The sequence below is a fragment of the Argiope bruennichi genome, chromosome 1 (assembly GCF_947563725.1).
Source record: "Argiope bruennichi chromosome 1, qqArgBrue1.1, whole genome shotgun sequence".
NCBI lineage: Eukaryota > Metazoa > Arthropoda > Arachnida > Araneae > Araneidae > Argiope > Argiope bruennichi.
Genome location: NC_079151.1, coordinates 93634736 through 93735831, shown reverse-complemented (window position 1 = coordinate 93735831; position 101096 = coordinate 93634736). Strand labels below are relative to the sequence as shown.

Here is a 101096-nt window from a genome sequence, read left to right as displayed (position 1 = left end):
AGGCTTATGAACACTATAAAACAAACTCTCGTAAAGTCAATAAATAACTCTTTTTAATTTTAATGTCCTTCACAATTTAATACTTAAAAATATTTTATGAAGGAATCTTAAAGATCAATTATACGCAAAAAGTTCAACATTTATAAATACAATCAATATTCCCACCAAACTGACTGGTCGACAAAAGTGACCAGTTATGCAAAATATATATATTTAAAAATGAAAAATGTAGGAAAGACTTCTAAACTTATATTATCAAAAAGATTTTTTTTTATTTTAAAATGGTTTAAAAATCATTTTATTCAACAGTATGGGGGAAACGCTAAAATCTCAATTTTAAATAAATTAAAATTGCAAAAAAATCATTTCCTTCATGAAGACATCCCCTCCTTTCCAAAATGTATAGATTATAAATAACACATTCAGTAGTTTTAAGCCAAACGGCTTGGTCTGAAAGATTCAACATATATATACATAAACAAATTCTCCTTTATTATTGGTTAAAATTTTAAAAAAGATTTTTAAAGACTCAAATACCATCTAATCAAATAATGCTACATTACATAAATTAAAAGTATTAAGAATAATATTATTGAGAAATAAAGATTGCCATTAGGAATAAAAAGAAAGATAAAATGACTAACACTTAAACACATTAAAAAATCTTAACAAAAATATTACGATCTCTAGAACATTTTTTTCCAAAATATTAAATATTAAAATATGGTAACGCATCAACTTAAAAATAATGAACAAATAATTAAATAATAAAATAATGAACAAATAAGTTTACCTATCAGGGAGAAAGAATTAAGTCTCAAATAGACTTAATTCTTTCTCCCTGATAGGTAAAAAATATCAGCAAATATGTCAGCATAATCAATGATATGACTCATACTTACAAAAATAGCATATAGAGATGACATTTACAGAATTTTAAATTAAGAAATATAATAATTTGAAATATGAAATATATTGACTCATGATATGACATGAAATATATTTTCATATCATACCATGAACCTAATGAATTAAGAATAATATATTTTGAATTAAAATGATATCGATTTTCTTTTATTTCATAGTATATAAATATTTTTTAAACTATTTTCTTAAACTATATATAATTATATTTGATCACAAGTTGCATTAGTTCTTTACTATCTTGTATGCAAAACATACAAAAAAAATATTGTAATAGTAGAAAATTCAAATTTATTATTTTTAATAATCTCCAGAGTTTAGACCTCCTTTGAGTTCGAAAAATGTATTTTTGGCATTATGCCTGTATCTCTGTAAACACGCAAAATATCTTTCAGCTAAGCGGTGAAAATTTGGTATATAGACTTACCACCAAATTTATAAATTTCTACCAAATTTTGAAAGAAATCAATTTAAGGAATTATGTCTGCCTAGCTGTTAGAATACAAAAAATATCGAAAGATGCAAAATACAAATATCTAGAAGGAGAAAATTAACACAGGTTTAGCTTTAAAAATGTACATTCTTACCAAATTTTGTACCAAATCTATCGTATGATTTCCCCTATCGGTCTGTACTTCCGCACTCATATAAACATAATAACTCAAGTATGCAGTGACTTCAATCAATGAAATTTGAAATTGCGTCGTTTGAAACTGTGAATGAGCTATAAACACATATCAAATCTTGGTTTCAATCGGTTAGCAGAAAGATTTCAAAATACGTAATCAAGCAATAGAAATGGGGAATATTTGACCGTATAGCCCGGTGATGTTCTCAGATTATAGCGCAACAAAAGCAGAAGATCTTATATAATCAATGAACATCCACAATGAAATGAAGATAAGTGTCTGAATGCAATATTGTCCGATATATCTGTCTTATGCTTATATTGCATTAGCCCGCAGTTCCAAATCACTAGAAACTCAGCGATATACCTTTCAATATGTCTACTAGTACTGCTATAATAATGTAACAATTTAGAAGAAAAAAATGCCTTGCCTTTTACAATCATAAAGAAATAATATATGAAGGATACTTAACCGGACAAGTAACAGATTTTAATCTGCTGAAATCAAAAAATATGCATCTAGTGTCGTTCTTTTCTTTCCGAAATGAATCGAAGCAATTTACAGACTTATAGAAGGCGTAAAAGGTTTTATTTTAAGAAAGATTATTAGAATTCGCCTTAAAGTGCTTTTTATTTCTTAGGTGTCAGTGAATCGGCTGGATTTACTGAAAAGTGGTTTAGTGACTATAAAGTGACTCGTAGAATGTTTCACTGGTATAAGATGGAGAGAAAATTAGTTGTATTGGGAAATAATTCAGAAAGAATACAAGATATAATTATCTAAAATTGCTGTTTATTAGCTGAGGAAGAATTGAAGTTTTACCATTCACCTCAAGGGAATTTAACGTATTTATAATAATGACGTAACAATATTATATATTTAACAAGCAACTCTAATATTTCTAAAGCAGCTACTGCAAAATTTGAGCATGGACGCGATATTCCTGTTTCCTGATTCTTGTTATTTTTCTAGATTTGTGACTTCGGACTTATGAAGATAATCCAGGAAAATAACGGTAATAAACCAAGACTCAACGTCAAGTCTAGTACCGTTAGTTCGAATGATTAAAAATTTGAAATATAAAAAATGAAATTCGAGTCCAGTATACATATACCTAAATTTGCATAAGAAATTGAAAAATTTGAATAAGCTTGATAGCTATCAATCAAAGATTTAAGTTTAGATCTGCTTTCGGAAACAACTAGATTGTTTAATCCACTACTCTCATCGATAATAGATGTATCGAAAGATTTTTTTAATTGTATAACAACATAGTTTTACATTTTTTTAGCTTTATGAACATTTCATAGTGTTACGACCTAAGGTGCAACATAATTGGGAACAATATTTCGAACCTGTATGTCTATAACTTCTTTTTAAAAAGTGTGTAAACATTAGCTGAAACAGTATAGACAACTCTCAAACTTTGCTTATAGCACTTTTAATGGGTATTCCTAACCAGCGTAGTACTGTCTCTTTTATCACTGATTTCACAAACAATTTTTGCTACTTCTGTCAAATTATATTACAAATAAACAGGATATGTTGCAGGTAACTCTGCAAGAGAATCTTTTGAAGTATATCGCCATGAATACAACCATTATTCATTTCTTTCATGTACTGAACATTCTGAAATTTGGTATTTTATCCCGAATTGCAAATCTTATAATTGATATATTTCAAGCAATTTTCAAAACCAATAAATACAATTCACAAATCCCATCCAATTGTCTGATTTTGCCAAATTTTTGTTTCATAGAAAATTAAAAACCTCTAGATATATCATCAGTGATCACTTACCTCTCTTTCGTATTACCATCCTCCAATTTTGATAAGAAAATTTCAAAATTCAATTTCACTATATATGCACTGAGCGACGGAAAATATTAAAATAACCCCCAATCCCAACCACTATACCAATTTCGCAATCTTTATTTGATATGAAAGCTCACGGCTACTGTTTACATACCGCCCCACCCCATACCTTTTCATAAAAGACCGCGAAATAAAACGTCCACAGAGCCACCAAATACAACAACTGGATCGGAAAAACAATTGGAACTGCAACAAATTATTATTGGAATTCGCCAATTTGTTTTGATGCTTTGCATGCATAGCTTAGCAGTCAGAATATTCTAGATTTGCTGCGTTTATGCTATTTAAAACAATTCTTTTTTGTGATAAATTAATAACTTCATCAAAGATAGACGACATGATTTTATTAATATTATGAATATAATCGACGAACAATTGACCATCTAAACCGGCTAACATAGTGCTTTAAATTTCGCTTTTTCTGAATCTGTATATCATTTTATTATTTTAATTTGAAAGTATGGAATATTGGAAGAATTAACCTAATACAGGTTATTTACATAAGCCTAAACATCATAATACAAAATAGATGAAACATGATGAAATTTAGTGTTTCCGAAGAGATTCCTTTTATTATAGGTAAGAATTCTAGTTGTAAAACCACATGCAAGAATGAACATAATTTAGGTTGTATGTAAGCACAAACATCATAATACATAACAGATAAAACATGATGAAATTTAGTGTTTCCGAAGCCATTCCTTTTATTACAAGTAATTCTAGTTATAAAACCACATGTAAGAATGAAATATATGCAAGAACAAAAATGATTCAAGATTAAACATACCTGCTATTTAATAAGCATACGATCTTCACAGTATTACTACTCAAGTACATTATATTTTTAAAATATGCCAGTTCTACGTTAACAAATCATTTCACAAAAACCTCAGTGAAGCAGCAAAGATTCCTCTTCTGTGACCACAATTACAGAACGAGTTAAATTAAAATGGAGGAATAGTAAGTTGTTTCAAACCGGAAATGGAAAATATTGAATGTAGGCCGGCTAGTTAGCATAGTTGCTAGTGAAAAACAACTCACCAAAACAGTTGCATCACTTATATCTACTTTCTTTTAGTCGTTCGAAAACATTAATTAATTATAAAAAAATTAAAATGGCAATTTAATTAATTTTTTTTCTAGTTTATTAAATGCTTTTAATGCATTCCCTTTTTTATATATCTAATTGGTTTCGGGCTGTTTTTCCTGGTTTTATTTTAATACGTGAATAAAAGGAAGATCTGGCAATTAATTTTAAATACTTAGGTAAAATTTAAAAAAGAATTATGATTAAAGAATTTTTTTTTAAATATTATATCGCTTTGATAATGTCATTTTTACATAAATGTAAGATGTCCTCATTTGGAAAAAACTGTTTGAGTAGCTAAAACATTTTATTTTTTCAGAAAACTTTTTGTCATAAATATAGTATGTAGAATCTTTTAATTACAATAATCTTTACTTTCAGTCACAAAAATACTTAATTAAAACGTCGTGATTTTTTATCAAATCATTAATATAATGTTTTTTGCTTTTTGATAATTAATTGGTTTCGGAATTAAAAAAGTTGTCATTTCAGTTTCAAACAGACCTTATTAAAAAAAAAACCCTGGACGTATTAGATTTCGTTCAAAACAGTTTTTAAAATTCTATAAACAGTTTTTCTTTCGGTCTATTTTAATACTGAAAATAACTTAAATATAAGGATCATCATCTTTGTTATTTAATAACCAATCACTGCGCAATTTTCTGAACACAAGGTTCTTATAAATTCGCTATTAGATTAAAAAAAAACTTAACTCATAACTGTTTTTAATCCCATAAGAGTTTAAATATTGGAAGTACAAGAGATAAATTTTCAATAACTTTTATGATTTTAATCGGATTTGTTTTAGGATACTTAGAGAATAATGTAATAATAATATCTTTTAAAATTATTTTTATTAACCTGAATTTTCTATTTAAGGATATTTTAAATATATTCATTTATGAGATTCTTTAACGTGTAAATTTTTTTTCGGTCAGAAAATATTTAACATTTTTGTCATAATCAAGATGACATCAAATAAAATCCGGGTTCGAAGAGTTATTATGGGTTTATGAGCTTAAACTTTTGAAACAAAGTTAATTTAACTCTATTATATTAAATTTTATGAAGAAAATTAAAATTATTTTCGATGGTTATCAAAAACTCTTGCTCAACAATAATTTTTAAGATGAATTTATTCGTTATTTGTGTTAGTGGTTATTTAAACTAATTAAAGTTATTTCAGGCCCACAGCTTGTAGGTATTTCCCACGTTACCTATTTTTACTTTCACATAAATAATGAGAAAATATTGTAATAGTCAAAAAATCGAACTTGAGATTTTGACGAATCTAAGTTTGAAATTCCCTTGAGTTTAAAAATCGCAGTTTTGAAATTATGTCGTTCCATCTGTCTGTATGTGAAAACGATAAATCAAATATGCTTAAAGCTATTTGGTACATAGATTTTATATTAGATTTGTAATTTCTATCAAATTTTGAGCGGAATTCCTTCAGAAGTAATCTATCTATCCGGCTCTCGGTACAAAATAATACTATAACATCTAAAAATTAAATAAATAAAAAATTTAATAGATAAATAAATAAAATTTAGTGCATATGCAGTTTAGTTTATAGAATGTAAATGGATATTTAATTTGAAACCAAATTTGTCAAAATGTTTGCTTTCGCATGTATGTAAACACATATAACTGAAATTTGTCAAGTTATATTGTAATGGGCATTCTATATCAAATTTTTTTTTCAATCAATAGAGAAGAAAAATTCGAAATGCATATTTGAATTTTCTGTTACCTACACTAGCCCTGCCAATTATAACATGCAGTCATATATATATTTAGTAATCAAAAGTAATAATTCAATCAGGCTTATTGAGCTCAAATTAGAAAATTTTAATGCCCTTAAAAAATAACAAAAAATGTTAGCTCTAAGAGAGGAAAATATAAAGGTTTTGCAAAATATTATTTAAAGGCCAAATTGAGTAAGCTTCGTATTTTATCTTTCCAGAATTGCTCAAAAAAATTCTCTACAAACATAATGGGGAAACCAGACATACAAAAAAACAATCATTTCCTAATGGATCATGGGGTCAGAAACGGGAAAGGGAAAGCTCTTTGCCATTAAATTATATAAAGAACAGTGGAAGGGATTTCCTTTAAAATATCTCGTATATTTTAAAATAAATATTTTATCCTCCTCCCGCCAGCATAAAATTGTAGACCTTGAATAAGGCCGCGAATACCCTGTATGGCACTGATGATAGTTACGAAATAAAGATCTTTGGTGTAAATCTAGCATTTCTACAAAATCTGTCATGAGAATATGCATTTTGAACACCTTTTTGTCAACTAATTCACACCAAAATTCGACGCTGAGCTACAGCAATAGTCACAATATGTGACATCGAATTTCATTGATTAACATTCAATGATTTAACATTTCGTCAAATTCTTTTCAAACAATGCCGAAATCTTCACGTTTGTGCAAATTTTAAAAAGATAACCTTAACAAACACCTTAATTAAAATTAGTCTCGTATTTTGTAAAGTAATCTTAAAAGTAGAATTACGGCTGTAACAATAAATCACATTTCATCGACATTTTCAGGATCAGAGCGCATTAGTTTTTTTTTTTTTTTTTTTTTTTTTTTTACAATCTGAAGAATGCTTTTATTGAAGATACACATTAATTTCAAAACAAAGAAATGAAATTGATAATTTAAAAAAAGAAACATGATGACAGCTAGAAATTATTCAAAAGGAATCCCCAATTAATTTATTAAAATCACTTCGCGTTATGAATAATAAAACAAATAATATTCAGACTTTTAATCATAATCAAAAGATAATTCATTTTAAAGATATTTTGAATTTTTAACAACGGCGCAAAAAATATTCCTAACGCAATAAGAAAAAAAAATCATTTCAAAAATATGCATGAAAAATTGCTTCAAAAGAAATAATCATTGCACTTCCAATGCCATCCATAATAAGCAGCTAACTTCCTGCCTTCTTTGAACTGGCATAAGAATCCTGGAGCAGACAACAATTCTACTGAATTCTACTGGGAAAAAAAGTCTTTCGATTACACGGAGTGGAAATTATTAGGCAGGTGATAATTTTCCCAACACATGCACCGGATGTTCTCGCAGTGCAAATTGAATCTATGTACTGGAAAAAAAACAAAGTTACTCTTACATTGTTAATAGAGTTTACGCTAGAACATTGAAGAACTTTCGCAGCAATGCATTTCGAATGTCAGAAAGAAAATCCAGATTCGTATTTTGCAGGAATATGTTTTAGATAATAGAGACATAAGATCTAAATGTTAAAATTTTCAAATTAAATAAGAGTGGAAAACGATAATATCTTTAAGGTTTAAGTTTTTAATATCTTTAAAATAATAAATATGTGAAGATCTAATTAATTTTCGGTTCTTCAAAATTTTATACAAAAATATTTTCTTGAATTATGGTATTCGCATTCGCGTGAAAGAATAGACACGTGAATAGACAGGTAATCTTCTTTTTTACAAAAATGTTTTTGAAATATGGTATTTGAATTTCCGTGAAAGAATAGACAGGCAATCTTTTTGTTCACGAATTTTATTCAAAATTTGTTATAAATAATAGAAGGAATCAGATCAGAAGCTAAGAGTACTGAGATTATTTCTTAACACAATTAAAATACAGCTTTAAAGGAATATATCTGCCGCTAAATAATATCAAGCTTCTAATTATTATCTGAACTGAAGTTCTGAAAATTATCAACATGTTCTTTTCTAATGTATTATTTCTATTAAACCAGCAAGTGATGTCTCCCTAAAACTTTCTCGCATACCCTCCAATAAACTTGTCCTACCAGAAAACGCCTTGTAAGGCATTGATTTACAACAGTTACGAAATATTAATAATTGGCTTGAAGTTAGCATTTTTACTGAGTCTATCGTGTCATCCTTGGCGAGTTCTTTGGCTATCGATCCTTGGCATGCGTTAATAGTATTCGAATATCGAATTTGTATTTTAAACACGTTTTTCTCAACCGATTAAAACAAAGATTTGATACAAGACTGTACTTCTAGTCACAAAATACTATGCCAAATTAAATATATTTAAGTCATTACGTTTTGAAATATCGCATTTACATTTTTCTGGAAGTACAGATAGACAGACAATCAACTCGTAGTTTTATTTGGCACTAAATTTGGCAGGTATCTACACTATAGATGTTAAATCTGTGTACCGAATTTTATCCATCAAGCTCTCTTCGTTTTGTAATTATTGTGTTATATTAGAATATCCGGACTGACAGACTTCCTCTGAGCGGATTTTGCTGAAAATTTGATAAAAATCTACAAATTTAATGTAAAGGCCGTATACTAAATTTCAACCTCCAACTCTAAGCAATTTTGAACAAACAGACAGACATTTTCTAAAAATGCCTGTCTTTTCCAATTTAATCCGTCTGTCCTCAGCCCCAATTTAGACCTCCCTTTTTGAACTCAGTGAGGTCTAAAACATGGAGATTTATTAAAATCTCGAGTTTGAATTTTTGGACGATTACTATACTTTCTCTATACTATGTATACTTAAAAGTGAAAATATCTGTACATTAAAAAATCATAATCTGTCGAGATTCAGTCAGAGCAAAACCAATACGAAATTATAGAACTAGATAAAGCATACAGAAACATATTAAGAGAACAAAAGCGAAAAAACGAACTTCTCATTGCTGGCCATGAAACTACCAGAGTTGCCATACTCAATGGAAGGAAACTTCTGTTTCCCTCTTCTACAATTGCGCAATAATCGAATTTGATGCTTTCTAAGATTGCTTAAAGAGCAGTCTCAATCTGTGTACATCTTGATTATTAATTTCTTTTCAGACTTCTTTCTTCGATTTTTTTTAAAGTTGTTTTATCTTATTTTTGTTATTCATGGAACTCTCAATTAATAAAAATAGTCAAACGTAATTAAGAAGTAGAGGTAGAAGTAGAAGTATAGTTTTTTTTTAAATTATTCCTAGAGAGTTTTCAGCTCCCACTTTTAAGAAAATGTGTCGCCACTTGTTGGAAGTCTACAATTTTACTATTAAAACCGCATATCATAATATATCTTCCCAGTTTATTAAATTTTTGGGATTTACAAACAAACAAGCATGTTTTCGAAAATGCGTTTTCAGTGCTCAAAAAAGCCTAAAAAGTGGAGAATAATTGGTATCTAAAAAAATGTTATTACAATGCTTTCTAATTTATTTTTCATGTGGTAGAAAGTAAAAAACTGCTTGTCTTCAAGTCTCATATATTTTTGAAAGCTCAAAGCATCATGTTTCCAGATTGAAAATTGCCATTTTTTATTTGAATCAATCACCAACTTTGGTCAAGGAAGCAGTGGACATTATAGGCCATGGTTTTCTGTCTTCCTTTTTTTATCCAACATTACTGTAAATTCTGATAATTTTCACAAGCACTTAAAATGAATTTATTATATGAGAGCATTAAATGTAATTTCTAAATTAGATTTGATCTATATTTCACATAAGAATGGTATTCAAATTTTTCCTTGCTATTTTCTGGTATCTGAAATATACTAAAAAAACAGTTATCATCAAAATTTTCAATGGTAATATTTATTTTGAATTTTCATGTTTTAGATTTTTTTACGTTAATAAAAATCACCTTTTTCGAATTTTCGGTCGGAAAACTGAAGCCTTACTCATTTGGCGGTGAGGAAAATGGAAGATTTTTTTGGCGGGAAAGTTAGATTTTAATTAATAATTAAAATTTCAAAAAAAGGGACCCCAGGTGCACATTCCCGACCTCTAAAGTATACATGTACCAAATTTGATAGCTGTATGTCAAATGACTTGGCCTGTAGAGCGCCAGCACACACACACACACATTGAGCTTTATTATAAATATATAGATTAAGAATTTTTAGAAAAATTAAGTTTCATAAATTTCTTAAAATAAACTTAATATGATACAAATTTTGAAATGATTTTTAACACTTATTTTATGTAAATTATATTTGCTTGAAAGATAATATTTACGAAATTAGGTATGAGCGGATAAGCTGAGATTTGTATCGTTACAATTAAGCACATTCTGTAATGTTATTATTTATGTATGGTGTAATTACATAGTATTTAATGCATAAATTTAGCATATTGATTAATTTTAAGAAAAATTAATCATTATAATTATCCCAATAAATCATGAAATTATTCATATTATACTAAAGTTATTTGTATCAAAATTTCATAATTGAATGCTGTATGATTTAAATTTTAATAGCTAAAAGTTTTAATTAATTTTTAAGAAAAATTAATCATTATAATTCTATTAATAAATCAGGAAATGACTCATATTATACAAAAAATTAAAGTTATTTATCTGAAAATTCCATAATTGAATGCTGATGTTTTAAAATTCTTGTTAATAAAAGCCAATATGATTTAAATTTTAGTCGCTAAAAGTTTTTTTTTTTTCGCATAAATCTAATATTTTAAAGAAATCTTCAATGTAAATTATATTTTTGAAAATGAAGGTGATAAAAAACTAACGCACATTTTTTACATCTAAAAGTATTTATTCATAAGATAAAAAAATTAAGATTTTAACTTCACGAAATCATAAAAAAAATTTTTTTTTAATATATTATACCACAAACTAATACTAAACTTATAATAAATACTAACTTATACTAAAAGTTTTGTTAAAATAAAATTAGTCATAAGTTCATCTAGCCTTATAAAATTATCAGTAAAACATCACGCTAATATTATATGCTAACTCTTTCCTGCGACTCTCCGGAAAATCCCAAGTCGATAGTTCTTCGCGCATGCGCATAGCTGGAGTCGGCCATGACAGCTCCACAATGATTTCCTGCGTATTCGAATGGGTCCGTGTTGTTTCCGGAACTTGATTTATTTATTCCCCTTAGTACGGGGCACGGATTTTCTCGTGCCCCGCACATAACATGATGTCCGGTCTGATCATAGTGTGTTTGTTGATGGTCACTGTGGTGACTTCAGCCGAAGTCGTTTTCAGACCAGGTGAGTGGCATTCTTCAAAGTACTTGTTTATCCGAAAGACGCCGAGTGTGTCTTTCGGGATCAATCGGCTGAGTCGGAATTGTCATTGATCTACTATGTTAATGTTCGGAAGCTTGTTGCATATTTCTAAATTTAGTTTAGGTTAGTAAATAAACAAATCTTAAAATACATTAAATGTCCAAAGAAATAGCAAAACAAAACTTTTGTTGCAGTTAGTTTGCTTGGTGTGTAGTTTATAATAATAATGCAAATAAATTTTTAATCATGCAGTACTCTGAAAATTTATACAAGAGCTCTTACTCAAATTATTGATTATTGAAAAATATTCTCTTTTATTATTTATTAATTGCAGTATCAGTATTGGGAACAAAACAATATGAAATATATTTGTCTGTTCATTACAATTTCCAAGGGATCTTATTAAGGGTTCTTATTCAATTATCAAGGGTTAATATTTAAAATTATTAGGCAAAATGTAAAGAAATATACTCGCTGTCTTATTTTTTTTGTTGCAAATTTGCTGAATTCCTTTCATATATGAATTTAAACATATTCAAATACTTCGATAAAAAAAACTATGTTATAAATTGTATTGAATAATATTATCCAGGTAATTGAATTGAATATTTATTGAATAATATTATATAGGCTATTGAATTGAATATTGCATTGAATAATATTATCCAAGCAATTGAATTGAATATTGTATTGAATAATATTATCCAGGCTACTGAATTGAATATTGTATTGAATAATATTATCCAGACAATTGAATTGAATATTTTATGGAAGCAATTACCTAGGCAATTGAAACTTATTGACTATTTTGATAATTATCTCTTTTACAATTATATCGTTATAGAAGTGAATATATTTAAAATAACATTCATTCATGGCATCCACACAATTAGCATTAATTAGTGCAATCACCATAAATGTATGGATGATTAATTTCAAAAAATGGCATGAAATATATAAAATGCCTTGCATTTATTTGAAACTCAGTGTTATCTATAACTTGATGAATATATTAATTTTAGTAAATAAACTTCTGTGTTCTACTAAATCGGAGTATTATTTTTTGTTGTGTATACAACGTCCACTTTTTTAATGTAATGTTTGTTTTCAGTATCAATGAATTTAACAAAACATTAATCAATAAAATATCTTATTATAATGCACTCCCACAAAAACATTCATAATATCCAGTTTAATGTCTAAATTAATAAAATTTTTATTTATATTTAGTTTTTGTTATTTTAACATCAATATCTTTTCAACCATATGTTTAGAGCAACATATACATACCATTAAATCAATACAAAATCACTTGTTTTTTTTTTGTTGTTGTTTGTTTGAAAATAACATTTGTAAAGCATTTTACAGATCAATTTTAAATTTTAACCAAAGTCATAAGTTGCCAGAGCCCAGCCATAGTTTTTCTCATTGTTGATTATAAATTATTTAATGCCTATAGTTATTTTTACTGTTGTCTAAATCGTCTTTTATAATAATAGAAACTCTTCATAAAACTAATAACATATTGTGTGTCAGAAGAAACAGATTTGCGCAATTACACTGAAAAACTAGATTAATTACACATAATTATTTACCATATTATTTTATTTCATAAGAATTTTAAATAAATAGCCTTTCGTATTTCGAAAACACTTCAGAAATTACTGGTTAAAAAAAATTATTACCACTCGTCACTGAATATGTAATATAAGCGATAAAAGGAGGTATTGCTAGCACACAAAAAATTAATATTAAACATTAAATTATGAATAATTAATCATCGTTATAGACTAACTGGCTTGCCAATAATATTGATTGTGTTTGATTTCATATGTAATTCAATGCAAGTGATTCTCAGCATTTTGTTTGTGTTATTATCATGATTCAAATCCAAATAAAATAATTTATGACAGACATTAAAGCTCTGTTATTTTAATATCCTTATACCTGTTCCATTTATTGTGGAAATAAACTTTTCTAATGAACAGCCATTAAGAATGTTAATGTCCATGTCCTTCTAAATACACATTGTCTTCCAAAATATTGTGACTTTACTTTCTTATTCTTCATGTACATTGCACAAATAGTAAATATCTGTGCTCTTTTCAACTACCGGAGTAAAATCACGTGATTAAATATTTGAGGAATCAATGAAAACAATTAACATCTGTCTTATTTTAATAGCATCTGCTCTATTTATTTTGTCCTTGAACCATCCTGATGGAATTGTGTCCCATGATATCACAGTGCCTTAAAAACATAAGTACAGAGGCAATATATTTAAAAATGCGCGTTGTCTTTTACAGTAACGTAATCTTTCTACCAGATTCTTTATTTAAACTACGCAGATAATAAGAAGAATCTCCCTTCCTCACTTTAAAACAACGAAAGAAAACCATGTGATTATATATTTGATGGACAACAAAAAGACTTTTGAATTTCAATCAGAAATGAAGTATATTGTTGTAAATTAATCAAAAGAATAATGTTTAAACTGCCTAATTCAGGAAAAAAATGACATGATATTGACATGAGAATCTAAAAAGTAAATTTTTGAATATTAAGATGTGTAAAAAAAAATCAATATTTTCGAAATTTATCTCAACTGTTTAGAATGTCTTAGTGTCGTTTCATTTTCAGTTAACTGAAATTTTAATTAAAACTTCAAAAACAGCTCCCATTTCCATACTTCAAACTATATTTAAGCCAAATTTGATACCTCTACAGGCCAGATCAAATGGTCTGACCTGTAGAACTCACACATCTCAAAACATAGAACATATTCACAATAATTATTATGAGAGATATATCTGCGTTAGCTCTCATGTATTGAAAGCAATAATATTTTACATAAGTCGTACACCTCTTCAATTAAAGGACATTTGAATCTTTTGGTTGTTAGACATCAATCAAAAGGCAAATTTAAATATAATTCTTATAATGAATTTTGAAATCAAACAATATTTTATAAATTACTTACTCCTTTTAAATGTTTTGGAAAATTTCCACTTGTTTTTTATTTTTCTTGTATTGCCGTATTCTATTTTAAATGAATGATTTGAAGTCTGAATCATCAAAAGTATGAGTATCAAAATCAAAAAGGCAAAGAAAGACAAAAGAAAAGTAACTAATTTTTCCTGAAAATCTTAGATGAAGATAGTGTGTCCCAGATGCTGGTCAGTCTTCTACTTAAATGTTCTCTGAAACACTGACCTACAAATGATTCCACAAATCCTTTTTAAAATGAGTACTTGAATGATTATAGCTACATATCCTAGACTAAGAGATTTAATACAGATACTATCATACATAAAATAGTTGTAATAATATTGAAATTTACCAAGTTACAGTGAAGATAAAGATGCAAAAATAACGGTAAAGATTCCTTCAAGTTAATGCTTTCGTATTCCTGTGTTCCGGAAATCCAATTCTTCATAATTCTTTTAATATATGCTATATTTTGCATTTAAAAGATGTGTATAAAAATGCAACTATACGAAACATTTTTTTCGTATATTTTTACCTTTTATTTATGTAATGTAAATGATAAGCAATTTCATGTTGCTAATAATATAAAACTTTTTATAAGAAAGACATTTTAAGAAAGTTAATCTTTTTTAAATTAAGAAAAATCAAATTTTCTTTTTTCTCTAAGTTAAGGATTTATGGATATTTATATTTTTATGCAATAGAAATTTTATATAATGTGATTTTCCTTATAAAGTAATTTTTAATAAAGATTTTTAAAAACTCTTCCAGTTTCCAGAAAATGCTAAATTTAACAGAACTATTGACTTTTACAAGTATTGCTCAGAATTTCAAATTTTAAGCCAATGTAAAGATGAGATGCAAATGATAAATTTAAAGACAGTGCAGTTTCTGTATCACTCAACATTTTCATATCAATTATTTTAAATTCTAAATTCGGAGTTTTTCTTTTGTAAATGCACCACCAATTTAATTGTTAATTTTCTGAATAAAAATTTTCATTATTATTCTTAAACTAAATTCAGCAATACAGGTATCAAAAAATTTGAGCTCCCAGATATAAATCGCTAATTGTATAATTCTTCTCTTCAACTTCATTTAAACTTCAACATATTCTTCAACTGCACGAAATTAAAATTTATGAACTTTTGATAGTCTCACATTCAAAAAATAACTATTTCCAAGTTGCCTCAATTAAAATTCAATTGTAAGTTGCATAATTTTAATTACTTCATATTTTTATTTAAGATTGATGACAAAATATCCACAGTTAAAGAAAATGAATCTAATTTACTGTCAGATTATTTTTCGTTATTTTCTAGAAAAAATGTGCGTTCTAATCAGTGAAAATTACGATTAATTCAAGAAATAAATAATCTTAATTAGAATTAAATAATCTTATTCGAAACAATGACAGAAAGAAATTGCTTCTAATTATTTCGTAACCGTCTCTTCGTTTTATTTTTTTCTTTAAAATCTTGTTACTCCAAATCGAAGAGAAAGATGAACAAATAATTCGTAAATTTCCAAACAATGAAACTGTGTTGGGTATTTATTTTTAGTTTATGTAAGTAAGTTATTAAGTAACATTTCCACCATTTTTCTTGATTGCTGTAATTAGTAATTTGAATCAATTTGTCAAAAAAAAAATCTATAAAATCTCTGAAATAAGGTTGCCTTGAGACAATAAAATGTATAAATATTTGGTTTCTCTTTTCTCTGAATTAAAATCCCTCATTAAATCTTTAAAATTAATTCCAAACTAATGTAAATGTTTGGTAATTTGTAGATTTTTTAAATGAGAAAAATGCGCTTGAATAACTTTGTAATTGAGCGAAAGTTTAAATTAGTTGTGCAGTTCCTTGCAGAATATTTTTCACTTGTTTATGATTATTTTGAAATTAAATGGTAAATCAAAATGTCATTAATTATAACTCAAGAGTTATAAAATTTAATAAATCGCAAATTTTTATTTATGGTAATAGCATCCTTGAAAATTAAGAGCCCTCTTCTATTCACCAAAAATTATCAGATAGATCTCTTAAGATAAAAACAGTTCTTTTCAAACAATTTTTGTCAAACACAAAACATTCGGAATTAGTATCGTCTTTCGAATAATAGACGGACGCTGTAGTACAACAAATATGATGTCTCAGGTTTATGAGCAAGCATTGACTTATTATGAGGTATTGTGGCTCGAGTCATTCTGAAAATCAATACACTTCACTTTCTAAGATGAAAATAGCTTATTATTGTGGAAATATCTTTTAAGATGCAAATTTTTTTTTATTTCTTTATTATATTTATATCATTAAAAAGATTGTTTTTTCCTTTTCTTTGAAATCATTGTAGAATGTAAAGTATGTAGGTACAAGAAAGATAAGGGAAAAACGACACAAATTCAGAATTCTGAATATATACTTTTGTTTGCGTTTAATCTATAATAAGTGAAGATTTTCAAAGACTTTAGCTGTGAGAATTTCTCTTTCATCAATGATATTAATAGTTGAAAACATATTAAAGAATATAAAATAAAATGAGGAAATATAAATACAATAAATAATAAATAATTGCAAGATGTAATGAAAATTATAAGTAATTAACCTTTCTGCTAGTTTTTGCCTTTATTTTTATACACCCCCCCCCTATAAAAGTTAAACTTGTTTCAAATAAAATGAATCAAAACAGAGAAAGTCTTCCTATATAAATGAAGATTTCACTTATCACTTGTACTTTAATTTCTATGTAATAATTACTTATAATTCTTTAAAACTAAAATATATTCTGATGGGAAAAAAATCGAATGAATGAAGGATTAGATTATGTTACCTTCCCTTCCTTTACATAAAATTAACCTTTATAATTTAAAACACAATATGTGGTCATAGTGATCGTTTATATTTTTGTCGGGTCTGAAGTTATGAATAGATAGCCTATCTAATCAGAAAAGGTAAAATAACTTACCAAGTACATTTAAAAAATTCTAAATTTTGAGTCCTCACGAACATAGAAAAGATTAATCATTTTTACAACTTAATTCAAAATTAAATATTTGTTTCTATTTTAAACGTCTTATGCACCCATTATACATTCTAGAGTTATAAATAGCTTACCTATCTAACTAGAAAAGGTAAATCAGGTATATTTAAAAATTTCTAAATTTTAAGTCCTCACGAACATGGAAAAAATTAATCAGATTTACGTCTTAAACAGGGATTCAAAATTAAATATTGATTTATATATTAAATGTATTGAATATCCTATACATTCTGAAGTTATTAATGGATATCCTATCTAACTTACCAGGTACATTAAAAAAATTAATTTTGAGTCCTGGTGAACACAGAAGAGCCTAATCAGATTTACAATCTTAAAATGGGATTCAAAATTAAATATTTGTTTCTATATTAGGCCATTTTATACATGAATTAATCAAAATTTACTTCCTTAAAAATATAGTAAATAATGAATAAAGCAAATAATTGAACTTCTATTAAGGAAAATTTTTAATAAATAGAGTAATTGAATGTTACTGACTTAACAATATTATCACAGAGAAAATTAAACTAAATTTAATTTAGTTTCCATTTACATATTTTTCTTATTAAAAGCTCTTGCCCTCAATAATTACTATGCAATTTTTGTGCCACACTTTTAATTAAATACGCTGCATTCCTTTACAGAACAACACCCTCTCATGAACAGAATTTTCTCATTCCATCACACAAACAAACCCAAATTAAATATTTCAACCGTTAATCAACGAAAATAGGATGAAAACGCAATTTTACTTCACCACTTTTAAATTAAATAAACTCTCTCTTTTGTATGCATAATACATCCACTGATATCAGAGCAGAACTAACCAGGCTCTCGCCTAGAAATTAATATTCCTTGGCTTGCTTTGAAAACTACAACCTTTTGAAGTTTCATTCCCTTATCATTCTGTTACCGCTTTTCCCGAAAATTAATTAATACTGAAATCCGGAGATCCTTTTCCCAGTTTCGGGAAAACAGAACTTTTCGAATTCTGTTTTCTTGCATCTCGTAAACTTCAATTCACCATTCAGGAAAGTTGTACCTCGTTGCCAGCGCTAAAGTGAAAATTCTCTAACATGTCAATGACTAACCGAAGACTTAAAAGGAAGTATCTCATTCGGATCACAGGAATGAATGGTTGATTAAGTCAATTAAAAACCAGGTTGTGTTAGAGGGAAAAGGTCAGTCCTTTCTCATTTCTAAAAGCGATTAATATGTATCCGTTTCGTTTTCAAAATAAAAGACTCCGTTATCGGAAGCATTGGCTGAAGTTCTCAATAGTTAATGAATCGAAACTTAGACGTTGTGTTCTAGAATTTCCTGCAGATTCGTACCTATCGCTGAATATCTGAATCGAAGCAAACAATTTCGTTGTCTGGTTTAAGAAGATAGTAAAATTGCCAACCATTTCTTTAAGTTAATTAAGAATTGTTAACCATTTAAGAATTGTTAAGAATTGTATCACAATTATTGTAATACAGGGTGTTCATTCATTATTATCTGGGTTTCCGTGCCTCATAACTTTCGAATACGAATATTACGCAAAAACCGATTACGTATTCGTAAATTACAAGTCAAAGAATTTTATTAATGATATTAAAGTGTAAAGCTTGCACAATTTGCACTTTATAGGCATTCACTTGAAGGCGATTATGTATTCGCAAATTACAACTCAAAGAATTTTATTAATGATATTAAAAATATTAATGAATTTGCACATGGCTGCCCTTCGTGGCTCGTAACACATCGAGACGAAATTCGATTTCCCTCCAAGTGTCCGAATTATCCGAAGGAGGATCTTTCTTGTACGTGGTCCTGAAGCGACGTTGAGTAGTTATGACTGATTTAGTTTCGAAAAATCACAATACACACATTGCTTTTTCTTGCACGGTCACCATTTTTATTTATGACGTCATAAATACCCAGACTGCAAATGCGCTAAGATTGCATTGTTGCCACGTAAAATTCTTTAAGTTGTAATTTACGAATACATAATTGCCTTCAGCTGAATGCCTACAAAGTGCAAATTGTGCAAGCTTTACACTTTAATATCATTAATAAAATTCTTTGAGTTGTAATTTACGAATACGTAATCGATTTTTGCGTAATATTTTTTATTCGAAAGTTATGAGGTACGGAAACCCCGACAATAATTAATGAACACCCTGTAGTAATTAAAAAAAACTTTTTAAATAATATAGATTTTAAACCGTATTTATTTCACTTTTATATCTACCAAACGTTATAATTTACTATTCAGGAAAGTTGTAACTCGTTGCCAACGCTAAAGTGAAAATTCTCCACCATGTCAATGACTTAACAAAGATTTAAAAGGAAGTATCTCATTTGAATCACAAAAATGAATGATTGATTAAGTTTATAAATTTTGGCATACGTTTGCATGGAAAACTCATTCATCAGTTGTATAATGGGGGTAATTTTTATATGCTTCATTAAAAATTATTAAAACTAATAATCCAATTTTCTCTCTTTGTAGAATCTAGACAAAATATTTTGTAACTTATAATGATTTCCCAGTGAACAATTACAAAATCTTGTAAGACTGATAATTCAAAATCTATCTAAACGAAACCTCTATGACATTATTACATTTCCTTCTCTAGCAGTTGACATATTATATTGTACAATATTGTTGTATGATGTTAAGCAGCAGTTACAATATTTTAGAATATTGAATAATATATTACCGTACAATATTTTGCAACATGCTGTGCTACCTGGGTTACAAAGCTTCTTATAGATAATAAACTTCAACTCTTCAGCTATTTGAAAAAAGTTTACTGGATTAAACTTTTGATCTCATTAAATATGGTTCGATATACACCAGAAAATAACCAACAAACAAAAATAAGAAGGGAAAAAACTTCTTCTGTCTTACAAAAGAAAATAAATAAAATTAAGAGGTAGAAACACTTCCCATAAATCAAAATAACTTCCCTAAAAGGTCAAACATGTTAATTGAAGTTCTTGTCATTTTGAGTCCTTTGGAAACTTTCTTCTAGATGAATTTTTCTCTGGCCTTAAAAGTTCCCCAAGAGACATTTTAAGTACCGGATCGATGTTCACTTAACTAGTTAAAATGCGGTATTACTCACTGCCGGAAAACTTCTTTCGTAAAGGTCAATACAAAGTTCAAACATTGTTGAAGTTTACGGCAGTAGCTCACAATTAGCTAAAAGTTCAGCGTTTGATCGTGATTGATCTTTGGCAAAGCTTTGCCATTAACGAATTGGGAGCTTTCGTCCAACTTTAAGCTATAAAAGGAGCTTTCTAAATCCATTTAGCAATTAATAAGCAATTTTTTAAAAAGCTCTTAAATGAATCAATCAAGGTTTCTTTATTTTCGATGTTCAGTGAAAAGGTTTTGTTAAAAGGAAGAAACATCTTTTTCTTTTTTACATATTGGAAAGAAATAATTTTTTCGGTAAAATTAATTTTCTCTTAAAGTATCAAATTAAGAAGGGGCTGTTTTTTCTTTCTCGTACACGTACTGTAGAAAAAATATGGTAATTGTAAAAAAATTCGAACTTGAGATTTTGACGAATCTCCACATTTTAGACCATCCTGAATTCGAAAAATACATTTTTAGAAAATGTCCATCTGTCTTCTCTGACATAGATAACTCGAAAACGCTTTCAGCTAGACGGTTGAAATTTGGTATACTGTCCTTACATCAAATTTGCAGATTTCTGTCAAACTTGGAGTAAAATCTGTTCAGAGGAAATCCGTCCATCCGGCTACTTGATTAAAAGATAAAGCGATAATTAACGAAGATGATGAAAGCGATATATAAAACGAAGAGAGCTTGATAGATATAATTCTGTACACATATTTAACATCCATAGTGTAGACATTTGTCAAATTTTAAGTGACTACAGGAGTAGCTTTGTGTCAAATATTGATTTCAATCGGTGGAATAAAATATGTCTAAAACACAAATTCAATTTTTGGACACAACTAACGTGTGCCAGGGATAATAACTCGCCAAAAAACTCTCCAAAATGACACGATAGATTCAATAAAAATGGCATATCCGCTACAAAAGTTGATATTTCGTAACTATTATACACCATTGACAAAGGTATGACAACTTTAGCACAGGGTATACGAGAAAGTTTTTGAAAAACCACTACCCCTCGTTTCAGTTGTTTGATATCAAAATAACACTATTTTTGGGTGACCATTCAATTAAATGTTTTCTTTATATATTAAATAAAATTTCTAATTTTGATAAAAAGAGTGAAGCAACATTTTTTTTCACAGAATTTTGAATCGTTGTATGAATTAATCATAATATTTTCATTTACATTTATTACTTAATCTTATTTTTAGATAAATAGAAAATTTTAATTTTCTTTTAATTCATTATGCGATTGTTTTCGTAAAAAGTTTAATATCATAACTTTTTTAAATTGGCATTTAATCTGTAAATAGCTTAGGAATCGAAACTGTAAAGAGTTGCTGTTATAAGACAGACAAACAAACAGATGAGCGGATAGATAAGTGGTCAGAAAAGCAGGCAACTATAACCATTACATTTATTAAGATACAGACTTAGGCCCAACTTAGGTATAAAGAGATAGATAAAATTTTTGTGAGTAGTGTGATATAAAAATAGTCATGCATGGAATGCAGCGGCTGATCAAGTTAAATGAAGTGGTAACAAGTGAATCAAGCTTGAAGTGCTATCATGTAATGACATTTCAGATTAAGAGTAGGTATTTTTTTTCCTTTGATGAAGCTGTCATAAAAGTTTTCGTTGAACATCTATACATTATTTTAAAAATTAATTAAATTATTTAAAATACAGTTATATATCATGTAAGATTTTTTGTTCTTTAAAAATTCATTAGATCATTAATTAAATCGTTATTACTTGGAACATACATTATAATTAAGAAGCAATTAAATAAGACCATCATGTAAGATTTTATTGTATTAATTAGTTAAAACATCAGAGTTCGGTTGCTGCAATTAAACAAAAATCGAAAAAAAAGAATAAGAAAGCTCTGAATAAAAACGAAAATACTGATGTAAAAAATGCTTATAGAATAGAAATTTTAATGGTAGAAAAAAAGATTGTTTTTGTGGAAAAGGAGAATTTAATATTCTCGTTTTTTGCCTTTTTTGCTAATTAAAATGAATAACTCTTCAAATAAAGACGCTGAGAGCAGACAGTTCTCTGCTCTCTTTTTTATGTCGGTTAACAATCAGCCGAACTACATTTATTTTATTTATAGCTAGTTTCCGAATACTTCTATTCCTAAAAATAATGGGTGAATAATTGTTATTATTCTTTTTACTAAGCTTCAACGAAATAGTTTTCATTCTACATTTAAATTAGTTTCTCTTTTTCATTGCAAGCGTTTTCAAGAGTTTGTTTGCCCATTAATTAGAGACCGGCTCACTCTAAAATTAATTAGTTTTTATCTGCAAAATAAACTTGGCAAGTAATTGATTGATCTGTTCTATATGAATATGTCCAATATTATTAAAAGAAAAACCTATTTCAAAATTAACTCATCAAATAAATATCTAATTTTCGTTCGTTATCTGCTGTTGTTTCTTATGGCACTTGCCATGGACAATCCCGCCGTTACGAAGACAGCGATTTAAGCCGGTGTGGCAGCATCTCTTGTTTTTTTATAGTAGCGCCATCTAGGGACAAGAGAACGACTTAGCTACATACACTTCACAGCCCGATTTACAGGGCGGACTTCATTCACGCATTTCATTCACCGTTCGTAATTTAGACCTGAATCAGAGAACGACCACCCCTGATCCAGTACCCCCCAGTGGTATTACTCTCGACTTGGAGGACTTTGTGACCACGACAGATTTATACGCGCGGCAGCCACCAAGCACGCGGAGAATCTTCGGCCGGCGGGGGTCGAACTCGCAACCTAAGGGACGCGAATCCAACGCTCTACCAATCAGGCTATCCCGGCCTTATTCTGATTTGAATCTAATTTCTATGAAAGACTTTTGCCCTTTTTTGTATTCCTTGAGGTCAAAAAACGAAATGTTGTGAATGTTTGGAGGATATCGACAGATATCATCCGCTTCTCATAACGGCTTCTCATTTGATAAAAAGTTTTAAAACATAGATATTTCCAAAGAACAGCCATCGTGTTGTTGAGAAACAAAATATTGTTATAGAAAAACGATTCATCTGCTGGGTGTGCGGTGACAATGTCCAACAGGATCAATGAAAATTAATGATGTTTCATTCGACTTGGAAACATGAATACACAGCAGAAAACACAGCCGAAAATGTACACAAGAACAGCATTTGCAATAAGCAGATGAATACACTGAATTGCTATTAAATAACTGCAATAATATAAAATGCTCAGAGATAATTATGAACCTTTAAGTTATAGGCCTCTAAATTTTCAGAATACACTTTTCTTAAACGATTTTCACAATTTTGCTCACTATCGTATAAGTGTAGCTCCCGTTGATAGAGTTTACAGCATAGTTTTCAATGAAAAGTTGAATTATAACAACAGTCTTTTTGTAGTATTTTATGCACTTTTGACCATTTGTTTTTCACACATTATTATTATTGGGCTTTTCTTTAACTCCCTGGGCTTCTGCATTAAACTATATGGCGAATATAGTATTTATAAAAGTTATAGTCTCTGTGAACTATAATTAAATTTATTCTTCAATAAATCTATATCTAAGGCTTTCCTTTGATTTTCAAAATATGCATATAATGGTAAAAAGAATTAAGAAGCATAAAGAAAATAAATGTAAATAATAGGAAAGCACTTTCACTTAATTGAGCTTGATTTGCATGTTTGCATGGGATTCTTTTGGCTACTTTTTAAATATTGAATTTTACCTGCAAGTCTATTCCTATATCTTCATCCAACTATAAATTATAACAAATAATGAGGTTGCCAGTTATATTCTTTTTTTTAAAGCAGTTTTACTTTTGGGGTAAAAAAAAGCAGTTTTTTTTTTATATCCGCTGTGTTTAATTATAGTTCTGTAGTTTGAAGATTTTCTTTCATGAGAAGAAACTATAAGATAAATTTCTTCATCCGTTTTTTAACCCAAAAATGCATAACTTATTACTTTTTTACAAAAAGTATTTATGTGTTTTGAATAGTTGTTTAAAATTTAAGAAAATTATTTTTAAAAAATTTTAATTTTTTGTGAATTTAAAAAACATTAAACTGTGTCAAATGGCGACATTATGAATTACACAACATCTCAATGATACAAATCGCAGTATAACAATTCTGAAATAAAAATAAAAGTCTCTTTTTGCCAATATATTTTTAAAACTTCAAAAAAATTACATTTTTAATGGTCGAACTATTCATACAACAGCTATCTTGGTATTTTTTTTTTTTTCATTTTTCCAGTTTAAATCTAATTCTAGTCTAGTTTGGCCATATATCGGTCTTTTCTACAAATGTTTATCAAAAGACATTTCCGAATACTCATTGTTGCCTTTTGGAACAATCTTGAGAAGCATATAAATGGAAATAAATACATGTATCCAAATGGCTACACTGTAGGGTTAAGTTATCAAATTACCTTTCATAGCTGTTTAGTAATATTAACGTCCCGTTTTAAAACAACAGTTGGGCTATTTTGGGACGGACTTCGTAGTTTTTAACCGCGGTCAGATGACGAGGATGACACCTGATCGCCTTCCAAAAGCAAATTATTATGCATTGATAAATATTTCCAATATTCTTGTATATTTTTATATCATCCATTTTTCCAGATGAGGATGAACACTGCAACCGTACCGTTGACATATACCAGGCAGTCTCCAGTCCTCCCGTAACCGATGAAAATCGAAACCGACCCCTACATTGTTCTTACCGGATCCGTGTCCGACCAGCCCGAAATGATTGGGTCGTGTTCGTTCGATTTACTCGCTTGAGGGTGGGGGAGCCCAGCGAGGACCGTAAGAGATGCATCGGAGGCTACGTCCAGATCATCGATGGCTACAGAGACTCAAACCACAGCAACAAAGACGATCCCGGCCACTTCTGTGGAGAGATAGACTCGCCAAAGACTTTTGTTTCTGAGACGCCCCACGTCAAGATCGTTCTGCATGTCGACAGTTATAGCCATGACACATTTTTGCAATTTGATGCGAACGTGGAACAACAGCAGGAGGTAAGTGATGAAATAGAAATTTGACATCCATTTCAGAACACTATTCGATGGTTAAACAATTTTGAGCCACAGGAACTTAAAGAAGTTTACCATGCCATTTTGTATGCAACATCACAATTATATATTCAGTTTCAGCACCAATAAAATGCATGGGAAAGTTTCGAAATGCTGTTGACTTCTTTAATACATCATTTTCAGTGAATAACTCCATATTAGATTAGTCTCGAGGAAAGAGGTCAATTAGAAAGTGGAGCTTAAAGAAGTTTATCTTGCCACTGTGTATGCAATATCACTGTGGTATTTCAGTTTCAGTGGCCAATGTCTCGAAAAATCTTGAAATACTGTAAAAGACTTTAATATGTTATTTCCATGGAACAACTCCATATTAGATTAGTCACTAGGACGAATTAAATTAGAAAAAGAAACTTTCCAAGTCACTTTATATGCAATGTCACTGTCGTATATTCAGGTTCAGTGCCAATATAATGTATGCAAAAAAATCTAGAAACACTGTAAACTTCTTTAATATGTCATTTCCATGGAAGAAGAAATTAGATTAGTCACGAGGAACGAGATTGGTTGGAAAGAGGAACTAAAAGAAGTTTATCATGTCACTGTGTATGCAATATCAGAATGGCATATTCAGTTTCAGTGCCAACATATTGCATGAGGAAATCTAAAAATGCTGTAAGCTTCTTCAATGTGTCATTTTCATGGAACAATTCCAAATGGAAGTAATCACGAAGACAACATGTTTTGGACGACAGATAAAAACTGATAGCTTAGTATAATCCTTAATTTAAATCTACTTATTAATACGATTACCTGTAATTGTCAAATATTACTATTCTTATAATAACAAATAACAGGTAGCATTAATAAACATATAAAAATATTTCGATTAAAATATTTTTATTCGTTTGATTCAGAATATTACAATAAAAAGTAATTCTTGTAAATGAATTTATCCCGATATTTTTATCAGGCATGTGTGTGTGTGTGTGTGTGTGTGCGCGCGTTTTATATAACAACCTTCTCCCTCTATAAGCTAACACCTCTAGTCGCTCGTTATAAAAATGCACTTCCAAGTCTAGGCCAAGAATTAAAAAAAATATAACTGTATTTATTTCAGCTAAAAAATTTGATAGATATGTTGAAAGTTCAGAGTAAGTCATACACTATCGAATGCTTGCCTTCATTATAAAGATTTTTTATAGCATTGACACGAATGAGAATTAATTAGGGGTAAATCTGACTAACGTAGCAGAGAGGATGACGTATTAAAGAGGTTTCACTTTACAATCAAAATACATTAAAAGACGAGACTATTTACCATGAAAATCAGCCCACGGAAATCAATATCTTATCTTTTAAAATAAATAAGCATTTGAAGGATATTAATCCATGGAAATCAATATTTTATCTTTTCAAATAAATAAGAACATGAAGGATATCTTTTCACTGCGCATGTAATATTTCAGCATTCATAACATATTATTATAGAGCCATAACATGTACAATGTTATATATGATACAATTTGTACAATATCTGTTTTAGTTTATGGAAAGTAAACTCTTACTCATAAAAAAACATTTTTTAAATATATTTTCTTTTCTGAACTACATATATTCTTTATATTTCAAAATTTGCATTCTTTTATAGTGTAACAATCAGTAATATCCTGCAGCTTTTGTCTTTTTCTAGTTCTCGTGACTTAATTATATTTATTATTTCTATTACTTATTTAAACATTGCATCAAAAATTACGAATTTTATTTTTGAGTATATTCTTTTCAAAACTTGACCTATTGTTCAGCTAATATTACAACTATTTTTTGTTAAATCAATGTTCCCCTTAAAGCCCAATTTATGGAAATGAGAGAAGATTTAAATATGTCTGGAGATAATAATCTGTCCATTATATGATTTATTATTCTTTCGTTTATCTTTGCACTTATAAGATTGACATATTTTGCGTTTTGAATGCAAAAGGAAGCATTACTTTATTTAGAAGAGTTTTTCAAGTCCTTTAAAAGATTCCAAAATTTTAAGCCCTTTACTTTTAAATAAACATGCTAATTAATTATAAGTCTGTTTCCATAAGGATTTGCATAAGTTTCTTGTCAGCTAATAGCTTAAAATAAGGATTAATAGTGGTTAAATTAATAAATTTTATGTGCTGCACTTTTTATATCCATAATTTCTTTCTTATCATTTAATTATTAATCATATATTTCACTTTCTAAAATAAAGAAATATTCGAGGAAATTTTTAATATGACTTTTATGAATGGTTGTTCATCATCCCAAACCTTGTACATTAAATCTATTTCCTAAACAAAACAGGTCTTAAATTTAATATAAAGAAAAGCATTTTGGCAGCACCAATGCGTTATGAGAAATGTAAAGCTTTAGCAACATCAGTTTTATAAAAATCATTTCATCGCAACTGCTTCTTTCCGACGATAAATCACATTTTAATATCGTGCATTTTTTTTTCAAAGCTAATGCCAGAGCCAACATTTATTAAATTCAAGGATTTTAAAAGATTTGCCGGCATCTAAATTAAATTCTGTTGCTTAGGAATGAGGTATGATTGATAAATAATGTGGAACTACATTTTAGTTAGTTTTGTTGATGTCTTAAACTAATAAAAAAATGTGAGAAACCTGTCAGTGACAGATTAAATTTTGATTCCCGAAATATTTTGCGTTTCGAAACGTTAATCAAACGTCGCGTTTCGAAAACTTTAATCAAATTTAAGCTTTAGAAAGCAAGATGTGATATCAATAAAGCTATTTTTTGGGGATATTTTAGAATAATTTTTTTAATATCTATCAAAAAATTAATTTATCTAAAATAGAAATTAATGATATGATTCAAAAGTGTTTCATAAAATGAACAGAATAATAAAGTTAATATTTAATGTTTTACATGTAACGACTTTTTCTTTCTAAATTCTACTATTAAAAATAAACTTTTAGTACAGTTTTCTATATTATTTGTCTATATTATACATCTTTGGTAATAAATTTTATTTTTAAAATTAACATTCCAATCTTAATACGCACTTAAATAAAAAAAAAATACATTTTAAAACATATTATTCATGTTAAATATAAAGATTTTATATTCCCTTAAATACTTAGGAACAAAAATTCGAGAAAGATTCAACAGTATGAAGAATCTTACTAATGAAGTTAACAAATTTGTCATTTACTTATCAGGCCAGTGTGCATTTTTTGCCCATTGATTAAAAATATATGTATTAATCTTAGTAAAAAAGGATTGATATTTTAATAAGTAATAAAATTTTCTGTTGTCCCATCTTTTATTCTTATTGGTAGTTAAAGAGAAATTTCTATCCTTATGACTATTTTTAAGATATGCTGTAGAACTATAAAAGGAACTGAAGCAATCTACCTTTCGTTAACCCTTTCTAAGGCCCTGGGAAGTATGTTTACCACCAAATTTATCAATCTTTGTATGAAATTATGTAGGTTGGCAAAAGTTCTGACAATTTTTTTTAGTAAGTCAGAAACTTAGAGGCTTCAGTTCTTTATCTCACATAAAATGATGTGTCTTGATTTGTTACTTAATTATTAATTAACCAAATTAATTAATTAATCAAATTAAATTTATCTAATAAGCAAAATGAATCCCTTTTCTTATTCTAATTTCAAGCCTAAAAATATTTTAACATAATATGACTAGAAAAAAATGGCCCTTTAAAGGGTTAAAAGGACAAAGAATGAAAGTGGCTGTTAGCAATTGCTGTCCAGGCTTATATGTATTCGAAATGAGAATATTTCCTGACTTAGAAGATGAAATAATGAATTATTAATTCAACAATTTATTTGGTGGTATTGAAATTTTAATCTTAGGCAATTCTATTGTAAATATCAGATTCATGAGGTTGCGAATAAATTAAAATTATTAGAAACAAATGGAATCCAACACAAAAATTTACTATCAATCAACCAATATTTCTGTAGTGATTCTTAATGTAATGTCAACAGTTTAATTCCAATTATAAGAACTTTCAGAATGCTTCTGATCTAATTGAAACAAACAGTCATTAAACAGTTAATTAGCTTTTCCATTATGTAAACAAAATATCACGAATGCAAACTATTTACGACAGGAACTCTTCGCTTTGTTATCCTAAATGAAAGAACTTTTATTGAAAGTGATGTCTAGCGACTAGAAGCCAAAACTAATTATCATCTATTTCGTTATTTTCATTCAGAGTGTATATGTGAATTGTTGTTTTAAGGAATTAATTGACAGCACTAGGATAATTGTTGCTAATAGGTTGATTCTCTTAAATATAGAAGCGTTCTTTAATATTTAATATTAGAACACGATATCATCATCTTTGAAAAATTATTTTTAAAAAATCATTTTATGATTTAAGTTTATACATTAAAATATAGAAATTTCGATATATATATATATGTGTAATGATATTTTAAACTCTTAATTTAATCCAAATTAATTTCCAAAACTTTACCTTAATTTTCCCCATCGTAACTTCATTCTAAAATATTCTCTTATATCCAATTCCACTTTCGGTTTAATTAATTTCTCTGTAAAAATAATGCGCCATCAGTACTACGTATCAAATGAAAGTGATACTTCCGTTACTCTTCTCAAGGTCAACATAAGAATTCCCTTGGCGCGTGGTCAGAAATCCAATGTTATATAAGACTAGTGATCATTTGTTCGTCCCTTTCTTACTTCTGTGTTTGTGCCGCGCTGTATCTTCTTATTCATAATTATGCTTTCCGGAAATGGATATTAAAACGAAATTAAAAATACAAAGTCTCTTCACTGCTTCGAACCTCCATTCTACTTAAACCATAATAATGTTACGTATTATTTAGTCGACAGGATCCGAAAAGCATTATATATATATATATATATATATATATATATATATATATATATATATATATATATATATATATATATATAATTTTTACTATTTCCAGGTACATGCCCGTTATGGTCAATATGCCCAACTGTATCCGCATCGTAGAGGTACGCCCGTGCCCGGATCATACTGTGACCGAACCTTTCATGGCTGTGCCCCTACCAGATGCTTTGTTCAGTCTCCTGGATTTCCTGGAATTTATCCCAGGTATTGTTCTTGGTATTTTGTCATTAAATTTGAAAATTAATTTTTCATTCGTTTCACATAAGCATACATTTTTATTTTTCGATTCGGAAGATTTCGGATTTCAAATGTTCTTGTTAAATTATTGATGGTATAACATTCCATATATAGTGTTTCATAAAAGTGCTTTTACACTTTATGCAGGTATAATATAAACTGTTAATATTTTAAGGATTCATAACAAATTAATTAAATATGCCAATAATTTTAGTATTAAAAGTAATTTAGTAATACAAATTAATTAATTCATAAAATATGATTTTTTTGTGTTATAGTAGAAATTAATGAAGACTTAAGGCTTTGTCATTTTTTTACTAAGAATGGCGTAAACACTTAAAGGGTGCAAAAACGATGATATAATCATTTGAACTTATTGTAATCTAATCAAAATTACCTTCTTTTCAATAATATTATTAGTCTAATTTAAATTTATCATCCTGTTTACAATGAAGATGTTGTAAAGAACTGCGCCGTTGGTTTAATCAAACAATTAGACTAATTAGAACGAAGCAACACACAACAGCACGACACTGAGAACTTAACCTCACTGATTGGGCTTAGCTTTTATACATATATAGAATATTCGAGAACAATCCAGTTTGAATATTCAGGAAAGATCTAGAACCTACCAGAACTTAGATAAACAATAGATTAAAATTTAAGTAAAAAAATTCCATTGTTTGGATTGTGGGATCCAATCGTGGACGGAATTCAAACCACGGGCCAACCAATTTTAAATGCGATGCTCTGCCAACAGAGCCACGGCGATTGCTAGCTATTCTGCTTTATGCAGCAATGTATATAAGTAATGAGTTTTAATCGATTACTATTTCGCAGATTTTATTCGCGTATCGTTTTTGGGTAAAATAAATGAATTAAATTATTTTTTATAGTTATTGTTTCTGATCGATTGATAATCCTTATATGATAAAGAAACAGCATTTATATTTATTAGGTCTTAAGTATGTGATGCTATGTAATAGAATTTGGATTAAGTATTTTATTTCGAACTTATGAAGCCAGAATTTACAACCAAAGCTTATTATTACGAGAACTTGCAAAAAGGTTGTTTTTGTTATATTATGTGTTCAAAAGATGTTCTTGACCTCTCTCCTAAAATTAAATACTTTCACATTACTATAGAGATATAAGGGCCTATCCGGAGAGAATTTCTGTGAATAAGTTGTTTTAAAATATCTCTCTGAAAAGAATACACAAACGATTTAAGGCAAAGATAAAGTATTAAACACTTACACACTAAATCCTTTTCATTTTCGAGATAAATTAAACACAGTGCAGATACTCTGGCAAAATGAAACCAACAAACAAAAAGTCACGCACTCTTAGAGAATATATTTTCAAGAGATTAATTATTAAATTTAGGTTTTGGTTAATAAGCACAATTGTTTTAATCCATTTTTATTTAAAAAGAGAAGCAAACGATTTAATCATAAAATCAAAAACAATATTAAATGAAGGAATTTGTTGATTGACCTGAAAATAATATAAAAGAAATTGACCATATTCTAATTGAAATATTTGCTTTTGTTATACTAATATTTCTAAACAATATGGAAATAAAACACCAATTGAAATTTAGAAATAAAACGGAAGATGTCAGTTGCATATTCACTTCATAGCTTCCTTATGGTCCAAAACAATACTCTTAGAATTTTCCAAATCTATAAATTTCTGTAAAATCTCTCAGCTAAACTTTGTGATTCTATCGTGCTTGTCGTTTTGGCAGGTCTGCATTGCTTTTTTTAATTAATAATGCATCATTCATTTTCTCAAATCTATTTTTTTCCTCTTTTCCACACTTTAAGCTATCACGCTTTGTAAAGAGATTCGCTCAAGTATTTTTTAAAGGGCGTTCAACAGAAGTCGTGGACATTTCCTTTTAAGTAGATTTTCTTTATTGGTTATCGAATGAATAATGTAGCTTTTGATTGTAGCTATATTATTTTTTTGAAATAAGAAAGAAAAGAAGATACAGGAAAAACACATATCATCAGTAATATATACCTCAAGAATGCAAATAGCAGATTCACAGAGTTTTATTAACGCCTTGAATCCCAAAATTGGACTAAAAATTCGTCGGAAGAAAAATAGTCAAAGTCATGCTTTCAAGAACTTTACGATGAAAAGATAAAAAACGAAATTCTTCTCTAGTGTATCTCTCACATACGCGTACCAGCTGAAAGATTGATTGAAATATCCCCAAATTATAAATGAAATCATTAGCAATGCCTTGTTTATAATTTGCAAGATGCAAGAGCAGTCAAAGTCATGCTTTCGTAGAATTCTACGATGAAGATAAAAAATGAAATTCTTCTCTAGTGTATCTCTCACATACGCGTACCAGCTGAAAGATTGATTGAAATATCCCCAAATTATAAATGAAATCATTAGCAATGCCTTGTTTATAATTTGCAAGATGCAAGAGCAGTCAAAGTCATGCTTTCGTAGAATTCTACGATGAAGATAAAAAACGAAATTCTTCTCTAGTGTATCTCTCACATACGCGTACCAGCTGAAAGATTGATTGAAATATCCCCAAATTATAAATGAAATCATTAGCAATGCCTTGTTTATAATTTGCAAGATGCAAGAGCAGTCAAAGTCATGTTTTCGTAGAATTCTACGATGAAGATAAAAAATGAAATTCTTCTCCAGTGTATCTGAATAGCAAGAATAGTCAAAAATAATAAAACGAAATTCTTCTCTAATGTATCTCTCACATAAACGCGCCGGCTAGAAGGTTAAATGAAATATCCCAAAATTTTAATGATCTCTTTAGCAAGAACCTCTTTTGGCATTACTGGTTATACTTGTATAATTACGATCAATGATTTGACTATTTTACAAATGGCGAAAACATATATTTGCATAAAAAGAATCTAAATACTGAATTTTTTATATATGTAAAAAAATTATTGCATTAATATGCAATAGTTTTTTTTATGTGTGTGTCAAGAGAAATAACATAAATGGAGATTTTATCAAATCCCTGTGGTAGATGATCAGTTCATGGAAGAAGTTAAAATAGCAACTTTGTGGGGTGATTTCTCAAAAGAAAGTGAATGATTTGATCAAATCTCTAATGTAGAGGATCAATTCACAGAAGATGTTAAAATAACAACTCCGTGTGATTAATTTCCCAAAGAAAGTAAGTGAATTTTAGAACATGAAGTGAAGGAAATTCCCAAAGAAAGAAAGTGAATTTTAGAAAATTAATCACACGGAGTTGTTATTTTAACATCTTCTGTGAATTGATCATCTACCTTAGAGATTTGATCAAATCACTCACTTTCTTTTGAGAAATCACCCCACAGAGTTGCTATTTTAACTTCTTCCATGAACTGATCATCTCCGTTAGGGATTTGCTTGCTTTCACTCACTTCTTTCTGTAGGGAAATCACCCCGCTGAGTTGTTATGTTAACATCTTCCGTGAATTGATCATCTGCCTTCGAGATTTGATCAAATCACTTACTTTCTTTTGAGAAATCCCCCCGCAGAGTTGCTATTCTAACTTCTACTGAACTGATCATATACGTTAGTGACTTGATCAAATCACTTGCTTTCTGTAGGGAAATCACACCACAGAGTTGTTATGTTAACATCTTCCGTGAACTGATCCTCTACCTTAGAGAGTTGATCAAATCACTTACTTTCTTTTGAGAAATCACCCCGCAGAGGTGTAATTCTAACTTCTTCCATGAACTGATCATCTCTGTTTGGGATTTGATCAAATCACTTGCTTTATGTAGGGAAATCACACCACAGAGTTGTAATGCTAACATCTTCCGTTAATTGATCATCTACCCCAAGGATTTGATCAAATCTCCACTTCCATGTGACATGTGTATTTCTCAATAATTGATGCAAAAATGTTTCTTCTAACAAAATTGTATCAAATCTCACATCTTTTTGCCCATGTTCATGATCAGAATATTTTCTTTTAGTGCAAAAGAATATTCTTGATCGATGAAACTGACTGTGTTTTTTCCTTCATTTTCGAAAAGGAAAGGAAATCCTGTATCCTTGAATCATATTATTTTTATTTCCTTTCATTATCTTCATTATTCTAGAGTGCTTGCATAAAATCTTCGCGAAGATTTCATTTCGATTAAAATAAGACTCGTGATAAATAGAAAAAGTGAATTATTTAGTTCCTTTCTAATGAATTTTGGGCGAAGAAGCCGTAAACCTAAAAAAATAAGTATTTTCCCTCATAAAAAAAAGAGATCCGGATGAATCCGGATAAGCTATTTTTACACGCAATTATTTGATTTGTTGCTTGGAAACGAAAGTTGCTTCCTTCCGATTTGGTACACTAAATTCACGAATCCCTTTAATAGCATTCACAATTTCAGGGTTTCCGTGACCAAATTAGTTTTGGGAAATGTAGTCGCATTTGGAAGCAATTAAGCATGGTTTTTCTTTTTACCCTATCACGTATCTCTAACCGTATTATGTATTTCTGGAATCACGTAATGAGATTCCTAAATATTAAATTCGAATCGTAAAAAAAAATTATCAATTGCTTTTTTTGTTGAAAAACTTGTGAATGAAAATGGGGAAACTTGAGAATTAGTGAATTTAGTGTGAGTTAAAATCTTACTCTCTGATTATTATTTATCTTTTTAAGCAATTGAAATTTTTGTTAAAATGGAAATTTTTTATGACTTGTTAACCAATCTCTCAATGTCGAAATCAACAAAAAACAAAACATACTGCAAACGATATCTGTCAAATTATCAATAAAAAAAGATGCACGAAAATAGAACGTCTGAGATGAAAATAATAGCAATTTATCAGATTCCTATTCGTTGATTGGATATTTAACTATGGTTCCATTTACTTTTAAAATATACTGGTTGGAAATATTTAATAAAAAATTAATACATACATAATTTAATAATAATTAATACATAAATGTCCTTAAAACTATCCTTCATACGATAGAACCAACTGTGCTAAGAAGTAACATAACTGAATTGGATCAATATTTTGAGTAATTAAATTCTTTATATTTAAACAAGCACAAACTTCTGAAATCAGCTATCTCAAAATAGAAATCAGTCAAATCTATAAATTTAGCGTAACAAACACAAATTTATCATAAATTCGATGTTTTAAAGGCGTTATTTCTCTTTCAGTTTTATTAAGAGGTTATTTTAACTGCTTGTTTTTAAAAAAAGAAATAAAAATTCAAATCTGATTTGCTCGATTTTAATGAACTTTTAAGATGAGTTCCAAAAATGTAGAGGAAATGCGCTTCAAGAATGAATATTATTCTATTCTTTTCATTCTTTATATATGCTCTAATCTTCATTTCTTTTGAAGTAGTTCTATTATGTTTACTTTATAACTTCAAGAGGAACAAAGTAAAGAAATACAAGGGATCACTTTTCATCACTTATTATTCAGCTTTTGAGGGAATTTCATTTTGAAAACAACTTATTAAAATACTATTTAGAAATCAAGATGTCTTCCCAAAAAAGGAAAAATATTGAAATTTTGTCCGTCATTTATTATGGTAATGAACAATCATAATCATATTTTGCTAAAATTCTTCTTCTCTTTCATAAAGAAAAAAGTATTCATGAATATTAATTATGTAGTTTAATTCATATTTTATGACAGAAATTAAAATTCAGCTTTCGTAATTATGAGATTTTACAGCAAAAAAAAAAAACTTTCCATTAACTTTATTCTTCAAAGTAAATGAAGGAAAAGTATTAAAATTATTCTACAATCTTTGATGAAGATGGTAAACAAAAACACTTTTCTTTTAAAAGATTAATTATTCTTTTTAAAATTAGAAAAGAAATAACATTAAAATATTTTTCTAAATTGTAATTCTAAAATTTATAACTTAAATACACAATCATTCATCCTTTTGTGCCTATCATAGTAAATAAAAAACTGTACGAAAAAAAGGAAAATCCACTAAATCTGCATTTTGTTAGATTAATATGAAGAACACAAAATTTCCGTGGTTCTAAAATTTAAAAAAAATTAATTCAGAAGGAAAAAAAATCTTCTTCTTGAAATCTGAAATTCAAGATCAGAAACAGAAAAAGTAATTTGTCTTTAAGCTGTGAATTTAAATTCCATCTATTAACTGAGAGAATTTTTAGAACAGGTTGACAATTATTGATAAACTTATATTACAGATCCTTACCTATGTCATATATTACCATATCTTGAGCTTTTCGACCCGACTTTTTCAGAGTTAAAATTTTAAACCCCTTATAAAAATAAGGTTTTTTTACCAATTCTCATGTAAAAACCAATACCAATACTCATGCTCTTATAATACTCATACAATACAATACAATACTCAATATAATACAATACTCATACTCTTTTTTACCAATACTCATGTCATGTAGGATTTCTTTACCCAATAGGGAATGAGGACTTATGTCTTGGACATATATATCTATTACGGGCCAAAGGATTAAACTATATAGACATCTACGGAAAAAAATTATATTATAATGATATTCTTGATAGTGCCATACGGTATTTTCACTTTCTGATAACCTAATACAGAGAAAGTATTGTCAAAATTCGAAATCGAGACTTTCTCGAATCTACAAGATTTATACTTTCCTGAGTTGGAAAAACACATTTTTAGAAAATGGCCATCTGTCTATGACAAAGATAACTAAAAACTCCGCTTTGATCTAAGCGGATAAAATTTGGTACATAGCCTTTATATAAAATTTTTAAAAATCTATCAAATTTTAAGTGAAATCTTTTAAGCCAGTCAGCTCAAATATAAATTAACACGATAATTACAAAACAAAGAGAGCTAGGTATATAAAATTCCATGCAACAAGCAGTTGGCCGTCTGTCGGTCTGTACTTTCAGAAACATGTAAACGCGGTAATTCAAAAAAGCCATAACTTAAATATATCAAATGAGGCAAGGTATTTTGTGACTAGAAGTAAAGATATGTGTCAAAATCTTTGTTTCAGTCGGTTTTGAAAAACACATCTAAAACACAAATTCGATTTTTGGATATTATTAGCCGCAAGCCAATGATTAATCGCCAAATAACTCGCCTAGATCCAGCAACTATACTAAATTCAAGCCAAATATTAATATTTCGTAACTATTGTATGCCTATGCTATGCACGACATTCTGTGGGATAACATTTTTATTAGAGAATGTACGAAAAAGTTTTGAGGTGACCTCTACCGTTGGTTGTGTGGTGAATAGCTTATAAGTAAGTTAACAGCTACGCTACCCGAGCAATTGCTTTTGTATCGTGGTCATGTTACTGGTCCACAAGGTCCCAGGTTCTATCCTCGCTCATCACAATTCGCCACAGTTGATAGCAAGATTTCGATAAGTTAAAAGAAGATTTATGTTAAGGGAAACTGTTTTACAGAATATAAAAAAAATTTTGGTTCTTTGGAGATTATTTCAGATATTCGTCTTTGTTTTTCAGGAATCTGCGCTGCCGCTACAATTTGGTTGTGAGTCGAAGTGTAGTAGCTTTGGATATGAACGCTTTCGACGTGGATGGTCTCAGATGTGACAATTTGCTGCTCTGTTTTCCTCGTCCAGTGACAAAAGAACCTTCGGAGTGTCCATTTGATTACGTCAAAGTCTACGATGGGCCCACGGAAGAGAGTCCTTTAATCGTTACATTGTGCGGTAAGATCCGATGATTCTTAAGATCCTATTCTTATTTTTTCTCTGTATTTTATAGGATCCATTAAGGATAAAAGTTATTCTTCCAGTATCTAATTTTAACTAAATGTTTAATCTCCTTTTTAAATTTTTGCTTAGATTTATATAACAAATATCTATTTCTAGCTAGATGGTTAGTTTCTTTTTAAATCTTTGCTTAGATTTATATATCCAATTTCTATTTTTACCTAAATATTTAGTCATCTTTTATATTTCGGTTTAGATTTATATATTAAATATCTTCAATAAGGTGTTAAGAATTCTTTGGATTTATTTTTCACCATACTTTATATATCTGATAATTAAAATTAAAAGTTCAATCTTAATTTAAGCATATTTTCGCCTAGTTTAATCTATCCATCGTTTAGATTTAATTGTATACTTTCTTTAGAATTATTTTCACCTGATATTACAATATTTATCAAATTTTTTTCTACTAAAATATTCATCTTCTTTAAATATATCTTTCACTTTCTAGATCTATTTAATATTTTCGCACCAATATTTGATCTTATTTAGACATATTTTTTCTTGATTTCACTTATCCATCGCATAGAACTATCATGTCTTCTTTAAGAATATTTTCTTCTAGTTTTTTTTTTTTTTTTTTTTTTTCAAATAAGTATCCAATCTTCTTTAGAAGTATTTTTCTCTATCTAGATTAGTATAGTATTTTTGGAATGAAAACTTAATCTTATTAGGTATATTTTTCCTGTCTAGATCCATATATTTTTAAAATAGAAGTTAAGGTATATTTTCTCCTTGTTTTATCTTTCCTATGCTTACAACTAAATTTTTATCTGTTTAATTTCAACTAATTTTATTTTTCAAATTTCTTTGAAATAAATTTCTAGTCTTTTTAAGATGTACTTTTTTCTTCTTTATCTGCAAAATATTTTCAACTAGATGCTTCATCTCGTACATATAAATCTAGCTTTTACTATCAAGTTCAATGAAATATTTCAAAAATATCCAATTAAAAAAATCTGTTATTGTTGTTGTTTTTATTTAATTTAAAAGATTATTTATTTAATTAATCTCGTACATATAAATCTAGCTTTTACTATCAAGTTCAATGAAATATTTCAAAAATATCCAATTAAAAAAATCTGTTATTGTTGTTGTTTTTATTTAATTTAAAAGATTATTTATTTAATTAATCTCGTACATATAAATCTAGCTTTTACTATCAAGTTCAATGAAATATTTCAAAAATATCCAATTAAAAAAATCTGTTATTGTTGTTGTTTTTATTTAATTTAAAAGATTATTTATTTAATTAATCTCGTACATATAAATCTAGCTTTTACTATCAAGTTCAATGAAATATTTCAAAAATATCCAATTAAAAAAATCTGTTATTGTTGTTGTTTTTATTTAATTTAAAAGATTATTTATTTAATTAATCTCGTACATATAAATCTAGCTTTTACTATCAAGTTCAATGAAATATTTCAAAAATATCCAATTAAAAAAATCTGTTATTGTTGTTGTTTTTATTTAATTTAAAAGATTATTTATTTAATTAATCTCGTACATATAAATCTAGCTTTTACTATCAAGTTCAATGAAATATTTCAAAAATATCCAATTAAAAAAATCTGTTATTGTTGTTGTTTTTATTTAATTTAAAAGCAACGGAGACCTAGAAGCAACGGATCATTAATCTTTTATCATTTTAAACGAAAATCTCAGAAAAGTCAAAAATTTAATTTGTGGAATTATAATGAAACGAAAAAAATCTTATAAAATGAATGTTATAATCTTGATTTTAATAGATAATGCAGATTATGTATAACATGCATATAGATTCTTTTGTTGTTTATTGTATACGACTTCAGGGTCTTCTTACATTTTAATCTTCTTAAAAGTTATATTTCTTCAAAAATAATAATAATAATTTTAAAACTGTTAGTTGTTTAACGATTCTCATTTGGAACTTCTTATGAATATTTTAAATGGACGGCTGAAAGCAATGTTGGTTCCATTTTCTTCGATTTTCAAAAATTAGTATAATTTAACATACAGGGTGATTCAAAGCTTATCGTTCAAATTTCGTGGGTTAATAGGGAATACGTTAGGAAATTGATTTCAAATAAAAAAGTATGGCCGCAAAGTTCATCTGCATGGACAAAATAGACAAGTAAAGTGAACACAACGAAACAATACAGTTTAGTGGTAACGAATGTGACTTTTATTCCAGCAAGGTAAAGTACGGGTTCACAATAAAGGCTAAACATTGCGACCATTTACACGAACACAGGATTCACAGCGAAGTTGCATTGACTGCCGTACATTTTCAAAAGCACCTGGCATATGAAGGACAAAGCCTGCGGCAATCATTATTCGTACAACAAGGTCCATTTCACTATCGACGGGGGTCTCATACGCATGGTCTTTCATGGTCCAGCACAAAAAGTAATCCATTGGTGATAAATCAGGTGATTTGGGTGGCCAAGTGATCGGTTCACATCTGCCGATCATTGAGCTCCGAATATTCGGTTCAGGTAATCACGCACAATAATTGTGCTATGGTTTGGAGCTCCATAATCACTATGGTTTGGAGCTCCATAATCACTATGGTTTGGAGCTCCATAATCACTATGGTTTGGAGCTCCGTACCATATATATCGGCGAATATGCAACAGGCTTTGTCCGTGATATGCCAAGCGCTTTTGAAAATGTTCGGTGGTCGGTGCAATGGTGCAGTGAATTCCGTGTTCGTGTAAATGAGTGCGATTGTGAGCACCTACTGGTAACGAATGCACTTTACTTTGTTGGAATAATGGTCACATTTGTTACCACTTAACTTTACTGTTTCCTTGTGTTCACTTCACTGGCCCATTTTGTCCTTGCAGATGAACTTTGCGGACATACTTTCCTATGTGAAATCGATTTCCTGAGATATTTCCTACCTCCCCACAAAATTTGATCGATAAGTTTTGAATCACTCTGTATACTGTAATAAATTCTGAAATAAACATGTCGCAATGTTGTCATTTTTAAATAACAATATAGTTATCAGTTCATTTTGAGAATACCATCTGAATCCACATTTACATAGATCCGAATTGATTTGAATTTGTGCAAAAGCTGCAATTTTAACGCTCTAACTCTTGAAAGTAATCAAAACTTGAATGCAGATACATATGAATCTTTTTTTATATCTATATATAGTGGACAATTTAAATAGCTCGCTTCTTGTATGCCTTACTATCATCATGTGTGGTAGAAAGTCCACAACAGTGTCAGTAACTGAAGTATAAATAATCGTCGTTTCTCCCTAGAGAACATCTTTACTGATACATCCTACATCCTCGCTTGAAACAAAGACCGGTTCGACCAAATTCGATTTATTGCTATAGGCCGAGTTGGGCGAGTTAGTTATATGAGAGTTAAATTAAATGTTCTTCTTTTAAAAAAAGATTTACGTCGCTATACATTTAATCTACTCAAACCAGCTGTTAATAATAAATGCTAAAAATTTTTTTAAGGTAAGTGCCAACGTAAAAAAGTCGATTTTTTTGAGAAATTATGATTTTTTTTTTATTTAATATTCTTAATTTTTGAACAGGTTTCTTTACAAAACCATTAGAATTTGGTTTTTAATTCAATTTTTAGGAAAGTACCCGAAATTTTTATATTTGAATTTAAATACATATTAAAGCTATTTTACATCATTAAATGCTATTTTCACAAATTTTAATCTTCGATAGATTAGAATTTGATAGATTTGAAAAAAAAAACCCTCAAAAATTAAAATTTAGTGCTTTTTTTTTCTTTGTTTGTTTAAATTTGGTACAAAAATTTCTCATTCTGTTCTGAATGCAGTTACTGCATTAATAAATAATCTTTTCATTTAGAAATATTTTATAACGGTTTTAGTGTTCCACAGTATGAAAAAAACTGAAAATTTCGTGTTATTTATCAGTCGAACCCTAATATTTAAAGAATGGATAGAAATACAACTTGGTTTTTCTAGTTCAGGAACTAGATAATATATTTATTAAGCTATTTGCAATATTTTAAAAAAATCATTTGATAGATATTTGAAATAGATTTTTTCTACCACTTTTTAGCCAAAAAAATGTCCTTTGTTCAATTTCTTTAAACTTTACAATTTAAATATTCAAAAATATAATTATTTTCGAACGTTTTTCAAATAAAATTTTGTATTCAACATAATATAATGCCTAAATAAAGTAGTAATGAAGTTTAAATATTATAATTCTAAAAAAATATAAAAAAAGTTCTTTAATAAATAGTAATAATTGTGTTTGCTAAGAATTTATCATTATAAATTTCAAATTTCTTAAAATTAAATTTTATATAGCTTTCTGAATTAAATTTTCCTCTTAAAATCATTTTACAGTGTGTTTTTAACTCTCGCATGTTTATTATTCTAAAGACTTTACTTAAATTTTAAAATTATTCGATTAATCAAAAGTTTCGTGGATTTTATAAAGGATTAAATAAAAATCTTAAGTTTAATTAAATGCTTAAGAAGAATTTTTTTTATCTTTGAAATAAATAATGTTTGAAATAGTAATTTTCTTGATTCAAAAACATTTTTTTCTGGTTATCCAGTTCTTAAAATTCTAAAAAAAAAAAAAAAAAAAAAAAAAATTAATATTTTTTTATTTTAAATATTCTACTTGATCGTAGAATTTTTCAAATCAAAAGGCACTGTACTTAAAATGTTACCTTGATGATTAATATACAAATTATTTACTTAATATTAACATTTACAGAGTGACTACTAAATACTGTTAAAAATATTCATTCATTTTTTACAGATATAAAAGATAAATACTGACAATAATGTATATATCATAAATAAAAATTTACCTTGAAATAATTTTATTCATGTAGATTTCTGTCATTATCTAAGGACGAAAATAATGTCTTACTTCATTATCCATTTGCGACATAAAAAGTTTTTACGTATACTTTTAGCCATTATTCTTTTATTTTTCAATTTTGAAATAATTATGAACTTTTATTTTTATACCGAAAGTCTGCAAGAAATAAAAAGTTATCAATTGCAGAAATATTAAGAGAAATTCTTAAATGTGTTCTATAAATAAAAAGTGACAAATTGTTTTGCCAAACGATTAATATTTTTATTTTCAGAAGTAGTTCAGGATTCAATATTCATCCTGTAAAAAAATATAAATGCTTATGAAAGATGCCGAAAAATTAACAATTTATTTTCAGTATATCGTTTCCATTCATTCGGGAGTATATTTTTTTTTCAATCGAAATTGCATTTGTATAAAAAAAATTGAATAAAACAATTCTTTCAAAAAAAACTCCAGCTGAAAAAAATAAAAATAAATTTATTTCGTGATGCAAATACATTATCAGCCATTCAGAGGGGAAAACTGCGTTTAATTCTTGAATGAATTTTTTTTTTTCGTGATCATTACCAGACTAAGCAATGGAATTAATTATTTTTCATCTGCAACGAGTTTTGAAAAAAAAGGGGGGATGCCAAAGTCCATAGTCAGACTAGTCTTTAGCGGGAAAACAACCTGCTAATGTTTTGCATAATGTTAATGATTAACAACTTAGAGTATAGATACAAAAAATTAGATACTTTAAATGATATGGAGGTACACTTGAAGAAACTAAATATTGTTTTCATAACAATGCAACAATTGCTTACGTAGCACATTTAAATATTTAACACCAAACTGAAGTCTTGGAGTATTATAATTTCAAATCGTATTTAAAAAAATACAAGACCTATTTTAATTTTAATACATTAATTCTTGTCAAAATTTGAAGAAATATTTTTTTTTGTTTTTTTTGAAGAAAGCTAGATAATTGAATTTTTTTATTGTTTTAATTCACACTAACTTTGTTCTACCAACCGTACTATTTACTAAAAATATTTATATTTAAAATAGAATGTGTATATTTTAAATTGATGAAGTGCCCCAATAGCATTGTAAGCTTATTTTAATTTTTTTTTCCAAAGACTTATTACAATTGTTACCGTCCTTTTCATGAATATCTGAAGATCTGTCGTATGTTTATATGTTAAATAAATGCTAATCATTTCAATTTTTGTTTAAAACACCTAGTTTAAAAATTGTTATTAAAAAAAGAAAATAACAAATACATCTACATCATTACAATTCCTGCGGCTAATAATTTATTTTCTACATTATTATAGAAATTTCCAATACATTTATACTATCATTTATTGAGAAATAAAAATTTCAAAATAATTCTTTCAAACTTGGAGAATAATATCATTAATATTATTTGGTTTAATAGTAAACATGAAAGTTCATTTGTATTTAACAACATCTGAAATATGTCACAAATAATAATACATGTCACAAAATAATATGAAGAAATTCCTCCAACGCATACCATTCTTAAGTACGTCAAAATACCTTTAAGACCTCATTAGCTTTTTTCTCATTTCGCTAAAGATTCTTCGGTTTCTAAGCCCAAAAATACTGATCTTCCATTTTTTTTCACATGAAAACTATTATATGGCAATGTATATTAGTTAAGGAATAGTTTTTGTCACTAATTTATATGTAAAAGAGTTTTCTGTTCAACTATCACGTGTGATAAAGTAAAAAAAAAAATTAATGCTTTAATTTATTGATCATGCATTCGATATTTTATTTATAATCGAAAGTCCTGAGAATATCACTGGCTTTAAAAAATTAAATAAGTTTATCGAATAATGGAATACATTTTTGTTAATGAGGGGTAATTATCTTTATTTTGCAAAAAACTGCAAAGTTTTTAAAAAATATACTATCATATAGTGTATTTCTTAATTTTTTTCTTCATATAAGATAGGAAAAATTAAAAATATAAATGCTAAATAAATCAAAAATCGATTTCCGTTAAATAATCTATGTATTGCAAATACTATTTCAAATTGAATTCCAACTTATTTTTGTTGAAAAAAATATAATTTTGTATTTCCAATATTTATTTTAAATATTTATACACCAATTTTTAAATACCATTATCTCAAGAAATGTCCATAATCAATAATATTAGATAAAGAACTAAATTTTTAAAAAATGATGTGCGTTAATCTGATGAAAATTATTGATTTTTCAAAAGAAAGTTTTTGAAGCTTTGTTTGGTCAATAGCATTTGATTTGAAATTAAATTGCATTTCCAAATAAATTGATTTCCTTTAATTCTTAATTTAAATACAGAATCGGGAAAAGTGTGCATCGTGTTTTATAAATTTCAATAAAGCATTGAATATACTTGAGTTGTCAAATGAACAAAGCGAGTTGCAGGAGCATTTCATAGGAAAAATGGAAGAAACAAAATCTGAGCAAAAAAACGATAATAATTAAAATTAATGTTTTGATGGTTGGAAATAAAACGATTGAAATAAAATGCAAATTCTGCATTTGAAAATATTGATTATTGCTGGTTATGCAAGAAAATAAAAATGGATGCTTTTAGATTATGAAATGGAATTTTTATCAAGATAGTTAAGAAAAGTGCATTGCCATTTTTTGAAATCGCATAAAGGTTTTTTTTTCTGATTATGTTGCGGATGTTCAATATTTCGATATAAACTTTTAGTTCAGTGCCAAGAATATTCTTATTTTTTGCGTTATTTGAGGATGAAAGTCACTTTTTTACTTTTTTTTTGGGGGGGGGAGGGGGGGTGATTTTCAGAGTATATCTATGAAATATTTATAATTTTTTCAAATGTATGAGTGCGCATGTAATTTTAATCTACTGCCTGATAAAAAGCAATTAAAATTAGTTGAAAGAACTAAATTAATTTCCATCCAGTATATGTTAAAACCCAAATAATCTGAGATGATATTTTTCAGTAGTTCAAGTGGTACATTTGATAATGTAATCTCTGCTATTTTGAAATTAACTTTATTGAAATCAAACTAGTTTTTTTTTCAAAAATTTTAAATGAATTTAAAAAGAAAAAGAGAGATTTATCATGAAAATGTGGATTTTCGAGGAAATATTTATTCTTTTCTATAATTATTTTATTTTAATAAATATATTCTTCTAAAAAAATCTTATTTTTAATGTAACCGTGCATTTCAGTTTTGATCTTAGTATAGAACGTGTACAATGAATAAATAGAGAAAAAAATTGTTAAAATTAATTTGCATTTGGTTGTTGCTGTTGTTGTTGTTTTCAAAAATAAGCAGTATTTTAAGAATATTGTCAAATATGACTTATTCTAGTAAATGGTCAAATTTTTTTGTACACGGTACTCTACTTCATAAGAGAATATCCACAATAGAAGAAAACAATGATCTTTCTGTTCTTCCTTTATCAAAAATAAAAAGAAGGGCGTTCAAAAGTACCTTAGTAAATATCTAATGCAAATAATATATTGAAAGAATAACTTGAAACTAACCAAGATTAACTCTAGAACTACCAAGTAACAATATAGACATAAATTCTGCCAGAATCAATTTGATCTGGTAATTCTAATGTTAATGTATCAAAAAAAATAATCCAACTGTAAGTGAAAAGCAAACACAATAATGAGTAGGACGCAATCAATTAAAACTTTATCAAATTATTGCAATTTTGCTTTGTGTAGCATTTAATGAATGTTAGCTATTTAAAACAACAATTCATCGTGCATTTTTAAAAGAGACAAAACTCAAAACATACTTATAACTTAAATATACATTAGTTTAGCTTAACTCTCTACTAGTTTTTTTTTTTTTTTTTTAATTTTAAACATATAGCTCTTGCCATTCTTATGACACTCCTTCACCAATAACAGCAAATAAACCAAAATTACACATTTTTCAACCAAATATATGGGATGCTTATATATGGGAAATCGGGAGCAAATTATTAAATAAAAGGCTATACAATATCAAATCTTTATTATTAAACAAAGTGAAGATTATTCCGCATAAAGTGACAATTAATCCTTCTTTTGTTCTACCCTTCTTATCTAGGTTCATTCTTTCTCTTGCTATAATTATAATCAATTTATTTTTCAAATTATTCTTCAAAAAAAATCTGTTTATATCTTGATCTATCAAAAATCCATTTTGTTAATGCGCTGTAAATTGTTTTATCTGAATAACAATTAAAAATACATTTTTGTATTTCAACTTTACTTTTATATATGTTTTGTAACCTTAAAACTTGTAATGGTTCAGTATTAGTATTACCTTCACTTTATACTATAAGTAATGAAGAAACTGGCTTAAAAATAATTATATTAATTTTAATTTTTATTTAGTACCATTAAATGTAATCTATAATTAAAAAAATAGCATATTAAATATGAATCAAAATATTCTTCTAAAAATTTCAGCCTGTTTTCTTATCTGTGCAATAAAGTCAAAATTGCACAGATAAGATTTTCATGGGATTTTGGTAAAATTTACAAATTGTTTTTAGTACTGGAGTATCAAAGAATATATTCGCTAATAAATCAGTTTTAAAAAATTAAAATGTGCATCATCATGTACACTTTAAGTAGTTGAAATTTGAACTCCTTTTTTTTTTTCAAGGGCGTGGACGTTTGAAATCTCAGATCGTAGCCTCCGGACCAGAAATGCTGGTAGAGTTTGTGACATCCAACGTGGGGCCTCTTCTCAACACGGGATTTCACTTCAAGGCGGAGAGTATACACTCAGAAACAGAAACTGAGTATGAATTCCCACGCCTCGATAGCAACGGCACTTGTTCCATTACAAAACATCTACGCGCTGGAGACGTTTTTACTTTTGGCCATTTGAGATCGTGGTACCCTGTTAACACTACGTGCACATACAGGTAATGCTTCCAATTTGTTTATGAATGATTCTAATTTAAAAAATATATATACACCGAGTGATTATAAAAAAAGCTATCGCGATAAATGAGACCATAACTATCATACCGTTCAAAGGAAGGGAATAAAGTTTTGGTTCGAGAATATATTCTGAGGTATGCGCTCAAGAATCATATGAAAAAACAACAGTTAAATTTTAACAGTTACGGTAACAGTGATAACATTTCAAAATTTTCAAATGGCAACACCAACTTTTTTTATTTGAATGAGTTTACCATAGCAAATAAATAAATAGCGTTGGAACGGTAACTGTAGCACGGAAATCACTAGCGGTAGACAGACTAAGAAGAAAGGAAACAACTAATAACAGCAGAGAAGCAACAGAAATCAAAACATTTTATTGTGTTTCACAAATTTTCTGTTTGATCTACTTCAATCACGGGGGCATTTTGCATGCTTCAGATGGTGCCTAGAACCAAAGCACGTACCATACCGAAAAGAATTCAGTTGAACTTCACGTCTCTAGTAGGCACAACACATTTTCTCTTTCCTTCTTAGTCTGTCTAGCATAGGTAATCTTCTTGCTACATGTACCGTTCCAATGATATTTATTATATTTTTCTATAAAGAACACATTCCAATAAAAAAACGTTGGTGTTGACATTTGAAAATTTTGAACTTTTGTTACGATAACCATAATTGTTAGAGTTTAACTGTTATTTTCCGCATAATTCTTGAGCGCATACCTCAAAATAACTTGGGACAAAATTTTCTTCGTTCTTGTGAATGCTATGATAGTTATGATCTTTTCTATCGGGATAATTTTTTATAGTCACCTGTTATATAAAAGTCTATTAAATAATCAAAGCCTTAATTGTAATATAAATGAAGTTCAAAGACTTTATTTGGATTCTGCATCCTGTACTACTCATCCTAATTAAATATTTGGTTTATTTTGTTGCATTATTTATAGCTTATCATGAATTATTTATAGCGCAAATGATTTATAGATTATTTGCATCATTTTTATATTTTTTCTTCTTTTGTTTATTTGATGGCAGTAATGACGCCAGCCATTATTGTTTCAAATATAGACTTGCAGGTGCTTTTCTTTTAGTCAAGCCTCAATTATAGCTTGAAAATAATAGATCTAAGAATAATTGAACTTATTTATAACTTCAAATCATTTATTAGCTTATTTACTAAAAAACGCATTTTTATATTTCTTCTATTTCCATTTATGTGATGGCAATGATGACGCCTACCAACATGTTTTCGAATATAGAAATACTGGTGCTTTTCATTTAACCAGGCCTTAAGTACAGATTAAAAATAATATATTTAATAAAGTTTTTAACAATAAAGGGTAACTTCTCAAAATCAGAAAAATGTTATAATGTCTCAAGAAAAATTTTAAATCAAGTTACAGGCTTTAAGAATTAATTTCAGCTTTCTCTTATAAACAGTTCTGTACTCTTTTGATCATATGTCCGGTTGCTGGATTTTAATTGGTATTTTTCGAATTCTTTTTATTATAATTTATGTTTTTGTTGATCGGTTTACACGTATCTTGCAACATTTTGAGCAGGTTGCGCTGATGTGAGTTAAGTAAACAAATAACAATCAATTACAGATTTAAAAATAAAGTTTATTTATATTCTTCGGTATGCCGTTTTATCTCAACACAAATTAATTGACATAGAAAATATAGATAATATCACACAATAATAAGACTGCTTAGTTCAACTTTTTCAATTTATTCGTAAAAACCTCTATATCATTGAGAACTTTTTTAAAAGTGGTAATTTTTTTAAACCATTTAATATTAATTTATTCTCGATTAACTTAATTCTGAATTTTTAAATTTCTTCATCTATAAGTATAATAAAGCATTATTTTAATTTAAAGTATGTGCTTTTATTGATAAATTATCTGATGAATGTGCTGCATTCAGAATGACATTTTGGAAAGATTATAAAATGCATATACTCATGATTTTTTCATAAATTGATTAGAAAAGCGTCTATAAAGCAAAAATATACTAGTTAAAACCAAAAGATTTTAGACAATCGGAAAAGTATGTGTATTTTGCTATGCAGGGATAAAAAGCAAAAACATTTATCAAACGATTTGCTGGAAAATCTTAAATTTAAATTACGAAATATTATACCTATTTTCTAAATTAAGAAATAAGCCGGAATTCTGTCCATTCTTTAAATATAAAGTTTAATTGTTTCTATATTAGATTTTAATTATAAAAAATTTTAGCAAAATTTTAAATTTAGAGAAATATTAATTAACGATATAAAATAACGTTAAAACTTACTATGCAAATATTAAAAAAATTATGTAAATTCTTAAAGAATGGACTTTTAAATAAAATTCAAACAATTTTATACTGTTCAAAAATAAAGAATATTTGACAAAAAAATTTGGTATTTTCGTCAAAAGTCGATTTTTCAACGAAATCATGTCATTTAAAAAGTTCTCTCTTTTTTTTTATTTCCTCAAAAATGCCAAATAATGCGCCAAATATTTACTATTATGTCCATTAAGCAAAGATATTTTAGGAATATGGTCCTATGTTATGTTTAAATTGTCACGTCCCATGTAATAATTTAAGTAAATGAAGGATTAAAAAAATTACTTATATATAAAAGGATTCCGATAAATATATTTATGTAATGTAACTGAAAAAATGGAGGAAAAATTAGATTTAAAAAGTTGATTATTTAAGAATTAGTATGGAATTGCAAGATACAAATGCAACAAAAATGGGTGTGTATTTTATATAGTTCTAAGTAATGAAAATAATATTTTGTTATGATATGAACATTCTCTAAATTTAACTACTTTTTCAGGTTTACTGCATCGTCTGACGAAGAGGTTTTAAAGCTTAGTTTCGAATTTTTTCGAATGGAGCGAGTCACACTTTGCAACGAATCCCTGAAATTATATGACAGTCCTTACAGAGACCCTTCAAAGATAATGTCGAAGTTGTGCGACATCAACCGACCCAGAACTGAACATCCTCGATCAATATACGAAACTTCTGGTCCCGGACTTTTCGTTGAATTTGTCAGCAAAATGGGGTAATTCTATTTTTTTTTCTCAAAAACATTCAAAAATTTATATTAATAATTTTATAAAAAACAGTAAAGGCAATGATGCATATAACAAATTAATTGTGTATGTGTTTTGAGAATGATTGAGAACGATTCATTAATAAAAAAAGATTTTTATTGTAATGCACATGACCTGCTTTGAAAGGTTTTTAGCTAGTTACAATTAATATTTATAAAATATGAACATTGCAAATGGATATGTAATAGTTAACAGAATTGTTTATGGCTAAAGTCAGCCATCTAACTCTCCGGCCCGTCACGAAGGCACACGGATTTAAACTATAAAAACTGAATGACCGGACCGCCGCAACAGCAACATTGGCGGGAACTGTGGTTGAGTCCTAAGGGCCGTCACCGGCCACGGTACAACCCTCCCCGAAGGAAGTACGTCCCGTCATCGATGGGAGGAGTCAGATCCCCCACCTATTAGTGTACCCTCCAGGGTGGCAAGATCCAACCACCATGCCGGAAGCACCTCATCCTCATTTCGAGGTGCCTCCCGGGGGTTTGTTTATGGCTAGATAAGTCTTTGAATTGAAAAAAAATACTATTGGATTTGTCTTATTGTTTTCATTCTATATTTAGAGAAAATTTTAAAATTTAATACAACATTTTAAAAAAATTCTTACATACTTTCTTTCTATGTTTCAAAAATGAGAAATTAGGTACATGTAGGGCAAAAGTTTATATTCCTTTATTTAATTATTTCCTTTTGAACTGTTAAAGATTTATTGATGACTTTAGGTTACATTATCCGTTTTAGAAATCTCTAAAATCTTATTTCATATATATATATATAAGTTCAGTCTTTAGTTCCTTTGAATATATTTAACCATAATTTTTATCTTTGAGACCATAAGGTAAGCATTTCACTTTTTCTTTATTTTACATCTTGAAATAATCCAAATTATTTCTAAAAATTATTTTTTCTTCTTTATGGTATCAATAGAAAAGAGCATTGCAATTGTACATATAAAAATTAACAGATTTATATGATGCTAATTCGTCATATAATGTATGAAAAATGAACGTTTGTTTGTTCGTATTTTATGCGTTGCCGTACCGTTCAGGCGATGGCGATAAAACTTTGCCAACTTATTGCTTTGAACCTAGAAAATCCATATTTTTCACATGATCAATTATATGTTGGATGCTCAAGAATCAGACAGCCGCGAAATTTATTTGTTTTTGTTGAAGACAGAATAACCAAAAATATTGTCTACCCTAAAGTATATTTGAATAATAAAGTAAATAAATAAATAAATATTACTCATTTTCTACTTTAAATAATATTCAATTTCAATGAATGTATTCATTGTCGACAAGAAAATAAATATCATCCCTAATTTAAACACGATAACTATTTCAAACTTCAAACGATATTTCCAAAATTATTTCTTCTGCAGGAGCAACGCACCGGATACTAACTAGTACCTGATAAAAGTACAATTGAGTTTATTAAATTTCTCTGTATAGAGAAAGTTATCTATAAAATCATCGCAAACATTTTTTTAAGAATTTTTTTTCCTATAAGATGTCAGAATTACATATAATTTACTTCATATAAGCTACTCTCTAAATTGAATCCAAATTTCTTATGGTAATTGGTATAACCTAATAAATAGTGCGATTTAGTTTCCGGAAAGCCCAACTAATCTACTCTTATAGTTTATCAAAACTTAGCTTTGCAACATTCTAAAAAAAAGAAATGTAAAAAATGCACTTCAATAAGCATATAGATCTAATTTCAATAATTTGCTTTGATTATTTTCTGTTCACTTTGTCATGACTTATCATTTCCGATGACATTATATCTACCATATTGTTTTGCTTTCTACGCCTATTAATCTGCATATGTATATTCTTAACTTTAAAATAAGTACATTATAATGACTTGTATATAAGAAAGTGAAAACAAGTACTTGTAGTTCATTTTCATTATTTCAATTTAGGAAATTATATGATCACTTAGACAATCAACCTCTTAATATTCAAAGGAAAAATTATTAATAAAATATTATTTCAAGCTTAAATCGTATAATTTGGGAAAGAATTGTTGAAAATTAACATATCAAATTCGTCTAGGTCACTGGAAGGTTCATCCATCAGCTATGCATTTGAAGTCAGGCCAGTAAATATAGTCACCCGTCGAAATAATCTCAGTGGCCGAACTTGCAGCCGGACCTTCACCCCAGAAAGTGGGATGACCGGACTCTTGACTGGACAACCCATTGGTGATTCAAATGCTACTTCTTTGACCTGCAATTACACATTCGATGCGAGTCGGATTCCTCAAGGTCGAGTTCGTCTAGACATTTACACTTCTCTAAAGTTATCCCCGGACTGCATGGACTGTCGACAAGAGCCTATCTATGCTCAAGTCCTTCTAACTTTCGGAGAGAGGATCTGCTTTTGCAAAGTAACGTTTGATTTTACAAGAAAAACTCTGAACGAAGTAATGTATTTTTATATAAAATTCAATGCGTCTATGTGTGTTTGTAATGTTTGTCCCACCATCATTTCTTATTAATTGGAACGATATTGACGAAATTCGGTGTTCCATTCGATGTTCCATTGGCCGATTAAAAATATTTTAACTCTTCGATTAGAATGAAAAAAAGCATCGCTGAAATATGTGTAACAAATCGTCATTTAACGTAAAATGTGACATGGCTGGACATTTTTGGTGGAACTTAGACAAACATTTCCCAAAGCTTGGAGAAAAATAATGTAAGGGTAACCCAATTTCTAAGACTAGACATGGTTCATTATCGCTAATCAGTATCAAAACTGATTCTCCTGTTTCAGCCAGTCAAAATAGAAACATTCTAATTCACCAAATGTATTAACAATTGCATCTAAGCTATTTAAGGAGGTCTGTCACTACGATTTTAATGAAACAAAATAGACATTTTTTCAATTATCAAATAAAATATTACAATAAGAAATGTACCACCACTGCCCTTCTGTAATGATTTAAAGTGAAAGATTAAATAATTTAAATAAATGGATATACTATGAGGTAAAGGCGAAAAAAATTGTTTATTAGAATTATTTGAAATATTTTATTAGAATTGGAATAATATTTTATGATAAAATATTAATTTAGACAATCTTATTTATATTGCCTAGTATTATTTCTTGTCTTCTACTTGTTTCGTCATGAATAATATCTGAAAATTTCGGGTATTCTTCTCTTACTAATTAATTTTCAATTTTCGTTTCATTTATTTTACAAGATTTGGCACAAATTTCCAACAAAATTGTCAAATTGCTTCAATTTTATTGCCATGTATGTCATTAGTCTCATCTTGAATGTATCTTCAAAGCTTCTAGCCTTTAACTCAGTTTCTGAAGGAAAAAAAATTGAAAAATGCATAATCAAATTAATAAAATGAAAAAAAGATGTCAGATTTATGCTGAACTCACATCTTTAATGCTAACAAACTTGAAGATAAAATAATTCACTTAAAAAAATTCATAGTCATTGTTTTATACGAAGGTGTATCAATAAATTAATAAAATGTAAATAAAAAGTATTAATAATAAAAAATATAATAAATAAATCGCCAATTTATTATTTTTTTACATTATTGCCATTCATATTGTGGCGTTTGTCCCTGCCTCGGATCAAATTCAAACTCCTAGTCTGATAAAACATCGTCGGCTGCGAATTGATCCATTGCCATACAGCCCATTCGAGGCCCCGTTCATGCAAAATAGAAAGGATTCGATTACGAAGTACTATACAGCCCTGACATGGCACATTGGGATTTTCAGATTTTCATCTGTTTGGGTCAATAATTAAGTTCCTCAGAAGTCAGAATTTTGGCCCTGAGAACAATCTCATACGTTCCGACAGTCTTAACAAATATGTTAAAATGAGTGACATTTATGCTGAAAAGAAATAAATAGTAATGCTATCATTTCTGTTTAGTATTTTCGTGCATTGCAATTTTTTTCCCTTTTATGCAGAAAATTATATGCTTCTTATTGATACCTCTCCGTATGTTACTGGCAATATATAAAAACAAGCATTCTATATAATAACTAAGCTTTTATAAAACGTCTGGCATTTTTAGGTAGAGTATAAAATATGAAGATTATTATATACTACCTTAGGCATTGTATAAAATACCTAGGCATTCTATAGAATGACAAATACTATTGAAGCAAAAATTTAAAAAAAGGGTCATGATATGTTATTATTTAAACAATTCATTCGTCATTCATTCGTTATTTTGAAAAAAATAATTATAGAATGCCATTAAAATAGTTTTATGGCATTCTATAATTATTAGAATGCCATAGTAAAAAAAATCAAGTTGTAAAAAAAAATTTAAGCCTTTATAATAAAAAAATTAAATATGAAACTACTTGTTGCACCAAGAATGAAAACAATTTTATTTTGAATTAAACTTAATTTTATTTCGAGATTCCAAACGAATCGGAGATGTTTTTCATACTTTGTTGGCCCGTCATTTGGCATTCTATGGAATTCCTAAGAAATGCATGAAATATTTATCGTCTCATACATTACAAGCCAGTTTTTGACATTCATAAAATCACTAGATATTCTGTAGAACGTTGCATTTCAAAATTTTCCAGTAACATATATATTCATTTAATGCAAATAAATTTTCAAAATTTTCTTATGATTTCTTTGAAGGAAATTCACGTACCTGCACATAATTACATAATAATTTTAATTAATACTAAATTTGGATAGGTAAGAATATAGTTAAGACGTGAATGCCTATTTTCCTCTTACTTTTTAAACATTTTATTCAATCCTTTACTATTTGAGAATTTCTCTCCCGTGCTACGATTTCTAATAAATCCTGAAATTTTACTTTACTCTCACATAATATCTGTAAAATATCTTTTTATGAGAATTAAAATTATTAATACTTTTGTGGCATCGTTATGACATTCATTCGCATGGTAGTGTTTTCATATAATGGAGTGTTGAATATATTCTCTGCAGTGTTTATTCCATATTTATTTTGTTTACATATTGATAACTTTATCTACAAATTTTTTATTTCTTTCAAGATATTGAGCATCATGATAATCTAAAAACTTATTTATAAAGCACCAATGAATTTAATCACAATTGGTAATAATATTCAATTAAGAAACTGCAACTTCCATTTTTTTCAGGTCTCAACGCCTCGAAGCCACACTCTAACATCACTGGGACCAATTATGCATTTCTCATTGCACGCCGAAGCATCATGGGACAAGAAACTCCCCCAGAAACACATCGTCAACGGCAGTTACATTTTCTACACAGAATCTCGTTGTGGACCGGAACGCCTAGAACTAGATATACAAGGTCTTCTGACATTCCCTCCTTTAGTTTCAGGTCCAGGTACTTGTCCTGATGGTCAGTGTCCGGAAGCTCCCATTTTTTGCCAGTGGAAAATCCCAATTTTTCATAGGATGGACATCCTCCTAAAGCTGGATGGTCTTCCAGAGCCTTCCAACTGCAGCACGGACCATGCCATGGTCAATAACATAGTTTTGTGCCCCAACGACGAGATGCAGGAAGTCCTTCTTCGCAAAGAAGACCTTTTTGAATCAGATGTGACAGTCAGTCTGCGTCTGTCTGAGAAATTTTACAACTTCACAGTACAATGGACACAATTGCAAATGTTGCCCTCACGTTCAAGTCCAGATACTTTAGTGTCCCTGGGCAAAGATTGCGACTTCTTGTGCACCACTTCCATGGCTTGCCTAACCAGGGAATTGGCTTGCAATGGAGTCAATAACTGTCCTGGTCTTGGGATCACAGCGGATGAAGATCCCACCTTATGCGCATTACCGAGAGATAGCTTCAAATTGTACTGGTGGATCATTGGATTCGGTCTCGGGATATGCGTGTGTTTAGCGTTTTGTCTTGTATTCACAATATGTCGAAGATGTAGAGTAAGACGCCACAGAATTTGAAAGGCACAATTAAATATTTTATCTGTTTTTATTCATTTTTATTTCTTCTGTTCATCGTGCGTTCCACAAACTATTCAAACTTAAAGGCAAATTACAGTACACTCCCGAATATTCGGCCTAATGTGGCGGAATGGTTGGCCAGATAACAAAAGCATCGGATAGGCCGACGTTCTATGAACTCATTTTTTTGCCCACCAATATCAGAATGCAAAGTTTTTACTTTTTCTTATGCTTACTTTTATTCCATTTCCACTAGCTTATGTAGCATACCATTTTTCAATTTATACATGATTTTTTTTTCCAAATTCCCCATTGTACTTTTCCCAGTTTCTAACACCGAAATTATATTTTTTGCCTTTACATCAGAGTCTAGCGCGTAATTTCTTCTCCATAGTCATTGCGATGTTTTTTTCGTTAATCACTCATTTTGAAATCGTCCCTGTGGAACACTTAGAAAAATATTAAGCATATTCCAAAAATAATTTACGAATACTGTATGTATTGGGCAGTTATAACCAGAAACAATTGAGCAGTGGCAACAATTGAGGTCATTTACGCACTGACGAAACAATAAACAACAAGAAGTACACTGTTTTTTTTTCCTGTCACAACTTGTATCTTGAACACGACACGTAGGAAGATCATAGCAAAATGTCTCTTCAATGTTGCCAATGCAACGCCTTGTCTTCCTCCTTTAATTACGATAAAAGAAAACTATGCCTGATAGTACGGAAGCCGGATAGACACGAGCCAGATACTTGGGAGTGTACTGTATTTTTTTTCTAATTAATATAAGATCATTCAAATATATCAATAAAACAATACAAGTAGATGTTTAATGTTGCTTTTTTTTAAATTTTCAATCAGAAACCTGGTATAAATTTCGGTAGAAGGTTTTCATATAATAGTCCTCGTTAAATTTCTTTACAAAGTGATACTCATAAAATTATTGTTCACATTGGTGTAATGATAAAAGTTATATTTGACAGAGTTCTTCACTTTTCTGAAATTTACTGAGATTGTTTTCATAAGCTATCACCATTAAGATATTTTGAAATTTATAATTCACTTTACCAAAAGATATTACAAAGTTTTGAAACTAACGAATTTAATAAGACATTCCAAAATGTCTTATTAAATTCACACACGTGCTTCTTTAAAATCGTTTAGTTTGCAATTTTTTACAAATGTTATGTGAAACTTTTCAGTATTTTTTTAAACATCATAAAATGCTAGCTTTAAAAAATAGCAAATAAATTTAAAATATGGCATTTTCCTAATTATTAAAAATCAAATTTAATCTACTTTTAATTCGTGTAGTCTATTCAAAAGAAAAACACCTTTTGTAAATCATAAAAATAAAAGGTTAGAAAAAATTCTTTTGAAACCTTTTATTTTTAGTATTTAAAATGACAAAAATTGAACATGTTTCAAATTAAATAAAGCCATATTATTAAATATTTTCAAAGTGGTTTCTTAACTTTAGATGAATTAAAGAATTCAACTTTCTTCATTTTTTAAACTGTCTCAAATTCTGAAATTCTATTTATTTTAAAATCTTTCCTTAATTCAAAAAAATATTTAAAGGCAAAGAGATAAATTTCAGTTCTACTTGAATTTTACATAGTTAATTGATTGTTTTAGATATAATAAAAAAGTTATTTTGATTAATATTATTAGCATAACTATTTTATTAAGATTAATAGAAATAGATCGTTAAAAAAAAGAATTTTGGATCGAATGTTATCATTTTTATCAACTGTTGACAATCAACTGTTTAACAAATTTGGTTCAAAGTTTCTTAAGTATGTATATTTTAAATGCTAAATCTGAGTACCAAATTGACTCTTTTTTTTTTTTTTGTTCTGTATTTACTGAGCTCGTTTGTACTCAAACCAACCGACAGAAAGACTTTTCTTATGGTATTTCGTTGAAATTTAAGATCTACAAATTTAGTCATAATTCCTTATACCAAATTTCAGCCATTTAGCTGAAAAAGGTTTTGAATTATCATGTTCACAGACAGACGTAATACCAAAAATGTTTGTTTTGTTTTTGGGCTCAGGGAAATCTGAAACTTGGAGATTCATCAAAATCTTGAGTTTGAATTTTTTGACAGTTACAGTTACTTCTTCTATATATGAGAAAATAAAAAAAGCTAAACAAAAAAAATTAAAAAAAGAATTTTCTTTTAAGAAATAAAAGTTTACTTCAATAACCTTTTAATTCTTATATTTTAGATCAAAAATTTGATTTAACAAATGTGATATACGATATTTTAATTTTAAAGTGACCAGTTTGCCAGCGGGCTTGTAAAGTACCATAAGTAACAACAACAGCGTTTTAAAGCGACCATAATAATAATGATAATGAATACTTAATGATTAAAAGCAGCTGGCTATTGGGTAACGTTATTTCATGTTGTACAAGAAATATTTCAATTCCTTTCTGAAAAATAGTTTATTTTTCTACTTTAATCATTTATTAACAAAAAGTGAAAACATATAAAAAAGAAAATATAAATTAAGTTAATTACTAAGAAAAATAAAAATAATATAAATAAAAACATTCCATAAAAAATCTAGCTAGCCACTTTTTCTTTAAACAAATATTAAAGCGAAATGCCTGGAAAATAAACCAAAGAAATATTTATGTCTAGATAAAATGACTAAAAATGTAGAAAATGATGATAAAAGATTAAAAACGAACGAATTTATGATTTGATAAACACTAAAGTTAATTATCCTGGATTCAGCAGGGATATAGAAAAACATTTTCATTTTTTCGAAAGTCCTGATGCTAAACGTCCTAGGAGTTTTTTAATGGAGATTCTAGTTATTTTGCTACAGCGAAATGCAACATACTTTGTATGCTCTTTCGACTTCTATTGAACTTTTCGTGAAAAAAATAATTTTCCGTAAAAGATAGGATTAGATTTCTATAGAATAACAATTATTATTTTTGTTTCCTTAATCTATAACATTTTGAGATCTCAAAGAAACGTTAATAGCTATTCTGATACCTGCTGGAATAGTCTCCCCAAAACTTTCTCGCATACACTCTAATGAACTTTTCCTGCCAGAGAACGCCTTGCATGGCACTGGCATACAATAGTTACGAAATATTGACTTTTGCTATGAATTCAGCATTTTGACTGAATCTATCGTATCATTCTTGGCGAGTTATTTGGTGATAAATCCCTGGAACGCGTAAAAAGGAACTAAAAATCGAATTTCCGTTTTAAACACATTTTTCTCAACCGATTGAAATAAAAATTGGACACAAAACTGCACTTGTAGCCACAAAATCTCCAACCAAATTTGATAAATTAAATTACTGTATTTTTTTAATTATATTGTTCACACGTTTCTGAAATTATAGATCAACAGACAGCCAACCCTTTGTTGGATTTAGATCAAAATTTGACAAGCGCCTACACTCTAGATCTTAAATCTGTGTAATTTTATCTGTCTAGCTTTCTTCGTTTTGTAATTATCGTGTTAACTTGTATCCGTAACAACCGGACAGACGAATTCCATCAGAACAGATTTTACAAAAAATTTGATAGACATTTGCAAATTTGGTGTAAACTTTATAGTAACACCGTATACTAAACTTTAACGGTCTAGCTCAAAGTGTTTTTCAGTTATCTTTGTCACAAACAGATTCCTAAAAATGTGCTTTTCGAATTCAGGATGGTCTAAAACGTGGAGATTCGTCAGATTTTCCGAATTCGAATTTTTCGACGATTATTATATTTTCTCTATATTACATATACGAGAAAGTAAAAATGCTATTTTGAAAACGATTGTTGTAATTGCTGCAAATATATCCAAATATTAATCCGATAATGAACGTGCCATCACTTCATTATATGTTTTTCCATCCTTTTTTGGACTTTCTGCAGTTAAAATATCAACAATCAGTAGACGTCATTTTGGTTTATATAAATACTTCATCACACATAATCCGTGAAAAATCCTAGATTATTCATAAAAGAGAACCATTTAACCAAGTAATCTCATTTCCTGCCTATATTTAAAACAGCTTATCTAATTCACCAATCTTTTCATTAAATCTCTCGTTCACTCCTCTAACACTTAACGTTGGCGAAGAGTTATATTTCAATTAACTTCCTACTTTCATACTACAGAAAAAGGGCAAATTTTTATCCTAAATTTTCTCTCCAGGTATATAAAGGATGTGTATGAAAACGGGAAAACAAATTTGAACTAATTAGACCTCTCATTATGCTTCCAGCAGGGCGCCGTTAATTCTTTTGGAAGATACAATTACGGAGATAAGCACTCAAACTAATTGTCAGTAATTACACCGAAGCTTATAAATTGCAAATTTCACTCTTCATTAGCTTCATTGGCTTTTCGTTGTTTGTAAATATAAACAATCTAGCGGCGCTATGAATTTATTTTCATAATAATAAGCAGATAGTTCTTAATTATCTTTTATGGCTTTCTGTCAGCCATTTATTCAATAAAGTGGACGGTAGATTCATGTTGCTCTTTGTTAATAAATGTTGTCGAAAAATTGTTTTCTAATAAAGCGTAGAATGGTATGTCAAAGTTTCAGACATTATATTGCAATCAGCAAAAAGAATAAAAAAAACTGTTGCAATTTCAGTACCGACAGGAAACTTCGGAATAAAATATTTATTTGAGGAATGGAAGATCTAGGTGAATTCCTTTGGTATTTTATCGATTCTTTACTGAAAAATTTCCTTAATTTCAGTGAGAACAGAAAATTCAGTAACTGAAGCATAGTAGCTAATTTTCCCGACATTGGATTGCATTCCACAAAAAAAAAATATAAATCATTTACAAATTTCAGTAGCAAACTTCAGAATAATGTATTTAACAAAGCACTTTCCAATATGAATATAATTGAATTATCATTGCTTCCTTACTGAAAAAAAAAAACGTTATAATTTCATTAACTATCAAAAAAGAAATTTGAACGACCAGGATGATAATTTTAAAGGACAAAGATTCGAATTTACTCAGAATGTAGTCACCTTCTACTAGGTTTGCACAGAAAATTAATAATACTAATTTAGCCACTTAACCAACTTTAATGATCTATATTTTATCATCGTAATGGCCGGCGTCCTGGCATAGGGATAACGAGTTCTCCCCGTGATCTGGGCGTTCCGGGTTCAACTCCCGGTTCGGGCATGGTTGTTGTTCTTCTGTGGGGTGTGTGAATGCGCCCCTTTGTAAAAAGGAGCTGTGCAAGCGAACGTGACGAATAAAGTAGCTAAGTAGTACACTTGGTTCTAGTTGGCGCTACTGATAAAACAAGAGCCTGTCACTCGGCTTAAATTGCTTACAGATAACTGTCTACGAACTTGTAAAGAGCCATAAGTCACAACACATCATAACAAACAATTGTTTAAGTTATTTTAAATACTATTGTAATATAATTATCTATTGTTATTTTAAATACAGGGTGCACAAAAATCACAAATCAATCTGATTGGTTCTTACTCTTAAAATGGCGACATCGTTCTATTTCAAATGTCTGGTGGCAATACCACAGTTTTATTTTGGGATAATTCTTAAAACTGGTGGCGGTGAGAATTGGAAACTGGTGGTTGATGATATATATATATATATTATCATAACAAAAGAAAAATTTTTAAAATATTGCTTGTACAAGAAATACAAATAAATCTGATTGGTTAGTTACTAATCAAAAGTGATGAAATCGTTCTGTTTCTTAATTCTGGGGATAGTGTCAAAGTTTTATTTTGTGATCTCTCTTGAAACTGGTCGACTGAGGTATGATTTACGGATCATAAATTTCCAAATAAAATAAAAAATGATGATATTAGACTAGTTTGGATTTAAGAACTACATCTTTGGTTCTCCTTTGGTGTGTGTGTGTGTGTGTGTGTGTGTGTGTGTGTGTGTGTGTGTGTGTGTGTGTGTGTGTGTGTGTGTGTGTGTGTGTGTGTGTGTGTGTGTGTGTGTGTGTGTGTGTGTGCATATATATCCGATCCAAAAATGGAACTTCTGGACGTAGGTTAATGGCATATTTATGGGTCAAAAACTTTCGTGTGAAATAAAAATTAGTGAAATCAGGAAAAAACAGTGATTGGGAGTCGAGGACTGTTTCTTTGATTTTTTTATTATTTAAAAAATGTAGATATAAACGAAACTGGACGAAATATTGCATGAAAATTTCGCAAGTATCAATAGGCTGATAAAAAAAAACTTTCAACTGGTAGCCTTTAAATTTTGGTATCATATAGTGAAGAAACACCGATGTGCTTATAAATGCCTTCATGGTATAAAAAATGAAAATCTTTGGAGTAGTTCCAGATAACGCTTTGATATTAAAAGTTCTACAGAATCAATTAATGTTAATATTATGTGGATCAACAGCATTGAGACTATCTAATTTTTAATTTTTGTCCAAATTATAATAAAGTAAGTAAGATCATGGCCCATTATAAGACAGATATCAAATAGCATCCAAGTTTACTCTTGTAAATCGCCTATGACTTTTCATGAAATTGCTTCATAGCCATTCATTGTCAATATCACGTGATAAACCATTAAATATTCGACAATGGCTCTAAATATGCTCTAAATTACAAAAGACTTTAATCATTAATTTTCTATGGGAAGTAATAATGATCAACGATTCATCAGAATAATAATAATAAAATTGATGAAAAAAAGTATTACAAGTTCAAATTTTCGGCTTTTTTTTAATGATTCGATTCGATAAATGTATATCTAAATATAGAGAGTAATAGAAAAATTATAACAGCTTAATTTCAATAATTGCGGAAAGGTTTTAAATTTGAAAGAGTGCAAAGAACTATACATATCCATGTTTAATAACCCATGTATCCCAAAATGCGAATTTCTTATTAGAACTGTGATCTTTCCCAGTGATATTCTTTGGTATATAACCAATTTTAGTTAAACAAAAACCATTCCCTCTTTCACTCTAATTCAGCTCTTTATTGTTTACAGCTCTTTTTATTCTATTTTGCAAAAAAAATATCGTTGAAAGCTCTGTAAAATAAGATATAAAATTTATAAACAATTTTTAAGTTACAAGATTCTGATATCTCTATATTTAAAATAATTAGAAAATCCAAAGAACCAGACCCAAAACTTATACACTATCTAATTTTGTCGCTTTTTATTTAATATGAACTATCATAACCTCTATATACATCATCAATGTTCGTCTGTTCACCATTATCCCTCATGTTTTAGAGAAATCTCAAAAATAAAACTCCACTTTTCATTAATTTGTATGGGAAAATGATGACAAAGATCCCCAGTCCCATTACTGCACCAATTTGTCAAATTTTTATTTCATATGAAAGTTTATGATGCCTCAAAACCATCTTCAACAAATGGAACGACAAATGCGCTTGTTCTTCAACAAATGGAACAAGTGCATCTAGTCAATCTAAATGTAGAAATTTTGCTATACAAATTTAATTTAAAATAAAACTATTATTTGTTCTGGTAAGATATATTCTATCAGCGGTATTTGTTTTGACTAAATTAATACTATCAACATAATAGGCTAACAACTGGAGACCGAATACAGCTTATAAAGAATAAAAATGATGAAAACATGCAAACTATCTTCTAAGATTAAACAATCAGTTTAATTTTAAATAAAACAAAAATTAAAATTATTGTTTTCAATAGTAAAAAAAGTCTTATATCTGATTGAAAATATTGAGATTAAATGCCTTCAAATATATTCCTAAACTTCGCTTTTATTTCAATAAATCTATAATGAATAATATAAATTTTGCAACTTTGATATTTCAGCTTTTCTAATGAATGTAGCAAACTATTTTATAACATGAAGTTTAAAAAAAAGTTGTTTAAAAGAAATTTAGAACCTCATTCTTCGTGAAACTAAATCCATCAGATAGGCTTGTTACCAAATTTCTTTCCTTATTGTTCATAAAAACTCTATATATCTTCCAGAGACTCGAAGAAATCGTCTCAGGGTCTTGTCTTCTGTATGCAAAGGATAACTAATTTAAAAAACTCATTTCGCAAGAAAACTCGTTACTCATTTTGTAAAGAAAATCTTGAAAAGTTTCTCGGAAAATTATCTGACGCCTTCTATAAAGGAGAAAAAAAAAAGAGAAAGTAAAATGAGCGATAAAAGTTTAAAACATAAAAATGAATCTTTTCCGTGCAAACCAGTAAATATTCTAACATCTTCTTTTAGTTTGTTTCTGAATAGTTACAAATATTTTATTGTCATTCTATTAGAACCTTACTGAGAGCAATTTTTTCAATTATTTCTATTTAATTTAAAAACAATTACTGCCTTCAAACACATAAATAAAATGTAGTGATTTATTTTTTCTAAAATGTTAAATTAACTTTTCTCTTGATAAAATTTTTAATGTTTTATTTTAAGTAGGTACATTGTTTTTAATATTTCTTTTTATAATATGCATTCAATTTAAACGTTACATGTTCATTACATTAGTCGATAAATTTTAGCAGTTTTGTTTGTTTCAAAAAGGAAGATGCCAGTTTTTAAGTTTGAATATTGATATTAAAAATAGAAAATTAATAAAATTGGATTATATAAGTCATCCTAAATCAATTAATATATCTAACAGGGAAGTTAAACGTAGTAACATTAGGTAAATTTTTAAATTAGATTTATATAAGTTAATAGATTATATAAATTAGGTTAACCAATGTATCTGTCAGAGAACTGTTAAACTCTGTTAACCGTTAAATTAAACCTTTAATTAGATAATATACCTCTAAACCTTCCCAAGTTTACCATATATATATATATATATATATATATATAATATAAAAAATCCAGAACAGAATCAATCAGATCTTACTATATACATCAACAGTCACCACTTATCCTTCTCCAACTCCTATTTTAACAAAGCTCCAGTTCCAACAATGAGACTGATTTCGCCACTTTGTGTATACATTTAACAAATCAGAATTCTGTATGTTAAAAATATGCTACTTAAAATAGAATTTTTAGTTGATATGATGCAATTCTTCAAAGGAGCAAATTCTTATAAAAATCACAATGTACCTGTTAAAAAATAATGGCACATTATAATCTGAAAATTAGTTGTATATACACTACATTTCTTTACTGCTTTTTTATGAGCTTACAGTATATAAAGCGTGATATTCCTGTAGTAGTCTGCTAGTATTGACAAGCTTACTTCCCTTTCGTTGTCTTTCTTCAAATCAAAGATTTTTTTAAGGAAGTTTTCGGCATAGTGATCTGTCATAGAGTCACTGGTGCAAGGCCGAAATTTAACTACAGAATTCAAAAGCTGTTGCTTTAAAAACAAAATTTTGCGTGAAATGCTTCTTTCTTTTCTTCTTATAAATAATTGTGGCACAATAGATACAACACGTTGTTATGAATCTGTAACATTGTTTGCGCTGTTGGTCTGGTGGTACGGATGAAAGGTATGTAGATATTTTGATGGATTCTGAATAGAATCCAGGTGCATATCCTCTGATCTTATTATAACCTCTGATAAATTTGATGACAAAAATAAGGGCTCCAGAAAAAACAAGAATTGTGGCTGTAACTTTATTGGGAAGCGACATCCTGGGATTCTTCTAGAAAATTCCATATTCTGTCAGAAAACATATATAAACGCAATAAGTTACAATGAATCACTCAGGCTAATTCTCTTTTTGAAATTTTTATTGCAAAACTAACACTTTAATGTTTTGTACTGAGCTGTTTACTGCTCATCGATTTTGCTGTCTGCTTATATTATTATTGTCTACAAGTGCAATCCCTTGTGTATATCTCGAGTATGTTTTAGCTACCTATGTTTGATGCTTTTTTGTAGAATAAAATGTCGTTATCGAGTTCTTGACTTCTTGTAAAGTACAGGGTGGTTATAATTAAACTTCCCTTATAAACAGCATCCTACAATGCAAACGAGTGAACGGATTGCAACGAAATGTGGTATATAGACTATACGCACTCATGGAATTTCGAAAAAAAATTAATTCCAAAATGTCCACTAAAGGACGTTTTTTCCGGAAAATTAAATTTAACATACTAAACGATCAAAACGGAATATAGAAACAATATTAACATTTATTAACCAGTTTCTGATCACCTTGTCATCGAACCATATTAAGTAAAGGCAAGGAAAAAATAACAGCACGCTATTTGAGGGAAAAAACATTTCAGTTTGCAGAAATAAGAACAGATTAGGACTAAATTGCACAAGAGGAGCAGTTTTTAATCGTGTCCAGAAAGATGTAGGGAAAGGTGCTACATGTGACCACCCTCATTCACCAGCAAAATTTCATGTCGATGGACAATGTGTTCGACAGCAGATCGTAACTGATCAGTTGTGAGGCCCCGCACATGAAGCGTTATGGAGTTCCAAGTTTTTCATTTTATTACTCACTAGCAGTACCCGCACAGAGTTACCCGTTCCATCACGCTCAAGAGGAAAAATTAGCTTTAAACTTAAGTCTACCTCCACCTGATATGACATGGGCATGTCATGCAACATCAAACAAATATAAAAATATATTTAGAAATAATTAAAAATAACTGCAAAACCATTTTTTATTGCACACATTCAGAAATATTGGTTAAGCTTTGATATACAATCATTTGGCGCCTTGCGAGGTTGGTAATTTTTCGGTGACGCTTTTGCTACTTTTACGCTATTGCAGCTATTCGCGCCACATTCTGCCATTTTGTTAAAATTTGGCGATAAATTATTTTTTGGCGAAAATGATTATATATCAAAGCTGTTCCGAAATATTTAGACTGTTAAAAAGGTAAAAATATGATACGTTTATAGACAAAATAATTCACTAAAAATATACAATAGAAAAAGTGTTTTGAAATTTAAAAAATATACAAATAACTCATTGTACCCACTGTTACACACGTGTTTATCAACTCTGTATAATTTGATATGAAAATAAAATTCAGCTTGCTTCGTAATATTTCTTTGTAAACTATATCGGCTGTTTTTCCTCCTAGTGCCAAGGCAAAAATATTTTGTATGCAACTCTAGAAAATACCACATAAAGTTGTCCATGAGAAAAACATTCTTCGCTTAGGTCAATTCCAGCACTGTGAAACGTTTGTCCTTGAAATAATTAAAATCGCAATTTTAAAACTCCTTTTTTTATATATGATTTCAATATAATAAAACCTTTCTCAATAAATGCCCTACAAAATGGTACAAATATCTCCAATATCATTTAACTTTTGGGGCATAATGAGTTTTGAATCCCCGTTTAAAATCAGACGTAAACAAAGAAAGGTATCGCATATGCATACCACAGCTCTTGCTATTTGCACATGTACAATTTGAAGTTTTCGCACATGTGCGGATAAATGTATTACGCATGCTCTAGTTGTAGTAGGAAAATAATTAAAATCACAATTATAAAACTCCTTTTTTAATTTTGATAAGACTTCAATATACTAAAACATTTCACAATAAATGCCCTACAAAATGGTACAAATATCTCCAATATCAGTTAACTATATCTCGAATTTTTCTAGTTTAAACATACAGATGCTTTCAGGAGATTTCATTTTATACTATGTATAGATAATTCTTGTTCTGGATTGCAGACATATTTTCTGTATTCCGTTTTGGTCGTTTATTGTGCTAAATTTAATGTTTTTGCTGAAAAGGTGCCCTCTGGTGGACATTTTGAAACTTTTTTTCGAAATTCTGTGAGCTCATCTCGTGTATAGTCTATATACAAAATTTCGTTGCAATTCGTTCACCCGTTTGCGTTGTAGGGTGCTGTAGTTTAATTATAACCACCCTGTACATTCATTAGACGATTTTCTTAACAATATATTTGGGATTAATTGCTTTATCCTGAATGGCAAGCATGCAATTAAAATATATTTTGTCGGGAGTTCTTTCAAGAGGAGCAAACAAAAAGTTATCTCTCAGCAAAATCGTTTTTTTTTAAACTGAATAAGTTTCAAAAACTTTCAGATATTCTCGTTGCTTTTTTAGTGTTTGATTATTCGGTTCATAGCTCTGTCTGACCGTACTTCAAATAAAGAAAACTTGATGATGATTCAAAATTGATCATCATGAAGAAATAAAATATTCATCTAAAAAAACTCCAAGCATGATTTTTCTTTCCCAGAAAAAATATTATTTTGTATAGATATGTATATTGAACACTTTAAAAAGCTTAAGTGTTTTATTACTAACTATATTATCTGTTCTGAATTCAATGATGTCAATTTAACAGCCGCCACAGAATTAGTTAATGCGCTTACACATATTATCTAACTTCCAAATGCACGTCATCTTACGCCATACAATGACGTCACTTCTGTTTTTAAGTTGTAAGATTAGCAAAGCTACCAAAATTAAATTTTCACACCACACCACAATTGTGTGAGGGGAGCAAGAATTGACTTCATTTGGATTCAAATTTTGATTTTTAAAAAAATTTCATTCTTGATTTATTACTGTAGAAACTTATTTTCCCTTCGCTCATAGTCATATGATATTCGCTTAATTTTTAAGTATAGTTATATAATTTCTATGACACTTGGAGAAATTTTATTTTTGCTATAAAGTTGTTAAAAATTCAAATATTTAATATTTTTATATATAATGAAGTGAGACATAAAGCAAATTTCAACATCGAAATCAGATTGTGAGCAAACCCACATCTTTCAAAAAAAATTTATATGAAATATTTATGATTTTTTGGCGTTTTTGTGCGTTTATAAGAATAAAAAGCAATACCTTTTTTAAATAGAATGAATACAAAGAAAAATCCATTTATTGCCTTTTACTAAAAAAATTATTATGTTGAATTCGTTCTGATTTAATGAGGATTAAATTAGAGCGATGGAGATATTTAGTGAGAAAAAATTGTGTTTTTTTAATAGATTTTCTACTAATTTTCATGACGGTATTTCATGTAATAAGAATCAAAAACAAAATTATTGAAATAAAATGAATACCAAGGAAAAAATAAAACTTATGGATTTTCCCTAAACGATTTGTTTTGTTGGCGATGAGTATTACATTAGAACGATGGCAAAATATAGTGTGAGAGAAAAAAAATGTATTATCTTCTGAATTTGATGACAATTTTCATGACAACAATTCAAGCATTTATAAAAATCCAAACAACATATTGTTGAAACATAATTAATACCAAATGAAAAAATACTCTTATTGCTTTTTCAAAATGATTTATGTCAATGACGAGTATTACATTAGAAAAATAAAAACATATTGAGAGACAAAAAATTGTGTTCTCTTGTAGATTTGCCACCGATTTTTGGAACAATATTTTATGCATTAATATGAATCAAAAACAACGCATTATTGAATTAGAATGAATGCCAAGAAAAAAATACATTCACTGCTTTTTTTCTAAAAGATTTATTATATTTACTATGAAGATTACATTAGAAAGATGAAAACACATTGTAAGAGAGAAGAAAAAAAGAAAACTGGACTCTCTTGTAAATTTTATGCAACTTTTGTGATGGTGGCTCCATCTTTTGATGCTTTGTGGAACTTCAATTTTTTGAGATTCTTTAAACATATATAAGGTAATTAACTAAAAAAATTAACGACATTCAACTTAAAATACCAATAAAAAATAAATGTTTTTTTTTAATTTTAATATAAACCAATAAAATATGGTTCTAAAACTCTTTTTTTTTTCCTTGAACAATGATCTGTAAAATGAAAAAACTTGAAAAAATTTAAGCTACATTTCAAAATGTTTAAAAAACATTCTGGATTTGAATTCGACAGACAGTTTACATTGCAGATATTGGTATTTCTTCCATTATAAAAAAACCACATAGCATACTGGAAGTATACAAAGAGTCTTAAAATCCATGTTTAAATGTTTTAAAGTCCCTGAATTAAAAAAGAAATATTTTGAAATTGTATCTGTTTTTCAAACATGATAATTCACAAGTTTACAAGCCAATCAAATAAGATTTTTCATTCGGTCTTTCCACCAAAACTATAATTTCTATCAAAATTTAGAGGAAATCCATCGTTGGTCTAATTGTTTGACCGCCTGTGTACTTGTCAACAGGGTAGCTCAAGGTTCCAAATAGCCTGAAAAAATGAAATTTGGTATGGAATCTTGATATTAGAATTGTAAGTTTAGAACAAATTTCAGATCGAATATGCAAACTGGAAAAAACAAAAAAAATGCATCCATTAATATTCAACAAATCAAAACACAAAATGTATTAAAAGTTATGGCGAATACATAATGATTCTGATTTAAATACATAATTTTTTTGTGTGTTAGGTTTGCGATTCTTCAGTCCTTCTTTTATCATCCACTGTCGTTTATAACACTGAGGGAGGTTAAAAATATCCCCGGCTCTTTGCTCTACATCATCATCGGATGAGAAATTCCAATTTCTGTTGATAAACATCTAGCAAAACCGGATGGAGTCTTTTAATTTTTTAATTGGTTGACTTATAGGTGCGCGAATAAAACTAAGCATGAATAAAAATGAGTTGTGGAATCGCAAATTCCTCATTTTATTTGCATTTTTTTATATGGATTGTAGCAAAAATTAATGAGCTGAGGTCTATAATTTTTGCTATCTTACAATTGCTAATGTTTTTTTTAGCAGCATCATTTTTCTTATGTATTTGTCATTGCATTTTTTTCCTGTTAATGTATCATCATTAGTTTCACACCAATTTTAGAGTTTTAGTTTTGATTTGAAGGCTCGCAAACATTATGGTAGAGAAAGCGCTATAGAGAAGGAAACAAAATTTTCAATGTTGCTATATATTTTCATCTGAACTATACTGCAAATATTTTTTTTTTATTTCGTAAGTATTCTGAATATGAGATTTTCTGCTACAACTTTCGTTAGTTAATCCTTGACCATCATATCCGGGATATTGTTAATAGGACAAAATTCCATCTGTACAGGATTATCTTTTAAGATAGATAGATGGATAGTAGACAGATAAGTAGGTAGATAAATAGATAGGTAAAAGACAAATGGATGAATAGATGGGTAATAGATAGATAGATAGTAAATAGGTAGGTAGATAAGTAAGGAGGTAGATAGCTGAGTAGATGGCTAGGCAGATAGGCAAGTTAATAGTTAGGTAGATGGATAAATAGATGGGTAATAGATAGATAGGTAGTAAATAGGTAGGTAGATAGATAGATAAGTAGGGAGGTAGATAGCTAAGTAGATGGCTAGGCAGATAGGTAAGTAAATAGATAGGTAGATGGATAAATAGATGGACAATAGACAGGTTGGTAAATAGGTAGAGAAATTGGTTGATGGTAAATAAATATATAGGTAGGTAAATGGTGTTTTTTGAAACCAGAACAATTCACTGGTAGTCTATATCAAATACTCGTCATAAATGTAGAATCTAATTTGCTCATTGCAATAGTTAAAAAAAAACACATTTTACTGGTATAAGTGTTTATTTTTCTCAGATTATAATGTGCAGTTAAATTGATTCTAGTTGCAAAAATATTCAAGTTAAATATATATTTCCTAGACAGAAGTCTCATAATATAAAATATATATTTGTTCATCGAACAAGAATGGATCATTTTCAAAGTTGTTGCTGTCAACGATACAACCTCTCACATAAGATCGTCAGAAGTTTGAAAACTGTAAATTTGAGAAAATCTTGATAGAAATGTTCAAATTTCTTGAACAATCAATATGTGTGTTATAAGAAGAAGTTCGAAATTCCCTATTTTACACAAAGGGTAAAACGAAATTCCCTATTTACACAATGGGTAAAACGAAATTCCCTATTTACACAATGGGATATTCCTCACAAATTAAAATCAAATCCCAAGTTTAAATATATTGTGCCTGTTCTAGTATGGGCATGCGCGTTCTGAGTCATACTAAATGCATACCTAGAATCCATACAATAAAGGATATTTTTTTCTATGGTCTCTTCATATGTTAAATTTTCGAAGAATCAAGATAGTTTGTTTGTTTTTTTACTCAAACAGTTCCTTCAAAATCTGAATAAGAAAATACTTTATATATATTTAAATTTTTCTAGATAAAGGCCTAAAAATTTTATTAAAAAAAGATTTAGCACGAGCTATGGCAGAAAGAAAAAGATGTGGAAGATTTAGAATATTTACAATCCAATGAACAAAACTATTCTGCTAATACTCCAATATCCAGAGTAACATGATTTATTGTTAATTAAAGATATGCATTAAATATAACAAAGGAATTAAGATTTAAATAAAAGAATACTTGGAATGAAATCTTAAATTTACCAAATATTCATAACATTACTTTTTGGCATAAATATTTTGGAGGATATTAAACTCTAAATTAAAAATTTATTCTGGTTTTAATCTTTTTCGTGCATAGATATGAGATGCAAGCGTAACGAAAAAGATTTTACAGTTTCAAAACGCTTTCATAATTCATTCCCGCTGCATTATAATCATGCAAATCTTTCATTCCCCTTTTGGCAGTCTCATTTCATGACAAGAAATGGTATAATACGACTCACTCACTCGCTCAAACGTGTCGATTAACCCAGATAAAAAGCGCAAGAAATAAATTTCCTTATAAACACTTCACTCTACCAAACAACAAAAACGAAAGAAAAAAAAAAGGAACATAAATAATTCGAACTGCATTTCTGCTACGGCTCTTTTCGCGCCAAATCGTTCCAGCAATAGAAACAGCAACTCTTCTAGAACATTTCTCTTCAAAGAAAAAAAAGGAAGAAGTAGACAGAAAAAGATTGAATAACTCCTATCCAATTTTCATTCGCATTACGTTCCGGCCGACAAAAATGCAATTTCTTAAAGGAGAAAGAATGGTAGTGTGCCGAGAAATGCCTGAAGCTACAACAAAATCGATGCACCACGCAGGAAAAGCGTTATTTATCTGGTGAAATACTTAACACTTCGCAGCGAATTAGTTTCCAGTGACGTTAAAATGTCCCATTTCTTATTACCCACTTTATTGCCTGACTATCGGAGGCAAATGCATTTGTTATTGAGTAATTTATTATTTAAGACCGATAAATTTTCGTTTTCTGTAGTGAAAACGATGGAAGGGAATGCCTGGTGGTATTGAAATTAAACTTCCTCCGGAGAATGCACCTTTAGGCACAGAGGATGCCTTTTCAAAATTTAGCACTTTATTACTCATTCGGTTGTGGTTAAAATGTATTTTTAGTCGCCAAATAGAGATGTTAAAATGGTGGGATGGGTAATTGGGAGTGATTTTATGATTCCTTCTTGTTAATGGTCTCTCGATGTTACTTATCGTTAATTAACCAACTGGAATGACTGGAAAATAAAAGAAATAGGATTTTTAAACTGCATTTTGTTACCATATTTTAATGCATACCAATATGTATATATATTTTCAAGATTAAGTATTTATAAATTTGGAGATTTTTAGAATATAGGAGACATTTACATACCAGGTATTTCTGCATTGTCCGTGAGCACATACCCTGTACTCCTGTTTGCAAAAAATAGAAGATTCTACGCAGGAATAATCAGGAAAAAATTTTCTTGAACTACTGTTCCATTTATTCACATCGAGTCACACCTTATTTTTATACAATTTCCGATAAGAAATTCCATATTACGGTTACGAATATTTCTTAAAAACAATAAAAATTATTTCTTCATCAAAAGAAACTCGCTGTGTTTCCGCGTGATCTTTAAAATAAATTCGCTCTACTTTTCCTTGCGACCTACTGATCGCTCACACTCCACGTGAATGTTTACTTTCCTTGATTGCCAAGCAAACAAGAAATCTCTTCTTCATAACTTTTAAGATAAGGGAGTGCGCTGCCATCTGGGGTTAGAAAGGGAACTAATTCCGATAAGATTAATAAAGCCCTTTTTCGCTGCAAATGTCTTTCTTTGATTCTTCGCTCCTTTGTTTGCAATCTGACCCTTCGACTATAAGCTAAATCTCGTATTTTTTTGTGTGTGCTTTGAACTGCCTAGTACGAATCTTGCAGCTCTTGGTATTCCATTTATCGTTGTTGCAACATCAAAAATAGAAATTCCTTCATGCCATGGTTGTCTTGCTGCCATAAAGTACTATTTCTTTTTTCTGTGTGTTTGTGTGTCTGAAAAAAAAGAAACATTCCGTATATTCCTTTATTTTCATCCCACGTTCTCTCCCTTGGTTAGAAATGGGGCTCAATAATCTTAAATGACTCCACAGACTAATTAGGATTATTTAAAAATTTGTGAAAATTAAACGGTTCATCGAAATATTAATAAACTATTGCTCGATAACTGTGGATGCAAATCTAAAGACGGATGGGCTGGCTATGAAATAAAAGCAGATGTATAAATTATGACATCAGGTTAATTTTTTAAAAAAGAAAATATTATTATCATAGCTTTTACAATGGCAAAAGTTAATGGATGAACGATTTGATGTAATAACAATACAAGTTTCAATTTATTTATAAAACAATAGAGAATATACAATTTAATTTAATTTAATTTTAATTAATTAAAAATGTTATAAAAATTAATGTTACATAAAATGTTAATGTTAATGTTATATAAAATGTAATTAAAAATGTTTAAAATAAGCTTTGAAAATTTAAAAAAAAATTTAAAATTTATATGATTAAAAAGATAAATGTTTGTTCTTTGAGATAATGTAAAATTATTTTCGTGCGATAATTGTTTTACTGAACAAAACTTGAGAAGTAATTCAAGTTTTGGCTTCATTTTTATTATTTAAACAAAAATCTTAAGAATTAAAATTTACCCTAAGAATAAATAACAAAAGTTAAGAACAAGTTCCATGTCTGTACTGTTTATTGTTCCACAACTGTCCTGTATGACTGATATACAAAAGACCGGTGTATTTTATGTTTCATATCATAATGAATATTGGCAAAGCTCTGAAATTTTGATTTCTATGTTCTTAGTTATTTTTTCTGCGAATTTCCAAACTATCTAGTCGTTTACAGGATGAAATTTCAAAAGACTAATTCTTTATATTTTTAAGGTAAACGAAAAAGTGAGTTCAAAAGTGAAACATTTTAACTTCAAAATTGAATGCATTTCCTTCATTCTGGAAAATGTTGAAATTCCACAAAATCATTTTCTTTTTTAATTCAAGATCACAGAATATGTAAGACATAATGATCAAATGGTAAATATGAAGTAAATCAACAGCCTCCTAATAATGAAGTGAAGACTGGAAAAAAGCTGTCATTGATGTTGTTGCAAAATTGCAGTTACAATAAGCAGATAATCTCAAAATGAATTGTAACATCTGAAGATGTTTCCATAATATCTTGAAACAACACTCTAATTATTCCTGTCTTATTATATTTATTAAGTGAAAATTAGAAATAATCCATTTAACGTAATTTTGTTGTTAAGATTAATTGTTCACTTTCAAATTGTAGGAGAATTTCTAGATACTTATCAAAATTTTGAATCTTGGGAAGGTGCCAAGGGTTGTGTCGATTCCACACCTAACTCTCCAATAGTGGAACAGTGTCATGTTGGAATATTGAGGAAACTGTCCAAGCTCCTACACTGTATCAACCTGAGCCATAGTTTTGATCAGAATTAGCGGAAAATAGATTATACACATACGAGACAAATTCCTGCTAGATCTATCTCTACTTTATTTTGACTCCAGAAGATGGAGTGATTTAATACAGAATACCCCTCATCCCTCCATGGATGAGGAATCAGAAACATTTCTCTATTTTATTGCGGAACTTCATAGTAAAAAATATATGAGAAAATTGTAATTAACATTACCTTTACAGTTAATGAAATGATTGGTTGATTTTTTTACATAAATATCCTATTTGAAAGCTGTATAATAATTCTTAAAGATGGATCATGTAATTTTGAAATTAAGGTTAATGATTAGATCAACATCAAAGGCAAAAGTTTACTTTCCAAATATTCATTTAACTTTAATGCGAGATCATTTGATGGACAAAAGTAAATTCAATCCCTACTTGACCTCCATGCATACTGAATCTTAGTGGGCTTAAAACCCTATTGCATAAGATATCATGGCCTCAAAGTATTGTTAAAAATAATTAAGAAAATTAATGTAAATATTAACAAAAATTTAAGAAACCTTAACCCCATTTCATTGTCCGAAAATTAAAATTTTAAATTTTTTTTATAGTTGTTTTGCATTTTAGTTTTTTTGTATGTAATTAGGCACTTTACATTAAAACGGAAATAATTTCTTTTGAGATTTTTTTTTTGTTTCTTAAATGATGTTTTAATTATTCTTGAAAGAAAAACAAAACTTGCTTTTCGGAAGTATTCTTCTCTTTGCCTTCAAAGGAAAAAAAAAGCCAAACTTCATTGTTTATGGCTGAAAATTTTTAAAAACTTCGCAAATGAGTTTTTAGGAAGCTCTTTAAAAATGTAAAGGTTTTCAATTAGTTTTTATACTGTCCTCAAAAAAATCATTAGAAGTAAAAAAAAAAAAAAAATATTTTTTAATATATGATGTCAAACACTTGAATTGAGATTAAATTTTCTGTGAATTAAAAATCATTAAAAGTCATTAAAAATTCAGTGAATTATAAATCATTTAGTTTTTATACTATCCCCGAAAAAATAATTAGAGGTAAAAAAAAAGATATTTTTTTAATATCTAATATCAGACACTTGATTTCAGATTAAATTTAAAAACCTCATTAAAAATTAAATATAAAATTTAAAAAAGTTGATTATAAAATTTAAAATTAAATTAATAAAAAAATTAAAAATTAAATTAATAAAAAAATTAAATATAAAATTAATAAAATTAAATATTGGATAGCGATTTAAACATCATATGTCTCAAATATTATAACAGAATGTAGAAAAGAAGCAATTTATTCAAACGAGATAAAAACCAGTTAATGATTTATAATGCAATGCTTTCTTTTCTACTGAATGTTTTTATAAAAAGAAATAAGTAATTTTCATGTTTACTCGTCAAAGGTCTAAACTAAAAATGTAAGAGAAAAGTATATGTCAATTTCAAAAGTAAGATTTTTTAAATCACTAGTTAATATTTTGAATTTTATTAATGGTTCAAATAAATAATGAGTTGTAATAATTACTAGGAAAGAACATTAATTTCGAGGATGGATTTGGAGTAACTTTTGAAACTTTAAAACTTTTTAAGTTTTTTTTTTGAGTGAAACTTTTGTTGTATCGTATCGAATGCATCTGTAAACTATATGCATGTATATTGTTGTTGTTGCTTATGGCACTTGTCATAGACAAGCCCGCTGACGAAGTCAGCAATTTTAAGCCGAGTTTTAGCTTCTCTTGTTTCATCAGCGCCATCTATGGCCAAGAGTACGTCTTAGCTACTCGTGCGCTATAGCTCTTTTCGCGGGGCGAAATTTATTCATACATTTAATTCACAGATCGTAAACTAGACCTGAATCAGATAACGATCACCTCTGATCCAGTACTCCCAGTGGTATTGTTCCGCCTCGGTGGACTTTGTGGCTATGACAGATTTATACGTGCACCAGCCACCATATGCAAGGGAAATCTTCGGTTGGAAGGGTTCGAATTTGCAATCCAAGTGATGCGAATATAATGCCCTACCAACCAGGCTATCCCAGGCCGCATTCAAGCATACTCTGCCATTAGGCTTTACACTTTATTATGTGTCATTTTGCTTTATTTTAACATTTTTTTTCAGTTCCGACGACGGCGAATTACTAGCCTATAAAACGTAATATCTGGAAGTTTCATTTAAAAGAAAGTACTGCTGAAAGTCATCAAGTGCTCTTGGAAATTTATGTTGAAAATACTCCCTCAATAAAAAAGTGTGAGTATTGGTTTCGACGTTTTAGAAGTGGTGATTTTGATACAGTTGACAAAGGACCACCTGATCAATCGAAGTTAAAAGATGAGAAGTATGCGCTTCATGTCAAGCGAAAATGAACTTTCAGAATCGTTTAATGTTGATCGCACAACAGCTTTCAAACGTTTAATTACAATCGATGTTATTCAAAAGCAAGGAACGTCAAAAATAATGGCAAGATTTTTTTTTTCATCATATCGTCACTGGCGATGAAAAATGGACATGCTACGATCAACCTAAGCACAGAAATATCGCGAGATTTTCTTGGTTATGCACCACCACAGACAGCAAGTTTGAATATTCAAATTATGAGCCTCATACTCTGTATTTAGTGGATCAACCTCATAGTGTGTACCATGAACTATTTCAATAAATGAAACTGTCAGTAGGGAATGCTACCAAATAGGATTTATTCGTTTAACTTGTGCATTGGAGGGAAAATGGCCGTAGTTTGAATACGAACATTATAAAGTAATTTTTCAACAAAACAATGCTCTGCCACATGTTGCTCATGTAGTCAAAAAATAGTTAAAAACACTGAAATCAGATGTTTTTCCCTTCTTACCATTTTCACCAGACATTGCTTCATCAGATCACTATTTGTTCCGTTCCATGGAACACTTCATGGATAAGCAGAGATTCAAATCTTACGAGGATACGAAAAATTTGATCCATTGATTAATAGTATTAAAAGATGAGTTGTCCTTTACGCTATATCCGTACGCTAGAAAAATAGGGGAAGGTAGTGGTAGACTAAAACATAATAGTGCACGCAATTTTTCACATTAAAACCACAAATTTACTAAAAATAATCTATCAAAATTCATTTCTGATTCTAGTACAACAAAAGAAAAAAGAATCCTCAACATCATAAAACACAACAAAACAAATGTAACAAAGAATATATTTATTTATTATAGTCTTTTTTGCGGCTGTGGAATTCTAAAGACGTACATGCAGCGAGCGAAAGAAACGGTTCTGTAAATAGACAGACACAAGACTACTTATGATGCTGTTAAAATCTTCATTATAATTTTATAAAATTAAACATAATTTAGTGCCTTAAAAATCATTTGATGACACATTTCTTTAACGTAGTAGTGATTAAGAAGTAATATCGTAAAAGCAATATTGATCTTTTTTTCATTTTTTGCTATATGAAATGTTCAAAAAGAAAGCATTGTAATTGTCAATAAATTCGACTCCAAAATTTTGCTGAATCTCTAAGCTTCAGAGCTCCCTAAATCCGAAAACACATTCTTAAGTTTCAGTTTACCTGTCTGTAAATCCAATATCTTATAAAGCTAGAATGGCAAGTTGAAGTTTCACATTAAATTTGTGAATATATACCCGTAAAATTTAGGTGAAATCCATCAAAACTGAGTCTACCCGTCATTGTATGGGCACGAAATCTCAAAAATGTAAAGAGCTATGTGTGTGAAAATGAATATGGCTTGATCGTCTGATTTATATGAAATTTTTAACCAAATATATCAACAACAAAAAAATAATAGTCTATATATTCGTGTGTGTTGAACATGGCAAAACGTAAAAAAGCAATATGAAGGAAATTTGCTATTCAAAATTTTGGGACCACTTGTTAATTTTTGCGTTCAAGTTAAATAAATGCGAAAGCAACACAAAAAGCAACGAATTATATAATAAGATTTGAATTGCAATTGTGTAGCCAGAACTGGAGATCTATATAATAGTTTGGATTACATCGAGGGAAGAAAGGAGCCGAAAATTCAATCTTACTTTTTTTTTTCATTATTTTACAAAGGACATATCGCCCTTTAATGCGATATTACATTTAAAAAAATCACTGAGAGGGACACTCATATTTGAGGACTGCCTCTAGCTCCGAGGGTTTGCCACCCTTTCTACACTTCTCCATCTTCTCTGTACGTCAGGAGATGCACAGGAAGATAGGAGAAAAAATAAAGTGCTATATTGTTTAAATATAAGAGAATGTTGAATGAAGATCTCTTCCACTAGTTTTGATTAAATAGAATGTGCAGTAATGAAGTTCTTGGGATAATCATTTCTTAAGTTATTCACCGAGCTTCGACATTCAAGGGTTGCCACCACCCTTTCTACGTTACCTCGTCCCCTCTGTACGTTCAGGGAATGCACAGGAAGATAGGAGAAAAAATAAAGTGCTATATTGTTTAAATATAAGAGAATGTTGAATGAAGATCTATTCCACTAGTTTTGATTAAATAGAATGTGCAGTAATGAAGTTCTTGGGATAATCATTTCTTAAGTTATTCACCGAGCTTCGACATTCAAGGGTTGCCACCACCCTTTCTACGTTACCTCGTCCCCTCTGTACGTTCAGGGAATGCACAGAAAGATAGGAGAAAAAATAAAGTGCTATATTGCTTAAATATAAGAGAATGTTGAATGAAGATCTCTTCCACTCGTTTAGATTAAATAGAATGTGCAGTAATGAAGTTCTTGGGATAATCATTTCTTAAGTTATTCACCGAGCTTCGACATTCAAGGGTTGCCCCCACCCTTTCTACGTTACCTCGTCCCCTCTGTACGTTCAGGGAATGCACAGAAAGATAGGAGAAAAAATAAAGTGCTATATTGTTTAAATATAAGAGAATGTTGAATGAAGATCTCTTCCACTAGTTTTGATTAAATAGAATGTGCAGTAATGAAGTTCTTGGGATAATCATTTCTTAAGTTATTCACCTAGCTTCGACATTCAAGGGTTGCCCCCACCCTTTCTACGTTACCTCGTCTCCTCTGTACGTTCAGGGAATGCACAGGAAGATAGGAGAAAAAATAAAGTGCTATATGGTTTAAATATAAGAGAATGTTGAAGGAAGATCTCTTCCACTAGTTTTGATTAAATAGAATGTGCAGTAATGAAGTTCTTGGGATAGTAATTATTTTTAAGTTCTTCACTGGGGGCACAAGATAGAAGATACTTAACTAACACAAACAGAAACTTTTACTTCAAAATAACTGTTCAGAAATAAAAAGTAATTTTTTTTCAATCTTTAATTTTGATTTCAAATTACCTAAAATAAATGTAAATTATTTATGATATTTTTATTATTGTATGAATTGAAAATTTAAAGAACCAGTGAAAAATTCAAGTTATTAACGAATCCAAATTAAAAAATTTCGAATCAGCCAAGTTCCATTATGATTAAATCTAATGGTACATTAATCACATAATAAAAACACAAAGGGAAAATTTTATATAAAAAAATTAAAATTGTGTCCATACTAAAGTTATTGCTTTATTTTAATTAAAATGTAAAATAATTCAAGGATAGAATGGTAAACCACTGTCTTTGATTTTGAAACCTACCGCGTACTAATTTACTGCGCACTTTTCATTAATTGTCAGCCTTTTCAATTGCGAAACAAGTTTGAGAACCTAATAATTCTATATTTATCTGTTCTCTTGATTTAAATACGTATAATCATTTTTCTAAGCTAACATTAAATGTTGCGAGAATATTATTTTTCAGACAAAATATCCCTAAATACTTCATTAAAATTCCTTAAATACATTTAAAAAATGTTTTAACTTTCTTAAAATTCATATAGTAGCTAAAGATTTCAGTTTAAAAATATATACATCATTTATAAAGTCCACCATATTCAAAATTCATTACTTGACGTAGCCTTCTATGAATATATATAAATTTTTTATGTGTTAATAATTTTTGAAATGTAAAATTATCACCCAAGCTACACTTATACAATAATTGCTTTTCAATTTTTCTTAATGCATCCGATTACGTTCACAAACCTTCTTTTAAAATAACGATGTTTGACACAATATTTTTGTATTTTCAAGTGACATTTACCCAAAAGCTAAATATCAAAGAAAAGTATTTTAAAATTAAATAAATCATTTTAGAAAATGAAAATTTTTCACCAAATTTGACTTTTACTTCAAATGCTCTGAATCACAAATAAATTACCGGCATGGTATAATCTTCTCTATATATAATCAATAATTTATTGTCTAGAAACTGAGGTAAAAGTTTAGAAATAATTTAACTTTCTTGCCATTTACAAGTGTTTCAATGTAAAATCATTAATATTTGTTTGGAATTTTGCTCATTTTTATAAAAATTTAAAAGGTACAGAAGTTTACTATAGTTCATCATTGCATTTATATTTTAATTCATTCTTTAGACAATATTATAAATTAAATGTATTCCCCATTTCAGGCTGCTTAATAATCATGTATAAAAAATGAACATTTTTGAGAAAGCCACAGTTGGAGAAAAATTAATCTAAAGTATTTGTTTTTAATTTTCAATGAGATGAAAAAAAAAAAGATTTTTTGTTTCTTCAAAACTTCCAAGATAGGTAGGTCATTCCTTCTCTCTTGATTGAAATTCATTTTTTTTTTTTTTTTTTTTGTAATTTTCCAATTTTTCAAGGGTTTTTTTTTTTTCTCTCTCTATTCTAATTAATATGTATTCTGGTCTGTTATGCAGCTGATACCAGCAGATTTCGGTATTTCTTCAGTCTTTTAGTTTGAAACTGTATATTAATTTATCTAGAGATACTTTTGTCAATTAATATTTATTATACGTCTGATTTAATTGTCATAATAATGTCATGTTTTTACTGTCTGAGATTACAGCATCACTTGTAAATTAAGATATTTTAGTGTTTCAGAATTATCTAAATTTGCAACAATGCTGTCAAAGACAAAAAGTGATATAAAAAATATTCCATAATAGTATTTTGTATATGGTAAAAGAAATTAAATGGGAAAGGAAAGAAAATTTAAATAATCTAAGTAAAAATAATGATTATAATTATTTATTACATTGTTTAGTGTTCCATTTCAGCAGTTAAGTTCTATTAAAAAGTGTTTAATTTCCTTTTTAACTGTCGAAAACATAAAATAAAACAATTTTGAAAAGATAAAATAAAACAGCTTTAAAATAAAACATTTAAAAAGTTTGTGAATATTGGTCAAAATTGGATTTTAAACATGCACCGATATCTTAAAAACTATAGTGATTATTGCATTTAGTTTGTTAGTATTTTGGAATTTATTTCTTAATTAACAAAGACGATTACTCCATTTTTAGAAGAAATTAGGTGGAATCGAGCCTCTACGTTTTTTCTTTTGACCCAAATTCGAGATTTTGCCACCAAGTCAGAGCTGTCTTATAGTGGTCACGGAGTGATGCCTATAAAAATTTTATTTCTTTTATTGGGTTAAACTTTACACTTGAAGTGATTAAATTATTGATATGATCTTCAGCAGATATGTTTGAGAATATTTGAGTGAATAATTGTATCGCTTATTATTATGATGATAACTTCTAATTAAAAAAAAGTAAATATTGTATACAAATAAAACTTTTCAAGTGAATACAATGTGATTTCTAACATTAATGGTAATAATACATGGATTTTACACATAATAATTTCATGGCAACTATTTGGATATTTTCTTTATTTCTAATATTAATAAAAGAGAGTACGTGTGTGTCTGTGTAAATGTATATATTGACTCTCCCTACTAGACTACCCTTTTGATATCAGGCATATTTACATTTTGAAGACTAGAAATACGTACTTCGAAATGTTAAATAATTAAAAATTAATTAAACATTTGACGCTTTTCAATGATTATTTTTAAAATATTATACACAAAAAGATACACAAAAAGAATTTTTACTTTATTTTAAAAATGAAATCTTTTTAATAGCACTAATTTCAATTCTTTTGTATTTTGTAATTAACTTATTAGCATAATTTTAATAATTTTCAGCAATAAATTGTATTGTTGCAATGAAACTCAATTTTTTTTTTCCTTATTTCATCTTACTTCATCTAAGGTTTTCTCTCACAGTTTAAAGTAAAGGAAAAAAATATTTTAGTTATTATTTGCAAAAGCCAGCGTGAAGCTTGAAATAGATTGCTTAGATATTTATGTTTTTAAAGATATTATGACGTCATGGGACTCGACTTCATAAGGAAAATTCATTTACGCAATAAACAGATCAAGAGTTAGATTAACCGGCTAATTAAAATTAAACAGTTTTCATATTCCTCAGAATTTAATATTTAAAAATACTACATGGGGGGTCAAAAATTAATGCATGCGTGATTTAATTTAAATTATACACAACCAACATTCCCACCAAATTAATCTCTAATATTGCTATAAGGCTGTGAATTTTGACACCAAAACTAACAGTGCCATAAATCAATATAAAGTATAATAATTTAAATAAGATTTAAAAGCGTCACATTCCTAAAAATGAACTAGATACTGGAAAAATTTTATAAAAAAAAAGAATTTAATTATTATCAAAACTGACCTTTTCATTTCTGCTAACGCGTCAAAATCACTAGATTAAAAAAATATTCAACGGATGCACCTCTTATATCACGCCCACTTGCAAAAACGCTGATGTCAAAATCCCTCCCACACCCTTTCTACCACTAAATTATTAAAAGAGGCAGCAGAGGCGGCATGTTCAAAGGGATGAGATCAAAGAGAATGGTCCCTTTTTCATCAGCCGATTATTGATCACCCTGCGCAGCAGCGCTCCCTGTATTCACATTTATCGTTCGGGCCCCGCATCAAAACATGGCGGGTTTTCATTATTCTATGAATTTACTGCGTGTGCTGCCTGTTACAGCTTTTTACAGTTTTTGTTGTGTTTGAGCGTCATGGCAGGTAAGATTAATCTTTTGAATATTTTTTTCTCCTTTATGCTTTTAATCTTTCGATTTACTGAGTTGGTTTAACAAAGTTTAAACAATGTATGAACACATGTTGATATCTTTAGTGAATTGCTCGTTTAAGAAAGTGTTCGTTTCTAACATAAATATGTGAAATATAGTTATTTTGGAAAAGAGAAAATAGTTTTTCTTTTACTTTTAAAAGATGCAACTGTAACTGCTTTTTATATATATTTTTAGAATTTAAATCTCATAGATAATTCTAGAGGATACTAGAATTGTTAATAATGATAATTCTAGAGGATACTAGAATTGTTAATAATATAAACTCTAACTTATTGAACTTACTAACAGAAGTTGAAAATCATTAATAAACAACTGTTTCAACTAGCATGTTGAGAACTGTACAATAAATAATATTTCATTTAATTATTTTGCTATCAACAAAATATTCGCATTAAATACATCTTTTTCAATAGCATTGTTGACTGTCGTTTGAGCCTTGCATCAAAACAAGGCGACTTAATTTGCATATACTGAATTATCTTTAATAAAATATTAATACAAATACAGCATAACTGAATAAACTGCATTCACGTACTAAAATAATGAAAGCGGACATCAGTCATTTGAATATTTTATCAACTACAAACATCTTTAACAAAAATGTTAAGTTACGCGCCATATTTTTATTTTGTCTCAAAAATAAAATAATATGAAATGACTATTAAAGCATGTATATTGTTATGAGAGAGAAAAAAAAAATCTCTGACTTCCAGTTTCTCAGGAACGTTTCTGAGCTCTTGATTTCAATACATGTCAAATCACAGCTGTCATTTTCAACTTTATTAACTCATCAATCTTATTTTATTAAAAATATGCTTTAACATTTTATAAGTTAAATATCAAATGAAATAAAAAGAGAGATTGAAGTGTCCTTTAAAAATATATACTATAATAACTGCCCCCTTTCTTCTCTTTCTTTCTCTTCTTTTATCTTTCTTTTCTTGTTTTGTTTATATAAAAATAAATAATTGAAATATAAGCTAATTCAAATAAATCTTTTGTGTGTGTATGTTTTTTTTAATCTTTCAATTTATTTTATGAATGAAAGAAATTTGCATATATTAAAATTATACCTCCCCAACTTTGCAACATATTTAACAATGCTATGTTTTATTACAAAAGGAAAGCCTCCCTTGGAAAACATGAAGCATAATGTAATCGCTTAACAATGTTATGTTTTATTACAAAAGTAAACCCTTACCTGGAAAACATGAAGAATAATGTAATCGCTTGGGAAAAGGTTAATCGCCATTACGAATTTTCATATCATATGGAAAAAAGGAAAGTTTATGTTTAAATAGTGGTTTTTGTAAAGCTTTTCCAAAATACTAAAGTAACGGTGTTTTGACAGTAATTCTCGAATTTTGAATAAACAGCATTTAACAAATCAATCTAGGTCACATTTGCGTCCTTTTGCAATCACTAGATTTTGAAATTTTATATGATCAAATTAATGAAAACTTTTTGTATTACTTAAATATATTTTTTTATTCTAGTAAGTTACATTTGTCTTTTCTTATATTAATTGTAGTTGTAGTTCCAAGATTAGAGAGTAGTCCTTTTTTTTTCATGTTACTTTTGATGTTTCATAGGTAAATGTGCTCTATATGTCCTACATGTTGAAAATCATTGTATGGAGATAAATTTAGTAGGTATTTTTTGGTTGAAAATGAAATTTTTTTGCCATTTATTTTACAAAAGGATTTGTCGTGCAATAATATCAAATAAAATATTTTTTTCTTTTTTAGCTACTTTGACATTTTTTTTAGTAGTATAATAAATATTTGCAAACACTTTTTTCAGTATAACTGAAGGAATGTGTAACTTTACTAACCTTTATACTTTAGCTTTTAAACTTTAAGAATTAATTTTTTTCAATAAATTCGGTGCTTACTGCTTTTGGCAAAATAAAAGAAAAATAGGTGACAACATAAAGTAAAACTCATTGAAAGTTATACCATACGTATTAGTTGCTGTTAAAAAATATTGAATATTTAGATGAGTCTCACTGATTGCTTGTTTCTAATTTTTGACTATAATAAAATATTATATTTTTTTAAATATGAATGTCATAGCCCAATTTTTCCTTAGAAAAGTATATCTCTTTTAAAGATACATTTAAAATTTCAAATGATAATTGATTTACAGAAATGAAAAATAATTTTTAAAAAATAGCTTTGCATGGTACCTACTTAATATGCTATCTGAAACACAAAATATCTTTTTCCCTATCTTTAAAAACAAATTAAGAAAAATTCTGTTAGCAAAAATGATTCTAAAAGAAATTACTTTAAATCTTTAATTAATCTAATTTTGCCCTTATATAAGTTAAACAAACTAAAAATAACTTTATTTCTAGAAATTGGCTTTAAACCTGGTTCATTACATTTTGATTTGATTACAAAAATATGAGTACTAAATTCTTTTTGTTAAAATCTAGGAGGCGAGGTTGTCAAGATTAATTCTGTAAATGCTGTTTCCTTGGAAAGACACTTTATTTGGTATGAAGCATTTTAATCATCCTCACTGTAAGGATGCTGTTATAGATGTTAGATTTTTACCGTTTAAACTTTACATTTAGCATTTTTTTACTGACACTGTAAAGCTTGTTTCCTTCTACAATCGCTTGGTTTGTACCGGAGCAATCTTGTGGTAAGTAGGAGATTGAAAAGAGATTGATTAATATCAAGGCATTTGGAGTTCACTTTTAAGAAAAACTAAGATATTTGGTTTTGATCGTGTGATTTCAAGATCATATGATTCAGATGCACACCAACGATTATTAGAATTTTTTTCCATTAGAAAAAAAATAAACTCATCAACTAAAACACCATGTTCAAAATCTTTAGGACTAAAATATTGGACCGTAGGGATTGTTTAAGAAAGAATTATTCTTAATAAGTTTTAAAAATTGAATCAGAGAGAACTAATGAGTTTTTCATAAGTCCCTTGAAAAATAAAAACTTTCCAAGCTGAATTTCATGTTCATTTTGATTTTTTTTTATTGTAATGGATACGTTTTTGAAATATTATAAATAATATTTTCTCATTACAGACTAAATTCATACCATCTTATTTAAGATTATTGCCACTGGTTTAAACTGATTGAAAGCACACTATGTGAATCCATTGAAACAACTAATAATTAATAATTTATATCAAGTTTTATTTTATGTACATTTTTTTATTTTTACACTGGTTTTTTCTAAATCATTTATTAAAAAAACGGATATTTGAAAATACAGCGTTTTAAAACTTATTCAATAAGTTATTTACTTGAGGATTCAAAATTATTAAATTTATTTTTAAAACTGTGAACATATTAATGTATCTGCTTACTATCTCAACAGCCATTTTAATAAGCATTTTAAAATTTCCTTTCAGAAAGTTGACTTTTAAAAAATCAATAGTAATTCCTAAAAACCAAATACATTTGCTGAAATTCAAACTATTTCAATAACATCACCATTTACTAATCCATTTCTTAAAGTGTTTTATAGTCTAAATTGTATTTTATCGAAAGATGTCATGTACTGGTATCTCGAACTGATTTTCAAGGGAAAATTATATCAATGGCAGGCTAAACAAAAAGCATTTACTGTGAACAAGCGAAAAATATGATTGTTTAATATTTACAAAAAGTTTTTTATCTTTAATTATAAAAAGAACACTCACCATATTTAGCTTAAAGTTTTCTTCTTATACGTGACTCTACTATTTGAGGAATACAGTTAATTGTCATTAAAAATGTTGCTTCAAAAATCAAGTTCAAGATTCTGCTGTTCTTAATTATTGTAACAAACATTAAAAAACTATCAAACATCGTTTGAATAGTTTTTTTATAACTAAGAGATCCTACATAATTTTTAAAAATTCTGTGGGAGCATGAGATCGAAAAGCTTATAATATCTTTTTCTTCAATCATTAGCTTAACCCTTTAAAGGGTCATTTTTTCTAGTCATATTATGTTAAAATATTTTAGGCTTCAAATTAGAATAAGAAAAGGGATTCATTTAGCTTATTAGATAAATTTAATTTGATTAATTAATAATTAAGTAACAAATCAAGACACATCATTTTTGTGTGAGATAAAGAACTAAAACATCTAAGTTTCTGTCTTTCTAGAAAAATTTGTCAGAACTTATGCCAACCTACATAATTTCATACAAATATTGATAAATTTGGTGGGAAGCATACTTCCCACGGCCCTAGAAAGGGTTAAAGAGGAACATCTATATCATTATAAATGCTAAATCAAGAATTAAAACTTGACTAAGGAAAACAATTTTGGTTTGAGTTAAATGCACAAATACTAAGTATTTTTCACTTAAATGCACAAAATGTAATTCCTCTATGATAACTGGAATGGCTTTCTCTGTGATCACATAAGGACAAATTTTATTTCGCGAGAAATCATATAATATCAAATATTCTAATAAGAATATCGACATTTTTTTGTTTCCTTTGTCATTTATATCTCAGATTACAAGATTTGTTTTCTCGCCTTTTTTTAATTCAAATTACAAGATATTATAATTTACTGTGAAATTTTGCAGCCTCCACTGCCCATTCTATGCTACACCACTTTTAGCGTCATAAATATAAATAAGAACACAATATTCATTTAAGGAAATAAAAATACATTGTCAAATTATCCATACATGTGTTAACGGAAACAATACTGTATTTTAAAAAATAATAATTCAAACTAATATTTTCAATATAATGAATATTTCGTTTTTATCCATCTCACATTAAAAACAAATAATCAACAATATCTTAAATTGCAAAAAAATTCATCTCAGATGAAGGCAAATAATTAACTTCAGTAATTAAAAAGAAAAATAGTTCTTTTTTTAATTTCTATTGCAGAAAAATTATGAGAGAAGACCCTTTTATAACCATTCTGATCGAAAAACTGAACAACCTCAAAAGAGACCAAGAAGTTAGAGAAAACTTGGAAGATTCTCTTCGTGAATTCAAGGTAGGCAATAAAATATCTAAATTATTTATCTGCTGATTTGATTAATAAAAGCAAAATTCTATAATATTCTTAATTATATTAACTAGGTTCTGAAATTCAATAAAGAATTACGTTGAATTCCCATTCAATTAATTAAATTAAAATATAGTTAAGAATCAGCGGAAGTGATGTCCCTGAAACTTTCTCGCATATTCCCCCATTAATGTACTCAAGCATTATTAACCTTATGATACCGTACAATACCTTACTGGCGAACAAAATTTCGGAAAGATCTTATTACAGTGCATCTTTGATGATGTCGTGTCCGCGTTGCCATGGAAAGGTGGTGCAGTAGCTTCTGAGGGTAAAAACCCCTGAGTACCCGAGGGCAAAAGTCTGACTTCTAGCTCATATGAAGATGAAACTCACACTGTCGCTTCCACAACCCCTTTTTACAGGGGGGCACATTCACACACCTCACAGATAGAACACAGATGAAGAACAACCGTGCCCGAACCGGCTCGAACCCGGGACGCCCAGAATCTTTGGTGATTTTTTGGGCGTTTAATGACTGGTACGTTGATAAAACGCATGAGTATTTTGGGCACCTTGGCTAATTAATATCAAAATTTGACACAGAAGTACAATTATAATTGGAAAAACGCATATACTAAATATCATTTTTTTACGTTTCTGAGTTATCGTTATCACGTGCTTATGAAATTGGTTACAAATTTAATATAATCCTACACTTTAGATATCAAATATGGATATCAATCTATCTAACTATCATCTTTTTGTAGTTATTATGATATAATCGGGCAAGCTGTCAGACATGCTGCCTCTCTATGGATTTCGTTTAAAAATTAAAAGAAATCTATAAATTTGGAGTAGAGATTATTTACCTAACTTCATCCGTCCAATTCAAAGCGTTTTTGAGATATTGTGTTCACAAACAAACAGATAGACAGACAGACATAATTCCAAAAATGTACTTTTCAGACTCAGGAAGATCTGAAACATGGACATTAATAAAAATCTCGAGTAAGAATTTTTTGACGATTAAAATTCTTCCGCTTTGTATGAACTAATAAGAATATCAAATAATTTTAAACGTGGGCCGTAATATCCTGGTTGGGGAGGCATTGGATTCGCATTCCTTAGGTTTTGAGTTCGAACCCTACCGGCTGAAGACTCTCCGTGCGTGTGGTAGTTTGCGCATGTATAAATCTGTCTTGGTCACTAAGTCCTCCATGTCGTGAGTAATACCACTGGCGGCACGGGTTCAGAGGTGATGTTTCTCTGATTCAGGTCTAAATTACGATCTGTGAATGAAATGCATAAATGAAGTCAGTCTTGTAAAAAGTGTTGTGACGCGTGAATAGCTAAGACGTACACTTGGCCCTAGTTGGCGCTGTTGAAAAAACAAGAGACGCTCACTCGGCTTAAATCGCTGACAGATAACTGTCAGTGGGCTTGTAAAGCGCCGTAAGTCACAACACATAATTTTAAACAGAATAAATGAGACAAAAAGAAAAAAAACGCGCAAAAATTCCCAATCTATGGTGCTCGTATCTTTGAAATGACTGGAATAAGTCTGAAAGAAACTTAAGTCATTACAATATTCTTTCCACCTTTCTAAACAAATATTTTTTACGATTAACCACTGAGATGCAATTGTTATACAATAATAAAAACATCAAACTTTAACTTTAGGTGCATATTTACCAACCGATTGAAATAAAATTTGGCATATAAACTACAATTGCAGTGGCAAGATCACATATCAAATTTTATATATTTAAGTCATTATGTTTTTGATTTATCACTTTACAATAATTTGAAAGTACAGACCGACAGACGGACGGTCAACTCCTAGACGAATTTGGCTCTAAATATGATGTAAACTATACTATAAACGCTAAACCTGTGTGCCAAATTTTGTTTTATGTAGCTCTTTTGTTTTCATAGTTATTGTGTTAACTTATATTCGGACAATTGGACAGACAAACTTCCACTGAATGGATTTTGTTCCAAATTTGAAAAAAATCTACAAATTTTGTATATATACCAAAATTTCTCTATCTAGCTCAAGGAGTTTTTGAGTTATCATGTTCAAAGACAGGCATAATATCAAAAATGTATTTTTCCGTTTCAGGGTACTTCACGTTTCAGAAAAACATGAAGATTTGTCAAAATTTCGAGCTCGAATTTTCAGATAATTACAGCACTTTTTCTATATTTTATACAAATATTAAAAACTGAATCAAATGTTAAATTAAAAATAAATACTAATTCGAATTGCTTGACACTTGAGCTAACCTGAGTCTTTAACCTTATTAATAAAAACTGTTTTGGTCGAAGGAATGATTGGAGGGTCTGGTAGTTAACGGTACTGTGTGAATGTTACGTGAGAAAATAAAGACTGGTAGCCACTAATCTATAAAAGCGATGCTATTTCGTTAAAATTTTGCTACTTAAGCTAGATATGTAATTTTTGCTTAAGGTTACAGAAATTAGGAAAATTTTAAAATTTAGAAAAACATTTATTTCCACAAGGCAACCAACCACATATATGACTGGTAGTGTAAGAAGGGACTTTACAATAAAATATATTTTTGTATTCTAAATGTATTATTATTTTACCAAAGCTCGAATTAATAAAATATCAACATGAAAATAACAATATATTTTCAATTACTTTATGTTTTATTTTTGGATAAATACTAATGCAAGATGTATTGTAGTTCAAGACATAATTACATAAAGAAAATGTTTAAAAAAATATTTCTTCAATTTATTTTAATTGCATGTTATATTAAATTGAGTAATGTCAACACAAATCATATAATTAGTAAGTAATATAGATAGTTACATGGTTTTTTTAGAATCAAAATATAAAATAGCTTTAAATGCTTTTTTTCCGTCATGTCCTTTAAATCCTTCTAACCAGAAATAACCAAAAATTTTAAAGATTATACAAGGGTGTGGAGATTGCATTCCCGAGGACAGAACCGAGTTCCATATCTGCATATTATAACCACTAGACAAAAGTGATCACCTTTGTCTGGAGGCTGTCAACTGGCTTCTAAAGCTACCACCACAATCATAGAAATAACCTGAAAAGAGCATTGAGAATGCATATTTTTTTCTGATGATATTCCAAATTCTGCAGAAAAAGTTACCACAATCACAGTGCCAGAACATATGTGCATTGTATGCGCATAATCTTCGTGCATGAAACCAAATATAGCACGGGTGTAAAACCAAAACAAGCAAAAGTTGGCACGATAATCGATATGACAGCTGCTATTATTACACAGATTACTGCTAGAAATAGGCATTTTCCGTGAAATGCGTGTTGCAGGAATCTAGAAAATTGTTTGATTTATCGCTCTTTATCGTTGCAAAGGAACATTAAACTTACATGCATTCATTTTATTCCTATTTAGTTTTATAGTCTAAACCAGAAGACTATATACAACAAAAATCGTGCACAATTATTTTTTTAAATTGTCTTTTTAAAGATTCTTTTTCTTCTTACTTTTATTGTACAATGTCTGTACTATGCGTAGAGATATGTAAAAATATAACTGCTTAAATAGTGTAATATTTGGATTTGTAATTTAAATAGTTTTGCATTATGAAAACAGTATTTTGTGTTATTTGCAGAACTTCCAGTCTAAAGTATTAAATAAAACAAGAGTTTACTTTTCCAAGAAAAAGCAATCACAAAAAAGTAGTGAAATCAAAGGCATCTTGAAGAAGCCAAAATCCAAAAATAGCGTGCCTGATGAAATAGCACATTCCAGCACAACTCATTCAGTACCAAAGTCAAATGACAGTATAAGGTAAGAAAAATTTAGATTTCTATTTTTATGGACTTTGTAAAATTGAAATATTATAATAATAAATGGTTGCAACATTATTTCTTAACACAAAACAAATTTTTAATGCAACTGAGCAAAATGTTCATTTCTTAGATTGTTCTCTTATTTCCTGATCCTATTCCACCTCTTTTATTTGATGAATTCAACATAAGCTCTGTAAAATTGCTGAAATCCGCAATTCTCTCAATCCGAGTGAAGGGATAAAAGTTTGTAAATGTTACGCAAATTCTTTTAAAAGATACCTATAATTTTCTTACCTAAATCGACATGTGTAAAGAAATTCCTATAAGAATCTCATAGTATATAAGGAAGGAGGATGAATATTTTCACTCTCTTTTACGCTCTTCTGCTCATGTATCGCTGGCGAATGGACATCAGTTTTGTCCGCGCTTCATGTACATTCCCACGACATAATAAAAGCGAAGTTTAAAAATTCAAAGTGTCTTCGACCACGAAACTGCTCAAAAATATATATTTTGCATTATATATAAAAAAAAATAGTTACATTTTTACATATTTCCTTGCATTTAATGTGCAGTATGCGCGAGTCAGTCATTATATACAGTGTGTTTTATTATGATCAAACCAGCTTCCTTTAACGGACAAAATTTTGGATTTTAACCCCTTAAAGGGCCATTTTTTTTTCTAGTCATATTATGTTAAAATATTTTTAGACTTGAAATTAGAATAAGAAAAGGATTCATTTAACTTATTAGATAAATTTAATTTGATTAATTAATTCATTTGGTTAATTAATAATTAAGTAACAAATCAAGACACATCATTTTGTGTGAGATAAAGACCTGAAGCATCTAAGTTTCTGTCTTTCTAAAAACATTTGTCAGAACTTACGCCAACCTACATAATTTCATACAAAGATTGATAAATTTGGTGGAAAGCATACTTCCCACGGCCCTAGAAAAGGTTAAAATAATTGCTTCCTTTCAATAAAAACTTCCTAAATTATAATTGCAAAGCATACAAATTATGAAATCAGAAAAGCATCAGAACCAGCAACAAAAAAATAGGAATAGGTGGAAAATTCATTTAATATCTCAGAGTATTTTTATTCAAGTTAATTAAAAACGGTTAATCGTATAAGTACAATAATTTTTAATCACACATTGTAAATAGCATTTGTCAGTTGCAGTACATGTGAAAGTCAGGAGTATGCTGCTGATTATTTTATTTTTCAGTCATAATTCAACAATGAGAAGGTATCCGAAATTATTTCAATCTATAAAAGCATACGGAGACAATATTCTGGAATAATAAAAATTACACAATATTATATATGCTTAATTCAACAATTTATTGTGGAGTTGAAATTGTTTGATTCCTAAATAAATAAAAAAAATGAGTATCAAAAATAATTTATTCTCTTACTTTTTTCTCTCCCAAAAATCTTATGAGTCAAAATAGGTTTGGTACATCTCATCAGGTACTGTCTTCCTGGGTCTTGTTTTCAAATGTGTTCTTTTAATAACTGAAATTGAATATGTTTGATCACTATTGTATTTTATGCGTTTCACTTTGAATTTGTTTGTCACTTTTGATAAAAACGTTGGTAATAAAAAAATATAAAACAACCACAAATGAAAATTTATAATTTTTGAACATTTTTTCCACATGGCCATATTTAATCATAATGGTCCCTATACGGAAGTATATTACAAATTTAAAAAAAAGACCCCACTTCTGCATTTTATCATAAAGATCTTAAGCAGAACAAAACTGATTAAGAGTGATAAGTTTCATGCTTTGAAAAAAACTATAGTTTGATACTAAGTCAGCAGCAACAAATTAAGAAATTGATATTTTTTAGTTTATAATGTATCTCATGTATATTTAAGAAGTAATGTTTTCAAAAATTTATAGTAACTGCAAAAAGCTTTTGTATTATGGAACAATATTAAATTTATTATTATCTGTCCAAATGTAGATTTAAGACGCCACAAAAGGTTGTGAAAGACAAGAAAGAGGATTTCACAGTTGTAGGCTACTGCATTGGCGGCAATCCTGTTCCATACAGCACAAAAGTGCGAGGAAAGAAAATCACTTTAGGTCGTTTCAAGACACTCTTTAACAGAAAGGGAGACTTCAGGTATTTATTTATATGAATCTTGTTTTGCATCTATACTAATATGTATATCATTTATTTTATTGCTCTACAATAAAAATATATGCAATCTTTTTTTTTTTCCTTCCAAAAAAATTCAATTTTCTACATCGTTTTTCAGAAAACAATCACCTTTCAAATAATTAAAAGAATTTAAATTTTTCTAATATACTAATTATATTTTCCTCAAAGGCAAATTATGCTAGGTCAGGGATTTAACAAATAACATTTATAACGAGTCTAAAAATGGAGCATTTTCATTTTCTGTAAGATCATCACAGTAAAAGCTGTGTGTGTGTGTGTGTGTGTGTGTGTGTGTGTGTGTGTGTGTGTGTGTGTGTGTGTGTGTGTGTGTGTGTGTGTGTGTGTGTGTGTGTGTGTGTGTGTGTGTGTGTGTGTGTGTGTGTGTGTGTGTGTGTGTGTGTGTGTGTGTGTTAATATTCGAGAAAAGCAAGAAGTCACCCTCTCAGGTTTTGTATACAAGGGTAATTTTTCCCCCAATAAAAATATATCTTAAAAAAAGACGACACAATCACCTTGAAGATTCAGGCATTTTTCTTATCGGTCGAATCCAGGAAACTTTGGTTTCTTAGCTAGATATTCAATTCAAGGAAGAGATGACAATCACTCGGCTCTAAGCCACATTCTCGATGGTGTGTTGCAACAGAAGATCTCGTTTAACGAGTTGATCAATAAATTTGAAAGAATGGGAGTCTTTCGAACTCTAACTTGTTACCGGGATGCTAAAATCCCAGGTAACAAGAATTGGAGGATGAATATTTAGACATTCTTGCTCCATTTCTTTCCTTGAAAGAGAGCTCAAAGAACTTCCAGACTAATAAGCAACTTCAAAACAATGTTAAAGATAATTTCACATCACTGACGGCAATATTTTTGGGAAGAGGAGATTGGAAATCTGACCCACCGACATGACAAATACCTAAATCTTCATGGCAATCTTCATTGAAAAGTAAACATGTTTGTACATAATTTTTGGTAATTAATTCGTTGCGTTCAGCTCTTGTCTTTTCTATAGCCCATAGCAGGTTGGAGAAAAAAACCGTCCTTCATATGTATATGCTGACACAAGTGATGTGTTAATTAGAAATCACATTCTTATTATGATTTTTTTTTCTTTACAGTTGGGAAAAGGTTTGATCTTTAACAATAGTTATTATTATTATTAAATCCATGACCAGGGAGTAACACGTTCCGAGTTGAAATATACAATACAGAGAAAAGATAATTTGGGAAAGCAGTCGAAGCTTTTATAGCTTTTAAAGGGAATTTTTCCCTTAATTTAACTATAGTACAATACGCGCGTTAACTGAAGAACGTGGAAACGAAATCGCGCGCAACTCAGAAATTAGAGTAAAGTTTTAACGCACATGATTAAAAAAAAAATTTTTTTAAACATGAATAAATCAGAATTAATATTATATATAGATGTATAATATTTAGGGCTTCTGTGGCTTGGTGGTAAGGTCTTGGATTCGGAACTGGATTTCAGGTTCGAGACCCGGTTACACTGAAAAAACACCGCGCAGGAACGTCTACTGAGCCAAATTCATTGGACCAAATGCCCTCCCACTGGCGTGGCACGGAAGCTAGGAGCGGGGGCGTCATCTCAGATGTCATCCTCGCCATCTGGCTGCGGTTCAAAATTACGAGGTCCATCCCAAAATAGCCCTAGTGTTGCTTTAAAACGGGAAGTTAATATAACTGAACTGAAGGCGTAAAATACTTACTCTTGTATTGCCAAAGTGATGTAAAATTTTTGCTGGAAAAATGGATTGCATTAACAAAGGAATCTCATTTAATTGTATATATTTACTGTTGCAGGTTCTTCTTCAAGCGGTACTGCAATGAATTCGGGACTAACGTAGTGTTTGAGGAAATAAATGATGATGAAGAAGTTTTACCACTTTGGGATGGAAAAATATTTGCTCTGGTAGAAGAAATAGAGGAACATAGATTGTAGTCCATTAGAATGTTGTTTTTTCTAGAGATTGATGGATAGGAATAAATAATTAATGAACATATTTTGGTGTGACCATAACTGCAGTGAATTCACAAATAGTTGAAGTTTGCACTAAGAAACTGAAATCAAAATATTAAAATATAATCATTTTGATGAGAAAATGTCATTAAGGAGTAGCAAACCATTACAGATAGAATAATTCCTTTGCAATGTTTCTATAAAAAGTATTTTATTTACACTCATGTATTCAATTAAACCTAATTTCTCAACAGCCAAAATTGTATCAAAACGGAAGCTGAAGGTTCTAAATTTAAGTGACAAAGTGAATTTAATTCTTGAATTAGAGAAAAGTCCTCACATAAAGAAAAAAATTTTAGCAAAGAAATATGGAATTCCACCAAATACTTTATCAACAATTTTAAAAAATAAAACTATAATTCTGGAAAGATATGCGTCAAACGTCAATCCTAAGTGCAAAAGACTAAAAGCATGTGGCTTTCCGCAAATTGAATCCGCTCTCATCTCATGGTGTCAGTCTTACCGTATGGAATGTGGCAATATTCCTATTAGTGGAATAATGCTACGGGAAAAAGCGATGGACTTTGCTAAAGAAATGGGTGCTGAAGAATTCAAGGCTAGTTCTGGCTGGTTAGAAAAATTCAAAGCACGTTATAAAATTGTTTTAAAATCCCTGAATGGAGATGCAGTAGAAGATTCTCAAATTAGCAAAGAAGAAACCTTAGTCCAAATTCTAAAAGACTATGAAGCAGATAATATTTTCAGTATTGATGAAAGTGTTCTGTTCTACAAATGCTCCCAAAATAAAATGGAGTCAGAAGATGAATCCGTCTTGGAGTACAAACTAAATCAGAATAAACTTACTATAGTAGTAGGCGCTAATGCGTCTGGTACAGAAAAACTTCCTCTTGTAGTTATTGGAAAAGCCAAAATTCAGTATTCTTCTGAAGATGTGGAATCTATTCCTGTAGAATATTACATGAACAAAATGGTTTGGATGACCTGCGATTTATTTGAACGCTATATTCGAAAGCTAGATCACAGGTTTCACTCAAAAGAGCGGAAGATTTTATTGCTTGTAGGAAACTGCAGAGCACATTTTGAGGTTCCAGATTTAAAAGCTATTAAGCTTGAATCCCTGCCAAAAATTCCATCTGTAATGCTACAACCTCCTGACAAAAGTATAGTTAAACGTCTTAAACATTTATACCATGAGCATTTGGAAAGAATGTCCATTGGAAGTAATAAAAATAGTTTCAGTGACAATATTGACGTTTTACAGGCCATAAGAATCCTTTCTAGAAAATGGGACAATGATATTTCTCAAAATATAATAATCAATTCTTTTGATATCCAGGGACTTTCTGCTAAACAAATTTCTAATAATGACAATATATTTAATGATGATTCATCTGGCAATGAACACGAAAGTCTAAATATATCTAATTTAAACTGCGGTGGTGAATCTATAGTTGTCACCAGAGATATTTCTGATGTAAATAATTTTGGTACTGTGAAAATTAGAAACAATGAATCTGCAAAAGACATTAGTGTACTAGTCGAATCACCAACTGATACTGATGTGACCATAGCCATTGCTACCATAGAATGTTATTTAAAAAGTCGAAGCAGTATAAATGAAGAGTTACTTCATCATTTGCAAAAAATTAGTGATTTTGTTTCAACACAAAAAAGGAAACTATGATAAATCACTGTATAATAAAAAATACTATTTTTAAGAAAAATTCAGTGATTTTGTTTCCTTTTGTTTATACATTATTACACAATAGAAATTAAAAAGAATCATGTTGACTTATATTATTTGATAAGACTTAAGATCAATGTCCAGTTTCTCGCCAACCTGACAAAAAAAATATGCCAACATTTCAAAAACTCGCCAAAAGGCTGGTATCTTAGATGTGTGGAGCACATCTAAGATACCAGCCTTTGGCGAGTTTTTGAATGGTATGGTAACAAATGGCCTTTA

General features: G+C 28.9%; 2 protein-coding genes across 3 annotated transcripts; both read left to right on the top strand.

Moving 5' to 3' along the window:
• The first annotated feature begins 11330 nt into the window (after positions 1–11330).
• LOC129980824 (uncharacterized) lies at positions 11331–57519 on the top strand. Of its 2 annotated transcripts, none has more exons than XM_056091240.1 (8): positions 11331–11528; positions 25342–25742; positions 30737–30885; positions 38392–38600; positions 48149–48413; positions 51273–51503; positions 53622–53955; positions 56700–57519. In XM_056091240.1, exons 1-8 carry the CDS (start codon positions 11453–11455, stop codon positions 57486–57488), a joined length of 2454 nt encoding a protein of 817 aa, XP_055947215.1. In that variant the 5' UTR covers positions 11331–11452; the 3' UTR covers positions 57489–57519. The 2 variants fall into 2 exon arrangements, with proteins under 2 accessions (XP_055947215.1, XP_055947205.1); XM_056091230.1 differs by having other exon boundaries at positions 53622–53991.
• A 28462-nt stretch (positions 57520–85981) lies between these two features.
• On the top strand, positions 85982–100814 carry LOC129973652 (tigger transposable element-derived protein 4-like). The gene is made up of 5 exons (XM_056087510.1): positions 85982–86067; positions 91011–91122; positions 94774–94952; positions 96934–97095; positions 98953–100814. Exon 5 carries the CDS (start codon positions 99333–99335, stop codon positions 100812–100814), a length of 1482 nt encoding a protein of 493 aa, XP_055943485.1. The 5' UTR covers positions 85982–86067; positions 91011–91122; positions 94774–94952; positions 96934–97095; positions 98953–99332.
• The last annotated feature ends 282 nt before the right edge of the window (positions 100815–101096 follow it).

Coding starts and splice junctions, on each gene's coding strand:
- LOC129980824 (XM_056091230.1), top strand. CDS start 11,453: ATGATGTCCGGTCTGATCATAGTGTGTTTGTTGATGGTCACTGTGGTG. Junction 11,529..25,341: donor CGAAGTCGTTTTCAGACCAG/GTGAGTGGCATT, acceptor CCATTTTTCCAG/ATGAGGATGAACACTGCAAC. Junction 30,886..38,391: donor TTTCCTGGAATTTATCCCAG/GTATTGTTCTTG, acceptor TTTGTTTTTCAG/GAATCTGCGCTGCCGCTACA.
- LOC129973652 (XM_056087510.1), top strand. CDS start 99,333: ATGTATTCAATTAAACCTAATTTCTCAACAGCCAAAATTGTATCAAAA.